At 43.3% G+C, this 142,183-nt stretch overlaps 6 protein-coding genes across 9 annotated transcripts in view; 1 reads left to right on the forward strand and 5 right to left on the reverse strand.

The window, feature by feature from the left end:
• Positions 1 to 365: 365 nt before the first annotated feature.
• LOC309363319 (E3 ubiquitin-protein ligase RNF213-like) lies at positions 366 to 75,619 on the reverse strand. The gene is made up of 61 exons (XM_081899463.1): positions 75,525 to 75,619; positions 72,666 to 72,862; positions 71,492 to 71,763; positions 69,786 to 70,057; positions 68,901 to 69,110; positions 68,048 to 68,243; positions 64,761 to 64,816; positions 64,072 to 64,225; positions 63,768 to 63,923; positions 60,008 to 60,106; positions 58,583 to 58,705; positions 57,300 to 57,477; positions 55,769 to 55,942; positions 54,365 to 54,523; positions 50,415 to 51,004; positions 48,510 to 48,675; positions 48,147 to 48,364; positions 46,731 to 46,871; positions 45,291 to 45,452; positions 43,852 to 44,986; positions 42,495 to 42,688; positions 41,952 to 42,104; positions 36,934 to 40,530; positions 35,989 to 36,125; positions 35,267 to 35,362; positions 34,346 to 34,464; positions 33,728 to 33,844; positions 33,144 to 33,299; positions 32,270 to 32,405; positions 31,283 to 31,474; positions 30,716 to 30,855; positions 29,985 to 30,130; positions 28,806 to 29,024; positions 27,899 to 28,080; positions 25,426 to 25,540; positions 25,000 to 25,100; positions 23,606 to 23,788; positions 22,958 to 23,115; positions 22,762 to 22,870; positions 22,365 to 22,479; positions 20,337 to 20,557; positions 19,680 to 19,866; positions 18,669 to 18,791; positions 17,851 to 17,961; positions 17,402 to 17,644; positions 17,096 to 17,177; positions 13,969 to 14,003; positions 13,571 to 13,665; positions 12,535 to 12,694; positions 11,331 to 11,511; positions 9,015 to 9,103; positions 5,784 to 6,035; positions 5,135 to 5,267; positions 4,631 to 4,711; positions 3,933 to 4,113; positions 3,602 to 3,803; positions 3,396 to 3,473; positions 2,938 to 3,135; positions 2,121 to 2,210; positions 1,827 to 2,005; positions 366 to 1,682 (listed from the first exon to the last, which is right to left on the reverse strand). The coding sequence occupies exons 2-61, from the start codon at positions 72,802 to 72,804 to the stop codon at positions 1,529 to 1,531; spliced, it is 14,040 nt and encodes a 4,679-aa protein (XP_081755589.1). The 5' UTR covers positions 72,805 to 72,862; positions 75,525 to 75,619; the 3' UTR covers positions 366 to 1,528.
• Positions 75,620 to 77,374: 1,755 nt separating this feature from the next.
• Positions 77,375 to 87,279, reverse strand: LOC309362725 (uncharacterized protein). Its single transcript, XM_081898447.1, has 5 exons — positions 87,028 to 87,279; positions 84,054 to 84,142; positions 82,811 to 82,995; positions 78,508 to 78,657; positions 77,375 to 77,524 (listed from the first exon to the last, which is right to left on the reverse strand). Exons 3-5 carry the CDS (start codon positions 82,958 to 82,960, stop codon positions 77,489 to 77,491), a joined length of 336 nt encoding a protein of 111 aa, XP_081754573.1. The 5' UTR covers positions 82,961 to 82,995; positions 84,054 to 84,142; positions 87,028 to 87,279; the 3' UTR covers positions 77,375 to 77,488.
• Positions 87,280 to 91,637: 4,358 nt separating this feature from the next.
• Positions 91,638 to 107,493, reverse strand: SLC26A11 (solute carrier family 26 member 11). The gene is made up of 16 exons (XM_081899718.1): positions 107,141 to 107,493; positions 106,461 to 106,653; positions 105,334 to 105,419; positions 103,599 to 103,678; positions 102,615 to 102,757; positions 101,379 to 101,554; positions 100,165 to 100,237; positions 98,938 to 98,988; positions 98,645 to 98,705; positions 97,352 to 97,407; positions 97,072 to 97,212; positions 94,792 to 94,919; positions 94,253 to 94,358; positions 93,345 to 93,478; positions 92,679 to 92,751; positions 91,638 to 92,182 (listed from the first exon to the last, which is right to left on the reverse strand). Exons 1-16 carry the CDS (start codon positions 107,330 to 107,332, stop codon positions 92,091 to 92,093), a joined length of 1,785 nt encoding a protein of 594 aa, XP_081755844.1. The 5' UTR covers positions 107,333 to 107,493; the 3' UTR covers positions 91,638 to 92,090.
• A 1,473-nt stretch (positions 107,494 to 108,966) lies between these two features.
• Positions 108,967 to 116,647, forward strand: SGSH (N-sulfoglucosamine sulfohydrolase). Its single transcript, XM_081899751.1, has 8 exons — positions 108,967 to 109,103; positions 110,704 to 110,864; positions 110,981 to 111,086; positions 112,380 to 112,533; positions 112,922 to 113,078; positions 113,542 to 113,623; positions 114,437 to 114,640; positions 115,463 to 116,647. The coding sequence occupies exons 1-8, from the start codon at positions 108,992 to 108,994 to the stop codon at positions 116,020 to 116,022; spliced, it is 1,536 nt and encodes a 511-aa protein (XP_081755877.1). The 5' UTR covers positions 108,967 to 108,991; the 3' UTR covers positions 116,023 to 116,647.
• Positions 116,648 to 116,814: 167 nt separating this feature from the next.
• Positions 116,815 to 136,267, reverse strand: CARD14 (caspase recruitment domain family member 14). Of its 4 annotated transcripts, none has more exons than XM_081899592.1 (21): positions 136,123 to 136,267; positions 131,995 to 132,229; positions 131,052 to 131,189; positions 130,167 to 130,492; positions 128,603 to 128,773; positions 128,019 to 128,138; positions 127,253 to 127,378; positions 126,092 to 126,235; positions 125,410 to 125,538; positions 125,059 to 125,186; positions 124,254 to 124,348; positions 123,564 to 123,609; positions 123,043 to 123,232; positions 121,706 to 121,832; positions 120,997 to 121,234; positions 120,786 to 120,849; positions 120,257 to 120,368; positions 119,876 to 120,049; positions 119,130 to 119,233; positions 118,862 to 118,977; positions 116,815 to 117,916 (listed from the first exon to the last, which is right to left on the reverse strand). In XM_081899592.1, the coding sequence occupies exons 1-21, from the start codon at positions 136,162 to 136,164 to the stop codon at positions 117,709 to 117,711; spliced, it is 3,033 nt and encodes a 1,010-aa protein (XP_081755718.1). In that variant the 5' UTR covers positions 136,165 to 136,267; the 3' UTR covers positions 116,815 to 117,708. The 4 variants fall into 4 exon arrangements, with proteins under 4 accessions (XP_081755718.1, XP_081755719.1, XP_081755721.1 ...); XM_081899593.1 differs by having other exon boundaries at positions 124,254 to 124,345; positions 125,410 to 125,541; XM_081899595.1 differs by having other exon boundaries at positions 125,410 to 125,541; positions 136,123 to 136,266.
• Positions 136,268 to 139,419: 3,152 nt separating this feature from the next.
• Positions 139,420 to 142,183, reverse strand: part of GAA (alpha glucosidase) — a 21,433-nt gene continuing 18,669 nt past the window's right edge. Inside the window, exons 18-20 of the mRNA XM_081899610.1 lie at positions 141,980 to 142,144; positions 141,707 to 141,859; positions 139,420 to 140,482 (exon numbers count right to left, since the gene is read on the reverse strand). Of these exons, the coding sequence (XP_081755736.1) occupies positions 140,423 to 140,482; positions 141,707 to 141,859; positions 141,980 to 142,144 (378 nt within the window). The 3' untranslated portion in view covers positions 139,420 to 140,422. The remainder of the gene's footprint in view (positions 140,483 to 141,706; positions 141,860 to 141,979; positions 142,145 to 142,183) is intronic.

Raw genomic sequence — 142,183 nt, forward strand, 5'->3', positions numbered from 1 at the left:
AGAATGTCTCCTTTTATTTAAAATGCATCTCTGGGTTATTTGTGGGGCATAGGAATTCGTTCATTTTTCTTTCTTTCAAAATATAGTCGGCTCTGCACAAGGTCTAAGGGACAGTGGACCGCCCCCCTGCTGAAAAAGTTTGCTGACCCCTGGTGTACATACTTCTGTATCAAGAAACAATTTCCTGCAGGATTGGGTAAGGGTGCCTGCACCTATTGAATTGAGCTCATTTATGGTTGAAACAATTCAACCCCCATCCCCAAATAGTTTGGTTTAAAGATTATTTTATCAACCAGAATTTAAATAATCCAGCATTTCCCTAGTATAGCACATAAATACAAGTCATTGTTAATGCAATGGACGTCTTTTTGTAGCAAACATTTGGTTTATTAAATGGAGTGAGCAGCAAAAGAGCTCTTAGACATTGGTGAAAACTGACCATGGGCTCATCCATAGTAGGATTCCAAGTCTACTGCTCTGTTAGCACAATGAATTGGAACACCACTGCTAATGACATCACTTTAGCCAATGCATTGTGTAAGCACAACTCTGAAGCAGACCATGAGTATTGCTTACTCATTAACAATGTGTAGAAGAAGTGTGAGGTTTGTTGTCTTCACATCAGATTCACAGCTCAATCACTCAGTTCAAATGTCATATTAAACACAATCATAATTTAGTGCAATGAAAATCAGGTACACATTTTTTTTGCATGCATGTTCAAAAATACCAATTAATATCTATGTTTTTATCCAACAGAAGTAAAAGTTCTTTCATAAGGGCAAAAGAGGGGGGATAGGCTAAAGGCAACTTAGGTCACACCTAAGTGTGTGCTTTTTAACTGAATTGCTTTTAAGGCAGCTACCTGAAACTATTTCCTTCACTAAGCACTGACATAACTTAGGGCCATGTTCACACTCATTTAACTGTGTACTTATAGTTTCCAGTGCTGGGTTTCTAATGTGTTCACATGTTACCCAAAATATGTATCCTGTACTTCTTTATAAAATGCTTATAAAAAACTACTGTTTGATGCACCGTCTCTGAAATCAGCTTCACACCCATCAGTGTACTTCAGCTGTTGCTAATTCATTTCTTGCCAAAGTGTGAACATCACTGCACAGAGTAAAATACCTGAGAGGAGGAGGATTAGTTCATTGCCTCTGATCCAGCGGCCTGTGACACTACACATCTAGTTCTGGCTATTGAATCCAATTGCTTTTTCTACCCCTTTCTTTGAATGCAATTGAATCACTAACTTGCATTTTATATGGGGAAAATGTATAGTTAGTTGTAGGGAGGGTGGGTGTTTCCTTCAGCTTCTGAAGCAGTAATTATTCCTAATATTATGCAATTACACTTTCAGTTATGATCTCCTTTAGGGTTTTTTTGTGTTTGTTTTTTTTTTGCTCAGTGCAAGGAAAGCAAGACCTAAAAATCCAGTACTTTGTTCTTCAGTAATTTTTTAAAAAAAAAAAATGGTTTGGCAAGAAGATAGGATGCACTGTCTGTCGTTGATGCTGCTGCATTAACCAAGTCTTCGTTCTCGTTTCAGAGCGGCAGCCACTTTCCAGGCAGCGATACACTGGGAGAGCGGGATCTCTTCTGGGAATGTAGCCTGTAGTTCTTCTAATATGTTGCTCCCTTTCGTTTCAAGGTATGAAGTAAGTGTTTCCTTAAGGCTGGGAAATAGAGAGTGAAAAAGAGGGAGTGAGCACAAGTATAATCAGCTATTCTGCAGTACATCGCACTGTTCAAGAGCACAAAAAGAGCTACATTCAGGTAATGAAGAAAATATGCAAAGATTGGACTTGACAGGCTCTTACCTCCACTTGGGATCGAACACCTCCTGAGCTTTGGGATGTTTGAGCTTCAGGATGATCATTTCGTGCAACTCTTGGAGGAAGGACCCGAGCCCAGCCTGCATAAGGAAGGCATTGAAGAGTTCTGTGTTCTCTGCAGTAAGCTCATCTTTATAGGCTGCACCAACCTCTGCGAAGGGATCCTGAAAGGTAGATGGTAAGGAAGAGAGACACAACAGCACTGTTAGGAGCAGAGGGGGAAACAGAGAAATGAATCATCAAGTTATCACACACTTTACCCCACTTTGTCCTTCCTACCCTTTTCAGATGCAGCAGCCGTTCGGATTTATAGCACGAAAGGAGCTGCCACAGTGCAATGGTGTGCTCGAGGTGACACTGGCTCATTGCCTGAAAAAAACACACAAACATCTATTTTTTGAAAGAGAGTTACAAGTCAGAACTAGTTTTATAAAAGCTATGAAAGACAAATTTAGAACTGGGATGGGGAAGCTTAAAAGAACCCATATATAAGAACTTGAGCAAAAACAAGTTTTGTGGCACCTGATTTACAAATTCAGTACATTAGGCTGTCATAGGGCACTTGATTTTATGCATTTTTCCACTGTAGCAGGCTAACACAACTAACCCGCCGTAACTATAAGCAGGGAGACTGGCAAGAACCAGGTAACTGAAGCAATCTTGATGAGGAAAAAAAATCAACTAAATAACAAGAACAATTCAATAAAATAAGACCCATCACTTGCAGTGCACTCTCTTGCATCACTGAAAGTTAACCATTGCTCATCACCATCCCCACCACACATCCTTCTAAGAATGGCAAAAAGGGCTGGGCATATTCCCAACTCTTGCCATACTGTAAGCCTCTTTTAATTAAATGTGTCTCAACACCGGCTGCATTAAGCTGTTCTAGGGGACTGCAAAGGGCTACCTAAGAACATGTGCCTGCAGTCACGCCTACCTGAGGAGCAAAGATAAATTATGAAGAATATGGGGCAGGGAGAAAGGTAGCTGCCTTTCTTGAACTGGGGGCAAGTGATATATTTATTATTTTAGTCTAGCCTGGTTTACCCTCACCCCATAGAGACAAGTTAAGGCCCTGATCCCCTGTGCTCACCTTCAGCACGTGGTCATTTGTCTGACTGCTCATTTGCAGGATATCTTCAACATATTCAGTCAAAGTCATCTTTGAGTCTCCTCCAGCCTTAGCCAGGAATCCTAAGGTTATTTCGGTGACAGACAGCGCTTCACAGATGTCACTGTAGGATAGCAACTTTCCACTGATCATGCCAATTGTGGAATTTGGAAGAGAAATCTGTAATTCAAGGGAACAAAAATCCACCATAATACATTCATCACTGCTTCCTTTTGCTCTAAAGAAAAGATGAGCAGGCAATCCTACAGGATATGAAACAATTATAAAACATAGCCAAATGCAGCATAGGCTGTCATAACTTCATGTTCAGTCTCCAGAGAGCAAATATAGTATAGTGTTGGACTAGGATCAGGAAGACTCAGGTTCAAATCCAGCATCTCCCTTATCTCTTTACCATGAAGCTCTTCTCAGAAGCTTACCTGGCTCAGCTTACTGTTGATATCATTGAAGAGATGCTCATAATTTTGCTCATGTCTGTACACCAGGGTTGGTATGCCCTGTTAGGGAAGAAAGCAGAAAATATGCCAGTGAGCAGAGCTTTGCAATAACGTTCTCTGGGATGAGAGATGGATCTTACAGGCACCAAGAAAGCTAAGTGGCAGCATCACGATCCTTTTATACATACTTTCAATGTGATTAAGGGCTTCCCCTGTAGGAATCTACTAGCAAGTTGCTGCTCAATTTTTTCCAGATCAAATTCCTGGAGGGCCTCCCCTCCTTTCTTCATGCTATATTGGCAGTTGGACAGGATCAATGGGATCAAGTCCCTCTCCACATTGTAAGTGATCACATGTAGATCTGTCACTTCAGCAGGGCTGACAGAGTATCTGTTTAGAAGGGGAGGGAGAGCACAAGAATGAGAAATCTTGCTCTGCTGCTGATTTAGCAACAGATAAGGCTATCTGTCACATTGCAAGAAGAAGTGTGGATTCTAACAGATGCATACACAGGCATACCTTATGGCATCTGTTGTATCTCCTTCTACGGCATAGACAAAGTCATTGTGTAGGCCAATGAGATAACGAGCCAAGGCAGTGGAACAAAGGCCTAGGCCACGTCGGCGAGGCAAAAGAATCTCAAACTCACTCTCCAGGGTTAAGTCAGTATCACAATAACCTTTGGGAAGTTTAATTTCACCTGCAATGGAGGAAGGAAACATCAGTGAGCAACAAGCTCAGACCACTGGTGGGTGCTCCCCTTTTCTTTTTGATCATTTCTGGCTTTTTAAAAAATCATCATCATTTGTTGACTCCAATACTTTCTGAAAGCCAGAAGCAAGTCTTGGGCATTCTGGATGAACAAATGGATCATGTTACATCCTACCAATTAATCTCTCTATGTTAAAGGGAAACGAGTATTGCAAAGGGAGAGAATACTAGAAGGAATAGTTTATTTAGACCTCAACAGATAAGGCTAGAGAGTTTCTTTCAAAGTTAAAAAATAAAAGGGAAAGTTTGGCCTGCCATGAATAAATAAGACCAGATCTTCATTTGGGTGATAGGGGTCGATGAAAGTTCAGTGTGCCCTGTTTCTATTTACATTTTTGAATTTGTATAAGCAAAAGTCTGCATAAAAATTATTTTCCTAAGATATTTCCCAGTCTAACAGAATGCATTTAGTGCATTAAATTTAACAATGTAAACTGGCAATTTACCGTGGGTTTCCAAGGATAATCTCAGCTTGTTCCATACATCCAGAAATGTATTCACTCTGTTTTTCATAAGATTCTTGAATTCTGCAGAATGCATAAGGAAACAAACTGCAAGTCAAGACTGTGAAGTTCTGTAGCTCTTTCTAAGAGTGCCTCAAGTGCAGTTAGATGTGTTACAAAGAATTAGAATCTACAAGCAGCCCTGCTGGAGGGGGTCATCTAGTTCAGCATCCTTAATTGTACTTCTATTGTGTCCTTTATGCCTATATCATGTACTTTGAGTGTACACAATATGTCCAAAATCAGAAAAGTGATGGTTTCCCCCAGGAATCCATCTGACTTTCTCCTTTAGGCATGCAATGGGTATAGAGTGATAGATATACTCTACACAAGTTAACATACTCTCCTGTCATTGGGGCTGTTTTGTAAGTTTAAAACTTGGTGTGAATCACTTGCCTTAATGCTATTTATGCTTTGTTAACTTGATCTATGGCATGGCAGTCTCACCTGGTGAAGTCTTGTTTAGGAAATCTTTAATTGTTTGGTATTCCAGCTCAGAAATGTTCTGGAACCTCTTCACCAAGTCTTTCTGCAGGGCCAGAATTTCTGGCAAAAACTTCACCAGCTTCAATTCAGCTTCCTAGAAATGAAGCAAAGTAAGGCAAGTCAGACAGAAAAGGTTGAAGATACCTGAATTAAACCTCCTCTGCACTTATTGAATTACTTTTTCTACTTTCTGCTAGTTTTTAAATAGGATTACATTTCCACTTGATAAGTATGAAGTTTGCTGAATTTGAAAAGGCATTTCCAAGATATGTTATGCAACAGGCCATACATTTTCTTGATGTAATAAGTATTGAAGAACATATATAGAACATTTTACACAAACTTTAGTTAGTAGTAGTATTAAGTGAAATAGAAGCTTTTATACTGAGCAAAAAGAATGCTCAAGGGTTGTCAAATTAATCAATTTCCCCATTGTGATTTATATTTTAATGGTGAAATCGGGATTGATCAAAATCACATTAATTTTTGAAAGGAGTCATTTTTATCTGAGGGCTGTGTATTAAAATTTGACAACCTTTCTGCCTGCACTATGGTTTCTGATTCATATATCCCATGCCAGGGCCACTGATAAAGAACTGGACATGCTCACCTTTTGCAAAAACTTCCACAAGATGGGCACCGTTTCCTTGCCATCTTTCTGCTGGACAACATGCTCCAGGTGCTCAACTGAAATCCGCTTCCTGCAGCTCCACATCCTGGAACAGTGTACAGTGCTGTTGCTGGGTAGTTCAGACAGGAAGGTTGCAGGGTCACCATATATAATTTTTGCTATTGAGTTGGAAGCCATTGTCTTATCTTCACTGATCTGTTGATTCACATCCAGAAGTGTTTTATCCAGAAACTACATGGGTGTAAAAGAAAGCGTGTCAATATAAGAAGTGGCCTCTTTCTTAAAAAGAAGACAAAAGCCTCCCACCATGTCAGGCATTCTGATAAATAGGGCATTGTGTTTTACAAATATTCTTAAGTAAAAAAAAAAATGGTCGTTCACTGATTTTTTTGTTCAATAAGCAAGTAGTAAAATGAAACATTGTTAATGTGCCCCCTGCCAGGGATACCAGGAAAAAGAACAGAATAGGAGGCCACTAGGGGGCGCATCGGAAGATGGCCGACAATAACATCTCTCCGACCCACACGAGGTAATTTGGAGGTTATGATGGGAGTAATTAGCCTCCCTATCCCCCCCCCCAGGATGGTGGGGGGGGGACTGCCCTTGCCTGCTGTGCCCGATACCACCCCCGAATTTTGAGGGGATGGGGGCACTAGGCACAAAGCCCTCCTGTGGGATCTCGGCGCTCCTGGATGCTGTCTCTGATCCGTGCCACTAGGTGCAAGAACTTCAAAAGAAACAATTTGGATGTGAAGGAATGCACATACTTCAAGAAAAGAGGGGGAGTAAAAGACTGCAACAGAAGAGGTCTCTGGAAAAACAAGACAAGATTTAATTATGAGAAGATACGTCAAGATACGGTATGGCAAATGACTGATGGGGGAGGGGGGGAAACGTCCCATTTTTCTCCTTATGTGATTAAATTTAAGAATCCCCCTCCCTTCACGAGTCACGAGTCAGAAATATGACTTTAAGGACTTAAGCTGTGGATTTAAGGCCGTGTGGAGATAAACTTTCGAACCAAAGCATGTTTTTAGAAGACTGTGGAATGTATAAGAGCTTTGCTATGACGCAGTTAAAAATGCCGTCGCCATTTTGGAATGTTCTGTCGGAGGACTGAGTCCGGGAGGAGAAATAGGGAAAGAGAGTTGTTTTTATATTGTGGGAGAAACTCCTCAAAGAGGACTTAAGAGCGACAGATCTATAATTAACGATGGAAAGAGCGACCTTATCTATGAAGGTGATGATATTTGGGAACCATCTCGAATCGAGGATTGGAACGACGGGAAAATCCACACAGGAGTATTACTGGTGTTTATCGGCTTAAGGAGACTATCAGAAGAGATCACAAAGGGTAAAGAGAAAATATATGAATAAGATGTGATGTGGAAACAGCAAGATAAGATTGGATAGAACTATGAACATGTGTTTGGACTGTTGAACATCTGTTTGGACTTATTTGGACTGATTTGGACATTAATGCAGCAGTAAGGAAAAGATCAGAATCCCCCCTCGGATCTTGAAGTATGGGACCCCCCAACAAAATTTAAAAATTCAGCTCTGTAATTTGGAATTTATGTGATGTGGTTTGATTCGATGTGATTGGCCGGTTAATAAAAAATTATTTTTTTAAAAAAGGAAAAAGAACAGAATAGCACAAGTAAAATTTGGTGTTACAATAATAATAGTCTTCTTTATGTGATAGTGGAATTTCTGAAGGACAAAGAGCTTCCAGCTTACGGGTGTCCACTTGGAAGAACATTAACTATGAATATATTCCAAAATCAACAGTTAAGCAATACGTTTCTTGGGACCCATCAAAATGTCACAGTTTTCCAGAACTCTTTATCATTTTTGTGAAGAACACAAAAGCGTGCCACACTTTTGTGACATTTTGGTTGGTTCCAACAAAGGTATCGCTCAATTGTTAAAAATGCCTGATTTCTCCAAGGAGATAACACTGGAGATTTTGTGTTTCACTTTATTTAGAAATATACAAGCAGAACCTAATTGAACCAATCGGGCAGGTGCCTTCCTAAGATGAAGTGGTATCACCTCTGATTCTACTGGAGCAATGAAAAGTTCTGACCTTCTTTTCCTTATTTTTGGAAGGATTTGAGAAACCCTTTCCATGTCAGTCTCCAACAATACTCTCCAACTCTCTAAATACTCTCCAACTCTCTAAAAGTCACCAAAAATATGTTTGCCGGTAAACAGAATACTGGCTAGGTTGGAGCAGATTTAGCATCAATGCCTCAGTTCCATAACCTGCAATTATGTTTGGCAACTTTGTTAGCATTCACTAATCTAGCTTCCATTTGAAAGGCATTTAAGAAGGCAAGGAAGAATGCAGAGAGATTTTATTGGAAGTGTAACTGAAGTCCTTATCCATGTTCTCATGTTAAAGTAATTTATTGCACTAAGTGAAGAGAGCTCCAGTGATGGTAGAGCCAATGGATGAGTGCCATGAAAGAGGTATCAAAATCACCTTGAAAGTAGATTATGTTCTCCGACACATAGCTTGGTCTCCGAGGGCAGAAGAGCCCTGAAAATCAAAACCACAACTGGGGCTTCTATCTTGGGAGATGTATATATGACAATATTTGGAGAAATATTTCTCCCTAAAAGTACACATATGTGGAACAGATTTTAAAAGGGGGAGAAAATTATTGTTAGTGGCTGCTCATTATTAGATCTTTTTTTTGGGGGGGGGGGTCTTTACAGCTCCTTGATCCCTGTTTTGAAATTTAAGGGGAACATGGCAGGAGAGGTTTTACATGCCAAGGACAATATTGCCATGGATTTTTACATGTGCAACTAATAGTAGGGGCATACTGTTTCACTTACATTTGTCCTGCCTATTTTCATTAAATCTGATTTTTTAAAAATGAGGTTCTCATGTTGCTAACATGCATGGTAATCTCTTCTGAAAGATTATGCCTATTTGCACTTCATTGGCTGAATGTTATTGTCTCCCTTGAGATGTAGGTCCAAATCATATCACACTCAGCACTCACAATATTTCTTGTCTACATATTCAGATATGCTTCTGCATAAACAGGTAAAATACATGTTCAGTGTTTCACTGTAGTCATAGGCATACATCATTGTACTGTATACCTGTTACATGGCTTAGCAATAGAATACATATGATCCATTGATCAATAATTAAATCAGTGTACTGTTAGTGATGCACTTAATTTTATTTACCTTTAGTTCTGGAAGAACAACATTTTGAGCAACAACTACTTCCCAATCATTTCTGTACTGCTTTGTAGAGAGTAGACTGTCAGATCTCCCTGCAAAAGAACGTTTATTGTGTGTCATTCCCCTCTCTCTCCTAGCATGAAGTTACAGTACAATCATAAAGGTAAAGGGACTCCTGACCATTAGAACCAGTCGTGCCCGACTCTGGGGTTGCGCCGCTCATCTCGCTTTATTGGCCGAGGGAGCCGGCGTACAGCTTCCGGGTCATGTGGCCAGCATGACTAAGCCGCTTCTGGCGAAACCAGAGCAGCACACGGAAACACCGTTTACCTTCCCGCCAGAGAAGGTATCTATCTACTTGCACTTGAAGTGCTTTTGAACTGCTAGGTTGGCAGGAGCAGGGACCAAGCAACGGAAGCTCACCCCGTTGCGGGGATTTGAACCGCCAACCTTCTGATCGGCAAGCCCTAGGCTCTGTGGTTTAACCCACAGTGCCACCCGCGTCCCTTACAGTACAATCGTACCTTCATGCAAAACTTGTGTGATTTCAACCTTGTGCAGCTGAAAGCCAGCCAGCTGAATTTGTGCAAATTAAGTGCACACAAGGCGGAGAACCTAAAAGCTCCTTTTGCACTTGGTTTTCCTGGACCTGAAAGAGCCTTTAAGCTCTCTGCCTTGCTGACCAGGCTCTGGGATGCTCTTGTGCAAGCTTTTAAGATGCTCTCATGAGATCTGACAGGAAGTTGGATGGCCTCTGAGATCTCATGAGGGGAGGGAAGTAGAGCCTTCAATGTGGGGTTCCTCAGGGTTCAATTTTGTCCTTTTTGGTGTTTAACATCTACATGAAACCACTGAGTGGGGTTATTCAGAGGTTTGGGCTATATTGTCAGCAAGATGCTGATGCCACACAGCTCTACTCCTTTACATGTGCAAGTGTGGCAGTGGATGAGCTGAACCATTGAGATGCCTTGGTAACAGACTGAATGAGAGCCAACAAACTGAAGCTCAATCCAGATTAAGACTGAGGAACTGTTAGTGGGCTGTTCCCTAGACCAGATGGATGGGAAGTTCCCTGCTCTTGTTGGGGTTACACTCCCTCTGAAGGTGTGGGTATGTAGCTTGGGGGTACTTCTGGATCCTTTGCTGTTGCTTGAGGCTCAGGTGGCCTCAGTGGTATGGAGTGCCTCCCTTCAAATTTGGCTGGTGGCCCAGCTGTGCCCCTATCTGGACAGGGACATCTTAACTTCTGTACTCTGTGCTCTGGCAACCTCAAGGTTGATTACTGCAACATATTATACATAGGGCTGCCTCTGAAGATGGTTTGGAAACTTCAGCTGCTGCAGAATTCGGCAGCCAGGTTGCTCACCAGGGCAAGACAGTTTGAGCATATTACACTGATCCTGGTCCAACTGCACTGGCTGTCAGTTAGTTTCCGGGTTCAATTCAAAGTGCTGGTTTTGACCTATAAAGCCTTAAAGGACTGCAATACCTCAGTGACTGCCTCTCGCGATACAAACTGAGCTGTACCCTGCTATCATTATCTGAGGCCCTTCTTCATGTGCCTCCACAAGAGGTCTGGATGGCAGCAACATAATGATGATGATGATGATGATGATCCCAGAGCCCAGAGAGCAAGACGGAGAGCTTAAAAGGGGTAAGGCCCATTCAGCATGCTTTCTCCAGAAGGTAAGGATGGTCGCATGGGGGTGGTTCAAGTACACACTTTTTGCATATACACACCATCCCCAGAACGTAACCCCTGCACAAGATGTGGTCATACTGAATTAGGATGGGGCAACTATGTAAAGTGGGCAGTCATTTAAGATTATTTGCAGCACTTCCTACAATATAGTCTTAAAAACAAGGTGCTTTTAAAAGCAATGTATCTATATGACCATTCATTACTACTACATCCTATAATTATTTGCTTTATCATAATCAATATTGCAGTTCAACCCTACATAGCTCTGAAAGGGACTTTTGCAGCAAAATACAGAACAATAAATAACACAAACTGGGCCATTTTAGAAAGCTGTGTGCTGTTGCCACTACCACCTTTGAAATACAATGCCGATGTCTATGCTGCGGAATAAATAACGCAAACTGGGCCATTTTAGAAAGCTGTGTGCTGTTGCCACTACCACCTTTGAAATACAATGCCAATGTCTATGCTGCGGAATAAATAACGCAAACTGGGCCATTTTAGAAAGCTGTGTGCTGTTGCCACTACCACCTTTGAAATACAATGCCAATGTCTATGCTGCGGGTTTTATCACTGATTTATGTAAGCAGCCCGATGATGCAAGCTGCTCTCCTTACATTGGCCTGTTGGTTGGTGAGGCTCCTTGAGAAGGCTACAAAGAATGAGATGGACAACGTTGGTGGTTTCATCAGCACTCTTCCCAAGAGTCTTCTTCAGTTGCTCCAAGTCCTTAAGAATATGCTGCATGAGAAAGTTCACCGGATCTTCAACTGGTGGTTTTATGATCTGTAGCAGGGACTTCAACAACAGAATGCAATATTCAGAGCAATCAATGTGCAGTGCTATTGCAAGGCATGCAGAGTAACAGTCATTTATTTATTTCATAAAAATTATATGCTGCTTGACTAGTGAAAAATCTCAAAGTGCTTACAAAAAGAATAAAACAGAAAGATTATTAGTAAAAACAATCAAAACATTTCTAAAAATTAAAAACCAGCAATACGTTTCGGGGGTTTTTAAACTCATCATTCTAAATACCTGAGAAGGCTTGTCTAAACAAAAATGTTTTTAGGAGGTGCCGGAAACAGTATAGTGAAGGCGTCTGTGTGATGTCAATGCCACCTGATGCCAAATTGTTGGACAACTGTGATAAATGATTTCATCCCTGAGGAAGCCAGAGGTCTATTGTAATGAACTGTCTACCAAAAGTGTCCACTATAGTATGAGAAACCGAGTACAGTGGTACCTCAGTTTAAGAACAGCCCTGTTTATGAACTATTTGATTTACGAACTCCGCAAAACCGGAAGTAGTGTCCTGGTTTGCAAACTTTACCTCGGTCTAAGAACGGAAGCCGAACGGTGGAAAGGTACCGGCGGCAGGAGGCCTTATTAGGGAAAGTGTGCCTCGGTTTAAGAACGGTTTCAGTTTAAGAATGGACTTCTGGAATGGATTAAGTTTGTACACCGATGTACTACTGTACCTTTTCAGCTTCTAGGAAGCATTTATCCATATATGAAGCTTGTTAACAGTCTTACTTTCCCTCCATGTATTACTGAAATGTAACAAATGCATTTCTGCATGAATCATTAACAACCACATTTAAAAAAAAATACTTTAAAAAAAACCCAGTGAGGCACTTTGCCTCAAGTGGAAAAACATCCCAGGCCAGTCCTGCTGGCATCCGATCATCTCCTTCACATGATACTGAGAGTAAACCTTTTTAAAAAATTGAGCTCCATTTCAGATATGCTTTCTTTAGTTTCCACGCAGCAATGCTTTTCAGACAGAATTGTGTGGTTCCTACTTTTATTTGAAAATACCTGGTGATCTTTTGTGGCTCCCAAAAGCAGCGACAAATGAGTGAGCAAGCGAATCAGAATCAGGACAGCTGGAGACATCTCCCTCTCAGATGCAACCTCAGCCTCTCTTTTTCCAGGTGGTCCAAGCACATGGCCCTTTTGCGACCTGTCTTGAATATTCCTGTACAGAATAATATATACAGTGTGTGAACACTTGCTACAAAACAGAACTTTCCGCGCTTAAAAATTCTATGATTCCCAGACAACCAGACAATAATTATCATCACACTAAAACAATAGATACAAACATATTACATACGTAGTATATAAAATATTAAAATACCATTATTTGCTGTTATATATGTTTCCACTTAAAATACCCCCTTGACTTGTATACACTGCTTTAATTATTTGTTTTTAATGCCATTGTTGTATTTTTAGTGAACTGTTTATCCAGAAAATTGCCTTGACATGCCTTATATAAAGAGATGTAGAAATACTTCTAATAAATAAATAAATAAAAACGAGGGGTGGTGGCTCAAAGCTAAGAAATTAGGAAAGCCATAGTACGATCCTGGCTTCTTTCTTGTTTGTTAATGCCTGCTCTATACATGCCTACTCAGAAGTAAGTCCAACTGAGAATTACTCTCAGATAATTGTGAGCAGCGGAAGCCAAAGTTCTCCACTTTGGACATAAAATAGGGAGTGCTAGCTCAATACAAGCCCGGGTCTTTGGGTCAAAAGTGGAACATGATAGGAAGAGGGGAAAGGATAGGCGAGGGGACAGCCACAACTTCCTAAATAGAAGGTTTTGAAGCCTTGGTTGTTCTTCTGAACATGGCCATTGAAATAGATGAACTGGAAATCACTGCAGTATTCTAGGAAGGTAAATTAGTTCTTTCTACCTCTAAAGTTGTTATACCTTGATGGGGCAGAGACCTGTTCTAGAATAGATTCACCCTAAATAGCTGCAAATATCCCACCTCCCAATCTTTAGGGAACACTCTAAAAAAGTATATGCCATTCCACATTCCAAAAAGCTAACATAAAAACATACCGTGCTTCTACAAATTTGTTCGCCGGTATGTGGTTCAAACCTCCTATTACAGCACCACACTCATTACAGACACCAAGCTGCATGGGACGGCCACACTGAAAGGAGACAGGGAGGGAATATTAGAAGCAGAAAACTGAAGTAATTCTGCTTGGTAAAGCTTAGGCTAAGGTTCAACTATTTTCCAAAACGTTAAGCAATTGCAAAACTAAACTAAACTAAACTAAACAAACAAGCAAAAGCCACACACACAGCAAAGTTCTGATTTAGTTTGCTTTACAAAGCAGCCCTTGAAAACATGACAGAATGTTGAAGGAGAATGAAGTGCTACACAAACTGTAGCACAGACTGCTTTTAAAGAGATAAACCAGAATACACACACAATCTGTGAAAGCTCTTACCTCTCCAACAGCGCAGGGATGGCCATTTGGACATACTGATTTGGAAAAAAAAGAAAGGATTTATTTACTTATTCATTCATTTGTCCTTTACCTGCAGGTCACAGGGAAGTTCACAATATAAACTCTCAATATAAAATCACAAAATACATATCAAAATAAAAACAAAAACAACCCAATAACCCCCCCCCCATTTTTAAAGGGCATCGGATGTCAACCAACCAAAGGCCTGTTTAAATTGGAAAGTTTTTGGCAGGTGCCTAAAGGTGTATAATGATGGTGCCAGGCAAACCTCCCTGGGGAGAGAATTCTACAATCGGGGAGCCACGGCAAAAAAGGCCCATGCTTGTGTTGCCACCCTCTGGACCTCTTATGGAGGCGGCACATGAAGCAGGGCCTCAGTACAATGGTACTATCAATGGAACACAGGAAATTCTAACCTATCGAGAACTCATCCCCTGCCCTATACCTGATGGAGTTAAATATAAAATAACCAAACATATAGAACAGGGATGTCCAACAGGTCGACAGCGATCGATAGGTTGACCCTTGGTTGTTAGAAGTTGATCGCGGGTTCATTTTCATCCGTGGGTGAAAAGGATCATTCAATCATTCGGCCCCACCCCCTCCCTCTTTCCTCTATTTGCAAATGATTTTAAGAGCAGAAGACGGGAGTTTCCGCTGGCGGGATGACTTATCGCTTATCTATTTATGTCACCGCCCTCCTTAAAAAAAAGCTCAACAACTTTGAAATCACTGCCAGTTTTAGATCACAGTTTCTTAGGAGTTGGATGTCCCTGATATAGAAGAACAAGCCAGCATGGAATCAAGAGTCAGCATGGCTTCTGCAAGAGCAAGTCCTATGTCACAAACCTATTAATGCTATTTGAGAGTGTGAACAGGCATATAGAGATTATATGGTTGACACGGGGGACCTGGACTTTCAAAAAGCTTTTGACAAGGTACCTCACAAAAGACTCCTGAGTAAGCTTAGCACTCAAGGAATTAGAGGAAAGCTCCTCTTGTGGATCAGGAATTGGCTACTGTTACGGAAAAATCTGGGTGTGAGGCTGCTCTGCCACCCAGCTCGTCGGACTAAGTCCGCGGGTCCCTGCGGAAGAAATAAGCTCAGCCGGAGACAGGAGCAAACTGCGAAGATCCCAGTTTATTGCGCAACAGGTTCAAGGCGAGATTGAACCCCGAGGAAAGGGTGACATGAGTTTTTGAAACTTCCCTCCGTGTCCCAGAATACAGTGCAAAATACATCATCATTGCATCATGAATATATTAAAGAGGAGTTGAGTTACACAGAAACACGTCATGAATACATTAAAAGGGGGTCGGGTTGGACAGGATTAACATACGGAGGAGGGAGGGGGAGATATGCAGAGCCAGAGATATGCAAAGATAAGCACTTCCTGAGCACCGGTGTCGGAGAACAATGGTCCACATATGCATGGTCTGCCACCTGGCATTGCCCGGAGGAAAGGCTTGGCAGAACGATTTGAGGGGATTAGGGTCTTCCTGAGTACGTGACTCCTCGCTTGGGGGATCATGGAGTCCCGTGAGGTGTAATGGAGCCACTGGAAAACTGAGTCAATCGGCGCAGAGTGAAGAAATCGGAGCAGTGGATGATTTTATATGATTTTTCAAAGGTTTTCAGTCATTTGGCCCATTGTACGTATAGGGTAATTGATAGCGGAAAGGAATAGACACATTCGGAAACAAAATAGATACATTGTAATAAGAATAGACAGTTTTACGAGGTCGCAGGTTTCGATTCCATTGTTCTCCCAGCGGGGAGCCGTCAGCAGCTTGTCAGGAGGTTAAATGAGACGTGCAAGAGCTCGCTGAGCTAGCTCTGCAGAATAAATGCATGGTTCTGATTGGACAGAACGCGGCCATTGAAAAGAGCGGGGAATACAAATCCGTATGGTCTACTCAGGATACAGATAGAGAAGGGAAAAGCATAGACATTGGGCTTATTTCGCCCTAAGGAAAAGGGGAAAGGCACTTTATTATTGGGGTTTGGGGTATTGTATGGTGCTTCTGGAACAGTGGGGGGGGGCGAGGTGGTCGGACTGGGGAAGGGTCCCTCGAGGTCATCGCCTCGGATCGTGGAAAAGGGTCCCCCCCCTTCCGTATCAATACGTAGCCGGAAGTAGAGTAGGAATAAATGGACAGTTCTCTGAATGAAGAGAAGTAGGAGAGTCCTTCAAATATTGGTACTGGAACCTGTGCTTGTTCGTAAGTTAACTAGTTACGGCTGAGCAGTGAGGTTGCTACTTTTGCTACTAAATTGTTCAGGGTTGTTAAAAAGAGATTGCAGAGAGTTCCAAAAGAAAGAAGTGTGCATGCACATGAAAGCTCATACCAATAACAAACTTAGTAGGTCTCTAAGGTGCTACTGGAAGGATTTTTTTATTCTCTTCAAGCTAAGTTACTGGGCAGTAAAATGGCAAATGCAATAAAATGTAAACTAGTGCAAAGTGATACACGACGGGGCAAATATGAACAAATTTCTGCTAATTCTGACAACAGAATCTGATCTCAAAAGACCTCTGGATGCTTTCGGAAACAAATAGGATATTTCTATCTATCTGCTACTTGTTTCCATGGTACACATCAAAATATCTTGGAATGTTTCAGGTCTGCTTATTTCACTTGCACAAAGTACATTTAAAGGTTTTTTTTTTTATTACTACTTCACATTTATGAGAAGTTAACACTACTATCAAGATTCTTTTTAAAAAGTCCATACTGGGTGGTATTCAACAAGCTCATTCTGTCAGCACAATGACTGTGGGCTGTTCTGGGATTCCCTCAGCCTCCTGAAGCTGTTCTGAAGAGGTCACGGGGTGCATGGGGAGGAAAGATGGGGAAAAAATCTGCTGCAGAAGTGGAAATCCTTGCACTAAAAGAATGAGTGAATTGGGTACCACCCACTGACACTTAACCATATGTCTTTGTGCCTAAATGGATAGATACGACACAGTAATTTGACAGGAGAGTGATATATGGAAGCAATCCCCATCATTCCCTGGATTATTTCCACTGTTTTGGGGGGACAAGACACCACTGAGAAAAAATAGCTCTCTAGACTGCTCCCAAACTTGAGCATGGTACTTACGATAAAATTTAAGTCCTGCTGCTCCTTCCCAACTCACAGCCTGAGCCAGTAAGTCTTCTGGCATTGTTGGCAGAAAAGCACCCTGGAAGGGGAGAAGGAGAATATCAAAGTGGAACTAGAATAATATGCAGTGTCCTCCTACTCATGCATTAAGATCTTCAATTGAAATCTTTTGCCAAGTGCTAAAGTGTGTTATGCTTGCATGCAGGAGAGGGCTGTTTCTGTGTGATGGCAGACAAGTAAAACAGTAATGAGTACAGGAACTGATGGGAATTGCAGAGGAAAACGGAAGATTCACTACTTTACCTGCATGGTACGAGGTGAGAATGCCAGATTCCTTAGAGGTTCAAGGATTCGATTCTGGCCAGACAGCAAGACAGCAGCAGTGTGAATTGCCGTTTCAATCACTACCCTCTTGTGGCTGGAATCTTGGGGGCTCAGTGCCAGTGAGGGGAGATGGTTATCCATCAGAGATTCTGCAAATCTCTCCAGCTCTGGAGAAGGAAGAACGTTGGAGCTCTGGATGAACTCCTTGATAACATCACGTTGCTGAAATAAGAAGGAAATTATTTTACAAAAAGTAAGGTGAGATTTGTCAACTAGACTCACTTCAATGGATTTTCAAATGAAAGTTGGGGAAAACGACAGCCTTTGCTCAGTTCTATAATTGATATCCTAAATCTTCCTCTCTCCTAAGGAAGCAGCACATGTGCACAAGGCAATATGCAAACTGGCACCAAGGCAAAGACATTTACCTTCTGCTTTGGATGAAGACTTGGCTCCTTGCATCCATACAGAGATGTGAACTCTCTGAAGACAGCCAAGAGAAAATGAACAGCCTGGGAAGACTTGGAGCCATTACTTTCCTGAAATCAGAATGTGGAGAGGAGAAGAGGGCAAGAAAGAGAGATTACCAAGAGTAAAACTTACATCTTTAGCTAGCAGCAGTCATGGATATTACTGCTGAGCATTGCAGAAAACAAAAAAGTACCAGATCACAAATATTTTTAAAAGTGCATTGGTCCAAATATATCTATAGAATATATATGTGTGGCCAAAAAGGAAACAAAAGGCACACCTTTTGTAAAAGGTTTCCTGAAACTTCCAATTTGGTAGTCAATAAGGTCCTATCAGCTATAACAAACATATTTCAGTTTGCCAAATTTCTCCCTATAGGTAGCCCCACTCCAATATGGAACACAATATATAAAAGCACACTATGAAATGGCACTGTGAAGAAAATCAGCCACTAATAATGATTTTATAGTAGAGTCAATGTTTCTAATATGACATGCAGTACACTGAAGCTCAGATCCTATTTGCTAGCCTTAACATTCCAGTCAATGCAATAAAGGTTTGCAATCTGATAAGCCCTGGGAGAGAGTATCAGAATACAGCTTGGGACAATTTAAAGATAAGTATGATAACCACTTTAATACAGCCCAGATCTAGAAGGAAGGAAGGAATGGAAAATCACCAGAAGCACATGAAATCCTAAATGCTACAAAATCAGAGACAGTCCTCGTTAGGTCAATATGGAAGAGCTGTTTTGGCCAGAATTAAATAGCTGTACCTTCAAGGCTGCTGCAATGCCATCTGCCTGGCATTTTATCACTGCTTTTCCCAAAGCATCACGCACCACTTTATAGTTCTTGCCATGTACCAGGAACTGATCAATCTGACTGGAGTGAGATTTCTGAGGCACAGAGCACAAAAAAGTCAGTTGTTTAAAGCCTAAACACTGTATAGCATGTGATACAACTGAATATCAGACATGAAAACACTGTTGCTTAAAAAAAATAAAAGAGGGCATGAGGTTGGGGGGGTGGAAGAAAGCTGAGAGGAGGGAAAGGGACTCTGCTGTTCTATTATAGCAATGTGGTGGCGCTGTGGGTAAAAGCCTCAGCGCCTAGGGCTTGCCGATTGAAAGGTCGGCAGTTCGAATCCCTGCGGCGGGGTGCGCTCCCGTTGCTCGGTCCCAGCGCCTGCCAACCTAGCAGTTCGAAAGCACCCCCGGGTGCAAGTAGATAAATAGGGACCGCTTTCTAGCGGGAAGGTAAACGGCGTTTCCGTGTGCGGCTCTGGCTCGCCAGAGCAGCGATGTCAGGCTGGCCACGTGACCCGGAAGTGTCTCCGGACAGCGCTGGCCCCCGGCCTATAGAGTGAGATGGGCGCACCAACCCCAGAGTCTGTCAAGACTGGCCCGTACGGGCAGGGGTACCTTTATCTTTACCTTAAAAACCCTAACAAACCATAGATAAGAAATACGCAAACATCAAAGCAAATTGTATGAATATCATATCACTATGATAGGATCCATGGGTCATTCAGTATGAACTCTTTGGTACAAAGCAGGATTTACTATACTTAAAAGCATCTCCGAAAGATGCCCTTGTCATACCTTGATTCCATTTAATCACTACCCTCTCTGGGCAAGTCATCACATTCTCAGCCTAAGCAAAACACAATCGTTTTAAAAAATAAATCCCCCTTAACATACACACCATTTGACCATTTCTACTTCATCCAAACTACTGCCTAAGAATTAATAAGATGGTGAGTGCTCAAGATAGAGCTGTACTACCTGCTGAATTATTTCTGCTGGAAATATCCAGTTAAACTCGGATTCATTAGAAAGTCTCTGTGTGAACTCCATCCCATGTTGTTTAGTAAGTGTGCGGATAAGGTAAACTCGGTACCAGTCATTTTGAATCTGACTGCAGAACTGCTTCACTTTTTGCAGGTAGTGTTGCTTCTCTGTTTCTTGACTACTAGCTGGAGAGAGAAAGGAAAAAGGAAAATGCTTCCAAATTATGTTTCTGTGCGCTTTGGCTTCCATCACGGTGCTCCGTTGCACCAGAAGCGGTTTAGTCATGCTGGCTACATGACCCGGAAAGCTGTCTGCAGCCAAACGGTGGCTCCCTTGGCCTGAAAGCAGAGAATGCCGCACCCCATAGTCGTCTTTAACTGGACTCAACCGTCCAGGGGTCCTTTACCTTGACCCAACAATTTCAGAAGCACTGAGAATAACAAATATCATAGAAAGCTTTGCATTCAAAAGAGAGCACAAATCTACTGGTAGGAAAAAGACAACTACAGAAGCACAGAACCAGTATCCCCCCCCCCCCGGTTAAATATGGACACAAAGGATAAACCCATCCTGTAATTCATCTAGCGGCAGGAACTCTTTCATACACCAGTTATTTGGTACATATTTTATTCCGGTTTAACAGAATCCCACTTGCCTGAAGTTCCATAAAGTTCAAAGAGCAGCTGTGCAGCCCTATCCATACACAGACGGGTGTGGGCCACTCCCTGCAAGTACTCAATGGTGACTTTTTGAGAGGTTTCATGGCTGCTCCTGCTTTGCTTTATGTAGTTTGTTAGGAAGTGTCCATCTTCTCTCAGGCAGTTTGCCTTGCTTTTCTCTGAGGAGGCTCCCAATTTCTCATACATAGAATCCTGAAAAATGAAACATAATGTTTTCCAGTTATTGCTCACCATTGCTCACCATACCAATCTTTGTTAAATCTATTGAACGAAGCATTTCTTATTACTGTGTGCATTGACACTGCTAGAAAATAAAGTGCTCAGGGCTTTTCCACATTTCCCCTTGTCCCATGCCTAGAAAGTACAGGTCCAAACAGTTTTCTGTTTGTCCCATGCTTTGTAGGCACAAATCCAAGAGGTTCTGCCTTTGCCTTGCCATGGAAAACCAGCTCTTTAGCGCTAAATCTGAACAAACAGCAATCTGCAGAAAACTCAGTTGCTGTTGGTTCTGATTCAACGCTAAACTGTGGGTTTTCCCAGGGGAAAGTGACAAATGGAGGTGTGGATAAGCCCTTAGTATTGTAGGGAGAATCTTAAGAGACCCTAGTCATCCACTTCAGAAGGCAGAATTTGCAGAGGCATTTGAAACCTTGGCTGGGTGGACATAATTGTGATTCGAGGACCCGATCCCCGCTTGGGGAATAAAGACACGTGGACACAGAATGTAAGGTTAATGGGTAAGGTAAAGGCCACAACTTTATTGATTACAGCATGTGAGAAGGTATTGGCTTAGGCATTGGACCACGGAACATTAGACTCCACCCACTCGTAGAGGGGTGAGCCTGAGGAGGGGTTAACCACCAGTAGGGGAATCCTGTTGATGCTAATCCAACTATAGGCTCTCTTCCTGATGTCACCGAGGGTCGTGCCATGGTCCCCCGCCACACGGGCATCGGACAGGATCCATGACCGCCGGATCCCTTTAGCGGAATACCCAAAATTGTCGGGGAAGGCGATAGCCACACCTTGCCCCCCGAAACACCAACAACACATTCCAGTGCCTAACCGCCAAATACCATGAAAGTTGTGACGGTTGCTATGAGGTAGGCGAAAAAAACCAAGAGGCTGGGCCAATTTAGCCAATTGGAAAAAACTCCTACCAGGCCCCCTGGTTAAACAGGGCGACCAACCAGAGGTCCATAGCAAAGTCTCAGGAACAGCTAATCTAAAGGGAGTGGAGGGTGGGTGACTCAAAGAAAATGTGTGTGCAATGGTGGGGATGGCTGGCGCGGCTGCGTTTGAGCATCAAGCCACGCCCCCGCCGAGCTTCCCTATTGGGTGCCCAACCGGGGAGGGGCGTGGAACGCCAGCCCTGGAGTTTAAGCAGGGGGCGGAGCGCCCCCTGCATGACGCAGGAATCGTCTCCCAATCACAGCCCCTTCCCTTCCTGGGAGGAGGAAAGGCTTTATTTGACTTTGTCATGCCTATATTGAAGGCTCTAAGGAATGGCTTCACTTTCAGAGGCTTTGCATTTACCCTTCTTTAACCAGTTTGGTTAATTAGGAAGGGAAGGTTTTCCTCATTGTTCTTTATTCAAGTTTCACTTAAGTGGGGGAAAGGGCCACATGAGCCTTAAGTACTAAGAAGCATGCCGCATTTTTCCAAATACTCCTCAAGCAGAGCTCACTTAGTCACAATGAGGCACAGCAGCCTGTTCATTCATTTTTTTTCCTGTAGCTGCTTCTCATTTTTCCACAGAAGACAATGGACCACTGCAGTTTATTAGACCAGATAGCCAAAAAAATCTAGTCTAATCAGTTGCTCTCCTGTACATGTATACAGGCAGAGCTGGCCTTACATCTCTGTTTCTGAAAAGCCACACAACCTGAGACTTTGGCAAAGCAAAAAGAAACTGAAAGTATACAGGGAGCACAGCACAGGTCTGGAAGTTCAAAACATCTGGAGGTACCTTGAAAAGTTATGGGGCAAATATACTTACCTCAAGGCAGCTGGCAAACAGCATGTACAGTACTGTCTTGTCTTCTTTGTCTTGGTTGCATATTGATTCTGCTTCTGATAAATATTTTTGAACATGGACTTTCACATCATTGAAACTATAGAAAAAGAGAAACCTCCCCTTATTAATGAACACGGCACATGCTTCTCTATTCTAAAAATGAAAGGAGACCTCCACTGTCAGAAGTATGCATTCAGATGATGTTGTACAACAGGGCTAAGGGAGAGAGCCTTCAGAGTTTCAGAAAAGCAATAGCTGAACTCATATGAAGACCACTAAGACATCAAGGAAATCAGAGCAGGTATCAGTGGGGTGAACACTGAAGGAGAAGCAGGGTATATTGCCCCCAAATTGCATGTCCCAGATAAAAGTTCCTTACCTGTATTTTAGAAGCAACTTTAGCACCACAGAACGGATTACAGGAGTTTTATCCACCACATCGTTAAAGGGGGATAGAGTTTTTGTGTACACACTGTCATTATTTGAATCTAAAGAAATAATGAAATATGGTACAGAGACATGAAGAAGTCAGTACGTTCAGGGAAGGGCAAATTGCTGGGAGCGCATGAACATACCTTTCAAAAGCGGCTTGTGAACAAAGAGGAGGTTCAGCAGCTCTTGGATCACAGCTTCTTCTGGGGGCTCATTGTCTTTGAAGCACATAGTAGAAACCAGCTCTATGAAAAAACGATTGCAACACTTGCGGAACCGGGTCATTTTTTCAATGGCAACACTGTGGTGGTGGAAGAGAATTGGGGAGAATTACTTATCTAATTGACTGCAGAACTTGCATCACATAGTTTGTGAGCAATGCTAAAAAATGCATGGCCAACAGAGTGTTATAAGCTGGACCTACAAATAAGGTCCAATTTAGGGGTCAATCCAACTAGCCATGCCTTCTTGCAGGATACACCATTTCATTACACATTGCTATGTTTTGAAGGGTTGCTCCTTAAGGCATTTTTCTAAAGGTTTTATGTACTTTTGCAAAACTTGGGGTACCCCTGAACCTGTAAATTTCACTTTGTTGTGTGTGAATTATGCCATTTTAGCTTCCCAAAGATCGTCCCCTCTCCAACAAACATTGATAATAGAGGGAATGATTAAATCCTCAGAAATTAAGGGCCAGAAGCTGAAATTATCACCAGAACTACCAACTGCTGTGGGATATAAATGCAATCAATCCAATCAATCAATCAATCAATCAATCAATAAGGCATTACCGGATCTCCTCAGATACTTTGGGAGAAAAGTCATCTGGTAGTTCAACATTGCAAAATGGACAGCGCATCTCTCCTGGTACCAGCCGTTGTTTTATGCAATGATGACAATACACATGATCACAAGGAAGGTGGACTGGCTCCCTAGGATCTTCCAAACAAATTGGACATGACCTCAAACCATAACTGTGAATATAACACAAACATGTATGTGGGTTTAATGTATATTTAATTATAGCTCACTGCCCAGGTCAGCAACAAGGAAACAGGCTTAGGAGCTACATGAAATTCTTTGAGTGTTCCATTGCTGTTCTTGAGTCATCATAAGTGCCTATATATTCTGCAGTTACTGGCGTCCTACCCAAGATGCCTGCACACCAAGTGCTCCTTTGACTATGAGTTGGCAGGTCTCAAGGCACACAAGAGGGATGGGTGCTGCTGCTGACATGTCTGAGGCAGTTACAGCAGGGTGGGAAGGAAGGAAGTGAGGAATGGGAGGTCTGCAGGAATGCTACTAGGCAGATGTTAGTAGCCAAGGGGAAGAAAGAGCCAAAAGGGTGGGTTGGTCCATGCAGTCTATACAGCATGTTCCAAAACATACAAACAATCATGTATGGTGTTCCATCTGTCTAAAGCTCCTCCCAGCAGCAGAGCTTCAAGCTCTGGCAGGGGGTGGGGTGGAGAGAAGGCGGGGGCATGGCTGGCATGCGTCCCAGGGGGGTGGCGTGTGTCCCGGGGGCGTGATGCACCACCTGTGGGGGAGTGGCGCCCAGTGCAGGGGGGAGGAGCAGCCGCGATGGCACACCACCGGGATCGTGCCGCTGGGGGCAGTGCGCTCCCCCCGCACCCCTGTTCCTCCGCCAGTGGCTCCTCCTGCAGTCCCTGCCCTTTTGGCATCCATGCGTGGGCACTGAAGCTGGGGGTGGGAGCAAAAGGCAAATGCCTCACAACATACCCAACACCTGTCTGTTGCTGTGGCTGAGCGATTAAGAAACTACTCCTGCTCTTTTACCTCTGTCATGACTGGTTTTTTTGCTAAGCATGCAAAAGGTGCGTGGGGCCATATTACCCCTTCTCCCATGTACTCTGCCCTGTTTGGTGAGCCACTCCCTCACAGCAGGTCTGTAAGCCCTGCACAGGGAGCTATGTGAGTACTGTGTTAAGAGGACTCTCATTTCTTCCCTTTGTGCACTATGTTCCAAGAATGACGTGAGCATGAAGGGACTTGAACCACTGCTTGCAGGGATGCCTGAGAATTTGCACTAGTGAGGTCATTTGGGCTTGGTAGTGGCATTTCTCTCCCCTTCCTAATCATAATGAGTGCAGGATTACATAGCTGCCACCAATTCCAGGATCCAAGGGGAACCAAAAAGGCACTCTCATCCCAAAGGCATTACCTGCAAAACACTGAACTGGCATCCTCCTTGCACAGACATAGGATATTCATTACTTTACAGAATGTGTTATGGGTTTTAATGTCTGAATCCCCTTGAAAACACTAAAAAGAACAAAAGCAATAGTATCACATTCCAAAAGTGAAGTTTAAAAGTATAGGAACATACAGATAAAACTATCCTGTTCCACTTGGTTCTAAACACTTATCACCACAGTAACTACAATAACACTGCTCTGGTATGGTCTTTGTGATGAATGCTTTTAATACTGGTTTCGATACAACAATTCTCATGTTTTATGTTATTTGCCTTCTTGAATTTTCGATGATGTTGATGCTCTGTGTTAAAAAAATAAAATAAAAAGGATGTTGCTTACTTCCTTAGTACAATAAATAGATGCTTTGCACCAAGTGAGAATAGAATTCTTACTTCTCCAAGGCGTGAGGCGAACTTTTTTACCAGGTTCTTCACTTCTGGAATTTCTACTCCAAGGAGCACATGTTCCACAAAGAGGGACAGTGAGAAAATCCTGTTCCATTGGTTCCTGTGTTGAGGAGGAAATCCAGAATTAGACAACCTGCCCAGCTCTTCAAAAGAATGTTTGCGCAAAAACAGCAACTTGAGAAAACGTGTGACCATTTTTGAGGAAGATGGAGCCTGGATAGAAATTGCAGGTGGATGAGGGGGAATTACAGTTCACCTACAATTCAACAGCAAATAAATTCTGCTACTGAAACAGGTGGAATCTACAGATTGTAAGTGAGATTTATTGAGTAGAGAGGCAGGCCAATGTAATAATCATTTAGTGTATCAGGATAGGCTTTCTAGCAAAGGAGGCATAAAAACCAAATGAGGCACAGGAAATCAAAACATAAACTTGAATATTAATCAAGGTTACTGGCAATCTCACATAGTTCTACCCATTAGAACTCCTTAAATAAGATCTTGTATCAAGAGTTTATAAGGAAAGAAAGCAAAAGGCTTTGGCCAGTAATCTCCCAAATTGTTGGTTTAATACTGGGAATTAATGGTCTATACAGTGGTACCTTGGTTTTCGAACAGCTTAGTTCTTGAACTACTTGGAACCTGAATACTTCAAACCCAGAAATGAATTTTCCAGTTTTCAAACTTTTTTTTGAAGCCAAACATGATCCGTTCTGAGTATAACTTCCATTTTGAGTGCCACACTCAAGTGGCACTGCAAGTGAGTAGGCAGCTGCCACCACAACAACCACCCACTCCTCCAGCAGTCCCGGCGCTGAGTGAGGGAAGGCTGGGCCGGGTGGCAAGTGAGCAGGTAAGGGATGTCGCCGCCGCCGCCACCATCCAGCCTGCTCTTGCTTGCAGCAAGTAGGAGCAGGAGCAGGGCTGCTCTGATAGGCAGTGGGAAGCCTCTCTTCCCAGCTGAGAGATCCCATCCCGCTCTTGCTTGCACACAAGAGTGGGATCGGGCAGCTCAGCTGGGGAGCGCCTGGCTGCCTTCAGGTGGTGCAGGGGCTCTCAGATGCAGCTTCCAGGCTGCCTCCACTTTCTCTGACCCCAGCAACTATTCAGCCCCGCTGCCTTCAGGTGGTGCAGGGGCTCTGATACTGAGGTGGGGGCTCCTTTAAACTTCTCCCTTGAGGGGAATAAAGCCATGAACCCCTCAATGGAAAGTGTGATGGAGCCTGCACCTCCCCAGCTGAGCAGCCCCGATCCAGCTCCTGCTCTTGCGCAAGCAGCAACAGGTTGGGGGGCCCTGCACCACTTGAAGGCAGCCAGGCTGAATAGTTGCTGGGGTTGGGGAAGGTGGAGGCAGCACGGAAGCTGCATCTGAGAGCCCCTGCACCAGCTGAAGGCAGCCAGGCGCTCCCCAGCAAACCAACCAGAAATGAATCAAAATCATAAGAAAACATAAAAAAACTGACCCTGACCCTAATTCTAATCCTTACCCTAACCCTAACCCAGAAATGGTCTTGTTAGATAGTAAAATTCACGTTAAATTGCTGTTTTAGGGGTTGTTTTTAAAAGTCTGGAACGGATTAATCCATTTTGCATTACTTTCCATGGGAAAGTGTGCCTTGGTTTTGGAACGATTTGGTTTTGGAACAGACTTCCGGAACAGATTAAGTTTGAGAACCAAGGTACCACTGTACTTGGCTTAAGAGAAAACAAAGATCTCTTTCCAGTCGCCTGTAACATATCTAGCATCTCATATTTAGCTAAGAAAACCAGAGTAGAAAGATGACACAGAATGTTGAATAAAATATTTCTCTGCATGTCCTGTCCTCTAACATTCCCAAACATCTTCCTGGCTCAGAAATCCATGTTGACTTAATTTAAGGTCCTCTAGTAAAATCCAAATAAACTCCTTGTTTTGCGGGGAGTTTATTTATTATTATTTATTTATTAACTTTTTATGCCGCCCTTCATCTGAAGATCTCAGGGTGGTTCACAGCATAAAAATACAGGATAAAAACATGAAATACATAGTAAAAACAAGAACATTCACATGTTGCTCATTCCAAGCAAGAAGATTGTGTTTGCAAGTACAGTCATACCTCGGGTTAAATATGCTTCAGGTTGAACGCTTTCGGGTTGCACTCTGTGGCGACCCAGAAGTAACAGAATGCGTTACTTCCAGGTTTCGCCGCTTGTGTATGCACAGACGGTCAAAATGACATCACGTGCATGTGCCAAATTGCAACCCGCGCAGGTGCGGGTTACGTTCACTTCAGGATGCAAACGGGGATCCAGAATGGATCCCATTCGTATCCAGAGGTACCACTGTATACACAACTACAGGGGATGGGATGGCTGAGTCTGTTTGCCTCAACACAGATGGCAGCCTGTCTTTGGTGATGGCACCTGAGTCCAACTCTCTAGTGCTTCCTCTACCTCCAGTTTGGTCCATGTGACCTACCTGAGTTCCTGGAGCAGCTGGTCACATCGGCTCCCATTGCTTTGAATGTAGTTTGCTGTACACACAAGTTCAATTGGCATTTGAAGCTTCTTCACCTGATGCAGCCATGTTTGAGGTCTGCAGTTCAACAGTTTTTCTTCCAACATCTCAGTGCAAGCAATTGCAGCAAGCACATCCAGAACCTAAGCAATCAGGCATGAACAGGGCTTTAATACAGACATGGACAATAAATAATAGTAACATTTATTTCATTTTTTTAAAATGGGTGTGAGAAATCAAGTTATGACTCTTCTCCTTTCATTAAGCAGAATAAATAATTCAACTGCCAATCTGGAAAATGTGAGAACCTGCTCTCAAGCCGAACTATGACTATCCACATTCCTAACTCAATAATCAGATCATGACTCTTCTGTATTAGCCACAATGTTCATAGTTGACTTCCCTTCTGATTATATCAATAGAAAAGGTGAAAAACATTTCCACTTTGTTTTCTGTTATGGGGTGTGTGTTTTTTGTTTTTTGGCAAAACGGAACAGACACATTCCTTTAGTCTTTCTTTTTAAGATGTGCATTTTATTCCTCACTTGCTAAATTTACATAAAAATTTTTACACCTTGTTTAGTAAGGAATTTTCATTGGAATCCTACTTCATTTGTAAGCTTTCCTTATCATAGATCAATCTAATTCCTGCACTTGTAAGGAGACTGTGGTTTGTGCTGATTGTATATATTTACACAAGAGACTAATTATCAGAGCATCAAAGAACAAATAAGACACATAAATGTTAAAGCCTTGTGTGACTTTTAGCAATCGCCTTTAAAAGATATTATCCTTTTCCCTAACATTTTAAAAACACACTTTTTCTAGTAGGACTAAAATATTACCACCCACCCAATATGATTCCTACCATTTGGCGATGTAAGAAGCTGTCTCCTTTCTCAACATGTTCAGTGAGAGCATTGGACACATCAGGGTACACAGTGAGAATCCTGGAAAGGTTTTGCAGACGACTCGAAAAATGACGGTAACAAAGATGGATAAAGGGGAGGGGCAGAACCCTCTCTTCTGCATTGGAAGAAGCCACCTTCATTTCCTCCATACATGATAAGAGAGCTGTCTGCAGCAACTAGAAATTGAAAAACAATGTCACTGGAAGCAAATCTTGTGCGGTAATATCTACAGATTCTTATGTGGGTGAGACTTTTATCTTTAAAATTATAACACATTTAGGAAAACTGTTCCAATCACAAATGCTGTATTACTGGGGTAAAATGTATCTCACTCCACAGGTACCTGCAGGACTTTTTCTCACTTTTGTTTACAGCAGTTGGGCGTGTACACTTTGGAGCTAGTTTACCTGAAAACACATTTCAAAGTTTAATTTTTGGTGAACTCATCTGAACACAGAAGACAGACATTAAACCTGTTTAGATGCAAATGCCTTGCTTAGGCTGCTGTCATTCCAAGAACCACCTGACTGGGGAAACAACTTGTCAGAAACTTCTACCGTAGGGAATTTTCCAGTAGATTGAAGGTAGAGTCAAAATAAAGTAGGAGGGGATATTTTGTGCATTGATCTACTTGCCATGCTACTGTAAAATGAAAGTGAAGGGGAAGAAACCCCTCTAGTGTAGTAATGATTTCAACCCAAAGAAACACCCCCAAGGGTTGGAAGTCGAAATCACGTTTTTAAGTCATCCTAAGGGATAAATCCAGGACAGGAGGTTATATGTGCAGGCGTATTTAAGTAGCTACACCTCAAGATCCCCGAGCTAATGCAGTGAGAGAATACTGAACATGAAACAGCTAGGACAGGGAAGTGGGATCAAAATCCTACTTGTTGAGATCTAATAACATGAGCTTTCAAGCAGTCTGGAATTTTCTTCATTCAGATAAAACGATGTGTGCAATCACCATCACATTCCATATCTGTGTGATATTCATCTACTTTCGTGATAATCAAATGCCAGCCATATGCTGCTGAAGTATGTGTTTCAGTCAAACACTACAGCACACAACTCCTGGGCATTACAACTGACACACACACTGTTCTAAGCATCTTGATGTCTCGTGTTGCGGGACTTACCTTTAGCTCCTTATGAGAAGAAACGCCCATTGTCAGTAGTATGAAGTCTCTGACGTAACAGTGAAAAAGGTGCTCCCTCTCTTCCTCAGGGAGATCAGCAATATATTGCCCCAGTGATTTCTTCTGAAAGACGCTTACAAATCTGTCTGTAGGACAACAGTAGAATGGGAATATTTAAGTTATATGAGAATTTTAATTACTATAGCATCTCACCAGTGCTACTTTATTAAAGCATGTTGCTGTATAATTTTCTTTATCCCATAATACTGGAGACTGCTTTGTTGTTTACAGTGGCTGGTCAAGATTCCCTGCTAAATCTCCTAGAATTTTTAAACAATCTATTTGCCAAGTTTGGACAAAGATTTGAGCAGGAGGCAGAACTGTGTCTCATTTTAGCAATGTTTTTAGTAGTCATCAGTAACCCAAATTATTTTTAGCAAGACCCCTCAAGCCATAACAAGCTGCTTCTGGCTATTTCCATATGGGAGGGGACAAATAACCCCTCAAGGAATGAAAGTGTTGAGGGGGTCCACAGAGCTGTAGAGGCTAGCCTCACATACTGCCATTCTCTCACACCATCCCCATACTCCCCTCACAAATGTTTGTCAGAGAGAGTTTTCCCAGGTTATAGATGGATGTGTAGAAAGCTCATCTACACATGAGGAGAGACACAAGCCAATCCAGGATCCCTCCTACTGGTAATTCTCTGTGTGTTCCCTCTGGATTCTCACCTTCATTACCAGGGATGTATTGAGCTTGAACCCAAAGATCTTCCAAATAATCTTTTATCTTCCAGCTGAAGGGCATTTCATTGCCAGCCCCTGTTGATTTCTTAAAGAAGCTCTGCACCAGAATAGACTCAGTTTGGGAACTGGGCAAGACACAGGTAAATTAAGTTAGCAAGCTAGAGATATCCCATTACTAAGCAGGAAGCTCAATGTTTTGTTTCAGCACTTAGAAAGAAGCAGGGAAAGAGTTATGTTTGCCAATCCTTGAGTTTTGAGCTCTCAGAAAAGCATTTGATAACCACAATATTATTCCTTTAAGGAGAGGAAAACAGCAGCTAGATCTGGCTTGTAAGTCATGCCCACTGAGAAATGTGCTGCCAAAACATCATGGCATACAACTGACACGTGGGTTTTTTTTTTGTTTGTTTGTTTGTTTGGTTTTTTTGGCTAACTGAATAAACAGCTTTCAAGATAAGTCCCTCACATGGAATCAAAATCACATTCACCATTCACATTTTTGCAAGCCATCAATTCACTGGCAACCATTCATGCCTTCTTTATGCCACTTACTTGTTCTGGCCCATAATGTAAGGGATGTCCAGCAGCTTGAGATCATTGAAGATGAATAGCCACAGAGCTTTCACACACTTTTCTGTTGTTGGTCTAATCAATAGGTCCAGGTTGCAGTCACTGTCTAATACAGACACAATATAGGCCATAAATGGAGTCACCACAGTCTGGACCCGCTTCCACAGGGTGTCTCTGCAAGCGTCAAGAGAGGTAAAGGAAACAAAAAGGCAATATACCCAATATTAAGAAAGGCATACACTCCTTCAGGAACATTCTGATTGAACATCTCAAGGGAGAATGTTATGGAGAAAAGTGCTTGTGGAATGCTCTCCTTAGGGACATTCATCTGGCATTTTCATTATATGTTTTCAGGCACCTAGCAAAAATGTTTCTCTTCAATCAGGCCTTTGGCTGATTAACATTCTACAGCCTTTCAAATGTGTTTGGTTGGGGGGAGGTATTTTTGTTGTTGTTTATGTTTATTTGTGCATTTATCTTGTATTTTTATCTTGTGAACTGCCTTGAGATCTGTTGATGAAGGGCAGCATATAAAATAAATTATATATATAATTCTGCATTTCAACTATTCCTAGAACCTGCCAAATTGTGTCTTTGAAGCAAAGTAAATACATATTTTACTTCCAGGATTAATGGTACCAGCAAAAATGGAATCAAATCCTTTGAAAGACAGCCAATATTAACATAATTTCCAGTGAACGCTTTTGATTTCAGTATTGTACCCCGTTACACTCACTGCAATGTACTGAACAGCTGAGATCTAAAGAAGAACACAGCTTTTTAGGCTCCTGCAAACACACTCAGAGATCAGGGGACCCCTCTGAAGCAGCACTTGCAAGTAAGTAAAATCAGCACCCCCTCCATGTACACTTAAAATATCCTAAACATGTATGTACAAAGAGCTTCCTCGATAATGACTTATCTTTTTTAGAGCTGTAAAAAGTGTAGTGATTTAACTTCTGTGTATACCTGAAAGTTCCTGCTTCTTGGAGGGCATTGAGGTTTGATGCCTCTCGGCGTACCCACTCTTTCATGGTGTAAACGTTTTCTTCTTGCTTCCCCAAAAGGCTCAACAGGCGAGTCTTTGTTATCTTCAGAAAGGAGGCTGAGGGGAAAGACAGCATAAAATTTGCCTACTGGCACTACTTATGGTTAAATTTCAAGTTTAACCATAAGTTAAACAGCAACAGCTCTGCACAGTGCAAATTAATTTTAGCTTCCCCCTTCTTCTGTTATAAATGTTCCCTATGAAATTATAATTTATAGAGCTGCAGGAACGGCTGTATAGTTAAGCAGTTACATTTATCAATATTCTATTATAAAATATGAAAAATCTATTTAGGACATAAATATATTTATTTATTGCATTTATATCCCATCATTCTGTAACTGAAATCACATATATTGGGAACACCCTGGAGAGTAGGCCTGGGCGATATATTGATATATCTCCAGCCAGAGATTATTATACAGCTGAAAATTATTATACTCACAGAAGCCAAAGGTGGGGAAGGAGACTTCTTTAAACTACTCCGCAATGAGGGTCAGGTGGTTGCATGAAGCCCACCCCCCACCTTGCGTGAACCTGAGAGGCACCAGAGCTTACTCAGTTGGGGGGCAGGAGGCTTCCCTCTCCCCCCCCCCCAGCTGAGTGGTTCAACGAAGCCCTACTGGAGAGTCCTCCTGGCTCACAAGGAGACCCTCCCCTGAGCCCGAAGAAGATATCCTCTTTGGGCTCTGGTGTCTGGCCCAAATTTGGGCCCAACCCAAATCGGATTGAGGAGGGGGCCTGCACATTCCTACAAAATACCTTCCACTTCCAAGTGGTTCTAGTCCTTCATACCTTTTACATCATCTTCCTGAGACAGAAGGCTAAGGAGGATTTCAATTCTCTTAGTACTGCGACTGCCATCCTCGTTTTGATCCCTTAGCATGCCCACAGCTCTTTGCACACAGCTCCGTAGAAGAATGGTGGTGTCCAAGACTTGGGTCACCCCATCTAACCCCAAAGAAACAAGGGATAGAATTAAACACATTGGATCTAAACTTACGGTCAGTTTTTGGGTTTCAGATGTTGCTGACCTCTCCACCCCCACCTCATCTTCCTTTTCTTCCATTCCCTCCATTATCACAGCTGCAACAACAAAGAAGGTGTCATACAGGGATGAAAGTTGCCTGCTGATAAACTTAGGGCAAGAATAGTCAATATAACACTGTCCAGTTATTGCTGGACTACAACTCCACCATCCCTGATCATTGGTAGGGTTGGTGGGGGCTGGTGTGGTCCTTCGTTCAACAGTGAAAGCTCAAATTATTCTGTCAAGATTTGATGCTGCATACATATATAAAACACAAGACATACAGACATGCCTAGATGTTTTCTCACTTGTGTACTGTCTCTCAACATGCATTTATTTACATTCTTACTTTCAGGAGGCTCTGCAGAAAAGAGCTGGCTGATGGTGACATTTCTCAGGGCAGTTACATCAGAGATAATATCCTTGGATTTCCTCAGGTCATCAATATGCACAGACTGCCACAACCCTAGCAACAGAAAACAAGAGCATTTCTTGGTTGTCGGACCTCTTTACATTGTCAAGCTGCAGTAACTGAAACTGATCCCACAAATCTCAATCTGATGTTTCTCTGTGCACCTCTACAGGACCTGTCCTATCTGTGGTACCTTTTATTCACAACGTGCTTTGTAAATCCATTACAACACTCCTAAGAGTGGTTAGCTGTTCATCATCTGCTGGGTGGTTTAACAAGGCAATAGTGGCAAAGAAGTAAGGTTTGTTTGCAGTTGCCACCGCCACATGGCAAGTGTGATTATGCACTCTCAGCAGAGCTCAGTCGCTTTTGGACTGAGACTTACACCACCTGACTAGCAGTCATCCAGCCTGTTCCAAAGCCCTGAGCTCCTTGGGAAATTAAGGCTAGATGTCCATCATAACTTAGCACAAGTCCACTGTTAGCATATTATATGATGGCGATTAATAATAAAAAATGTAATTATTCTAAATCTCTGAACACAGATAGTTCTACCTCCTTGAAATCCTACATAGGAACTTCCTTCTTCACCTCGTGACAGTTTAGTGATGAAGAACACAAACACAGAGGTTTCACCCTGATCTGTTTTGTTGATTTCGTTAACAACTGAGTATCTGCAAGGGGAAGGAAATAGCTTCCATCAGTTTCACGCAGCAGGGTTAAATACCCATCATAAAGCACCCACCAATCAATCAATCAATCAATCAATCGACATCTCCCATCATGATTTCAGTATTCATAAAGCTTACATTTCCACTCCATCCAACATAAAGTATTAGGATGCCTACTAAGTATACACCATAAGAACACAAGAAGAGCCTACTGGATCAGGACAATGGCCCATCTAGTACAACATCCTTTTCTTGCTGTGGCCCAGCAAATGCCTATAGGTAACATGCCTCGGAATGGCTTCCAAGGAGTGTTTCTCATTTCCCCCCCCAATTAGATTTGCCAGCTGCCCTTTGATCCTCAGTTTTCGAAAGTTTCGGAAGTAAAACAGACTTCCGGAACAGATTACGTGAAAAAAACGAGGTTCCACTGTATTGCTTTTGGATCAACAGGGCCAGAACTGTGCACAGTATTCCAAATATAGTTGCACCTTAGATTTGTATAATGACATTATAATATTGGCAGTTTTACTTTCAGTTCCTTTCCTAATGATCCCTAGCATGGAATTGGCCTTTTTCACAGCTGCCACACATTGGGTTGACATCTTCATATGGCCCATGGTTAGTCACGTCTGCCCAATCTTCACTCCCCTATATTTCTTAGAGCTTATGATAGACCTTGGGGGGGGGGGAACCCAACCCTTTATTTACACTATATGTTATCTATGACTATTAGCCCTGTGCTCAATATTGCTCTAATTAAAACACTGAAAAATGCATCATGCATGCCACTTAACATGCAACATACCTGGCTGAAGCAACGAGCTGGGCACTGAGAGATCCATTTTCAAAGTGTGTCTGAATAATCAGGATTTTACTTCCAGATGTAGCATCTAGAAAATTGCTGGAAGAAAAACCCAAAGATTGCACAAAACTGGTTGGATGTATGTGTTGTTTAAAAGCTTTTTATTTATCAAGAAAACAGAAAAAAAAAATTGAAGCAAAATCCAGTGCCATTAAATACACATAAAAGAAGTCATCTTGTAATCATAGTCCAATGTAATGAAGACAGGTTAACAATAAAACTGAATAAACATCTGCGTGACAAAATCATTCATATTGTTTGTTCCTAATTGACTGGGCATACTTGCCTCAATTGCTAGTGTTTATGGAAGAGAATATTCTTAGTGTGGCCCTTTGTGTAAGCCAATGGAAAGGCTACTGGCTGCAGATGTCCCCCGGCACTGCAGGCAATTTAAGGTTGTAGCCTACCAAGTTCTACTCTGAAGTTAATGAAACCACTGAAGTTAATGAATATAAATTAGTCATGTCTATAAACTTGAATGTGTCTATTTTGAGTAGGATTAGGATTGGATGCAACTCATCATGTAGAATTCAACTAAGTTTTTCTCAGGGTATACCAACTGAAATTAATAAACAGGACTAAGTTAAGTCCATTAGATTCAGGTATACTCTGAATAAAAGTCAGCTGAACACCATGCTATGTCTATAAGGGCATTGGACACTCACCGAATCTCTTTCAAAAATGAGTATTCTGTGTCAAACTGTTGCAAGAACAGAACTTTGAGAGTGCCCAACTCGCCTTGTATTTCTGCCTTCAAAGTCTCTGTATCTGCTGCTGTCAGGAGCCTGGAGAAAGTAGAAATCTAACAGGAAAGAAGAAATTGAGTTTCAGGGGTTGGGGAAGAATATGGTTCAGAACACATTTAAAGGTGGACTTACATGATTTGCAATTTCCAAGACAGTATGTGAACTGAAACACTTGTGTGAAAGTCACATTTGTCTGAATTTTGCAATGCAGTTCTCAAGCAAAGAAATGTGTACACAAATGCATATTTCAGGGTTAAGAGTGCATTTAAGTACATATATTAGTGAAAATAATACACAAAAATCCATTATATTATGGAAAATACTTGCAAAACTGTGTATATATTTGTCAAAACTCCATGCAAAAATGTCTTCATTAGGAGAAATTACATTAAAATGCTGATGAATTTTCATAAATTCATTCAAGAATGGAAAAATGAGCAACTAAGTAACTAAAGAGGACGGAATGTGGTTTGCTGTGCAAATATTTAGTTCCTGATCTAGGTACTTTATTTATTTATTTATTTATTTATTAATAATAATAATAATAATATAGCACTGTGTGTACTTTGGAAAGTACAAAAAGGTAAGTGCCTGTCATGAGAGCCATGGAATTAATGAAAGGAAATAAAAAGGATAGATGGGGAAAACGTGTTCCATTCAAACACACACATTTAGACTTAGCAGGTTCTGCATTTAGTATAAAGGAAAACATGGCATTGATGAAGAGATTTGATGTGGGAAATATTTCCATATGCCAAAATTCTCATGCATTTCTCAAAATGCATCCTCATGGCATCCTCAAGGAGTACAGATTCTTAATGTACTTTAAAAAAAAATACAAAGAAATATTATCGAACAACTCACCTCAGTAAAGGTTGTGTGACCCCTAGATTTTGTCCCAAGGCAAGCACGAAGGAACTCTGCAAGCGAAGTGTGATGTTGCTGCTGAAAGTATACCCTGGCCAAGTCATCTGCCAGAAAGGAACCCAGCCGCGAATCACCAAGGCGGACTACAGAATCAGGCGTTGCACAGTTTAACAGGACCAACTTGGCTTCTTCTTGTACTTTTTGCATCAGTTCCTGAGGGGAAGCATCCATTTTCAGCTTCTCCGTCACCTGCAAGACAACTGAGGCACAGGTGTCAGGATGGTAGCCAACAAAGACATCAGAAGGGGTATATTTCTGCTGGCCCAAAAAGTATTTTTCTGTTTCAACTGTTGTGAAGCTGTCCACCCATTTCTTCAATTCTTCCACAGTGTCTCTTTGCCTCTTGCCCAACACAGTATTGATGTCTAGGTAGTGCTTTTCAAGCCTGTTGATCAACGGGATGGGGAAATGTTTGTAGACCACCTCTTTCTCCTCAATGACAATCAAACGGAACTTAGGGTGCACTCTGCATTTCACTCGATGGGTCCCCAAGCCCAAGTCAACATACTTTTGACCAGCAAGTTGAACATAATACTGGTTGAGGGCATCGTAGAGGCTTTCATACAGATTCTGCAGGTTGAGAAGAATGACCATCTGCCCTGTCTCCATACAGATCTTCACTCGGTTGATGTTTCTGCAGATCTGGGTGTATTCCTGGTCTTTGGGGAAACTGGAACCAAAAATAATTTCTGGCTGCTGTGTACCTTTGAAAAAAGCCTGCTGCAGGATCTGGAGGGCTGCATAATTTTCCGTCAACACCAGCAAGTAACGGCATTCACCATCCTCATAGTCACTGTAAATGTTCTGCTGAACTAGATCAATTGTACCAATGTCCTCACGGATGGCATCTCCTTTATCCGAGAACCTAGACATAAAAATGTTCAAGGCCTCAATACCTTCTTTACCACTGAAATTACGGAGAACTATCTCTGCTAGTTCATGGGGAGCTGGCTCTCTTTTCAGTTTTTTGGTTAAAGCAAACACCATTTTTATGAGACTGTAATAATCACGCAACCCAAAGAACTCCTTGCCTTGGGTCTTGCAAATTTCCTCATAAGCACTTGCAAAGATGGGAAAGAAACAGTCAACTTTGTGCAGGACGGCACGTTCTGAAGAGCAGATACCCTTTGCGCTTTCTATGAGTTCCTTCTTGTTTGGTTGTCCACGGGATACAAAGATGCCTCGATTCATCTTAGCTGGATCCAGCGCCCAGTTAGAGATCCCAATGAAGCCAACTTTTTTATGAGGGAGTGGATCATCATCAACACAGCCATCTTCCAAGAGCGGGTGAAGGGTCTTCAGAGGCATTTTGGGGGAGTCTTCAGCCAAGCCAATTTCATCTAACACCACCACAGAGACATACCCCTTTAGGTTCTTTCCTTCTTGGAAGCGAGCACAATGCTTGAAAGTGTTGATGATTCCCTCAGGGGTAGAGTGTGGGCTGCACTGAAAGGACACCAAATGGATTTGCTTCAGTTCTTTATAAAGCTCAGTATATGCAGCTTGGCCTTGCATGGCATCAGCCACAATCGTTTTGGCAAGAGATTTGGAACTGCCAGGCTTGCCGATGAGAAACAAGGGGATTTTAAGTTCAATGCAGATAACCATCATAAAAACATTTTCCTTCAGTGCTAAGTTCTTGGCAATCGTTTCCCTCAGAGGTAGGTCACTCAAGAAGAGATCCTGAACTAAGCCAATTTCTTCAAGGATTCCCTTTTCATCATCATATGGCTTTGGAAGGATGGTGCTGATGACTCTGCGGTACTCCCTTTTCCTTTCCAGGGAAGCATGGTAGCAAACACCCACTGAAAGAACCAAGGACCAAATGACTGGGTCTCGCTGGACAAAACCTTTAGCTGCCTTCCTCTCTGCAACATGCTTCTCCAGATGTTTCATTAGTAGTTCACTGTGGCTGTGGAACCACTTGAAGACTTCCACACAGCGTTCCACATCCCTGAGGCTGATAAAGCTGCATTCATCATTCCTTTGCCTCATATACGTCTGAGACGCAAAAAGCACATCTGTTATTAACTGGAGCTCAACGTCAGACATTGGTATTGACCTAGTAAGTCTTTGCACAATCTGCTGCATATAGAGTTTTTCAGTAATGTTGTTCAACTGTCCAAAATCCCACACTAGAGGGATCATGCTAGGAGGGAGCGCATGGACACGGTATACCAGCTGCCTAAGAGGAATGGAGCCAAGCTTTTCCTTGGTCTCCTCTGCTTTGACACGGTAGCCTAAGCCAGCCGATTCCAAGCGCTGAATCATTTCCCCTGTATGCTTGCGATAAGGATTGCATGCAGCTATGATTTGCAAACCTGAGTTGTGGACCAAAGGCTGTCCTTCAACTGTGTGATCACACAAGACTTCCTTGATGCTGCTGACAGCTTCAGTGGTGTTGGCTTCATCAAAAAACAGGATAGTGTCAAACTGGTATTGTTGTTTATTGTTAATAGCAATGTTTTCTGCTTCCCTGACTTTGGCATAGATCACATCTGCTGTGGTGCCTCCATGGACTTTGACAAGTTTCATGTTATCGGCATTGGCACCGCTCCTACGTAGTTCACACAGGAATTTTATTAGCCTGGTTTTTCCACAGCCAGTTTCTCCCATGAGGACAACAGGTATACCACACCTGAATCGCATTTCAATGGCAAGGATCTTTAGCATATTGTCTGTTGTGAGCTCATACGTATCATCAGGATCAATTGGCCACTGTATTCCTAAAACCATGCAAAGTTTCTCAATTTTGTCATGTCTGGGCAGTGCATCAAAATTAATGTTGAATGGAACTTTCTGAAGGCACAATCCCTGGTATAGCTGAGCTGTCATTACATTTCTCTTGATGACACTCCCATTCAAAGGATTGATGGCATCAATACCACCATTAGCACTGGGTTTGAGATGAAAGCCAATGAATGTCATAGATACAGAATCCGCATTGAAAAATATATATGGGTGGGGTTCTGACTCCCACTTCTTCCGAATATGAAATGGAGCAAGATCTTCTTCTGTGACTCCTTCCATGTCAAAAGACTGATTCCCAGGGCTTTCATCAGAAATGTTTAGAGATGGTGTAGCAAAATCCTTTGCCATTAAAATCATAAATGTGACCACAAAATTTTTGAAGCCGTGTAAAGCGTCGTCGACAAAAGCAGCATTACAGAACACTGATGTTTCACAATTTCTCAGTTGAAGGTTCAAAAACCAAGCAAAGTTTCTCAGTTCTGACCAGGAAGGATCTATCACTCCACAGTGGATCAGGAGCATCTGCAGGCACTCTACTGGTGTCCCTTCAACAGAGCCTTTTTCATACTGGAATGTGTCAAGGCAATCTCCTCTGCTAGATCTTCTCAAGTACTGGTAGGGTCTCTGAAAGGCTTCGCTACGGAACACTTCCTGATCTATACCTGGGTCTGAGCAATCATAGGACAGATTCCTCTGCATGTCCATTTCTAGGACTTCCTTGGGAGATCTGCAGGTTACTTTGGGGAACACATCCATGAAGTTGTACTTCAATCCTGGAAAAGTCTAAAAGAAGAGGGAAAAGCAGTGAATAGGAAGGTATCATAAAATGAAAGACTCTTGAATGTTATGACTGGACATTTATTTCTCCCTTATAAACTATGTTACTCCTCACAATATTTCTATCCTCAAAACTCTTTACTTCCTGCTAGCTATCTGTTCTAACATTTGCATGGGAAGGACTAATTAAAATTGCATGTATATTGGCTAAATCGGCCCCACAAGTCTGACAGGTAGAAATGGAGATCAAGTTCCAGCCCTTCACCCAATTCTGGAGCTCTCTGCAAAAAGGAGAAGCTGGTTTAAAGCTGTGAAGGTGAACAAACCAACATAATTAAATTCAATTTCATTTCAATTTTAAGTTATATTTAGTTAAATGGTTCAGGATCATGGTTGATAATGGAGTATGACAGGGTGGGTTCTTAAATCCCAATGTATAACAAGTTTTAGGACTAAATGTAGAGTGAGCTGTGCATTTGTCCCCAGAGCCTACGATAAAGCATAGTGTTGGGAGAAGATTGAGCATGCTGGAACCTTAGGCTGAACATTGCTCTCAACTTGTATATATAGATTTTTAACTTTTCCAGAGGTGAATTCTCATATAATAACCAACTAATATAATCTAAATGAAATAGATAAATGAACCAATTCATGCCTAAATTGTTTAACCACAGCTAGCTGCCTTATATGAAGTAAGACAGCTAATTCATCTTGCACAGTACTGTCAACACTGGCTGGCAGTGGTTCTCCAGAATTTCAGGTAGAAGTCTTACCAGCCTACCTGGAGATGCTAGGGACTGAAGCTGGGACTTTTTGCATGCACAGAATTAGAGAGCCAGAGAGCACATATTAATTGGTTGGGTTGAGAGTTAAGGGTTCATCTGTTATTTTTTAAAAGCTATTTAAGTCCTCCTATGCTAATAATGCAGAATGAAAAATACAATATTAATTAAAGATTACTTTTCCTGCTAACAATGAGTGGTAGGTTTTGCTTATTAAATTGTAAATTAGACTTCTTTCAATATTTCCAAAGAGCCTCTATATTGAAAATTTGGGAACAAATAGTTTTATTTAAATATAATTGCTGATCAATATACAAATACTAATAATCCACTGTCTAGAAATAATGTCAAATGCGAGCAATATACTAGTAAAAAGCTGCTAAGACCATTATTTCTAGGCATCTGACAACCTCCTTTTTGATCACAGAAAACTACAAAGAAAAATTAAACTTCAGAATTTCCCTAAGTAATAAACACTACAATAATCTTGACATGCTGCACAATTGTGATGTATATGAAACAGTACAGTGGTTGTAATGTATTATCTATCTTGAAAAATACTATCTCAAAACACAATTCAATGTAACTATATGATTACAGGTGGGTAAATATTTATATAGTCGTTACATATCTACATGTACTTACTGATCTCGTGTTTTTCTTTAATTGTGGTGATGGTTCAAGAATTTCTACAACATACAAATGACACTGTTTCCGCAGCCAGAGTTTCCCATCTATATTTATCAGGTGCTGTAAAACTAACAGCTTGAACAGAAATTCTGGAATTCCAGTCTGGACCTAGGAGAATACAGAAACTCAAGTAGACAAATTAGCGAGTAGAGATCATTTAATCAATATTTATTTATCCTGATTAGCCTACTGATATGATCCCAATTGCATTAAGAGATGTCTTCCTTTCCACTCCCAGATCCTGCACAAGCTTCCCTTTCTTAGCCTATGGTCCTACAGATGATGCTGAACTTCAGTTCCCATCAGCTTCAAGCAACATGGCCAATATTCAAGGATGATGAAAGCTGTAGTCACTCCTGTTCAAAATCCTGCATGGCCTCCCTTTCTCTTATCTCTCCACTTAATATGCTCCTTCCTGAGACCTTTTTTAAAAAGCTAGTTATAAAAATGTTCCACAACTTTTGATAACAACTTCTGCCAAAATAGCAATATACTCACTGAAGAGGTGATATCAAAATGAAATATCATGGGCTGTTTCTGGTACTGATTTTCTAGGAATGGGAGGAGAGTTCTCAGCACTTTGCCTTCATTCACATCTGGATCGATCAGCCTAATTGTTTTTAAGATTACTCCATGGCCTTGCAACTTTGCTTCCATTTTCTCTTGCAGCCTCTTTATATACAGAGATTTTCCTGTTATTAGTAACAACAACACATTTTATCAGTTCTTTTAACAGAGAGATAAGAACCCAGTGAACTGACTGGAAACTGAGGACATCCAGTGTTTGGACTTTTCCATCCACAACAAGCAAAAAGAAATCTAATTTAGATAAAAACATAAGAAAAGCACCGTTGAGTCAAATCAAGGGTGTACCTAGTCCAAAGTGGCAGTCAAGATACTTACAGAAAAACCACAATAAGGCCTGAAGACAGCAACCCTAACCCAGTGTCTGCCCTGATAATTCAACAACTGGTATTCAGAAACAGCAAACCTCATGTGAAAAGCACATCCTTTTTCTTGTCTTGAATCCACTGCTAACCAATTTCATTGCATACCCCAAACTCTAGTGTGAAAGAGGCAGAAAAATATATCTAACATCAATCCACTTTCTCTGTACCATGCATGGTTTTCCAAACCTCTATCCGGTCCCCCCCACCCTTAGTTATTGATTCTCCCAAAGAATGGAGAAACAAATGCTTTGTGTTGTCTGTTGAACCTCAGCTATGGGAACATCTGATAATGACCTATACAGATATCATTACAAATCAGTTTGAAACCAGGGGAAAGTAGATCTGGGAGTCTAGATGTACTTAAAGGAATAATGCATACATATTGTGCATGTATACAACACATACTGTTAATCCCTTTCTTAATCTCCTTTTTAAAAAAAACTGCTGCTGCATAGTGAATTGACATTTTTATTCAGAAATCTAAGTAAGACCCCAAGATGTCTTTATTTTCTGGGTATCCACCACCCATTCAAACTACATTAGAATGCACTGTGGCAGTAGACTTTTTGCCCCAGTGGAAATTACTCATTTGCTATTTTGTTGTCCATTAATTCAATTTAGTGGTGGCGGTGGGGACTCTTCAAAGCCATCATTAATAGTTTGGTGTCACCCACAAACTAGACCCTCTCATTGTTTTTTACTCCGGAGTATATATACTCTATGGAATGAAATGAAAGCTTTTGAAATGAAAGACCAACATGTTATATCAGAGTGGGTATCATCTAACAGGCTAGAAATTAGATCTACAGATCACAGACACAATGTTTTTATACTCTCAACCCTCAAGTTTTAGTCTACGCATTTTGAAACGTAGATAGAAAAGTATATGTACTTAGTTCACTCACCTACTCCAGCTCTTTCAGAAGCTACAATCCCAACACACATCTGGTCCTTGAAGACAGAAGCTGATGAACTTTGTGTTGCTTTGTAATGATTCCCAAGGTAGCCCTGAATGTCCTTCAGGGGCTGCTGAGGGATCATGTGAACTTTGAACTGGCTGAAGACAGAAGGGACATAGCAGTGCTCTCTCTCACAGTTGCAGAGAATCACTAGCCTATAATCATCATGGTGATTAAAGTGAAGACTCTGGAAAAGTTTCTCAGACCTGTAGCCAACATCATAGCTCAACTCATCTGCAAACAGCAAGGTGTAAATCTTTTCCCCCTTATAGCCTGAAGTGAGGCACCGCCTCAAAAACAGCGCCACTTGTTCATAGCTGGTTTGTGGTGTGCAGAGCAGGACTTCATCGTAAGAGGGTAGCATCTCCCCTGGACTGTTCATGTAGATGGCCAGTGCCGAAGCCAACACCTCAGAGCGAGGACAGAGAATGAGGTTAGGCCTGCCAGCATGAAGACCCTGTGGCAATTTTCGCATAACACTCCTCTTCTCCAGATCTGCCAGGGTGGCCAAGTAAATGCCAAGGGTTTCAATGTCCAGGCAGCCTGGAAGGAATGAGCCCATACTTCTCATGTAGGACTCCCACATATATTCCAGTTGTACAGCCAACTCTCTCCCTCTTGCCACCGGCCCAAGCAGATCAGCAAAAATTCTCTTTGGCTTTTTAGATACTACTTGGTCGGAGACCTCCTGGACATCTTGCTTGCTGCAGTTGCGCTTTATAAATGACAGCATCGTTAAGGCAGCCTCACTGGGGCACTTTGAGCCAAGCTCCTTGCACAAGTATACAAACTGTTCTGCCATATAGTAATTCAAATAATAGTACTGGGATCGCTTCTCCGACATAAACTGGTTCCACTTTTCCAGGAAACTCTCCATCTTTTGGCAAACAGTTGGCAGAACTTCTGTGAGATCTCCATTTCCAATAAGGGCACCACCAGAATTTAAATTGAAGTCCATGCTAAGGCAGAATTCATGGTTGGGTGAGCAATATACACGAGCGACCCAAGAGCGGAAAAGCATGTTTCCAGCAGAATAAAGGTCGATGAAAGACAGTGCAAGCCTCTGGACACTAGAAAATACCTGGGTGCAGATTAAGCAAACACAATGGGGAATATGATGCAAGTGTTTTGAGTAAGAAGATGCTACCAAGATTGTCAGTGAAAAGGATATCATGATAATAAAATTATACCACTATCAATCAGAAAACAAAGCACTACGATAGCTTCAAATTACATTTTGGGAACTCTTGAGCACATTATTTCCTATTAATTTCTCAATATGGAGTCTAGAAATGTGGTGTGGCTAGAAGCAAAATACTATCATTCTGTCCTTCCCACCACACCCCTATCAAGATACACATAGGAAATTGTCTTGGAAAACTGACCTCAGAAAACTTATCCACTTCTGTACTTTGTTCTATCTTTCCTGACATCAGCATCAGCTTATTCATCAGTTCTTGGAGCTCTTCCAGGGAGTATTGCCGTATCTCTTCTTGGCCACCGTGGGTTTCTGAGATGGTCAGGCACAGGACGGTGTCCAGAGAAACCTTCCAACACATGATAATGACTCCAAATAAATTTGATGTTTGATTTACTTCCTTATACTGTACAAGGAAAGCCCCTCTGGCTATACCTAACTAGGGCAACTGAATGGTATCAGTAAACAGAAGCATCAGCTACACCCAGAAACTATTATAGTGGGAAGCTCCAAGTTCGTTGGAAACAATGATAAAGCAACTGGCAGCATTAGAAAGCAGTCATTATTTGCTGTTACATGTAAATACTGGAAGGAGGCTGCAGTGGTTAGCTGATTACTGGCATCCCCCTAATTACATGGCAGATCCGTTCTTGGCTACTGTGCACATAAGTGAAATCACATAAAGTAGGGAGCACCCTCTAAACACCCTTCAAATGCCCTCTCTGTCAGTCTCTCTTCAACCCACACCAAAATTACTCTATCCAAAAATATCCACAACTAGAATTGAAAATCTGGGGCGGGCAGGAGTTTAAACACCCCATGGTCCCCCAATTGGCTAGAGCGGATGAAATAACTCCCAGAACAGCATGCTGGAAGAAGGGGGGAGGAGAGAGGGGAGGATGTTTCATCTGGCAAGCTGAATTGCTTGAGCTGACAGAATGGTTCTCATTGCACTATACTGAACACCCAACAGATATCAAAGAGTTAAACAGCTACAGTGGGACCTCGGGTTAAGAATTTAATTCATTCTGGAGGTCTGTTCTTAACCTGAAACTGTTCTTAAACTGAGGTACTACTTTAGCTAATGGGGCCGCGTGATTTCTGTTCTCACCCTGAAGCAAAGTTCTTAACCCAAGGTACTATTTCTGCATTAGTGGAATCTGTAACCTGAAGCGTCTGTAACCTGAAGCATCTGTAACCCAAGGTACCACTGTATATAATTTTTTGTAGAATCTGAGGGCAGTCCTGTTTCAAGAAGCTTTTAATGTTTGGTGTCCTCCCACCTTTATTTGTATTTTTGTTGGAAGCCACCCAAGGTGGCAGGGGCAACCCAGTCAGGTGGGTTGGGAAAAATAAATAAATAAAGTTATTGAATGTACATAAAACCAGCACTGCTACTTGAGAAGTCCTGTTCCCCCTTCCCTCTCAAACAGAAAGGAACGTGTCAGTATTAATATTGTTTGGAACACTGGCACTCACTTTTTTATATGAATACTATCCTTTGCTAGCTCTTTCAATTTACAGCTGGTTGTTTGTTTGATATTAAGGAGATAGCTAGAAAAATATGAGCACAAGGGCTACAAAAACTGAAACAGCATGCAACGTACCCTTTCAAGCAATGTCTCACCTTCTGGCCTTCCTCTGGTGCCCTAATTTGGTATATTCCATTGCTATTGATTGTTGTAGCCAGTGATAAAGATGACTGCTCCACAGAGCCATGAGTCTCTTTTATGTCTTTCAACCACTTCAGGTATCTTGCAGAATCACACTGTGTATGTAAGGAGAATAAATTCACTACATTTGTCTCACTACCCCCACACTGTTATTCCAGTTCAACACACAGAGTGAAACTAGGCAATATGACAAAACTGGAGAAAAATATTTATTATTAATTATATTTCTAGTTGCTTTTTTCCCATAGAAATGGCTCAGTGCTACTTACAAAACGTATAATGCATTGCAGTAATCTAAGTGAATGTTAGCATAAAATAAATATCAGAAGACAGGCTAACCCTGTCTGAATGGGGCATTGTTGGGCCCCCATCCAAAGCTGGTGGGAGGTACATTGCACCACCAAGGGCACTTCAGCCTCATGGTAATAAGGGATCCAGAAGTACTGTAAAGTTACACACCTGTTCCTTCAAAGGGAGTGTAACCTCATATAGAGGCGGACAAACCCCATACTTCCATTCTAGGCAGTCACTAACTAACAGCACCTTATCAGGATTAATTGCCAGTTTATTGGCTCTCATCCAGTCCATTACCAAGGCAAGACTTCAGTCTAGCACATCTGCTGCTACTCTTGCAAAGGTAAATGAGATAACAGAGCTGCATATCATCAGCATATTGCTGGCAACACACTTCAAAACTCTAGGTGAACCCTCTCAGCAGTTTCATGTAAAGTTAAACAGCACAGAGATAAAATCAAATACTGCACACTGAAGGCTTTATGGGGATGGAGCCACCACAAAGCAGTGCAGCTAACCCCCAACTCAAGACAGCTGCTCCAGAAGACCATGGTTGATGGTACTGAAATAGGAAGTCCTATTCTCTGAGTAAAATACAGCTTGCCTTATACAAAATATTTCATTAAATCAGGCAAGTCTTGGGGGCCTAATCCGGCCTGCCAGTCAGTTTAATCTGGCCCCTGTGGCAGTTTATTTCTTGGGGTAAAATCCTAAAAAAACCTCAACAACTTCAATCCTTAAAAAAGGTCAACAACTTTGGTTGGCCCTTCACTTCATCAAATCTGGCCCTCTTTGAAAAAAGTTTGGACACCACTGCATTAAATACATGTAACATGCTGTTGCTTCTATAAATTGTGTATGAGTTACACTGGGTAGCCTTTAAACATAAGTAGTTAAAAGGCAGATATGCCCAGTAGCTGCAACTTTAATCTCTCTTCACTTGAGCCAATAATTTTATGCAGCATAGTAGTACATCAGCAGAGAATCACATCAGGCATGAAGCAAAGTTAACCTCTCTATCAGATATACAGCTACCTAAGAGCAGGTACAAGCTAAGGTAGTGCTAAAGAAATTACCAGTTTTTCAGGGAGTTTAGGATCACTTTCCAGGGCTTTCCACAGTTTTTCCAAACACACCAGAAATTCCTCAAACCCTGACTCCTGTTTCAATTCAAACAGCAGAGAAGAATAGCCAAGCACAGCATCATGGAAACAGGCCACACGATCCACATCCATGTCATTTTCTCCCGCAGAGATTGAGGCCAGGTCCACAAATACCTTTAGCTCATTTATATCTAGGGGAAACAAACAACACACTTTCAGGGCTGAACTAGATGCACAGTTAAAAGAGATAGATGATAGATAGATATTACTCCCAGGTTTTTTTTAGGACCTTCAGCAAAAAAAAGAAAAAAAAGAACAGATATGTATCTATTTTACCTTTCAGAACCTTTTTGACCCAGCTGACAAACTCCCTCCTCCATGCAAGCTCTTCAAGGCACCTACGACGTGGTTCAGTGATGTCTTGCAGCACTTTTATAGCATGTATCAATGAAGCGCTTATGGAGGACAGCTTTTTTCTCTTGAAGGACTGGAGTTCATCTTCCTGAAAAGCAAATTATATGAATGAACAATGACATAATTACACATATGTCATTCTGCAATTTTTTATGCCATGTAGCCACCATGTCCACAATCTGTGGCAGATAACTGACAGGATGTGTGTGCATCTGTGCATGCAACAGAGTTCCTAACCTTTTCCTACTGTGCCATTTTTCTGTGGAAAATAGCCCTCCCGACTGTTTTCACCCCAAAGGAAAAATATATCGGTACTTTTTAGTGGGGAAAATGGCATGTGGGGAAAGGATTATGTGCTTCTTTACACATCAAACTGCAGTCTCAGCAGCTGCATTGCTAAACAAACAAACCTGAACTACCCATAAGTAAGTCCTGCTCCCAATAAAAATTGTATGCTAACATTTATTGATATTCCTTTCACACAGTCTTCTACTGTGTTGTGAAAACTGGATACTTACCCCCCCCACACACACACACTCTCACTCTCTCTCTGTCTGTATGCTTTAAATGTGCTGTGAATTTGCTTTAAATGTATGGTGTGAACCCGCCCTGAGTGTAGGATAGTTTGTTTCACTAACCATATGAATTTACAAATGGCCATAATAAACAAACATTTGGACATTTGCATTTGTCCACTTATGTCTTGCTTTCACAGCCTATAACATCTGTCATGCCTCTGACACATTAGCATACATCTGACACACAGATCTGAGGGAATAGGAGGTTTGCATTATGATCCCTGCCTAATCCATCAGGCATTCTCCTATGTTTACATGTTCACACAGATTGGCTAGTGAATTATGGGCATATTTACTTTCATGCAATTGAGAACTGTTGGTGAATCACACAGAGCTATATGCTTGGAAAACAATTTCAAGAGTCTAGGTCTATTGTACAGCTGACAGCTTCTATGATGAATAATAAATTCCAAAATAATTACATCTGTATTATATTCAGATTTGCATGGTAACAACCATATCTAGTCCAAAGAAGGCCAGATCAAAGAACTCAAAACCTCTGAAGTGCTCAACAAACCTATACCTTACCATACAAACTGAGCCTGTGATAATAATGCCTATCCATCACAAAACAGCAGTGCCCCTACCTCTGACAAAACACAGGAAAACACACTATGAACTTCATACCCATTCCACCTTCTTCAATAGTACATTCAGTTTACCCACTCAACCCATTGGATGGGAAAGACCATTGAAGGTTTGGCCCAGCTCTACTAAGAAGTGCACCACTGCAATTTTAGAAGCCCTTTAGAGACACAGGTGAATTCTGAATGCACTGTAGAATAGCCAGATGTAAGAGAGAACTGATTTTCTTGAAATAAGGGTGGCTCTGCCTCAAAGACATGTTCCTGGCTGTCTCATGCCAGTGGTTTGCAAGGCCACCAAAGGAATAAAATGGGTAGAACAAAGGATGGGGTTGTTGTTTTTTCCCCTATTGTAGGTTTAAACACACACAAACCTCCCTCCAGACAAGTGAGACATAATCACAGTTCAAGACACATTCCAGCCAAAGCACCTGCGAAGGATGCAGAGTAGGGTCTGGGAAAGAGGTTGGCCATGTCTTGAGGCTCCCTGCTCCATTTTTCAGAGTTGTGTAAAAGAAGGAATTTCAAAAGGGATAGCTTTTCATGCTGAAATTCCCTTTTCTGCACAACAATTTAAGGTGCAGAAGCCATATTCTTTTTTGCACCTGAACACCCAGGCTTCGTGGCAGCCTTTTGGGTGGTGGGGTTTAAAGAGATATACTTACAAATTTCAGTAATAGTTGCAGGTCGTTGAAGTCACCAGAGATGTTTAAACCTTCCCTGACCTTGTCAATAACTTTAACACAGCCCAAAGCCAAATGTAATTTATGATACTGCTGGATCTGCTCAACTCGTTGCTCTACCCATTTCCCATTGTCTTGAGGCTGAAGATGGCATATAATCAGAAATTCCTTTTTCAGTCCATCATAATGGTTCGTAAAATTCTTAAAGAGAAGGTCCACTTCAGCAAATGTGAGCTCTTCAGATTTCAGGCATTCGTAGAGTCTGGAGAATTCATTGTAACAAGATTCAAATAAAGATTCAGGATTCAAAATGGCAATGCTCTCCTCTTTGCTCAAATCTTCAGTACTGCTTGCCAGCTTTTTGGCTGCCCACTCCCAGCAGTACTGGAAGATGTTGCTTTCTTTAAAGTTATTCATAGTTTCAGTCATCTTCTTTTGGGCTGGACTCAGATGATAATGTGTCTCTATTTTATCATCACTCTGTGAAACTGAATGCCTCACATTCACAACATCATGCAATGCTTTTGAGGCCAGGTTTTCACTGTGCTTCTGTTCCATTTCAGCAATATCCACTGAAAAGTAAAGAGAAACTCTGAAGAAACACTCCAAGTTTAACATCTTTCCTTTGCTGGGCAAAGAACTATATTAGCATCAAACACATTTATTGGTAGTTTGCTAAAAGACAAGTAAACATTTCCCACTGCCTTTCCATCTAGTTTACTTTGAAACCTGAGAATGCTCCCTAGCAGGTAACAAATTAAATAGCAAATGAGGCATTAGCACAGTAGAAACTATTTTGAATCCATTTGCCCTATATTTAGTTTCACTAGCCAACTATTAATTTAAACTGGAGGAATGCTTCACTAGAGGAACTCAAAGTTTATTTCCTTTTCCTTTCCTTAATTAAAGCCACGAATATTACTCAAGCAAGTTTCACATTTTCTGTGATGTTACTAGGGTGTCCAGGTGTAAAAGAGGACAAGGCTTCTGCATCTTTAATACTTGCACAGAAGTCAAATCCTCATTCAGTTGCAAAAATCCATAATTGACCTTGGGCCGGCTACTAACTTCTCAGCCTTACTTACTTTTCAGTGTTTGGTGGCTGTAAGGATAAAATGAAGGGTAAAGTGGATATGAGAAGGAGAGCCTTTTATGTTGATCTGAACTGCTTGAGGGAAGTGTGGGATGACAACACAAAAAAATAAATATAAATAAAAAGAAGCCACTGAAGGAGATTTGGAGAGGGTGTTTGGACAGGAAATTACAAATTAAAAAACCCTCTAGCTTTTCTGCAGATGCTGAGTATATACTTCCACCTATAATCAGATAAATGAACCAGGGACTGAGCTAAGGAAGGAGCTGTGTTGTATCCATGAGGAAATTCGGTGCAGGGGGTAATAACCAACACACTTGCCTATCAGGCAATTGAAGAAAAAGATGGGGGAAGTAAAACTAATCTTATATATACTTAAGCATTATATATATCTAGGCATCATTGGCCTAGAAACTCCACTCAGTGATTATATCCTAGACAAAATACAGCCATTGGGTCCAGCTTTTATGTTAACAGTGTAGACTTGCAACAAAAGGCAACACTTTCTCATGTGAGTTTCACTGCAACTACCTGTTACACAGTTCAATTTGGGAGCAAATCTGTGTGCATGGTGAAAGTTATCACCTTAGAAACTGTAGAATGGAATGGAAGCAAACTTAAGTCAAGAAAACTCTGGCTCACGGCTAAACAGACCTGTATGCCTACTTTATTTATTTTTTTATTTTTGAAGATTTTTATTGATTTGTACAGTTTAATACAATCATCATATACATAAAATAAAATAGAAAAATCTCAATCTCCCCCTACCCCTTGACTTCCCTCAACTTCCCCTTCTGATTCTTTAAATATTTGTTACTTCTGCTTAATTTGGTTTTCCTTATTTTGTAGTCTTTTAGATAAATGCTCTTATGTTCTTAACATATCTATACCATCTGAAGAAGTGTGCATGCACACGAAAGCTCATACCAAGAACTAACTTAGTTGGTCTTTAAGGTGCTACTGGAAGGAATTTTTTTTGTTTTGACTATGGCAGACCAACACGGCAACCTATCTGTAACTATATCTATACCATGTTATCTTTCATGTCTTACACTTAATTAATTTCTATATTGTTATTTCTTAATTTGTACTCTTGTTTTCTTAATTGTAAGTGTTTACTCAAACCCTGCTAGTGAGTCCATTTCTTGACAATATTTTTGTAAGTACAACATAAACGTTTATGCCGTATGTCTACTTTAAAGACAGAGAAGTGCTTGGCAAAGCTTAAGTTGAATTAAGATAATGTTGAAGAAGATACATGACTCGTTGCTCTGAGGAACTTTTCATGAGACAAGAATACAGTATGTCACTCCCCAGAAACAATTAATTTAAAATAAAACACCTGTTGTCCTGTCACAATACAGAACCGAATTTTAATAATAAAGGGTGGGGCAAGATAAAAGAGTGAATCAGATGACAGGAAATTTGGAGGTATACAAGGATCAGAAAGAGATTGCACTCAAATGCTATAGTTCAATCAGTGACTAGAATTCACTTCTTTTTAATTTAATTTATTTTTGCTTAGCTCCCAAATTTTTCTAATAAAGCTTTATTTGTTCTGGGGCTTTTGGAGTCCAATTTGACTTTTTGTCTTATCTTTGAGTGAAGATAGGATTTCTTACTTTCAGCATGTTCCATGTATTGAAGTTGCTATTTGCTCTGACTCAGGCTTTTGTGATCTGGATATTAAAAGCCCGTGAACAGTTTTGAACAAATTTACAGGTTTTCCTTTTCCCTGAAATGATTTTTATTTTTGTTTATCTTCTTTATTCCCTTGTGAAGCTCGCACTTCATGATACCATTTTCCCAATATTTATTCCCTAAACATTTTCCCTGTATTTTTTACCTGAACTTCTCATTTGGACCATTCTGGATACTATACATGGTTCTTGGATTAATCTTTCTCAGCTTTCACCCTGAGTCTACAGAAGCCAGATTCTTGGATACTTACTTGATTCAAAGCTATAGCATACTCTTTTTACGCCAGTAAACTTTTAATTAGTTTGAAGGTTGAAGTTTCAGAAGGATGTAATTCAGAACTTAGTAACAGAAATGCTTTATGGATAGCTGTTTGATTAACTACCTTTATTTTAGAATTTACTATGGTTTTCCATTTATAAATTGCTCTCTTGTATTTCGTTCATACATTATTTTTATTCTTATATTTCAGATATTCCTGGATTTGTCATTTCTATGCTTTGATTTAAATATATATTTCCAATTTATTTTATTTTTGGTCTGGCTCTGATCTCTTTCTGATTACTACCACTAGCTCCCTGAAACATGCTCAACTGAGTGTAATTTAAAAATCTGTTTTCACTACCCTATACCTTTTCAGGCAACATAATTAGCTAGGGAAATGACTGTACTCTTCAACCCTCTCCTCCTCCCTGGAGAAATTTGAAAGTGATACAGTAAAGCAATAGATAACACAAAACCTCTGGTTATTCCATTATCTGCTCACACAAAATTATTTAATTGCATTTTATGCTTTTTTTTTTTTCATTATTTGGTGGGAGTAGAGTCCCAAAACCCATAATGGAGGATTGGAGAAGCCTTCCCTGGTTGCGTGTATTATGTCCTTTATATATGTTTGAGATGTTATCTTATATATGTGTATATTTGTGGCACACACACTTTCAAAGTATTTCAAGATTTTAAGATGTACTGGCTAAGTATGTAAAAGAAATGAATGGCCTCGGCATTTGATGTAACAATTTTGCTCACTTATTGGAAACTTCTGCTGCCTTTTTATTCCTTAGTCTTACCTTACTTTCATTCCCAACATTAGGAGCAAATATGAGCAAAAGAAAATCACGCTTATCTTAGAAACCATTACCTTTTACAATGTCTTCCACCTTCCGAAACATGCTCAAAAAGAATCCCAACTGTTTTTGCTCCTCTTTGACAGATGTTAGTTCTTGCAGCCTCAACTGAAGTACTACTTCTAGTTTCGGTATTTGCTTTGGTTTCTCTATGGATGAGAAAGATTTATTCACTGAAATCAGAATTATTATTTACAATAAGCACTGCAAAATCCTGCCCTCCTAATGGTGCAGAAGCAAATCCCTGCTTGACCCAAAAAAGGAATTCCCACCCCTCGCCTTGAGCACTGAAACTTCTCATGATAGGATGTCCAGTGGAGAGTCTGAAGGCATCTGATGCTGTTTATAATGACTAGCTTCCTGGTAGGGCAGCATAAGCCAGAACAATGGGTGTGGTGCCTGAGGATGAACAGAACATTCCATCTCTCCTCAATCAGGGCACTCCATTTCTGTGCTGGTTGTGCTGGAGGGAAGCACAACAACAACAACTGTATAGTGAGCATAGAAACACTGGATGTTGGCAGAAGATGGGAGCATGTCAGCACAACCCATCACGAGGCTAGATACCAAGGAAGAGGGTATTTCTGCTCTATGACATACATAATGGGTAATACTAGTTGAGGAAAGATGAAGTGATCTGCCTCTCCTTGTCAAGCACATCCCACACCCAAAGCTTCTGTGTAAAACTTCTGTGGTTGGGGCAGGAAGGCTAAAAAGGTTTGGCTGTTTGGAAGGTGCCAGTGTGCCTGGTTGACAACAGGTCAGATCAGTGCCTTAGAAGGCTTCCCTTCTCTTGGTTAGCATAAAGTGGAGAATGCTTCTCCTCTACGCCAAACAACAGAAGAAAAGCTACACTACTAAGCAAGGGATGCTAGCAATAATAACTGTGGGGTGTTTTCATTGTTACTATGTTATGTATTGTAAACTGCCCTGTGACCCTCAGGCGAAGGGCAGTATGAAAATTTAATAACTTATTTATTGAATAATAATAATAAAATAATAGTAGGGGCAGCATGACTGCTCTTCTCTTTTTCTGCTCTTCAGAATAGAAAAGAGGCACTTTCATGCTCAACAGCAGGAGTAAACCCTTCCAGTGTGCAGGTCCAGCTAGCTGTAAGCCAGGTGGATCTGAACTTCCTGCCTCGGAAGAGAGAGGTGAAAGTAAATGTGAGTCCAATTGAAGCTAAGGGGTGTTCTGCCTACCTTAATTAGCTAACACTTTTAACTAATTGAGCACCCCTGGCTAAATGCTCATGACATCCTTTCTCATTTTCTGCCTTTGTCTCTCACTTGGATTCACTATTTCTGATACTCTGCTGTGAGCCATTAAGACAGCATAAAAAAACATATGTGATATATTTAAAAAGCCTATTGATTTATTTATATTTTACACATGAAGGGAGAAAAAACTCACTTACTTAATTCCCAAATGGATACAAAGTGTTCCTTGCACTTTATAATTAATTCCAAATGTCTAATTAAGATCTGGCCAGTCATGAGATTGTCATAAATTTCTTTATGTACGGACTCAGTGATCTTCATTAATGCCTTGGCATCAGAAGTAAGTTGGCTCAGGAAGTCCCCACTTTCTCCTGTGAGATTGGTCAGATATTAAAAACAAGCAAATAAACAATTTTCATTCTTGTGCTATAAACCAGTACATACGGTACTAAGTAACTACATTGAAGGTCCCTTTTAAGTTTTGAAACATTTTACTTAAATATAATGGTGATACCTAGTTTTTTTTTAAAAAAACACACACACACAAAAGAATTGTAACAATCTGGAAGAAATCAATACCTTCCTCTACTTACAAAAACTGTCAGTGAAAACAAACCAAATCATAAAAAACCACACAAACCCCTCCACAAGTGGCCTGGAGGCTGGCAACATGAGAACAGACCTTTTCTATGGTGGCTCCCCATTTTTCAAATGCTCTCCTCAGGGAGGCTCACCTGGCACCTTCGTTACATATCTTTAGGTGCTGGGCAGATGCTTTCCTCTATAACCAGGCCCTTGGCCTTTAACTATCTGTGGCCTTTTCAATGTGGGCGGGATATTTTAATGTATTTCTCTTTCTTCTTGGTTTTAATGTATCTATGTGGGGTTTACTGTCTATTTGTTTGGTTGTTAAGTCACTTTGGATTGTGTTGGGGAAGATAAAGAGAGTAACAAATATAATAAATAAAATAAAACATATAACCTATACAGAGCAATAAACCAATTTTTTAAAGTGATACTCCTTTTCCACAATGTCAAGTTCAATTCCATTTTATTCACAGGAGTTTTTAATCTCACTTGCCATGGTATCCCTGGGGACTGCTTAGCCATTCCTCAGTGAGCCTGAGGATTTCCTCTCAAACATGGTCCATATATATATATATATATATATATATATATATATATATATACACACACACACACACCATGTTTGAGTAATATATAAAATACTCTGTTTGCCAGGTGAAACAGAGCCAAACAAAACCTACCTCCCCACCCCTGCTTTAGCTCCAAGCTGAAGAGGGACAGTGGAGACACAGGCTGGTGGGCGAAGACATAAGCAGACACACTTCTGCCTCCCCTCACGGGTTCTCCCCATGTCCAGAATGCAGGAGGGAGGCAGGTGCGTGTGTGCAGCTCAGAATGCCACAGAGGCAGAGCAAGCAGACATGGCTCTGGCTCCTGTCACCAGCTCTAAGCTGGAAATGGGAAGTGGAGGCACATTGGCTTTCCTCTGCTCCCAAAAGTGACCAGATTGCCTGATTTGCCTGTCTTTGGCTCTAAGCTAGAAGAAGGAAAAGGTACAGGGCAACTGTAAGGTTATTTGACTCTGTTTTGATAATGTACTTTTGATAATGTTTGTTTTGATAATGTCCATTGGGTACTACTAAAATATTTTTCCTGCTGTCCATAAAACATCCTTCCCAATTAAGTGCTACATGTGAATACCTCTGAAGGTGAAAAGATGCTTGGTGTCCGGCCAAACAAGGAGATGATGCAAAACACCTTCCAGGTCACTCAGAGGTTTTCCTTCTTTATCAGTTGGCCATGATTTTGTGATGACAGCAGATGCAAGCCTGCCCAGCTTGCTCAAGTTGTAAGAGGCCATCAGGTCAAGGAGATCACTCTTTTAAGACATAAAAATATGTAAAGAATTGAATGGCAATGAGTTCATCATAATGCAAGCTCTCAAATTTGCCACATCATCTAAGCTAATAGAGGGTAAGTGTTAATTTCATTATGCAGCTCCATTCTGTCCAACCTCACTGATTTCAGTGAAACTAATGCCCAAATATGTCACGTTAAATCAATAGTTTCATGAGGCATGCTTAAAAAACAAGATAGCAACCTGAGCGTTTAGGTTCACAGCCATAGCAATGGAATGAATTTTTAATCCCTCTTTTGCTGCAGGTCTGACAAAAGTTGCCCCCACCAAAAACCTGTTATTATTAGTTGTTTAGCAATGAAAACTCGCCAATGGTTTCTTTGACAAATGCAAATGAAACTTTTGGAAAAGTGATTTTAATCTCACCCCACATTGCTTCCCTGTCACAATCCACAGGTTGGTGGGTGGCTGTATCCAGCAGGGAGCCTACCCCATATGTATAGTTGTCCCCTTGCAATTATTTCCCAGAGTTCTGCATTGTGTGGGAAGACTACGCAAATAGAAACAACTCCCTGCTCCTACTGGACACCCTCCAACTCGTGGGGAACAGGGGCTTTTCAAAGCTAGCGTGCTCATTCCCATTTCCCTCTCATGAGCTGATTGAGCACAGCAGACAAATGCTTGAGCAGGGCTACTGTTTGTCAGGAGAGCTTTGTTCTGTAACCTCTATTTCAAGTGGCTGCTGCACCATAGAAATGAGAGTACGGGTAGATCTAAGCCACGGTTGGCCTTAAAGGTAAAGGTAAATGGACCCCTGACTGTTAGGTCCAGTTGCAGTTGACTCTGGGGTTGTGGCACTCATCTCACTTTACTGGCCAAGGGGGCCGGCGTTTGTCCACAGACACATGCTGTGGCCAGCATGACTAAGCCGCTTCTGGCGAACCAGAGCAGCGCACGGAAACACCGTTTACCTTCCCGCCAGAGTGGTACCTATTTATCTACTTGCACTTTGACATGCTTTCGAACTGCTAGGTTGGCCTTAGGGAGAAATATATATATCATGGTTTGTATTTTAGACTGTGAAAGTACTAATCATGGTTTGGTGCAGTGACCAAACTGAACCTACCTTGTATTCTAAGTTAACAGCTTCTATGGCACAACTTTCAAAAGATTTGCCAATCAGAGGCTCATATTTTTCAAAATCTGAAAGGAAGCAGCAGTAGGCTTTAATCTGCTGCAGTGGCGGTACCTGTCAGGGAAGAATATAAAAAATAGTATCACTGATTCCAGATATTTGCATTGATCAGAAAGAGAAAAAAAATGAATGGGAAGAAAGGCACTGCAATAAAAGAAAATCCATGTTATTCTTCTAGCATTTAAAATTATTTCTATGTACAAATACAAGCATACTTCTGCCCCTTTATGTTACAAACCATGTATGGAATATATTGGATTCTATCCAACACTGCATAAAATTCAAGCAAGAGGGCTTCCTCTTCCTCTCTTCTCCCAATGCACCTCCCAAAATCTGCTCCAGAGAGTCTCCCACCCTTCTGGAGTAGATTTTGAGAATTCATGGGGGACTGCAGGAGAGTTCCATCGTGCAAGCAGACGTCTGCTCCAATAAAAGAACAGCAGTTTTGGATACAGTCCATTGTCTCTTGTGTTTAAAGACAAACTAGGGAGTAAATCTGAGAGACATGTATACCCTAACTTATCTATGCAGGTTTTGGTGTCCTCGGGTGTCTTCCCGTGTAAAAGTTGGGGTGTCTAGGCGACGTTTCGACGAGGTCTCACTCGTCATCTTCAGGCTGGTGCTTTCGGCTTCTTGTTACTGGAACTATCCATTCATTAACTAAATATCTATCCATTCATTAACTAAATTTCTTACCTGTGTTTTTTCATATGGCCCCAAGACAAGTTACCATAATACAATATACAGCAATGAATTCAGTGTAGTGCTACGGCAATTGTTTTTCTACTTGCCAGATGGAACAATTCCCTTTCCCCTCCCCCTGAGCACTGTTCTGGGGGAGATAGTTTCAGGTGGGGCAGGAAGAAAAGAGAGAAATCCCATTGTGCTAGTGGAAGCCCTTGTCCTGGCTTCTGCTAACAGGATTTGTTAGTTGAATCCCACCCACAGTTATAAAAGCAGATGAAACAATTAACTATCATAAAGAGGAGTAAAACTATACTAATCAGAACTTCAGACACGAATATAAGAGAGTGGCATACCTGCTCTGTCTAAAAGGAAAGACAAATATTCATTTTCTGTCTTAAAATGTATGCATATGACCTGCAGAGAGCTTTGAAGCTCTGACATGAATAAGCAATAAGCAATGAAAATTAGACCAAGTATTACTTTGATATAGTGGTGGCAAAATGGAAAAGGAAAAGTGTCACAAAAATGCTATATAAGAGAGTTTCCAAATATGATAATGGAAGGTAACAGGGGCAGCATAACAAATACATTAAAATTAAATGTTCAATTATAGTCAATAGTCTCACATGAAAAGCTGAGCCTAAATACTATCTCTGTGTATCTTGGTACCTGCTTGATTCTGCTTTGCATGTCTTTAATTAAAGTTCCCTTCCAGTCCTCTGTGAGGTTTGCATCACGAAAATTAATTTTCAAAAATCGATTCCATGCCTAAAAAAGAAAATGCAATTTAATATAAAAGCAAATCACTAAGGATACAAGAGGATTTGGAAAGTTTATTCAACTTATATGCCAAAAGTTTCCCGCCTTCAGCATCACAATCTACTAAGAGACAGGATATAGTCTAAAGCATAGGTGGCAAAACCTTTTTGACCCAAGGGCCACATTGCCTTGAGATAAACTACAGTGGTCCCTCTGGTTACGTACTTAATTCATTCCGGAGGTCCATTCTTAACCTGAAACTGTTCTTAACCTGAAGCACCACTTTAGCTAATGGGGCCCCTGCTGCCGTTGCGCCGCCGTCGTGTGATTTCTGTTCTCATCCTGAAGCAGAGTTCTTAACCGAAGGTACTATTTCTGGGTTAGCGGAGTCTGTAACCTGAAGCGTATGTAACCCGAGGTACCACCGTATAGGCTCTGTACAAAATGTAGATGGGACCAATAGCAAATACCGTAATGGGGGCAGCCATTCTCTCTCATACATACATACATACAACACACACACATATATAGACAGGCACACATTGTTCCCCACTCTTCAGTGAACACATACAGCCCAGAAAAGGAGAAGGGTGGTGGCAGGATTTTCCTTTCCATCAGTGCTGGGAGAGGCAGAGAAGTTTAAATCTTTTTTAACAGAGGCCTAGTGCAGCTCCACAGGGCACAAAAGCAGTAACGGGACTAGAAGGAATAGGTTTTTTTCCTCTTCCTCCTGCCTAGAATTCTCCAGAAGTGCATGAGCAGGTTTTGGTCACTGTTGAAGATCCCAGAACAGCTTCATTATAGCTGTGCAAAGTGAAGACTGGAATTAACAGGAGCACTCCAGAAACCCAAGCAATACTGGAATGCTCTAGGGACAGTGGGCTTTGATGGTTGAGTTTCTTTTGTTTGGTTCTGCTGATATCACCATCATGGAACAGGAGATGTGGCTGTCAGTCCACTTTAAAAAGCTTTAGGGACCAGTTCCAGCCAATGGGGCAGAGTTTATCCTTTTCTCCCCTAAACATGCAGGTAACAGAGAAGCACAAGTTTCCAATTCTAGCCTTATGCAGGCTTATTCCCATTGCCTTCAACATCTGCAGGGCATATGGAGGTCAACTTGTGAAGGGAAGAGCCTTTTGCACCCATGGAAATTCTCCATAAGTTGGGGTAGGCAAAATCATGTGGTATCCCCTTGGTATGGTCTACCACTGTAGCTTTCCCTCCCAAGGTCCCCTTATGATCATGTGGACATGAAAAGAATAAATCCCCTGTCTTTCCCCAGCCTCTACAAATCTTTGACTGCAACATGTGATGGGTAATCTTCAACCCAAAAGGAATACATGCAAGCCATGAATATCGTGCCATTTCATCTCCCCCAGCCAACTGGTAATGATGTTGAGTATCAGTACTCCAAAGACTAAAAATTCAAAACTGGACATTCCAAATATGAAGTTCTCTTTGTGACATAAAAGCCAGCTAGAGGAAAGGAAACATTTGTTGTATTGCATTATATTTTTTATATTCATTTTTTAAAGAACAGCTTTGGTGTATTATAAATAAAGAAGAACAAAGAGAATAGTAATGACAATAGTATGTAAAAACGTAATGTCACTTTAGCAACTCCAAAGGAGGGAGGGATTTCCAAAAAGAAAGAAAGAAAGACAACGTGCATCAAAGGAGAGGCAAGTAAGCCCTTACATCTTGGCTGAGGCATTTGTCACCAAAAGGTTAGTCAATAGGAGAGGAAGAAGAACTACATGCTCCAAGCTCTCTAAGTTTCCATGGGCTGAATTGCAAATACATAGATTCTCCTATGCAAGACTTCAGAGCCACCAAGGAGATGGAAGAGACTCAGAGAGAAACACTCCCTCAAGAGTAACACCCTGGAAAACAAACTGCTTTGCAGCACTGGCCTATTTCTTGCTATGTGCAGGTAAAGCACAGCAGGCACCACCAGGACAGACAATAATATTTGGGCAACCATGACTCTACAGCAGAACAGGCTTATAGCCTCCCCTCCAACAGCCTTCGTGTATCATTTACACTTGAAATCAGCCTTGTAGTCACACCAATTGATGGCTACAGTCAAGCCTGATTGCAGTGCAGCCATTTTTTATGAAGGGGTGAAATACAGCTAGGGATGGAAGGCAAAAACCTGCCAAGACACACACACCAAATATGCCTCCCATGCTGGACTTATGCTTGAAAATGGGACCTTTTTGAAGTCATGCATATCCTTGTTGACAACCCTCTGAGGCCAATGTGTCAGTGATGGGCTGAGCCAAGGTTGGCATGGGTAGGGTCTCTCTCTCTCTCTCTCTCTCTCTCTCTCTCTCTCTCTCTCTCTCACACACACACACACACACACGCAAACAGGCACCACACACATTCAGATTCTCTCCCCGCCTCCCCTGTGATTAGGCTTGAAAAGGTCTTTTAACTCCAGCTCCCCAGCTACAGTGTCCACAAAGATTGACCATCCCACACACAGCAATTATGCTGGAAAACAGCCTTCTAGCAACATGAATAGAAGGCTACCGTATTTTTCGCACTATAGGACGCACTTTTTCCCCTCCAAAAATGAAGGGGAAATGCGTGTGCGTCCTATGGTGCGAATGCAGGCTTTCGCTGAAGCCTGGAGAGCGAGAGGGGTCGGTGCGCACTGACCCCTCTCGCTCTCCAGGCTTCAGGAGAGCCCCACCACCAGCCCCACAAGCTCGGGGGACAGCGGGGAGGTGGAACGCCGCCATCCCGCTGTCCCCCGACTTGGTTAGAAGGCTGGCGGGGGGAGAAGCCTGCTCCTCCCCGTCGCCAGCCCCGCAAACTTGGGGGACAGCGGGAGAGGCGCAGCGCGCCCTTCCCGCTGTCCCCCGACTTGGCTAGAAGGCTGGCGGGGGGGAGAAGCCTGCTCCTCCCCGTCGCCAGCCCCGCAAACTCGGGAGACAGCGGGAGAGGCGCAGCGCGCCATCCCGCTGTCCCCCGACTTGGCTAGAAGGCTGGCGGGGGGGAGAAGCCTGCTCCTCCCCGTCGCCAGCCCCGCAAACTCGGGAGACAGTGGGAGAGGCACAGCGCGCCCTTCCCGCTGTCCCCCGACTTGGCTAGAAGGCTGGCGGGGGGGAGAAGCCTGCTCCTCCCCGTCGCCAGCCCCGCAAATTCAGGAGACAGCGGAAGAGGTGCAGCACGCCCTTCCCGCTGTCCCCTGACTTGGCTAGAAGGCTGGCGGGGGAGAGAAGCCTGTTTGGAGGCTGGCGGAGGGCTTCCTCCTCCCCCAGCCCCGCAAGCTCCCAGAGCGATGCCAAAGCTGCGCGCAGCTTCGGCATGGCTCTGGGTCCCGTTCTGGGGGAGGGGGAAGCTCGAGCTTCCCCCGCCCCAGCCCCGTGCCTGGGGGGGGGATAATTTTTCCCCCCTTTATTCCCCCCCCCCCCAAATCTAGGTGCGTCCTGTAGTGCGAAAAATACGGTATTTCTGCTCTAGAGTGATAAGCTCTGGAGAGATTAGCCTTGCATCTTCTGCAAAGCTACCCCAAAATAAATCACAATCTTAATCCAAACAATATTCTCTGTGAGGTTGGCTAACACATCCGAAGCAGCAACTGGTATCTCTCCACAAAGGCCAAAAAGGGGGAGGGGAACATCTACAAGAAAATAGTGTGGAGTTCCAGATTACAAACCTCAAGCTCCACTGAAAAAGTAAGCTCTACAATTAAATGTGAACCAGGTTTCAGCATATGTGCTGGTAGAACAACACGAAACCACTCCCTGGTAGTATTACGAAGTCCTTGGTATACTGTCTTTGGAGTATTCTGCATAGCCTTGTTTCTTGAAGCCTATTGTGAAGAAAATAAAGAATTACAAACTGTTGAACCAAAGAACAACTTTCTGCTAAGCTAGCCACATGAAGAGAGGCAATACCCAACCCATTGGGTTCAGCTGCAACCACCTCAAATAACAAACAGCATACAGAGAGATGCTCACCTCCGAAGGTGCAAATTCAAAAATCCTTGAAAAAATGCAGACAGAAATAGCTGGTATCTTGTAATATTGTAGCTGCAGGAATTTTCTGCACATTTTCTCATGAAGTCTTTGGCAGACAGTCACATATGAGTTCCAAGTGTCCTGCTGTAACATTCTAAATTGTGGGAAAGGCTTGTTATTTTTGCTAGATGGATTGGATTATGTCTAAAAATATGAGCACAACAAACAAAACCTGACAATCACTGTAGTGTGTCTAATACAGCTTTCATTTGTGCAATCCTAGAGAGTGCAAGGCTTTCCTTTGCACCCTATTCAGCTCACTTTTGGTGAGAGATAGCCTCAGAATGCAGCCAATGGGCGTTCAGATCTTTTTCACCCCACTTTGGAATCTGTGCTGTGTCACTTTCTTATGGTTTTAGAAGGAAGCAAAATATCACTGGGTGTGTGCATACAATTTTGCTAAATATCTGCGTGTATGTCTGTGTGACAGAGAGATCTTGCAAAATAGCTTCCTGTGTATGAGAAAAAAAGATCTTGCACACATGAGCAGATATTTTGCAATATCCCTCTCCCACACATACATGGCAGATGTTTTTCAAAACAATCTGTTGTAAACAGAATAATGCATTTCAGTAGTGTTTCCTCTAGTTGAACACTATAATGAAGGTATACACGTATCTTTTACTTACTCATTTTGTTTGTTATTGAGGGCATTCAACACCTTCATCAGGAGTTTTTCTACCTCCTAAGAAATAGTGGCAAAAATTAATGTCGGAGAACTAGAACACTGCATTATCATCTAGTCTAAAGGCCAAACTATACATTACATTACATCAGGGATCACCAACCTGTGTGTGTGTGTGAGAGAGAGGGGGGGGATTATATGGGGGCTGGAAATACTGAGCTTTTCTGAATGTGTGCGGGGGGTGTGCTCTAGTATGTTCTGTGTGTGATTAAGAGCAATGCACTTGGGCAGAGAGAGAGATGCATGTGTGGCAGTGTGTATGTGAAGTGTGTGGACTGAAATGCATGTGTGTGCATGTGCTGTGCATCTTGTACGTAGCAGGAGGAAATTCCAAAGATTAGGTGCTTCCATGCTAAAGGTCTGATTCTTACATTCTACAGAATGGAGCTCATAATGAGATGGTATCGGACGTCCGGAGGCGGCGCCTCCGACAATGGCGGACTCCCTCTGATCCATAGGGTGACAGCCCCACAGAAATCGGGTCTTACCGCTGCAGCGAAGCGGGGACCCTTTCAAAAACCGCAGGCGGAAGAAGCCGGCGGCCGTGGGACTCGGCGAGCACCGTTTGCGCCCCCCCCCCCGTTTAGCAAAGGGACTCTATTAAGGGCTCCGGAGCGAGACGGGGGTTGACGTGGTGCTGAGAGTCAATCGCTACTTCTGTGGAGCGAAGCTGCATAGCCGATGTCGGAGAGCGCTGTCCTTTTTTCTGTGACAATTCGGACTTTAAACAACAACCCGTGAGTAGGATAATTGAAACTTCGGGACTTAAAAAATATATTTGAATTTGAACCGAGACGGGAAAGCGTAAACAGGAAGTCCGCTTCCCGTTCCTTGTATAAAGTATAAAGCAAAGATCCTACAAGCTAAAAGCCGGGTAAATTGACAGCTGGGAATTTCCTTCATTTTTACTCATCAACCCCCCCCCCCAGCCAGCAGGAGGAAAGGGGGGGGAATTTTGACTTTTAAATTCTGCTGAGAGTGTGTTAAGAAAGTAAGCTTCCATTGTCCCTAATCTGGGGACGGAGTGACAGGAAAGAAATTGTCGGTGATGCCTGTAACCGAACTATAGAAAAATTGACAGATAGAATTGGAGAAAGGGAAAAAAACAACTCTAATGCTCCACTCTGCCTGTGTGTCTTACGTTGAAAGGAAACAAAATATCGGAGAATTAAAAGTAATCTTTTCCTTGCGGGTTACAATTTAAAAATGGATGCTAAAAAGTAACTACACCCCCTAGAGGTAGCCTGCCAGTGTGTTTGCTACAAGCTACAAAGAGAACATTGTAACTGGGAGACCGTGGGACTAGATCCCTGACCTTGACAAAATGACAAAGGGAGTTTTATCTACCCTGGACAAAATATATGATGTGCTGCTTCAGCTGGATGAGAAAGTTTCCCTGATGAATCAACAGACGGCCTATATAACAGCTGCAGTCAGCAAGGAGGTGCCAACGGGAAATGTAGTTACAGAAACTTCACATCAATCTACCCAGGAAGCTGGCCTAACAGAGCAAGTGCGAGGGCAGAAAAAGATGGAAGAGGTTGTGAATGCACCTCAAAAGATAAAGAGACGTCAAGTCCTACATGACCAAAAGTAGAAACATTGGGAAATGGAACTTGGAGGACACTGGCCAAATCTTGGATTTAAGAAAAGTTTTATCTTTGGTGGAACTGTGAAACAAGTGGAAGATTATTTCTGGAACAACTGTTTTTTGGATTACAAGTTAAATGATGGGGTGTGCATCACCGGGGAATGGGACAATTGGATGAAAGGAAATCAAGAATCTTACTATACGGAACTCCCCGGAGATTGGCTCCCTAAAGAGAAAGAGAAGAAAATGCGAAAGAACCCAATGGGGAACAAGGATGTATGCAACCACAAACAGAAACAAGAAAACTCGCAGAGGGGGCTCAGAAGTGACCTGAGGGCCTCAGATATTAGAACACTGGACTGAGAATATATAATGATATAAGGACTGACACTATCCGGAGCCAGAAAAAGGGACGTTGGATAAACTTAGAACGAGAAATGCTTTTTGTAAAAAACGTATATTTATGGAATTAGTGTAATACTAATGAAATAATAAGAGATGACGGAAAGGAATAATTGGCCTTAGCAAAAAGTCAAACATGGTGTAAATTCAATAATTTTTAGGACTAAGAGGATAAGAAAAAATCAATGAGCTTAATATAAAAAAAATTAAGTGGTTTGAACAATAAGGGTGAATATTTGGCATAATTTTGCTGAACAATTTTTTAAAATGGAATACAAAGAGGGAGGTGGGAGGAAGTCAGGAAAATAAGTGAAAGAACGTCGGGAATTTGAAAGGAGGGATTTTATTTTTCTTTTTATTCTTTTATTTTTTATTTTTTATTTTGCATAGTCTTGCATAATTTTTTCTTTTTGTGTTTAATTTTTGTTGTTGTCTTTGTAATCTTTTTTTTTCTGTGTGAAAATCTAATAAAATATCATTTAAAAAACACACATAATGAGACGGTATCTGCAGGAGGTCCTTTCCTGCAGAGAGTAATGATCAGATGGGCAAGACAATTGTTTAGGTTTCCTGGTTCCTACACAGGGCTTTGTTCACCACTATCAGCAGCTTGAACTTAGCCTGGTGGCTATTTGGAAGCCCGTGCAATTCTTTCAGCAGTGGCTATATTCTGCACTAGCTATAGCTTCCAGGCTAATTACAGAGGCAACACAGAACGCAAAATGGTAGTTCCCTCTGGAAGTTACCAGTACAAGAGCAACAGCAGTCAGGCTACTACATTTCAGAAATGGCAATAGCTGTATTATCAGCCAATGCTGAGGTCACCTGGGTTTTTAATGACAGTGATTAGTCTTGGAGCACCACCACACTATGACCCTGTCTAATACCAGAGAGAGCAGGGAGGGCTTTTTCAGGAGTCATATCACCACCTCTTTTTTTAAGATGTAATAATTGTATGACTTCAATAAGGACTACCAGGATTCTGTTGGGTAGAACTTTTTTATTTTAAATTGTCTCATTTACTGACTTAACAGGCATATCATAAGCTGTGTTACATTTTAGGTCAGGGATGGGGGACCTGTGGCTCTCCAGATGTTGCTAAACTATAGCTCCCATCATCCCTGTTCATGCTGGTAGGGGCTGATGGGAGTTGGAGTCCAACAGCATCTAGAGGTCCACAGACTTCCCACCCATTTTAGATGGATATTACTTTCTTTTTTTAAAAAATCAAAGCATACCTCATAGGTATGATGAGTGGCTTGCAAATTCTCCAGTCTATGAAAAATTCCTAGAAGATAGTCCAATGGTTCAGCAGGAAAGTCAGAGATAAATTCAGCCAAGTCTCTTTGAGGAAGCAAGGAAAACCATGATCTGAACAGTGCTCTGTTTTCTTTCACTAAATATTTATTTTCTTTCATTTGTGGTAGTAAGAATCTGCAAAACCAAATAATAATAACTTAAATATACACAATGTCTTCATATAATATACAAAAAAGAATGCCATGTTCTCAGGAAACTGAACATTGTCAGGAACAGTGGAATAATATTTGTAAATGGAAAATTCAATCCTAAGTAGGGTTCAGGATGAGCAGATCAGCAAATCTACCACAACATCCCAAGCTTTGCTGGTTTGTACGGGCTAAGATGGAAAGGAGAAATGCAATGTGTTTCTAACTTCTGCATTATGCCTGTGTCATGTTGGTTCAGCTGAGTAGTTCAAGGATTGGGGCCTTCAGGTCATCTGTGGTGTTTTGAATCCAGTGAATTCAAAGTTACTGTTGCCCCTACCACATCTTCAGGGCTTTCTGCCAGCACAACTTTCCAGCAGAGAGCTAACAGTGCACCATCTTAACCTCCTCCAGCAATAAACCTCAGGACTGCATTCAAAGGCTACAATCCTAATCAAGCTTTTCTACACAGTGGGATTGATTTATGAGTTAACAAGCATAGTAATGCACTGTCAAATCTCTTCTAGTGTAGCATATTGATAATGTATGTATCTATTTATCAAACAGGAACTCTAGACAGCTTAATCCACAGATCATAATATTTTTAAGAGAAAGGCAATACGACTAACATATTCCAACTTACTTCTCAGAACCCTTTTTTTCTTCATCAATCCTATATTTAACAAAGGGAAGACCTTTCAACCTTGCCCATGCGTCTTCAGATTCAAGTTGAGCATTCTCTTGGACGTATTCAAAATCAGTAAAGAGATGAAGAACTGGGATTGTCCACAGCCACTGATGAACTTGCTGTACAATACAAGAATTGCAGAACGATATCAAATACAACCCCAACCTGAAAGAGAAAAAGAAAACCCAATCAGATGGTTGAAGAGGAACATTGGGACCTTTCTCTGACAAAGTCTCACATGCAGAAATTCAGGAGGTGTACCTCTTATTAGGGAATTCAAGAGATGTAAATCTTATTGATGGGGCAGCTGTGGCCTTCCAGATGTTGGTGGACTGCCAGATCCCATCAGCCATGGCCAGCATGGCCATTGATTAGGCACTATGGGAGGTGAAGTCCAGCAACATCTGGAAGGCCACAGGTTCCCAATCCCTGCGTTACGTGTCCAACATACAGTTGCTAAAGTCACACCTCTGTTTGGACAAAGGTAGCAACGCAATCATAATGCAATACTTTTTATTCAATACCAATCCCTCTACTTTTGAGCCCCAAATTATTATTTTATTTACAAAATTATTCATATTCCAGGGCAATTCACAGTATCATAAAAACAATCTAAAAATAAGCAAAACAGCTGACAAAGGTAGTAACAGTTATTGAAAAGGTCAATTACAACTGGTTAATAACTGATAATAGATATTTAATATGAAAACTAACAAAACTATATTCTGTAAGATGGCTCTCAAGCAAAAAAACAAAAAAGCAAACATGTAAAAAAAGATTGTTCAAAATAGGTGGATTTAAATTTTGTTTAAAAATGTAGAGTGTGGAAGTCATGCACACCTTTCATGGGATGGTCTCTGAAAGCCTGGGGGACACCACAAAATCTTTGAAAACACTTCTTTGACTTTATTCATTGCCTTTGCTGGTGATTGCTCCTTCAGGCAAAGAAGGCTGCAAAATCTGACACACTCTTGTTTTGACTTTGGAATAACACAGAAATCTCCAGATAATAGAAAGACGGTCAATGTCAGGACTAGTTTATTATATTCTGATGTATTCCAAGCTGAACTCTTTCGGTAATTTTCCAAGTAATCTTCAATCACCTTTTGAAGCTAAATAAAAGAAAATAATAAATTCAGCTCCAAAAATAACCTATTTTTCTCTAGAAGCCATTGTGTTTTGTGTCACATTTGGAACCAGTGATAATGGCTGAGTCTCTCCACCTTCTCCCTTCCTAGAGCAAGTCAGGAGGGGGAAAATACCTTGGCCAGCACTGCCAGTGCTAAAGCAACCAAAAATGAAAAATGTAAGCAGTGTGTTTTGTTTCGTTTTAATCATTTTTATTAGGGTTTTTTTTAAAAAAAACCAAACACCAATCATTACATTACATTCACATTTCAATTTCCCCTTTCCCTGCTGACTTTCCTCAACTTCCATCCCTGGTTTATTACATCTCATATTACATTCTGCTGTTTATATAGACTTCTATATTGTCATACTATTAGGTTTCCTATTTTTTATAAATAAAATTGCAAATGTTTACTTAAATCCTGCCAATGACTCTATTTTTTGTTGTTGCTTCTGCAAATATAATGTAATGCAGTGTGTTTATATAAAGAGCGTGAATAGAGTGTGTACAGAGTGTAGCTGCTGCCACTGTAGTAGCAGCAAAAACCTGAACAATAACAAGAAGTAATGGGGGTGGGGAGGTATTGCCATCATCACCATGTAGAGGAGGAGAGGAACTTAAAGTGCATTACAGTTTTTTGGCAAGTGTGGCTCACTGATTGGTGCTGATAGCAAGCCCCTTTGGTGTTGATTGTTCGTAGGCAAAAATACATTTTTCCTCTGCGGACTGATTTTGCAGATCACTTTGCTGGTCCAGAGAGAAAGAAAATCTGTTTGCAAGTCAAGTGTGAATCCAGCCTGTGCCTGCAAACAGAAAAGGCAGGTCTCACTGTCAATGCCAGTCAGCTGTCAGCTGAAGATGTGATTGACAAATCTATCTGTCAAAAAAACCCATGAGGAATGGGGGAGGTCAGGATCCAACCCATCAGCCAGTTAGTTAAGAGATGGAGCTTTTTCAGGAGCAGCACCCACCAGATTATGGGATGCCTTGCTTCATGAGGTTTGCTTGGCCCACTTGCTTGTTGCGTTTTGCTAGCAGGTGAAATAGTTTTAATAATTCAATGAGCATTTGCTTTGTTGAGTAGAAGTTTTTATGTTGCTATTATGTTTGGTTTTGTATTGTTGCTTTTATTATGGATTATTTGTAGTGACTGTAAGCCAATCGAGTAATGCAAAAGCATGAGAATATGCATTTACACAGCCCCAGAATATCTATTTTATCCCATGTCAGTTGGTAGGAAAAGCAGTTATAGCTGAAAATCTCAATCAATCACAACTGACCTAGTTTAGACCTTTTCATTCAATAAAATTAGCAAGCAACTTAACACGTCACAGAGGACATCAAAAGATGGTGGTGATATAGTAATATGAACACTGACTCCTCAAGACAAGTTCCTGATAACTTGCTTTTACAATACCTGCTTTTCATCAAACTGTAAATCTGTCCATTCCTTTGGCTCTCCCTCATGTACCATTAGCTTCTTATTCACCAAGTAAAACTGATGAAATTGCTGGAAGAAGTTCTCGATACTGCAAAAAGTCAAGGTATTCAATATAGAGAACAGACTATCCAGCATTATTTGTAAAGCCTTTTTCTTCCTTTCCACAATATTGGCATTTTTATTGCTTAAAATATTCCAGATGCTTGAAGAGGATTCTTTACATATTATATCATCAAACTGATGCCAATCTGTTAATAAAACAAAAACAAAAAAGTTTCTCCCCATTTTTTGAACAACAACAAGGAATTTTCATGATACAAGATAATTCTGCCATCCTCCTATCTATATGGGTAATATACCAGTAATTTCATTATTCAATATTCTACAAGCCATTATCCCCACCCCTCAAAAAAAGATATTGATTTCCATCATGGCAGCAAGCCCATATACACAGAAACATGAAGCAGGGATCAGGTACGCTGCTAAATCAGAATGCTAGTCAGTGCTATGGTGGGAGTCAATGTGGCATAGTGATTAGAGGTGCTAAGGAAATGCCTAGTTCTTTAAATGAATTCAAATCTCAAGGGTCTGATGCACCTAGCATTGCTTTCCTTTTGGGTGAAGACAGAAGCAAAGCAGGGGGCAGACACCATGTGCTCGCCCATTTCTGAACAAAGATGATTAAGGGCCTGGAAACCAAATCTTATTATGAACAGTTGAGCAAGCTTGTTTTCTCCTGCTCTGGAGAGTAGGACTCAAACCAACGGCTTCAAGTTACAAGAACGGAGGTTCCGACTAAACATCAGGAAGAATTCTCTGACAGCAGGAGCTGTTTGACAGTGGAACAGACTCCCACAGGAGGTGATGGACTCTCCTTCATTGCAAGATTTAAAGGAGAGGTTGGATGGCCATCTGTCATGGATGTTTTAGTTGAGATTACTCCATGAAGTTTGGACCAGTCACCTTGGGCCTGTCACAGCCTCTTGCCCTAACCTTCTTCACAGGGTTGTTGTGAAGATAAAATATAGAAGGGAGAACCATCTCTGCCACCTTGAGCTCCTTGAAGGAAATATGGGTTATAAACCTAGTAAATGCATACATACATGCATGCACGCATGCACACACCCACACCCTGGAAACAGTTCCTTACCTGTACCACTTAAATACTTTAACTGTATAAACAAACAGCGATTCACACAGAATCCCTCTGGAGACTCTTTGGGAATAACTTCATACTCTCCTTCCTCACCACATACCACATAATATTTATAGGGAATTTGTTTATCCATGTTGTCCTTTGAAATGGTGACACAACCTTTGAATAGGTGTCCATGTTTATCAATATCCCTGTTTTTAAAACAATCCATGTTGGTGATTATATTAAAAGCAAAGTATATCCATGGTTGAGCAATAAAACTTAAGCTAAAAAAAAAGCTATCTCAACAAAAACAAACAGAAAAGTAATGGTCTAAATGTAAAGTATCAGTTGCTGCATCGAAGCATAATCTTCTGGAGTAAATAGTGCTTCCAGATCACATGTTTACCACCTTTAGGAATTGAAAGGAAAACACACACAATTCATTGGTTTGTCATAGTTTTAACACTAGGTGGGTAGAGGGAGGACAGAAAGAAGGTAGGGTCTATTCTTGGGATCTGTGAAAAATGGAATGCATCCTAGGTATAAAGGAAGTATATTAGGGCCCCCCAGAAGGCACAAAATTCTGACACATGCCTAGCTAAACCATTGGCTACTACTAGAGACACCACTTTCTGAAAGAGTAGTCTAAGAGAGATGGATCTCATGGTTGAGCTGACAGCAGCCATAAGCCCTTGAGTAATGTGTGGAACATCTATGTATATTGTCAAATAGCTCATGGGAAATGCTTGTATCGGGAACCTTTTTATCATCCAGAATAATTTCCATGTTTTGCCTCTTCCTCATTCACTCCTCTCTTCTGTTCATTTATGAACAAGTTAGAAGTAAAATACAGCTACTTAAGGGACCCCCTTATCATTGTGAGAGCTGTCCATTTAGTCCTACTTTCTCCTCCTCTTCTTTTACCAGTTACCATTCCATAAGAGGACCTTTCCACTTATTCCATGACCGCTAAGTTTGTTTGGAAACTTTTGGTGAGGAACTTGGTAATTTGATATGTAATAATGTTTGCCACCATTTTACCCAGAACAGAAGTTAAACTAACTGGCATATAATTTCCTGGATCCATTTTTTAAAATTGCTGTTACCTTGGCTATCCTTAGCTATGGATGTCAATCTTAGGGCCAAGTAATAAATTTTTGCTAGAAAGTCAGTTATTAATGTTTGAATTCTTTAAGAACTGTCAAGTAAATATAATCCAGACCTGATGAACTGTTAATTTTTGATCAGCACTCTCATTTATTCAAACTCCCTTGCTAAAAAAGTAAATTCAGCCGTAGATTTCTGCCCGCCCTACATCTTAGGCAGTGAAGACAAGACAGCTGATTGCTAAAATAACGTGCATCTATATGTCAGTTACATAAAAGAAATTATTCAAAACATTCACTCTAAGACAGGGGTCAGCAACCTTTTTCAGCTGTGAGCCGGTCCACCATCCCCCAGACCATGTCGTGGGCTGGACTATATTTTGGAGGGAAAAAATGAACGAATTCCTATGCCCCACAAATAACCCAGAGATGCATTTTAAATAAAAGGACACATTTTGCTCATGTAAAGACACACTGGTTCCTGGACCGTCCACAAGCTGGATTGAGAAGGTGATTGGGCTGCATCTGGCCCACGAGCCTTAGGTTGCCTACCCCTGCTCTAAGATTACACCCAACTGTTCTACTGTTAAACAATATTTTCCCAATCTTCAGACCCAAATATTTGAAATTCATTCATTTTCCTTTTCAAATTTCCATTTTCAAAATTCCAAAAGGGGTTCTTGAATTATTGTTATTAATAAATGTCAGCAATGGTTTCTCTCAAATCAAACATATCAACTTGTCTCCAATATCTTCAACAACCATTTCTCCATATTAAACCAGAATAAATCTTTCTGTCTTTGTCCATGTAAGAGTCTCTCCTGTGACACGGGTAGCGCTATCGTCTAAACCACTGAGCCTCTTGGGCTTGCCGTTGGCAGTTCAAATCCGCGCAAGAGGGTGAGTTCCCACTGCTCTGTCCTAGCTTCTGCCAACCTAGCAGTTTGAAAGCCTACCAGTGTAAGTAGATAAATAGGTACCACTGCAGCAGGAAGGTAAACTGTGTTTCCGTGTGCTCTGGCTTCCATTGCACCAGAAGCGATCTAGTCATGCTGGCCACATGATTCGGAAAGCTGTCTGTGGATAAATGCCAGCTTCCTCGGCCTGAAAAGCGAGATGAGCATCGCACCACATAGTCACCTTTGACTGGACTTAACCGTCTGGGAGTCCTTTGCATTTTACCCTTTTTACCTCCTCTGTGATCATATACAGTCATACCTCGGGTTGATGTAGCTTCGGGATAAGTATTTTTGGGTTCTGCGCTACGGAACTCTAAGTAAGAAGCAGGGATGGGAATACTTCTCAGGGTGAAAGATTGGGAGAAGAAAGAAAAGCTCCCATGTGAGAGCTGGGAGAGTGCTCCACTTTCTGGATGAGACAAGTTACCTTTGAGAGAGAACTCTGTCTTTTCTATTCTCTTTCTTTTGCTGTTTTTGATTTTATTTAGATTAGTTTCTTTTATCTTATCACATTATGAAAAAAGCTTTAATACAAACTTATTTTTTAAGGAAATAAATATACCTCACCTTCCCAAAAATTATAAAAAGCAAGTATTAATACATAATAAATATTATATGTATCTGCATGCGCTCTTAGTAACCTTAATTTTGAGAATGTAGACAGGAAGTTAAAATGCTAGTCTACAGAGGCACAGAATAAAAATATTGAGAGTTTCACTAGAAACAAACAAACAAAAAAATCCCCAATTTTTAAAAACATGGTATGTGGATGCTGTCTTTTCTGGCCACTACAGAACTGTACTTACTTTGTGCAAGCCAGCTCACAGATACTGTCTTCCCAATCATTATATCCAGAAATGCCTTCTGCCCTAATGAAGACTCTAGGCTCCTCGGACTCTCCTTTGAAGTCCTTGGACAGTATGGCATGGAAAAATACTGTAACACCATCTTCATAACTGACTTGGCTGCAACAGTAAGAAAAAGGTCAGAATAGCTTGTTTTGACAGATGCAAATACATTCTGATACTTAGGGATAGAATTCAGGCTGTTGCCCCATAGCATAAACATTTCTGCTTGCCTAATGAAATTATTTCCCCTCTTCTCCCCCATGCTCTTTTCTAGATTTTCAGGGCGTGTGAGGGGGCGCATGGAAAGAAGCTCTGTTGCACTAGCGGGATTTGTTGCACTGGCTTCTGCTAGGGAAACTGGATAGTTGAATCCAGTCCTTAAACTGTAATCCTATGTTCACTCACTTAAAAGCAAACCTCACTGAACTCAGAAGGACTAAGTTCTGAACCGGACATGTACAGGATTGCACTGCTAACCACTGCAAAATTTGGAAGGAAATGTTAGGGTTTGTGGGTTTTTTTATATATTGGTGGCATTTGAATGCTTTAAGAACACCACAAAATCACACATTTTACATGACCATTCTCGATAGTTTTACATTTGGTCAAATGTGGATTCCCTTCCCTTTCAGACCAGAATGAAAATGAAATCACTACGCAGCAGTTCTTATTACACTTAATACCACTTCAATATATTTACATGAGTAATACCTTTGCTTAACATCCCAGTTTCTCTGTTTCTTTGTTTGCTTATGCTTTCTTTTTTCCACATTCTGATTTGCAGGCAGCTTTCCCTTCTCAGGTCCTTCTAAATGAGTTTCTGTTTTTTCTTCCTTTTTAAAGATTTGGGCCACTTTTGCTTTCTGTAACACAGCAATGCATCCTCCTATGAACCAATGTTTAAGAAGTTTCCCTGCCCAGCTGATGTGAGGAAATTCTTGCTTGCTACAGGAAAAGCCTGGAATAAGATACCACATGATCCCAGAACACCCTGCTTTCATACAAATAAATTTCCTCTTCTACTATATCATGCACAGTACACTGTACATAAAAGTAAATTATTAATTTAGGCACCCTTGTAGTTTGTCACTTGTCTGTGTAGAGACTGATTGCAGTCAAGACGTTGTTGTCCTTTGTGGAATCCTACCTTACACTGCTTCCCCTGATCTCTGCTGTCACCTCTCCTTATGTATTTCTCAGCAGTTATCTGGTCTATGGCACACTTTTCCTGCATTTGAGTAATGTGTGTGTGTGTGTTTCAACATTGTTCTGTTAATATGTTCTTCCAAGACCACCTCTGTGCACCTTTTCCCTAACGGAAGTAGTCTGTAGTGCCTTCCTTCCACTGGAATGCCTTTCCTGTGTGCATTTTTTCTTATTTGTATATTATTTGCCTTTCTTTGGTCTCATCATGTAATAGACTGGGGTTGAGGAGGACTAAGCCACTTCTACTTCCTGCAACTTTGTGTGTATTCCCTGCCTTCAGACAACAGGTAGTGCCATAAACCATGTGATGGACCTTCATCCCAGATATATGACCTTCAGCTAAGGATGTTTCTATCCCATTGGGTGATGGAATGAAACTGGAAATTATTTACAGAAATAATATGCCTTTAAACTTTACTAAGGTGGAATCTACACACCTTAACCACTGTGAAAATGCTTTTTTTTTTAAAGAAGTTTTGAAAAATATATATTGAATTTGCCATAGCTCACCATCTCCACCTAGTGTCACATTTGTATCTTGCACTTTACAACACAGTTAAAACATTTTATTTTTATTTATACACAAAAGTGTGATTGCTGCAGGCTCATCCCTTTGTTTCTTACTCTTCAGATATAAACCTTTTCCAGAAATCTTGTTCAGCATTAATCATCACATGTGATAAGAATTCATACTTTTAGGTAGTGTGTCCCACAGATCAACAGCCTATATCAGTCTTTCCCTTCAGGCTTGCCTGTAATTAGTAACAACTTGTTTATAACAAACAAACAAACATTCACCATTAAATATTGTAAAACAGCATAGCACTGTACAACAGCAAATAATAAAACTGCAGCAAGTAAGGGGGGGAGATGAAGAATTATAGAACAAAAGAAAAAGAAATCAGGTACTGGTTTATACTGTACAGCTTGGATCTAGATGTCCAGTCAGTGGAAGTAATTAATTGGATGCTCCTACTGAAGGAAGTGATGGAGGTGTTGTTTTTGTCGTGATGGAGGTGTTGTTTTTGCCCCTGCAAGCCCCTGTGTCACTTGCACCAGGAGAGCCTCTGGAAGAACATGGGATGTGCCATGCGATGTGCAAGGGGAAAGGAAGAAGTGGCAAAGGTCACCACCCCCACTTCTTCCAGCAAGAACCTCTCATAGATTGCAGACCATTTCACAAACAGGAAAAGTCCTTCTGTTCACAGAAGGGCAACTCCAAATTCAATCTACGGTAATCACTCCTGTGGTCCACTGAAAACAGGTTTTGCAACAGAGGCCTCAGTGTGCCTCATACTGGGAACAGCTGCACTGCTGACCTGTTCTGAAAAAGCAGATGACTCCAATCTGATCATATAATCAAGCCAAGTTACAAATGGCAGAGGAGGCCAACAGGAAAAAGGAAAAGTGGTTTGTAAAACTCATTCACTGGATAACCCATTCTATATTTTATCAAATCCTAATTTGTCTATACTGAGAATTCAACCCACCCATATTTTCAAAACTGGTAAAATATGCTCCCTCCACAGCAACTTGTCAGAGAAGAAAAACCAGTATATCCCATCACTCAGAAGCAGATTCCACAGAAAGGGTTCCATAGCACTATCACATTTAGTTCAATGGGGCCTACTCCCAAGTAAGTGTACAAAGGACTGAAACAATAGTCATGTTAATATACAATATTCTGGAAGGAAAAACTTAGGATAAGAAGGCACACAGAGGACCTAATACTCACCACTTTGTCAGTCAAACTTTGATCCTTTCCTGGGCTCTTCGTTGGCACATTTCTTTCAGCTGCAGAATCAAAGGCAGCAGGGTTTCCTTCTGAGCTTTCTCCAGCATTACTACCCTCTTCATAGTTTATTCCAGAGGTAGCACTTTGGTCCTAGAAATTAAATACAAGATTTTTACACAAATATTTGTATTTTGGCAATTTGTTTCATCATGCATTGAGGGGAGAAATTCAAATTTATCATGACAAAAAACAGGGAACTGGGTAACTATGGTTTGAAAGCAATCCCTTTAAACCAAGATTGCAAACCACAGATTGATCCTGCTTGACAATTGCATCTAGGATGGATTGCTTGAACCAGTATGCTGGTTCTGATCATTATCATTTACAGTGTTTGTACCCAGCTCTTTAAAAAGGATCCCAGAGTGGCTTACGTAAAATCAAAACAAGCCACTTCCTACCCACAGGCTTACATTCTAATAAACAAACAAAAATACAACACACAAGGAGGAAAGGAAAATAAAACTGAAAAACTCAGCCCCTAATGTCTAGACAGCTGTTCCTATCTCTCCCACTGAGGCAGACTGAGGAAATGGCTGCCCCCAGATGACAGTTGAGAGAGAGGAGCCCTGATGGAGCTAGCCTGTCATTGCAGAGCCAATGAAACCACTAAGGAAGACAGGCAGTGATTTAAACACGCACATACCAGAATATTTATTACTACCAACCTTTTTCAAAAATCAGATGTATTATTGATCACAACAGAACACTGACCTAAGCTGCAATCCTATAGCCACTCACCTAGGAGCAAGCAAGCCTCACTGAACTCAGTTGGACTTGTTTCTGAATACAGTAGACCTGCATAGGATTGCACTGTTACTGTAGGAATTGGAAGGCGATGTCAGAGTTTACACGGTTTATATTTCAGTGACACCTGAAAGCCTTCCAAACCCCACACAGCCAGTCAAATTAATATGACTTTTCTAGACAGTATTACATTCAGTCGAATTTGGCTTCCCTTCCGCTTCAGAACTGCCTCACACCCTAAGACATGGATTGGGGGTTTAATTAATTAATTAATGGGACTTCTGTGACGGCACTTTTCCCCCTGGCGCTGTTGGGCCTGCCCTCACTTAAATGTAATGCACCCACCTCACAGAACACCACTTCCTCGAAATCCCACAAACTACCTCAGATTATCTTGTGGGGGGCATGTGTGAGGGAAAACTTAATAATTTGGAGTCTCAGGCAGGATTAGATTAAACAAACAATAAAGATTTTATTTAATAAAGGAAGTTTATGACACGAGGATACTTCAGATTATAATGTTATTTCACTTCACTGCTTTCTCAGATGTTGCACAGCTGTTGCCGCTTAATACTTTGATTCTTAAACAAGGTGGTACTTCCTGTCAGTTACACACCCCTTAGATAGCCCTACTCCTGAGGTACTCCAAGTAACAGACCCAAGGGATCACTGGGTTGGGAGTCTTCTCTTTCTAGAAGAATCTCTCTCCTCCTGACTGGAATGAGACCTAAGTAGACGGTTTCTCTACAACTTCTACTTCTCCTGGCTCAGCCTCAGCCTCCCAGTTATTTCCTGGCCTAATTACTCTTACGGGACACCACACATTGCCCTTCACACTAAGCTCAGAGACTCCTTTCTCTAGCTTGTGATATATTCCTCAGAGTGGATGTTTCTACCCAGAACCAACTCTCTCTCCTCTCTCTCCCAACCACAATCCTAACCTACTCAAACTGTGTCTCCAAATCCTCTCCTTTTCAACTCCCCCTCCTGGAACCCCAGCCAATCATAGGCTGCCGTTTGTTAACCATTTGCTGGCAGGGAAAAAGAAAAAGAAAACTCTTGGTGAACCAACCTGCCCAGCAAAAACAAACTTTTCTGTCACAACTCCCAGCACCCCAAAATCCAACAACATTTGGAGGACCACAGGTTCTCCACTTCTGATTACTTTGGATTAATTTGGTTCACTAAGACAATAGCCAAAGGAAGGTTAGAAGGCAAAATAATGAATATAGTCATACCTCATGTTACGTTTGCTTCAGGTTGTGCGTTTTCAGGTTGCGTCCCGCGGCGACCCGGAAGTAATTGAACAGGTTACTTCCGGGTTTTGCCGCTTGCACATGCACAGATGCGCAAAATGATGTCATGCGCATGTGCAGAAGAAGCAAATCACGACCCACACACGTACGGACGCGGGTTGCATTCTTTTCAGTTGTGAACGGGCCTCCGGAACGGATCCCATTCACAACCAGAGGTACCACTGTATAATCAAACATGGGCTACAGTCCATTTTAGGACCAACTCTGTAGCAGTGATGCCACTATTGCATCTCTTCAGTGCTGTCTAGAGGAGTTTGTTTTGAGTGGTGAAGGTCTGTCCTATGACTTTGGGTGGGTTATATATGGATGCGAGGATGTGATTGCACTAATTTACCTGAAGCTCTCCCACCGTGTGTTCAAAAACAGTTAACAGGGTATCAGTTGGAACTGCTTTGCAGGGGTAAAGCAAGTGGGCATAAGGTTTATATGGACCTAGTTGTTCCTCAAAAGCAGGGCACAAAAAGTGATGTTCAAAGACTCTTGTTGCACCCCATAGTCACGAGCCTATGACAGTAGTTTTCAACCAGTGTGCTGCGACACCCTGGGGTGCCTTGAATGATAGTTGGGATGCCACGGGAAACACTAGTCTCTGTTCATCTTTCCTTTCTTCCCTCCCTCCTCTGACGCCCTCGTGTCTCTGCTTCCTAAAGGCTTGCACAGCTGCTTGTTGCAGCAGCCCTGGCTACAAGCTTCCCAGACAAATTGTGCCTCTGGAGCTGGCCAGGGGGTGCTGGTTGCCAGGAACTCAGAGACCAGGGGTGGCTGCGGCGGCTGCCTGGAGGACTCCCAAGGGGAAGGGAGAGGAGAGGCGGCTTAGGGAACACTCCACAAAGGTGTTTGAAAAAGGACAAGAGGCTGCCAGCCTGGCAGGCAAGGGGTGACATAACTGGGCTCCTGAGCCCTACAGGGGTGCCGCAGAAAGAATGTAGTTGATCAAGGGAGCAATGGACTCAAAAAGGTTGAAAACCTCTGGCCTATGAGGTGCCATTTTGTCCCTCATGATTTTTAACTTCTACATGAAACTACAGCATAAGATTATCCAGAGTTTCAGCTGAAATATCAGCACAATGCTCATATGCTAATTTTCATCAGATTGTAAGGAGGAAGTGAAAACCCTCAATCGAGGTCTGGGGGGGATGAGAAAACAAGGAAAATAATCAAGCAGAATCAGCATCACTGAATTCAATGGAGCTTACTCACAGGTAAACTATGCATGATGTTATGTAGTGAGTTGAATAGGATCCAAACTACAGCAGTCTGATTGGTCCTAGAACAATGCAGCAGTATGATTGGTTGGCAGGAGCCACCCAATCCAGCTCCAGATAGAAGTGAATCCACAACCTGATTGGCCTAGAGGGGAATTCCGGAATTAGCCAATCATGTGCAGCCCATTATGTAAATAATGTATATAAAGCAGATACTTTGAGAGGACATTCATTCATTCCTCCTCACCACTATGAGCTGAATAAAGAGCATGAAATCCACTCTTGACTCTGAGTATATTTCACTGGCGACGAAGGTGGGATCCCGCTGAGCGGACTGCCACACACAGCACCGCAGCACCGCCACCTGCCGCACCGCTGCCTCGCCCTGTGTATCCAGGCTTCAGCTCCGGGACCCAAGGAACTCAGAATGGCAACCGACAGCAGCTTCTTGCCGTTCAACCCAGAGATTGCTGTTATGCCACTTAATTGATCAGGGATATGAACCCAGGCCTCCCTGGTCAAATTCTAACAGTGTTACAACCCAGCAAAATATGTTTAACAGCCCCAAGATATCAGTCATCAGTAAGAGGCGTGTCTATCATTGTCGATTTTTAGAGCTAGAAGCAGTGCTTTTTTCTTTTAAAAATGTTTAGGGGTACTCTCAAGAAAATCACCATTTCATAGTTCAAATTGGGAAAAGTAAATACAGTATATGGATGAAAGTACAAAGATTTACAAAATGTTTAGGGGTATGCATACCCCTGCTTCCCCCCAAGAAAAAAACACTGGATAGAAGGGACCTTAGAAGTCATTCAGTCCAACCACTTGTTCAGTACAGGACTCTCAACTACAGCATCTCTGGCAATACAACCTCTGTTTACATTCCTTCAGCAAAATGGAGCAATTCCCTTGCATCAGGGAATAAGAAACATTGCAAAAAAAACACACGATATACAATCTGTATTGAAATATACTCACTTCCTTCTTGAGGTGTAGGGCCTCAGTCTTAAGGTGCTTTACCAGAGCGCCTTCTGGCTTCCCCTGTTCTTCCTCAGTGGGTTGCTGCTCATCAACAGAGAATTCCACGGGAGTGGGGCTTTCTGCCCTTTGTTCAACCCCAAGGTCCATCTCCAGCACGAAAGTCAATTTTGCATCTCAATTTTCTGCAAATAAAACAAGCATTCCCTGTAATATTATCTAATGGAAATCCATAGTTTATTAAAGCTCCCAGTTAATGGAGGAATCCTTTGGAGGTCAATCAGCCAAAGGCCAGTTGAAGAAGAACGTTTTCACCTGGCGCCTAAATGTGTATAATGAAGGCATTAGTTCAACCTCCCTGGAAAGAGAGTTCCACAAACAAAGAGCCACTGAAGAAAAGGCCCGTTCGCGTGTTGCCACCCTCTGCACCTCACCTCTGTGGAGAAGGCACACAAATAAGGACCTCAGATGATAATCACAGGGTCCAGGTAGGTTCATAAGGAGAGGGGCGGTCCTTGAGGTATTGCAGTCCTGAGCTGTTTAAGGCTTTATAGGTCAAACCCAGCACTTTGGGGGTTTTTAAAAAATAATTTTTATTGAATGATTTTATGTTACAAAAAACAATAGAGCCATACTACCACTAAATATAATTACATACATCAATATTTAGTTTGTTATTTGTTATTTACCGTCTTATTTCCTCCCAAACACTCCATACAAAAACACACATATGTGCAGACAGATAAAAGGGGGGGAATATTTACTTTCATTATTATCATTTTGTGTGCGGGTGAGGGTGTGTGGGTGTCAAACCCAAAACTTTGAATTGGACCTGAAAACTAATTGGCAGCCAGTGCAGTCAGGCCAGGATTGGAGTAATATGCTCAAAACGTTGTGCCCCAATGGTTGCCAAATTCCGCACTAGCTTAAGTTTCCAAACCATCTTCAGAGGCAGCCCTACATATAACATGTTGCAGTAATCTAACCTAAATGTTACCAGAGCATAAACAGTAGTTAGGCTAGCCCTGTCCGGATAGAGTGCAGCTGAGCCACCAGCCAAAGCTGATAGGAGGCACTCAGTGCCACTGAGGTGACAGCAATGGATCAAGTGACAGCAATGGATCCAGAAGTATATTCAAGATGCATACCTGCTCCTTCAGAGGGCATGTAACCCCATCAAGAGCAGGCAACCGCCCATCCAAACAGTATAGGGAACCACCCACTAACAGTGCCTCTGTCTTACCTGGGTTGAACTTCAGTTTCTGGGCTCTCATTCAGACAATTACCAAGGCAAGTCAATGGTCCAGCACATCCATTGCCTCTCCACCTCACCTGCAGATGTAAAGGGGAAGCAGAGCTGTGTCATCAGCATATTGCTGACAATGTACTCCAAAACTCTGGATATCCCACTCATTTTAAACAGGATGGGGGATAAAATCAAGCCCTGAGGAACCCACATTGAAGGAACCTCCATGGGGCTGAAGAATACTCCCTAAGCAAAACCCTCTGGAAACATCCATCCAAGTAGGACAAGAACCACTGCAATGTGGTACCATCCACCCCCAACTGAGATGACTGTTCTAGAAGGATATCATGATCGATGGTATCAAAAGCCACTGAGAGGTCAAGGAGACACATTCCCCCTGCCTCTCTCTCCACACAGGCCATTGTACGGGGCAATGAATGCAGTTTCTGTGCAAAAAACCCAGCCTAATCCACAATTGAAATGGATCTAGAAAATCAGTTTCCTCCAAAAGTACCTGGATCTGGTCCACAATTTATCTTCCCACTCCCCTATACCGTACTTTTCCGTCTATAAGACGCCCCTATGTATAAGAGCCCCCCTATTTTGAGGGACTCAGTTTTAAGAAAATGAGGGGAGATGGCCCAAGGCTGTTGGGCTTCTCCCCCCACGCAGCTGTGGGCAGGAAACCCTCCCTAGATCATTTCCCACTCGCTGCAGCATCGGGGGAAGTTGCGTTCCCGCCAACCGGCTGGCTGGCGGGCGCACCGCTTCTCCCCCCCCTCCCAATGCCACTACCCATGCATTGGACAACCCCAGTTTTTGGACACAATTTTTAGTCAAAAAACCTTGTCTAATACCCGGAAAAATACGGTACTTTTTGGGCGTCTAACACAGTTTTTTTAAGCACTACCTATGTCTGCCCTAAAAGGGGAATAAAAATGCAAGGGAAGATGCAAGCATGCAGTGAGAGAGATGGAACTTGGAATATACAGTGGTACCTTGGGTTAAGAACTTAATTTGTTCCGGAGGTCCCTTCTTAACCTGAAACTGTTCTTAACCTGAAGCACCACTTTAGCTAATGGGGCCTCCCGCTGCCGCCGCACCGCTGCTGCGTGATTTCTGTTCTCATCCTGAAGCAAAATTCTTAACGCGAGGTACTATTTCTGGGTTAGCAGAGTCTGTAACCTGAAGAGTCTGTAACCTGAAGCATATGTAACCCGAGGTACCACTGTATGCATGTGAGGTGGACAAAGCCAGAAATAAATTATTATCTTAACCTCCTTCACACAGTACAACCATGAGTACCTCCTTTCCCTCCCCCAAAGTACCATTTTGTTAAAAGGTGTTTAGGCTGGAAGAATATATGCATTACCTAGAAATAAGCCCTACCAATTCACTTCTGAGTAAACATGCCTAGGATTGCACCAGAAGTCTCTTTTAGTTCTTTTCCTTTAGGCTCCTTTGCATGCAAATAGTCCCCCTGGTTGATTAAAAATGAAAGGAAAATGTCATAATACAGGTAAGATCCTGTGGTTCAGATTTGAACAGCAACAGTGCAGAGTCAGAAGTACTGTACTGTATTCACAAATAAACCAAAGACTGGAAATGAGGGTAGTCGTCTGGGAGGAGGGAAAATGGGGGGGGGGGGAATTAAGGATGACATGTTTTTGGATAATACGTTTTGTTTAAATCTTTAATAAAAAATTATAAAAAAGAAGTACTGTAGTGTAGTAAATAAAGCTTTCTGGATGACCAAAAAGAAAAAGAAAGGAAAGGAAAATGTGCCTCCTTGTGGCTAGGCAAGAATATTGTATTTGACCATCTGCTGCTCCCTTGGGCTTGCTTGACCACAAGATGGTGCGCAAGAGCCTGGATCAGTGAGGCACACTAAAAGACTTCTGGGCTCAAGTGACTGGAACAGATCCTATAGTCAGGATAGCACAGGATTCATTTGATTATTGAATGTAGCCTGTAAGACTGCAAAGGCCATAGTTTAAACTATCACCTGAGTTGCACAGATCAAGAATGGTGACTGCCCAAAAAAACTCAGAGACACCTTAGTCCATGCTTAAAAATCCTATGAGACAAGTCTAGTGCTGGGGTTTGATCCAGGTGTTCCCCCCAACAGGACTATGACAGAGGAGCATTTTCTATCTGATCCCTAATTACAGCAGTTAGTGCAGGCACTTTGTAAACACAATTAAGAAAAGAAGAGCAAAGGTTAAGAAATAACAATATGGAAATTAATTAAATGTAAGATGTAATTGAAAGAAAACTTGGTATAAATACGGTAAGAATATAAGAGCACTTAGACAAAAGATGGAAGGTAAGACATAATTTGTGCAGAAGTAGCAAACAGTTAAAGAACCAGAAGGGGAATTTGAGGGAAGTCAGGGGGGAGGTCTGTTTTACTGTATTTTATTTTCATTTACATGTTAAATGTGTTGAATATCAAACTGTAAAATTCAATAAAATTTATTACAAAAAAGAGAACTATTTCAACCCCTAGACCCAAGACCTACATACTGTACTTACTCACTGAGCTCATCCATGAAGTACTGTATCTTTCCCGTTTAAGGCGGAAAGTAGCCTAGCTAAACTCATCGTCCACAGTACTGTAACATACAAAGGAGCTATTTGAATTCTGGAGACTCAGGAAAACTAAAGCCACCACTACCCAAGCCCAACTACCTGTCCCGTAAGTAAGCGGCATTGCAAAGCCCGCCATCTCCCCTCTGCTTGGAGGAGCCTTTGCTGGTGTTGTCCTCCCCGTCTCCACAAAAAGGGCCCCAAAACAAAGCCAAGCTCCATAGCAAGAGCCCGCAAAAAGTTTGGCGCGATGAAGAACAAGAGCCACCCTCGACCCCACCCAAAAGACCACCGTCGTAACCGAGGAGTAGCAATCGTCGTTAGACGCTGAGAAACGAATTTCCTCCAGCGACAAATCTCCCGCCCTTGGTACGCTACCCACCTCTGGAAAAAGTGGGTGCCCTTCACAGCTCGGCAGGACGACCGCTTCCCCCAAGCCTGCTCTGCTTTGACTGAAACGCCTCAGGCAGAAGCAGAATATAAGGCGTGCCATGCTCGTATCCAGGACTTGGTTTCGCTTTTGTTGCCTCAAGGCACCTGCTCTTTCCTGTCAGGCCATCAAGACATAGCCTGTGGGAAGAAACTCAAATTTCCCTGTCCTTCGACGAACTTTCTCTTTCCATCGCTTCCTTTGCAAAGCGTTTGCGAAAGACCATTTAAAACTAAAGGTCATGGGGAACAGCTGCTCACTCAGTGGTCTTTACAGGAACCAAATGACCAAACGTAAATAAATGCTTAGCTTTCATATGGCGGCCTTCCTAAGGTGTTCACATTTCTGTGGCATTTGTGACCTTGCATGGTAGGCCATTTCTGTTTCCCCAGTGGAGGAAGGCAGGCCTGTGTGAGAGAGACATAGGGTGAGAAACCCCTGCAGTCAAACTCCACTGTGTCCTCACAGTTTCCAGCTGCTCCACTACAGTACCTGGATAGAGAATGTGTTTGTTTAAATTATCTTGGGAACTGCCAATGCTGAAATAAATGCAGAAATTTTTGAACTCAGAAGAAACATCAGTAGCTGACAAGAGCGTGCAGGAGAAATTCTAAACTAGGGGATGAAACCTCAGAATGAAAAGGTGTGCAAGGACACAAAGTTTATGTAAAGGCTTAATCCTGTTAATCTGTATAGGGAAGACTTGAGAAGAATGCCTCATGTATCAAAATAGGCACAGGTGGCAATTCTGACAACTATCACAGGCAGGTTAATAGATAAAAAATTATTAAGAAGGCAACCAAGTACAGGCTGTAGCCAAACAGAAGTGTATTATTACAGGCCACCCCAATCCCTGCTGAGCTGTGCACAGGATTCCAGAGGTCATGGCCCTCAACCAGGATCTGTGCTCCTTTGGAGAATTGAAGATGTGGTGGAGACTGTCGTGCCTTTAGAAATATGGTTTCATTACACGTATTTATACTGTTAGTCTACATAGAGCAGGCATGGCCAAACTTGGCCCTCCAACTGTTTTTTGGGACTACAATTCCCATGATCCCTGACCACTGGTCCTGTTAGCTAGGGATGATGGGAGTTGTAGTCCCAAAACATCTGGAGGACCGAGGTTGGGGGTGCCTGAATTAGGGTAATTTCTAACAAACCTACTTAAGTTTAGAGTGAAACTAGGCTTTATTTCACCTGGTCAAAAACCCAGTTTGGCACACACACCAACATGCACATTTGTGTACACACACAGAGAGGCTGGCAACCTCAATGGTGCCCCTCTGGAGGCTTCACGCAGGGCAAAAAACCCAGCTAGCTCCTCTTGTCTCTCTCTCTCTCCCCCCCCCCCCCGTCCCCTGTAGCTACAGCACTGCCTATGCACAGCTCTTGAGAACATGAGAATACCTATCTTAATCAGGGACAGACCAATTCAATCATACTAAATAAAGATCTCTTTTTAAAGCCTGATCTCATGCGCAAAGTCCTCACAATTCTGCCATGAGTAGAGAGGCAGCCACTCCACCCAGCAAGGCAGCATGTCAGCAGATGCCACATTCCCAGCACAATGTCAGGTAATGCTTCACCTGATGAATTTGAGCTGCGAAACCAATTCCCTCCAGCGACGAATCTCCCGTCCTTGGCACGCTACCCACTTCAGGAAAAAGTGGGTGCCCTTCACAGCTCGGCGGGACGACCGCTTCCCCCAAGCCCGCTCTGCTTTGACTGAAACGCATCAGGCAGAAGCAGAAAATAAGGCGTGCCATGCTCGTGTCCAGGACTTGGTTTCGCTTTTGTTGCCTCAAGGCACCTGCTCTTTCCTGTCAGGCCATCAAGATATAGCCTGCGGGAAGAGACTCGAATTTCCCTGTCCTTTGACGAACTTTCTCTTTCCATCGCTTCCTTTGCAAAGCGTTTGCGAAAGACCATTTAAAACTAAAGGTCATGGGGAACAGCTGCTCATTCAGTGGTCTTTACAGGAACCAAATGACCAAATGTAAATAAATGCTTAGCTTTCATATGGCGGTCTTCCTAAGGTGTTCACATTTCTGTGGCATTTGTGACCTTGCATGGTAGGCCATTTCTGTTTCCCCAGTGGAGGAAGGCAGGCCTGTGTGAGAGAGAGATAGAGTGAGAAACCCCTGCAGTGAAACTCCACTGTGTCCTCACCACTCTCATGTTTCCAGCTGCTCCACTACAGTACCTGGATAGAGAATGTGTTTGTTTTAATTATCTTCAGCTAATGCTGAAAAAAACAGAAATTTTTGAACACAGAAGAAATATCAGTAGCTGACAGGAGCGTGCAGCAGAAATTCTAAATTAGGGGATGAAGCCTCAGATCACCTCAGAATGAAAAGGTGTGCAAGGACACTAAGTTTTTGTAAAGGCTTAATCCTATTAGTTTGTATAGGGAAGACTTGAGAAGAATGCCTCATGTGCCAAAACAGGCACAGGTGGTAATTCTGACTACAGTATCTAACTATCACAGGCAGGTTAATAGAGAAAATATATTAAGACAGCAACCAAATACAGGCTGTAGCCAAACAATAGTGTATTGTTACAGGCTGTGCTGTTTTGGGACTCCAATTCCCATCATCCCTAACCACTGGTCCTTTTAGCTAGGGATAATGGGAGTTGTTGCACGCGGGTGGCGCTGTGGGTAAAACCACAGTGCCTAGGACTTGCCGATCGTATGGTCGGCGGTTCGAATCCCCGCGGCAGGGTGAGCTCCCGTCTTTCGGTCCCAGCTCCTGCCCACCTAGCAGTTTGAAAGCACCCTTAAAAGTGCAAGTAGATAAATGGGTACCGCTTTATAGCGGGAAGGTAAATGGCGTTCCCTATGCTGCACTGGTGCAGGCTCGCCAGAGCAGCGATGTCACACTGGCCACGTGACCCGGAAGTGTCTGCGGACGGCCCCGGCTCCCAGCCTCTAGAGAGAGATGAGCGCACAACCCTAGAGTCTGACAAGACTGGCCCATACGGGCAGGGGTACCTTTGCCTTTTTAATGGGAGTTGTAGTCTCAAAACAGCTGGAGGGCCAAGTTTGGCCATGCCTGACATAGAGGGTGTACAGATCTTATAGCATGGTCATCTCAAGAGGGGTTTGTTCTCCATAGCAGTGGAGTCAAAGGAATCTCTCGCCACCTGCCTTCAGCCAGCCAGCCAAGATCACTCCCCCTTTTTCAGCTATCTGAAATCTTGTGCCAAAGACCCCCAAAACGTCTTGCAACATCACACTGTTACCTTGGCAGCCTTCCAAATCCTGTCTCTGTTCATACCTCAGGGCAGAGAGGAGGAGTTTTCTTGCATTGCCAGTGGCCCTGTATTGTTTCTTAGCTTGGCCAGGTCATGCTGCATAGGCTAGCCCAGGAATTCCCCTGTAGCTTGTATTCTCCCTTTGTATCCCAAATAATCAAAATCCTACCATTTGTTAATTTCCAGGGGGAGGGGTTGGCGGGGGTCCTGCACCAGCCTATAGCACCATGCACATTAAGGTACATTAAGATCCTCTTCCGACTGCTCTTGGGAAGGGTTTAATTAGAATGTTTTTTTCCAAGGACTCCTAGCCACTGTTCTTTGCATTGCTCCTGTCACCAGAAAAAGCCAAAATGAAGACCACAGAACACTGAGCTAGCCCAAGTGAAATCTGTGTGTCCCTCTTATGTTGCAGTTCTCAGCCCATAAAGATCAGAGTGATGCTCAGACCAACATTACCACCAAGAAGACCAGTTCACATGGGTGCAATCCACAACAATACTGAGCAGTGGAGATGCTGAAGGCAAGCTGTGTACTCAATTAAGTTGTAGCTATTTTTGCCAATAGAATTCTGGTTAGGACCAACTGGTCAGATTTCAAGCTCTGACCCAAGAGATCAAATTTCTGAAAACCAATGAGCTAAACTGCCTTCTCTCAGCTTGGAGTCTCTCCTGCAACACATTGGTGAGCTTCAGTGGACCATTCGGAAACCAGAGTGGTGGGAAGAAGCAATCACTCTTAAAACTTGTACTATTCTTTCCCCAGTAAGATTAGAGCATGGGTAGGCAAACTAAGGCCCGGGGGGCGGATCAGGCCCAATCGCCTTCTCAATCCAGCCAGCGGACAGTCCAGGAATCAGTGTGTTTTTACATGAGTAGAATGTGTGCTTTTATTTAAAATGCATCTCTGGGTTACTTGTGGGGCCTGCCTGGTGTTTTTACATGAGTAGAATGTGTGCTTTTATTTAAAATGCATCTCTGTGGGGCATATTCATCCATTTTTTTCTTCTTCAAAATATAGTCTGGCCCCCCACAAGATCTGAGGGACAGTGGACCAGCCCCCTGCTGGAAAAGTTGCTGAACCCTAGATTAGAGCTATGCTCTCTGGTTCATCATTCCACTTGCAATGCTACCAATGGAAGTACCAATCATAGTGTGTTATGTCAGCTTAGTGGCCAATAAAACCCATGGGGGTGTTATAGCTATGTGGGAGGGGATAATCCTTGAATCTTTATGGATTACACACAGCTGAAATATTCCTAGTTCACGATGTACACCACACAGACGGGTCTCATTCATCCTGGCATATTTCCATTTTTTAAAAAGTGCTTTATTTTCTTAATTCCCTTTCCTTATTAGTGTTCCCTTAAGTATGCCCCTCAAATCCAATGTACATTAGAAATTATCAAAGGTAACCACCCTTCAATCTAGAAGCCCCAAAATCCCACGGTTATTTCAATTCTGCTGCCCCAGAGTTCTGAAACAATGGATGACCTTGTGCTTCTTTTTTTCTTTTTTCAGATTCAGGGTTTTATACACCTGAAGGAGGTAAAGAGGTTACTATTCTTCACACTGAACAGTCCCGGAGTGTGAGCAACTTCTGAATTCAAGTTGTGTGATGTCTGAAAATGCATGAATAAGGGTACAGAACATCTGCCCCCCTAATGTTCGCGCTCCAAAATGTTCATGGCCCGAAAGCTTCACTGTCAAGTCTGGGTCACTTCTATTGTTTGGTCACAGGCATCTATTACTTCTGTATCCTCACTGGATGATCCCAGATGTTGGCAGTATGCTGTCACTGCCATCCAAAAAGGCTTCACCGGCATGGCTCAGTTCCTCTTCAAGGTTCTTCTCTGCAGAAGAGACAAAAGCAGGAAAAGATGCATTTTGTTAAGACCGTGATTCATTTTATGTTTTCACAAGTCAAATCCCACCTGTGATTTTAAAAAAGAGAAATGGGAGATGAGGTTCCATGAAGACCAACAAGACATTCCTTCAAAAGGCTTAATGCTTGAGGGAAAATGCAGAAGCAAGGGAATGATGTTGGCCAGAGGTTACAGCCTTCCCTCATGGGATGAAAGCCATGATAAAGGAAAAGTGAGACTAACCATATTCATCAGAGATTAAAGAGATGCAGGGATCCCCATTCCACCTCCCACCAGAAGGAACTCTGCCCCAAATGCCCATTGTCTTGGTGCTGCAGAAGGAAGCAAGTGGTCATTCTGACCCTTGCCACTACAGGACTAAGAGGCACCAGGTAGTTCCAGGACACCAACCACCATTACAAGGACACTGGCACAAGATGGCCGCCATCGCACCAGCTGGGTAGAAATGCCTGACACTGCTCACCTGCATCCTTCAGGTTGGGGAAATGATGGAATCCTTCCAGACCAGCAGCCAGGAAGACTTGGAGAACCTGTGTCTGTGGAAAGGAATGATAAGGAAGAATTGGTCAGTCATATTCCAACTTGTCCCAAAGCATTCAGGGAAGCCCCTGAAGATCTCAAAGATCAGAAGAACCCTGGATGGATGGAGATGGTCCACTGCTCAAAGGTAGAGTTACATCCAAGCTTTTATATGTCCTGATCCTTGCATCTCTGGTTAAAAGGATCCTCTGGCTGATATTTATGGAACACATTGATCCAGGCAGAATAGACAGTACTGGGTGGGCTGTACTTAGAGGAAGATGTTGGGCGTTTCATGTTTTTAGAAACTTATTGTAGAATCAGATAAGTGGTTAATCTAACCTAGTGTTGTCTACTCTGAATGGCAGCAACTCTCCAAGGTCTCAAGCTATGCAGCTCCCAATATCCTTTAAAGAGACATACAGAGAGAGAGAGATATGCCAGGGATTGAACCTGGTACTTGCTACATGCAATGCAACAAACTCTACCGCTAAATAGTGCCCATCCCCTAAATGATGAGTACTGGGTCTTAAGCCTGCTCAGCTTGTTTCACAAAATCCAGCCACAGTGTGTGATTGCTCCTCTGAGGTTGCAGTTCTCCCCCACCTACCTGCAAGCCAATAAACACCAGAGAGAGTCTCCTATGCTGCAATTCCTGGAGTAGCTCAGACAGGCCCAGAACTGCTGTGTAATCAATGCTGCTGACGTGGGTGCAGTCCAGAATGATGTTGCACCGTCGAGACTCTGAAGGTAAACGAGAAACAGCATGCTCAAGAAAGGGCAAACAGAGACAGGGCAGCTACTCATACCAAGAGAGTTCTGGCCGATGGTCAGTTTCAAGCCATGACCCCACTAACTACAAGCTTCTTTGACCCTTGGGCTGCACTAGTCCTCCCCACAGCTGGTGTGTTAGGAGAAAACAGGATATCCTGAGACTTGGACTATTCCTCTTTATCTGGCAGCAGGTGGGAACTAAGACATGGCCAGGAATATAGTACCATTAACAACTTCCCGCTTCCACCTTCACTACTGTCAAAATGCAGCATGGCAGGTTAGTGGCCCCATGAACTCCCAGAACAGCTCGAATCCTAAAGTGCTGGTAGCCCCGTGTTGCCTGCTTTATCAGTTTGGGTCAAAGAGATGCAAGTCAGAATTCTCCCACATTTGGAACATGCTGCACCTCCCTATGCACTATGAACCTTTAATCCAATGCCGAATTATGAGAGGGTGGCATTTGTTTCCTTATTGGAATTCATGGGTGGGGTGAGGGGCTCAAGCATAGACCTCACTTCTTTTCCCCCCAGAGGCACCTGTAGGGCCAGGAATATTAGTTCCTCTTGAACAGATCATCATCTCCTCAGAACAACACTTGTGTCCCTAAGGCGCAATTCTATGCAAATATTATTGCCCCAAGCGGTTTGGTCCTTTTGTTCAGATGGCAAGAGGCCTTCACTTCTGGAGCCAGTTCAATTCCTCACAGCCAGCACCACACCAGGAGCTTTCCATTCTTCATTTTACCTGACTGAGTCCATTTGCGCACTGTATCCCTCAGGAACTCAATGGCTGGGAAATACAGGCCACCGGCAGGCTGTATAAACAGTGTCTCCTGCTCATGCTCCAGGACCTGCCAGAAAGTGCCGTGAGGAAAACAGGATGAGGCTTTGTTACTCTTCAGCAATTTCCCCCCTTCCTTTCTTGAAAGCCAAAGGAAACATGCCCCAGAGGCTCTCATAGAGAAGGGACGTGCAACACCTATTGCCTATATTAGATATTTCAGCCATATGGGGGGAAATGATTGGGAGATGAGGAGTGGGATATAAATGTATTATTAAAAAATGCTGCCTTCTTCACTGTGCATTGCACAAGGCAACCACTCTCCAGTTTCAAACTCCAAGAGGGTCACGAGCAAGTTGTAGCAATTGGATACAGAAAATGATTTATTTATTTTCTATTACAATATCACAAATATTAGAGCTGTACTGCAGTAAACCTGTTCTGTGTTTTATGGGTTTCCCTCCTAAGCTCTTGCATTTTTACTCAGTGGGATCATAACAAACCTTTATCCGTGGCCTGGCAATGGGGTATAGCAGGAGAATACCTGAGACCAGCACGCCTGCTATGATTCCATACTGCACCTCCCAGAAGCAGAAGAAGAACGTTACACACAGCGGCACCAGGTCCAGCCCTGAGGGAGAAGGGGGAGGGGAATGACTGTGTAGGACTCAGACTTTTCCAGTCCTGCAGCAAGATGGCTGCCACAGAGCACAGTGAAGGAGAGAAACAAATAGCAAAATAAAATTAATAATAATATGAATAATAATATTAATAATAATAATAATTTATTTATACCCTGCCCATCCAGCTGGGTTTCCCCAGCCTCTCTGTGCAGCTCCCAACAGAATATTAAAAACTCCCCTAAACAGGGCTGCCTTCAGGTGTCTTCTAAAAGTCAGATAGTTGTTTATTTCCTTGACATCTGATGAGAGGGCGTTCCACAGGGCAGGTGCCACTACCGAGAAGGCCCTCTGCCTGGTTCCCTGTAATCTCACTTTTTGCAGTGAGGGAACTGCCAGAAGACCCTTGGAGCTAGACCTCAGTGTCCAGGCTGAACACTGGGGGTGGAGATGCTCCTTCAGGTATACTGGGCCAAGGCCATTAAATAGTTGCTTCTTACCAACGAAGATGTCACCAAGAGATTTTACCTCATTCGGGATGGGACTGAGGCAACTAGGAGGTCCTATAATGCAATGTTCTATTTAGACTTGTACCCTCTTCACCCCGCAATATCTCTAGACTCAGAGATATACCATTAACCAAATCAGAGCCCATGCTGTAGCATAAACCAATAAGCTCAGGGTGAGCTGGGTGTGTTTGTAAGGGAGACCTTTCCCCTGTCACATTATTGCTGTATATAATTAACTAAACCAGAACCCATCCCATATCATAAAAATGGGCTAGACAGCTTTCTTTCCTACCGGGAACCACATTCCCCTCAGGGGTAGTCTGTGAAGGGCTGCATGCTGGCAGCGGGTGGAGACAGAGCCAGTGACTGGCAGAGCCAGGGGTAAATAGTCTTCTGGGTGAACTAATTCAAAACAAAGAACACCCTGCTTCCATTTTCACTATGGTATACCTCAGACTGCAAGGGTTTGTTGGGGTTAGTTTCAGTATAGTATATAGAGAATTTCATTTTATTTTTTAACCTGTGCTTCTTCAAATAAGTGGTCTCTTTAAATTCTTTTTGTCACGTTTCTGGACAAAGAGAAAAACATTTGTGCTGATGAAAAGCTGGACATTGGTTCTGAAAGGAAAGTATAGCTATTTATTTCTGCTTTTGGAAACACACTAAACTTTGGTAGATACTCCATTTGTCCAGCAGATGCCAGCATCCTTTAAGTTGGTAACTTTCCATAACCAAGATTATATTCTTTTTTAAAATATGAAAGGGACATCACAGAGAGATTTTTCAAATTCAGGGGGTGCTACTATGGGAGATCATGGAGTGAGGAATACAGTGGTGCCTCGCAAGAAGAAAAGAATCCGTTCCGTGAATCTCTCCATCTAGCGGTTTTTTCGTCTTGCGAAGCAAGCCCATTGACAGCTTAGCGGATTAGCGCTATTAGCGGTCTAGCGGCTTTTAGCGATCAGCTGTTAAGCGGCTTAGTGGCTTAGGAAAAGGGGGGGGAGCGAAAAAAAGCGAAAAAACACCGCAGGAACTCACAAGATTTTTTCGTCTTGCGAAGCAACCCCATAGGGAAATTCGTTTTGCGAAGCACCTCCAAAACGGAAAACCCTTTCGTCTAGTGGGTTTTCCGTCTTGCAAGGTGTTCGTCTTGCGGGGCACCACTGTATATGACTTCCCAGAAGTATCTATGAAACAGGATTCTCAGTTCCTGTTCACAGAGCCAGAAAAGTTACAAGAATGAGGAAAACATTCTCTGTTTTATATATTTACAACAACCTACGTTGCTCTGCTTCAGCGTTACTACTTTAAAGCAGCCTATCCAAGAACTCTGAACACCACATCCAAAATGCTCTAAGCATTTGAAAAGTAATGAATATCAACTCAAAACTCCTTAGATTTGCAGAACTCTAAATCTGCTGCTAATCTTGAAAAATGGGGGGAGAGAGAAAAATAAGGTGTGGCTATTAGTGCAAATTATTTAAAAAATTAGAAAGTCAGAAAATTAAATTTATTAATGATACTTTTGTTAAAGTCATACGAATTGCACGACACATTTTAAAGAATTCTAACTGGGTCCATTATTGTTAGGGAAACATTACAGGATCCCCGACTTTTCAGCTCTGGAAAGAAGAGGACACATTCATGCTCATACTTTTAACCTGCCATAACGTGTAGAAGATCCTGGCATCAAACATAGGAGCCACAGCACAGATGATGACAGCTGCCAGTGCAGCCTTGGGAATGTAGAAGAAGACAGAGGTAAGGAAGGCAAGAGACAGTAGCACCAGGACCCCTGCGGAGGAAACAAGGAAAATTGAGAAAAAAAGGGTGGCATTAAAATAGCACAGTGAGCCCCTCAGAGTTCTGTATCCCCACTCAGATATGAGTCCTTAATAACTCAGCAGGCACAAAGACACCCTTCTAGCTCCTACCTGTGATTAGACCTCCGGCAGGAGTACAAACACCTGTCTGTGCATTCACTGCTGTCCTGAAACATAAAAAAGCTTTGTGGTTACGAGAACAGAAAACAGCCCCCTCACCTTCCTAGACCCATTTAAGGGACTGTAGTCAGTCTAGAGACAACAAGAGCTAATGATTACTGTATTGGCCTGAATATAAGCCACACTTCCCCACCCCCCCAAAAAAAATTCTGACCGTGGTAAGTTAAAGTGCGGCTTAAATTTGCGACCTTACAAAAATTGCTGTGGTCAAACCACAGCAGCCCATGAGGTAGAGGGTGGTGGGGAAGAATCTAAGAAGTGGGGCCACAAGTGAGCGGAGCAAGTCGGGCTTTGTACATGAGGGGAAAGAAATAAACTTCCTCTCACGAGAGGCCCAAGTTTGCTCTCCCCCTCCCTCTGTCTTTCTCTCCAGTGGTGCCTGGATGCCTTGAGCGTGTGAGAAAGTGCCTCAGACAGACACACACGCTTATATTCGGGTATTGTCTTTTTTTCTCTTTTTCCCTTGAACTTTAAATGTGTGGCTTATTTGCTGGTACGGCTTATATTCGGGACAATACAGTGCTTCACACACTGCACCACAAAAGCAAATACTTATTTATCAGTATGGATTATCAGCCCAGCTCTTTTGCAACAAGGGCATCTTTCTAGAGACCACCGAGAGGGATGAACGGCTAGGAAACCTCGGATTCGGTCTCAAGCATTACCTGCAGCCTGCACTTTTCATTATTTATGTGAAGATGTTGTATACTGTATTTTTCGCTCTATAAGACGCACCAGACCATAAGACGCACCTAGTTTTTGGAGGAGGAAAACAAGAAAAAAATATTGTGAATCTCAGAAGCCAGAACAACAAGAGGGATCAATGTGCAGCGAAAGCAGCGATTCCTCTTGCTGTTCTGGCTTCTGGGATAGCTGCGCAGCCTGCATTCGCTCCATAAGACGCACACACATTTCCCCTTACTTTTTAGGAGGGAAAAAGTGAGTCTTATAGAGCAAAAAATACGGTACTCCACTTAAACTAACCCTAGTGGTCTCTTGAAATGGACTGCAATATATGTCAATAAAAAAACAAAATAAAACCCATACAGTAAAGACATAAAGGGAGCCCAAATTGCATATCCGTTATGCAAATAGGAAAAATGAGTCCATAGCAAATGATTTTGCACATGCCCTTGCACTACTATTTCTGCGCATGCAACCTGCACTACTATTTAAACTGAGCCACTGGGCAGCTAAGTATCATCCACAATAGGAGCCACTCACCGGCCAAAGCTGCCTGTGACAGGAAAGGATGAAATGAAGGATCCTAGGAAGTTGGTGAAACCTGGAGGCCACAGAGGAAGAGAGGTTAAGGAACATAGGCAGAAAAGATGTGGAGTCCTGCTTCTTTGGCTTAGGGAAGAACCAGGAATGCTTCAAACAATATATGGAAATAAAGCCATTTTCCTGTATGGGAATTTCGGTTCATCCTTCCCAGGCTCATCCCCAACTCCAAAGTGGAAGGGCTCAATCCCACCCAGCCAACAGCATCCAATCCGTTCGTGCAAAAATCTTACCCATGGCCAATAGCTCCTGGTTGGGGTCAATTTGGTAGTTATTTTGAGAGGCTAGAATGAAAAGGGAAATCGAGAACACACGTTAACACCGAGAAACCTAGAAATTCTGGTGTTCTTAATGGGTAAAAGCTCCACAAGTCACTGCAAATGTGTAACAAGAAATACAGGGCTGGAAAGGGGCCTGGATCCACCTAGCAGAACCCAAATCGTGGTTTTCTGCTCCCTGCAGTCTCTTTTCTACTGAGAGTTCTACTACCTGAACAAAGTTATTCTTTTTGCCTTTCTAGGTAAAGGAATCTTACTCGGGGAATACTTTTAGGTTAAGGAATTTCCCTAATTTTAATCCATGGATAGGAAACCTGTGGTCGTCCAAACACTGTTGGATTTGAACTCCCGTAAACTCTGGGCAGCATGTCCAATGGTCAGGGATAATGGGATTTGTAGTGCAGTAACACCAAGACAGTCACAGGGTCTCCATCCCTGCTTTAATCCATGGTTCGGAAAGAGACAGAGAGAGTGAAGAATACCTAGGTAGGGATGGAATGCCATCTCACAGTGCCCACTAGATGGGACCCATGCAATCAGTTCTACTGGGGCAGTCAACCACAGCACTCCTCTCTGTGGGATTACTGCATATACTCAAGTATAAGCCGACCCAAATATAAGCCGAGGCACCTAATTTTACCACAAAAAACTGGGGAAACTTATTGACTCGAGTATAAGCCGGTTCACCACACCACAAACCTCCTTGTGGGCCAGAGTACATGTGCGTACATGCGGCAGAGGGGGCTTCTCTCTCCTCCCAGCCCCTCCCGACCCCCTGCCTACTTAGGGTGCTGCCAAGAGGCAGAGGCTGGTGGCGGCAGTGGCGGAGGAAAGCAAAGGCAGGGGAGGAGGAAGGAGAAGCCCGAAAGAACAATCACTCAAGTATAAGCCGAGGGGGGCTTTTTCAGCATAAAAAATGTGCTGAAAAAGTCAGCATATACTCGAGTATATACGGTATGTCAAATGGAAACAGGTAATTTCCACATTGCTGGGTGTCAAGGGGGCTTTATTGGCTAGGTAACAAGTAGGATATAAAATATGCCTGAAAGATAAATGTTGCAGCTAAATTTATCATCACTCCCTCCTCCCTACAAGCACACTGTCCTTAGAAGGCAAATCCCATTAGCTGTTATGTGAATTTCCCCCTTGACTAGAGAAGCTGAAAGATTTGAGGCCCCATACCAAAAGCTTTGGCAATAGCAACCGTCTCCAGAAGTCCCATCAGAGGCACCACAGCAAGACCAGCTCCCATTTTCTGTAACGGGGGAGAAAAGAGAGAGGATGGCTTAATTCTACTACAAAGGTCACTTGTACCCAACAAACGAAGCTTGCAGCAAACATAGGATGGCATCTCAGTATTCTTACCATGGCATCTGATCAACAAACACAGGACAACACAGGAGTCTACCCGTAGTTCAGGCTATTCACTCAAAAAGTACCAGTTTTAAACAGCTGTGTGCTTACCGTCAACTATGGTTTCCAAGGAAGGAACTGCCTCAGCACAAGAGAATGGGAAATAGTTTAATTCTCATAAACTTTACCTAATAATTTTCTATTATTGTATATGACATTTATAGGACACCTTTAAAACTCCTTCAACATTGCCTCAACAACTCTGCGAGGCAGCTTATGCAAAGCAACACAATAATCTTGTGGTTTATAGAGCTATTTATATAACACCATGTCATAAAAATATATCAAAGTGTTATACAACAATAACAACACCATACAACAAAAGCATGACAATTTAAAAACAAAGATTAGCAGATTCAGTCTGGATCATGTATGGTAGGTCCAGGAAAGCATAAATTACTTGCTTCCTTTCCACCATTTCCAGCAACCAGAATTAGAAGATCGAGCACCTTCAAAGATCGCAAGAACTGAGCAGAGGAGTACAGTGCCAGCTTCCACCAGCACAGAGATGCACAAATGCAAAGGACTGCAGGCTTCATGTGCTGCTCAATTTAGTACAGGGACAGAAAGGATTACTTTCTCTGTGCACATGAAAATACCCAAAGAAAGAAAAGAAGAGCTGTAGAGCAATTCTATGTAGATTCCAAGCAACAACTCAAAAGGATTTGTTCTGGGTTTATAGAAAAGAGAGGATAGATTTGAATTTGCAGTAGATATTCAGATTAAATTCTTATATTTTGTTGTTGCTAGGAAGGGTTTTAAAAACCAATATTTATCTAAATACCTCTTCTTACCACATTCAGAGGATTGTGTTAAAATGTTGCTGTCAATTATTTCTTTTTAGCTGTATTCATAACTAAATTGGCTGTAGTTTTAATTGTAATTATTGTTGTGAACTGCCTTGGGTTTTTTGGGGGGGTGTTAACTACAAAACAGGGTGTTATATCAGCATATAAACCTATGGCAACAACTGAAATACCCACCTGCACCATCCCTCCAAAGGAGACGGTTCCATTGGGCGTGACCTCGGAGAACGGTGGCAGCTGGAAGGATGGGAGTCCCTGGGGCGTAACCCCTGTGAGGGTGAAGGGCTGGGAGCCTGTTACCTGGAAGGAGTAGGCCACGAGACCAGCAAACAGGACCACAAGAGCATTACGGACTGCAAGGAAGAGAGTGAGACTCTTATAGCAAAGCTACCATCCACTACCATTAGCAACAAGGGTAAATCTCTTATTAGGCCATGAATACACTCCTGCCTAACCATTTGGTGTAGAGACACAATACACGGAGAGTGGGGGTTCCCCATGCTTAGATTACCACCAAGTTTTAATATCTGCGAGGTGGAGAGAGACCCCAAAGCGTATAGGCAGCTTCTGGTGACAGCTCCCATGTTTTTAAAAACTATGGAGAGAATTTGCAATATAAATTCAAAGGTAAATAAATTTTGTTTCCACAGTCTGAAAATGCAATTAGGAAAAACTTCAACTTTCTCATGAGGTTTAGAAGACCTTCTTGTATCCTCTATCTATCTTCTTCCCACCAATTCTCCAAACATTCTTTCTTAGTAATGCTCTTTCTCTCTGCATTGCCTACCTTTCCTGCAGCCTACCTTTCCTGCATCCTGGGCTTTCACTCACTTTATCCCCAGGACCACTTCTCAGCAGGGGCAGAGGAAGGGGGATGCGGTGGGTGCAGGCCACCCCGGGTGTTACCACTGAGAGGGGTGACAAAATGCTGGGCGGCACTCACCGCGGGGCCTGCAGCACGCCTGAGCCACATGTCTCTCCTGGGAGGCTTGGGCGCATGCAGGCTCCACACTGCCCAAACGGTCCGTCCGCTGCCTCCCCACCCCAACTGTAGGGTGGCTAAGCGGGAGGAGGAAGGCAGACTTCAGAGGCCCCGCGGTGTGCAGCTCGTGCCACCCCAGGTGCCTGAATAGTGTCCTCCACCACTGCTTCTCAGTATTCAGCCATCCTTCATGTGAGATTTTTAATCCAGCCAAACTGACAATACTCCTTTCCCTCACAGGACTGCAACCTATTTTTCATTTCCTAAGCAACTAAACCACTCTTAGACATCGCACCACTTTATACCATTGGGTAAAGTCAATACACTTTACCAATGAAAAAATAAGAGATAATTAAACATACGTTACAGCACACCAAGCTGTAAAAGCAGAGTGCTAAAGAAACCTAGTTAATAGGGCGGGATAGACAAACCTGTAGCTGTTGTCCAGACAACAAGCTGGCTGATCCTGACAGACAACGGTTCCATCCGGTTGGCCTTAGGGATGCTCTCTTTCATTTGTTGTAGCCCCGTAAGTGCTGTCAAGCAGAACAGCCCAAGAACAGCATCCGCAACCCTGCATATAAGTTATAACAATCTTAGCTGAATTGAAAGAGGCCGCACTAAAACAAGGGGAGAAACCAAAAAAGTGGCCTCCATCACATCTGCTTCCTGAAAATGGTCCTTTCCTACTGAGCCACTGGATCTGCGCATGAGAGATATAACAGCCAGCTTAGCACCCAACACATAAATGTATGAGCCTCTCCTTAGCCCAAATTAAAACTTCCCTGACAGTCAGCTAGATTCTTGATTGGCTGTGGGAAAGATGCAAGATTTGAGGACCTGAAAAGTTACATCCAGCTCCACTTTCATTCATTCCTCCAAGAGGTACATCCACATTTAGCATCGTTGCTCATAGACTACAGGCATAATATGGCAGACTCAGCTTTGTGCAAGAACTGCAAGCCTAACTCTGTGCACCTTAGAGACATTCAATGCAGAACATGCAACAAGTGCGCCCAATTAAAACATACAGCACAGGAAGGCAATATGCCAGGGATCCTCTCAGTTGCTATAATTTTAGGACTACTCACCTCAGCCTTCATTACAAAAAATAAAGCCTTTAGCTCTCAGGGATGAGGCAAAAGACTTTGCTCACCCTTGCCCCCCTCAGCTCTCTAGTAAGAGCACCAAACTTTTCAGCTACATCACAGAATCCCATACCACACACCACCCCAATGATGTGAAGTTGCATGACTACAAATCTCATGGAAATTCAAGAAAATAAACTGCTTGTGCAGTCCAAGGGTATCTATTATTCCCAGAGGTATCCTACGTACCGATTTTCTATTTGTCATTCTTGCTACTTTTGCAGACTAAAGATCTTGTAGAGAGAAATAAACAAGGGACAGACTTACCTTGTCTCTCCAATTCTGCAGAAGGTGTAGTACACCTGAAGGATAAACTGGCGTGGAATGTTCTGCAGGCCCAGGAGTGTCTATGTAAACACATTTTAAAGCCACTAGTCAGGATGATGAAAAAAAATAGTGTGTCTGCGTGCGCTCTCTCTCTCTCTCTCTCTCTCTCTCTCTCTCACACACACACACACACACACACACACACTACAATGTAGCTGCAGAAAATGCATACTTGTGTCTCTGTAAGTGTTGTTGTTGTTGTTATTTCTATACTGCCCTTCATTCGAGGATGACAGGGTGGCTCACAATATAAAAACACAAAAATACATACCACAGTAACAAACAATAACCCCACCACATTCTATTTGGACCCATTGGCCTATTGTGTTTCCTTTTAGGAAAGACATTAAATGGCTCACAATAATTTCTGAGGTGCTCCATGTTACCTGCAACAAAGGGACTTAGCTGTCCTGGAAACTTTATCCTAAAAATAAAGAACTCTGTTCTTTTCTGCCAACACTGAATAAAGTGTGATGGTATCTCTGTGGGTAAGCGTGTAAGACAAGGTATGTGAACGATAAAATCATATTTCTGTGCTCAGATGTTTTACACAAACTTCCAAGTTAAGTCTCTGCCATCCACAAAATAAAAATCAAGAGATGTCCAGACAACCTCTGCTAAATGATTTGCCCATACTACAACAAAAGACGGTCTTTCACCTGAGGAGGCTTGCTAGCTCTTGCCTACCATAACTGCTTTAAAAGCCTTCTGTGGAACAAGGAGCAGAGGCTTCTCTTTCAAAGGTACTTCTTGAAACGGGCTGTTGTTGCAAACACAAGGAGTTCAGCCAGTGATTGCTATCTGCTGCTGCTGCTTCCTGCCCCTCACCCCTGTGAATAGCTGACTGTGGCCAACCACAAAGGAAGCATTGATGCCACATCAGACTGAACAGCGTTTTAAAGGTACTAGCTGGAACATGGTAGGCGGTTCAAGCATTCACACATCCAAAAAAAAGCCCCAAATCTATGGCAGCAGAAGGTGGGGTTAATCTGTCCAGATAACTGTCCGTTTCAGTACTCTGGGCAGTCCATGGCCCCTTTGCTTCTTAAATCAACACCATGATTAGCTGAGATCATAAAAAAACTGGTTAGGCCCTAGTTACTTGTCTCTGTTTCAGGTATTTCTTGCCTGGCAGTGGCATGAATCTCTTATCACTTGCTGCAGGGCTGTGAAGGCAAATCAGTGGGGTTGTCAGTGGCCAAAACAGGGGATCCCAGCTAGCTAAACAGATCTGCCAGCTGCCATTTAGTGTTTACAGAATCCTTAGGTTCCATAAATTTAAAACAGAAGGTGGGAAAGAGGAAACCCTGTAACCCAGAGGAGGTAGAAAGGGACTTAATCCCATGGATTGTTGCATAAAAGGTAGGAAAAGAGAAGGCAGAGTGTATAGCATGTGAAATATTTACAATTCCAGGTTCTCACAATTGCCAGAGTTTTATCAACAATTCCTAAGTTTAATCAACAACATAAGCATTTTTGAACCAGCCTGCTTCACCCTTGATTAGCCCTACAGACCTCTCCTTAAGCCCTTTAGCAGAGATCTAATTACTTGAACAGGCAGCCTGGCCTCCATCCTATTCTTACAGAATGGGCAGGTGAGTTTTAGAAGCAAGAAATGTCACTGCTGAACCTGGATTGCTGGATAAAGGCCAAGTAAGGGAAGGAAACTCCTTACCTTGACTTGATTGAAGCCAATGGTGACTGCAGCAGCTGAAGTAAACCCTTTAATGACAGGATAGGAGATAAAGTCCAGGAGGAAACCTGCCAGGAATGAAGAATCCCTATTAAGCCTTACAAAGACCGGGCGCAACGGACTCACTTCACTGCACATTATACTCCATACAGTCCATTCAGAACTACCAAGCTCCTCAGTCAAAAGCTATCCATTCATCAAGGATGCCAACACACACATAACGAGACGGAGGCAGTTGCAGTATCCCACTCCCCAGTATCCTTCATTTGGCTTTGGTTTGGCCAACAAGGGTCTATGGTCTATGCTCTTTGAGCCACCTAATGCTCCACACCAGAATTGAGCCTACTGGATCCCTTTCTCCATTGCTCTGACAGTCACTGGAAACTTTTGTCTGTCATTTGGTTGTCTCTTGCCTTCCTAGAGCCACAGGTCCTTCATTTCCTGCCGATCCCAAGCACTAATAGCAGGGGCAGCTGGACAAAGCTGGGAAGAGGCAGGCTGTTCTCATCTAGTGCTGCCTCAATGCACAAGGCAGAAACCCAAGTTTAACTAGTGCCCTTGCAGCTACAGAACTAAGCAAGGAAAAGAGAGATGAGCTGAATGTACGATACTTTTTAATTTTCTATGTATTTTCTTCTGCAGCGTTTTATTTTAAGTACTGCTAGTCCCCAAGTTTGAAAAAAATGAAGGTTAAAAACAAAACTGTACAAAATGGCACATTACTCTCTTGCAATAAACACATACATGTGCACACACTGAAAAACAAAAACCTTGGATAGTAACAGATCTATAGGAAACAAGGTGGGATTACAAATCACTATAATTCAATGAGCTGTGAGACTTGAGACTGCAATCATATACCCTCTTATTTGGGAGTAAAGCCACACCAAACTCAATGGGACTTACTTTTGAGTAGATATCTAAAGTCATAGTATTGTAATTAACAGAGGGCTGCGGTCACAGCATTATGTTCAGCTCCAACTATCAGAATCTTGTGGTACACAACCAGTGATAATCTCCAGTTCTGCCCCCCTGCTTGGCTATTATTGGCCGTAAACAGGCTTGAGGGACTACTGATTTGACCAAATATAGCACCAGCCATGTCTTACCAAGATGTAGCAGCCCCATAGCTAACTGGATGCAGCCCGAGAGGAAGGTGAGCAGGATGGCATAGGAAGGGTCATGGAATGCGTAGGACGAAACCAGTAACGACATGATAGCTGTCGGGCCCAGTGTCACATCTTTCGATGTCCCCAGGAGGCAGTAGACAAAGCAGCCCATGAAGGAGGAATAGAGGCCATACTATAAGAGAGGAAGGCAGGCAATTAGAGACTGATCACAGTGATGTAGGAAGAAGAGCAGAACCAGGGAGAAAAAGGCTGTGAATGGCTAAGAAAAGTGTAATCCTTGTCATACATAAAGGTCTTACATATGTGCTGTGTACATTTTAACTTGTAGTGTGTGTCAACACTTGTATCAAATGAAAAAATTAGAGAAAGAAACAAAAAGGTGTCTGTTTGATAACTCGGCAAAACACTTTTAAAGGAGGATGTCTGAGAATTTATTAACTTGGAACAACAGGAAGTATTTCAGAGAACTGGTAATTCCCGCTCATTGACCTTTGATTTACTCCAGGCAACCACAGTCTGCTAGAGACTCTTGGAGCTCATTAACTCTAAAGCTGCTCTCCTCTGGAATTGGATCTATATTTTTCAATCAAAAACGGAAAATGAAATATTCAATAGATGCTACACTAAGGCAACAAAAGCTTCTGGGTCAATGGCCTCACCTGCACTGGGAGGCCAGCCAACGCAGCGTAGGCAAGAGCTTGTGGCACAACAGTCAATCCCACCGTCAGTCCAGCAACGAGATCAAGCTGCAGCCATTGCAGAGAATATTTGGGAAGCCACTTTAGCACTGGCAGCCTCTTCTGGATTATTCCGTAGCATCGTTCCCGACACTCATGGCTTCTCTCTGCCATGGCTGGAATCACAGTAGTTCAGGCCAGTTCACTTGGGGTCCATCACACCAGTCATGATCAAAACCTCTTGCAGGCATATCAAAGTCAAGACAGCAGACCAAGGAGAAGGTCACTGCTGAGGCACATCAGAAAGACTCCCAAACAGGCAATAGGAGGCTTATAATAATACCTGGGGGAGACAGGGAGAAAAAGGACACCCACCGTTCTAGTCATTCAATCAGTTCTTCATTTCAAATATTAATGGGGCATTGAAACCTAAAGACAAGTATTGCTATGGAATCTTCTCATTCATGCTTGTGAAAACAAACCCAAGAAATGATGGGCGTGTTTTAAGATGAAAACTACAAACAAGAATACAAAACGAAACCAATTAACATACCCTAAGATAACTGAAGTGCCAAATATTAGTACAATACAGGAAAATATGATAATGAGAAAGCAAAGAATGACCACTGGGCTTGACAAACATTGGGCAGCCTTCCTTGGGAAGCAGGTAAATCTTTTCTTCTGGAGAACAGACTACTCTCCCCTCCATTCTTAAGGAAATCTCCATTTTGCCTCAAGAAGCGAAGAAGGCAAAGCCAGCTCTAAACAGCTTACTGACCCAAGCAACTGAACACTAAGGGTGCACACCATAATATCTTGGAAGCTGAGTGCACAGCTCTCAGACTGCATGCTTCAGTTTGTGTGGTCTGCCATGACCTAGCAAAAGAGGAGGGACTGTGTGGTTGTTACTTCATGTAAACAGTGTCATCAGGGGACAGCTGGGTTCTAGTCAACGGGTTTATTTGAGGGGAACTTTTTAGTATGTCTGCTCAAGCTGTTTTTATGACTTGGGAGGTGATCCTAGGCGCGCTGGCTTGCAAGTAAACCCTTTTGAATGCAGAGGGGCTTATTTCTGAGTGAACGCACACACACTAGGGCTGTAGATGTTGCATGCCGCTTTAAGTATTATTTCAAAAGGAAACTCATCCAGGAGTAAATGCCCTTTCCTCCTGGATTAAAGCAGCTGCTCTAACACACATATATAGTTGATAACATTAAATAAAAGCATACTGTATAGTTCAAGCGCAGCCTCGCAAGCCCCGCCTTTCTGACGAAGAAGCCTCATTTCCCTAACCACAGGTTAGCCTGTGGCTATTCAGCGACAAGGAAAACACACTCTGTGCATACCCAGAGTTTACACTCTCACGTTCTAGAGCCAGCACCGAAAACGGGGCCTGGGGCTAAGCTACTCCTCAGCTTAAGCCACAGCAATGCTCCAAAGCAGTTAGTAGGTACGAGACCAGAAATTACTTAGGACTCTTCAGGGCGGAGGGGGCACCAGAGGGAGGGCTTGTCTGGTTTTTAAAACGAAAGCAGGAGGGGAAAGGAGAGGAGTCTATTTGCTCCTGCTGCGTAAACAAAGGAGCTCCAGGGTCACAGCTTCCTCCTGGTAGTCGAAGGGCCCCTCTGCTTTTCCCCCCAAACTCCCAGGCTGGACTCACCCAAAGCAGCGCCGGCAGAAGGCACCGAGGAGCACGGAAAACCCAGATCCGGTCAGAGGCGTCTCATGTGATCCGGAGGTGGAGCCAGGCGGCGGCTGGCCCTTTTCCCAGCGGCGTTTAGTCTGGGAAGGGGAGAGGCGCGCGAGGAAGGGGCCTGGGCGGGTGTCTCGCTATGCCGCTGCCTGCGCGGGGATGGGGGGCGCCGCCGCTGCTGTTTCTGCTTCTGGGTCTCTGCTGCGCTCGGAGGGATCCGGGCAGACCTCGCAACGTGCTGCTGATCGTCGGTGAGCGAGCAGATTCGGGGGCCCAGCCGGGGTGCTGCTCTCTGGAGATGAAACCCACGCCTCCCCCTGTTCCCCACTCAGTTCGCCCTCGCGGGAAATAGCCCCGAAAGCTCTGAGGAAGGAAGTGGGAAACTTCGGGGAGGGGCCGGACTTGCGCCCCCCCCCCCGCAAACCCAGTATGGACTACTAGGCGCTAAGATATGTCCCACAACCACCATTCCCTTCTCATGCCCCTCTTGGTTGGGGCACTTGGTGCACCAGTCAGACCATGTTGCCAACTTCTTTCCAGCTAGGGCTACTGTGCTGTTAACAGAATTCAACAGGCACAGCTGTTCCCAGACTGGAGATGATAGGCCTGTGTTCTGCTGGGGGGCCGGGGAGTCCTTGTGGTGGACACTGAAGACCTAGACGGGTATTAAGAGATATTGGGGTTTAGCCCATAGCTGTCATCTTTCAGATTTGAAAATAAGGGATCAGCAGCCTCACCTGTCCTGGGGACAGTCTAGGGGATATCTAACAATCCGGGATAGCAGCGGGAAACGGCGCTGGAATAAGGGAATTTCCCGCAAAAAAAGGGAAGGTTGACAGCTATGGTTTAGCCATAGGTAGCATAAGTGAGTCAGTATGTGATGATGATAATAATAATAATAATAATAATAATAATTAATAATAATAATAATTTATTTATACCCCGCTCATCTGTCTGGGTTTCCCCAGCCACTCTGGGCGGCTTCCAACAGAATAGTAAAATACAATAATCTATTAAACATTAAAAGCTTCCGTATAGAGGCTTGGACCTATGCCTGCCTGCTCTAAAGCATACCCTCTCACATTTCTCCAAGAAAATAGGGACGTCCTAAGAAAAAGTGGGACATTCCAGGATCAACTTCTTTAAATCCTGGACGTTCCCTGGAAAATAGGGACAATTTGAGGGTATGTCTACAGGATTTGGTAATACAGGCCCAGCATTAACCAGGATTGTGTGAGATTTGTGGTATTCGTTTCCCCTTTTTCTCCTGCTGCAGTTCCTCCTCTGTTCCACAAACTGATTCATATGGACCTGTTGGGTGGCTCAGATTCCAGGGTTGACGTTTCCACTGTGACTGCATGACTCATTTGCTCGAGCATCTGGGGGTAATGTTGCTTACGGGTACTTCCACACAACAATTTATTCAGGACTCAATTTTTTGGTTTTTGCAGAGGCCACACGACATCACCCTCATCAAAATGCTGTTCTGTAATATCTTCTCATTTAATCTGGATTTACCATTTTAGCAAAAAAATTAAAAATCCATTAAGTAAAGAAAAAAAGAAACAGTAAATCCAGATTAAGGGCAGGGATGGGATTTTGATGAGTATAGTGTCATGTTATTGCATTCATCCACAATAAAGGGTGCTGTGTGGAAGCACACTGTAAATTGCTTGAGTTTGGGGTGCAGCACAAATTCAGTTTTGTTAGGAAGTTGGGCACTGCTTGAGCTGCAGAACTTGGCCCCAAACCCCCAGCTACCTGGTTCATAGCTACCGTTGTTCATAGGCAACAGTGGTGTTGCAATGGGACACTGATCTCACAGCTTGACCTCTGACCCTTCCATGGCAGCTGACGACGGTGGCTTTGAGAGCGGCGTGTACAACAACACAGCCATCAACACCCCAAACCTGGATGCCTTGGCCCAGCGCAGCTTGATCTTCCGGAATGCCTTCACCTCCGTCAGCAGCTGCTCCCCAAGCCGGGCCAGTATCCTCACAGGCCTGCCTCAGGTAAGACTTGCCGGATGGCAATAAGGGAACTGCTTGCTCAGTCCTTTTCTATCACCTTGGAACTCCCTTTCCTGCCTGCCCTGCTCATATTGTGAATGGTTCTCTCTTATCTACAGCACCAGAATGGGATGTATGGGCTACACCAGGATGTGCATCACTTCAACTCCTTTGATAGTGTTCGGAGCCTCCCCTTGCTGCTTAGGCAGGCAGGGATTCGGACAGGTAAGCTGGTGGGAGCAGGAGAATTCCTCCCTGCAAATTCACCTGCAGCTCAAGATACCACTCATCTTCTTCTATAGGGAATCTGGGAAGGGAGCCTCCATACCACACAAATAATTTTAGTTCTTTTTGCTTTGCAATCAGCTAAGAAAATGAAACTTACAAAAAGCAATAAAAGCATTTTTTTTAAATGCAGGCAGTGCTTCTCCGATCCCTAGTTTATAATGTGCATTGATGAGTTTTAGCCCCAGTTCTGTGGTTGTACATAGATGGAGAAAGGATTCTATTTATTTTATCTTTTAAAAAAGTTTTTCTTGTTTTGCAAAACTACATGCCTTGTCTCTTTTCAGGTTGTACATTCTTTCTTACACGTCAGTTACATTTGTTGTGAAACATTAGTGTGGAGTACAGTATAAGGTTGGGGAAGGAGAGAAGGGGAGGCTTGTATTCTTTTGTATAGTGTGCGTGGGGGGTTTTGCGTCAGCATCAACTGGGTAGGTCCTCTTTCTGTTTGTATTTTGCATTTCCTTGGTAGTGAGAGGTATTGTGGGGCAAGGTGTTCTTGGTTGTCTGTGGCCGGCTGCAGTGGGGTTTATTTTATTTACCACGAAGCTTTCACCAATATTTTTCTACCAAGGACTGCCCTCCCATCATGGGAAGGGGAGGAGCTTCCATCATCCGTGTTTTGGAGCATGCTCAGTCCACAACAGAAAAGCAGGTTGAGTATACGTGCATACATGTCTTCCCTGAATACCCCTTCACTGAGAATCTTGTTTTCCATACCAGAGGCTAAGCCCTGGCACATGGGAATGCATTCTATACATGCTTAGTCTCCCACCACCCAGTAACCACATTCAGGCTGTACACATGCATTCCTCTCCCGTTGAAAGGAGGCCTACATTTATGCAACCGTGTTTGTTTGCATCTCTCCATTTGGGATTGAGATAGCCTGTGCCTTGGCAGGAAGTTCTGTTTTAGGAAACCACAGTTCTTGGGACGCAGCCAGTAGCTCTTAGACAGCAGAGACCTTGTGTTGGATTCATCTAGGGCAGGCTTCCTCAACCTCAGCCCTCCAGATGTTTTGAGACTACAATTCCCATCATCCCTGACGACTGGTCCTGCCAACTAGGGATCGTGGGAGTTGTAGGCCAAAAACATCTGGAGGGCTGTGGTTGAGGAAGCCTGATCCAGGGTAATCACTAGCTTCCAAGTGCATCAGAGCGCTGGCGGATTTTTATGTGATCTATTAGCTTTTCCTTGCTCTTGCATCTGACTGCTGGCATTTGTCTGCTTCAGGGATCATTGGGAAGAAACATGTTGGGCCAGAGGCTGTGTATCCCTTTGACTTTGCCTACACTGAGGAGAACGGCTCTGTCCTGCAGGTGGGGCGGAACATCACCCGAATCAAGCTGCTGGTTCGGAAATTCCTCCGCAGCCAGGAGGAGGAAAGGTAAGAACTCATCATATGGTGCTTGTATTGCATTGCAGGCTCACTACCTGTGTAGACCAGGGCACTCTGGCGCACACAAATGGAATTTAAGGATGCACAGCCATCAGTTACAGTCTACATGTTTGTTGCAGGGAAATTTACGTAAACCTGAGAGGCAACAAAGAGAGCTTGGGGGAAAATGGTGGTGTTTATTTCATGGAGAATAAAAAATCAGCACAGAGGTTCAGCAGAAAAACTGAAGGGAGCAGAAGCTGAGGGCTGCAGTTAGCAGAAAGAGGAACTTCAGCAAAGCTGGAGGACACCCAGTGTACTTTTGCTAAAAGTGGTGGAGGTGATGCTGTCTCAAGCGTTTGAGTGCATTCACACCACCTGCTTTTTCAACCGGCAGGCCTTTTTTCTTGTATGTTGCTTTCCACGATCCACACCGCTGCGGCCACTCCCAGCCCCAGTACGGAGCCTTCTGCGAGAAATTTGGCAATGGAGAGCCTGGAATGGGCTGGATCCCAGACTGGAAACCCCAGCACTACAGCCCAGATCAAGTGCAGGTGAGACATGGAATGGGAGATACAAGAGGAAGGGCGGGATATAGATTTAATAGGTCATTAACTAAAAACACGTGGGCCGGATTCAGCTACCCCATTCCACTAGCAGAAGCCTTCATGTGGGCTCCTCTCTCTATGTGCACCTCCCCATAACAGCACGGAGGGGAGGGAGATTGTTCAGCCTGGCAAGCAGAAATATGTGTGCTGATGGATCAATCCCCATAGGAACTGCATTGAATTCCGCCCTTTTCCTCTCTGCCATGGAACCCAGGGGGCATGTGCAGCATCCCCTAGCCTTTCCCATTGCTGGACAAGGAGTTGTGCAGCAGATCATTTGCGCCCAATGGAGGGAGGTTAGCCATGGCCATTGCAATTTCTAGGTAGCTTTGTGGGCTTTTATTCCCTTGGTTTCCCTTCCTGATGTAGCTTCTGGTAACAGTTGCTCCCCTCCCCTTTCTGCCCTCAGGTCCCATATTTTGTACAGGACACACCAGCTGCTCGTGCGGATCTGGCAGCTCAATACACAACCACCGGGCGCATGGATCAAGGTAGGGTGGTTATTGAATCAGAGCAATCCTGCCTGCAGGAGTGGAGGGCAAGGCTGGAGATGCAGCGCTCTTGAAGCAAGAGTGAGAGCTTAGGTGTGTTTCAGGGAGAGTCTGGTGCATTTTTGCACCTTTGATATACCGTGTGGCATCTCTTGTGCTTAAGGACCTAAGGGAGTCCTTCTGGAGGAAGGGGTGGCAATCAAGTTCTCTTCAGCACAGGGATGCATGTGGCCTCCAGGTACACACGTGTGCTCAAGTTGCCCTTTAAAATCCTGGAAATCCCAGTGAGGTGTGGAAAGAAAGCACCAAGCGACTCCAGACATTATATCTATGAATTTCATTATCTTCAGCATTTGTGGTTAGCAATATCCAGACTTGGCTGCCCCAACTGAGTGAAAATATTTCATGCTGAGCAGCTAGATGAGCTGCTTTTGGCTGCTGGAAAGCCTGGGGAAGCAAGTCCCATTCCAGTACAGTGGTACCTCGGGTTACAGACGCTTCAGGTTACGTACTCCGCTAACCCAGAAATAGGACCTCGGGTTAAGAGCTTTGCTTCAGGATGAGAACAGAAAGCTTGCGGCGGCTGCGGGAGGCCCCACTAGCTAAAGTGGTACCTCAGGTTAAGAAAAGTTTCAGGTTAAGAATGGACCTCCAGAACGAATTAAGTTCTTAACCCAAGGTACCACTGTAATTAGATGGTGGCGATGAAGCTCCCATCTGATCAGAGTGGTTGATGGTGCAGACAGGAGTTGTTGGTGAAGGCTACAGGCCTTTGGTGCAGCACCCTCAGGTCTCTTTCTGTGGCACATGTAGGCATTGGTCTTGTCCTAGAGGAGCTGAACAACGCCGGCTTCCGCAACACTACCCTTGTGATCTACACTTCCGACAACGGTATCCCCTTCCCAAGCGGCAGAACTAACCTGTACTGGTCGGGTACGGCTGAACCCCTCCTTGTCTCCTCGCCTGAGCATCCCTCGCGCTGGGGACAGGTCAGCAGTGCCTATGCCAGCTTGCTAGGTGAGAGCCACTGAGTTATCGACTTCTGTATTGACATCGGGGAAGTGTGAGGCAGGGGAGGGTTTTGAATGTGGGGGAGAGACTTTGGGGGTGACTTTGGCTTCCATTTGCACTCATCTGTTCTGTGTGTTTATTTTTAATTTTCATTTATTTTTTATGCTTATCCAAAGCTATACAAAAGTTCATACCCAATACAAAGTATATTTTTATAATACACCATGACAAAAGAAACACTTTAAAAATCTAATCTAAAAAGGAACAAAAACAAAAAAGAAGAAAGAAAATGAAAATAAGATTTTAAAAGACTTCCAGTTCTATGTCCTTCAGTTACATATAGTATTCACCTATTAAACTCCCAACTATTCTATTTTCTGTAAGCCAATATTTTTTTCCAATCTTCATTTTTTTAAATATAATTTTTATTTCATTTTTCCATTTTTAACATCTAAATATTCCAATATTTTTTCCCCAATCTTCAAATCCAGATATTACAAGTTCATTATCTTTCAAGCAAGAAGTCCATAAAAAGTTTCCAGTCTAAATGTGTTTTATTTACAATGCATACTGCTGGATTGCAAATAAAATCTCTAAAGTAGTTTAACAATAACAAAAAGCTGTTTACACCGGGTTGAATTGTGCGTTTTAAATTGTTGATTTTTATTGTGCTGTTTATAGTCATTTTAGATTGTACACCCTTTGGGGAGGAATTTCTTCTTTCAATTGTGGGATTGAGCCACCTACGTTGGCAGTGCCATTTAAATAAATGTTGCTATTATTATTATTTATTAATGGATGCTTGATGTTTCCCCTTCCCCTCTGTAGACATGACCCCCACCATTCTGGACTGGTTCTCTGTGCCGTACCCCAGTTACAGCCTCTTTGGGAAGCGGATGGTGCAACTGACTGGGAAGTCCCTGCTGCCAGCCCTGTCTCTGGAGCCGGCGTGGGCCACAGTGTTTGCAAGCCAGAGCCTCCACGAAGTGACCATGCACTATCCCATGCGGGCCGTGCAGCGGGGGCCCCTGCGCTTCATCCACAACCTGCAGAACCGCACGCCTTTCCCCATCGACCAGGACTTCTACGTGTCGCCCACATTCCAGGACCTGCTGAACAGGACCCAGGCAGGGCAGCCCACGCACTGGAACAAGACGCTGCATGGCTACTACTACCGGGAACGCTGGGAGCTGTACGACCACAACCTCGACCCCACGGAGAGCCGCAACTTGGCTTCTGACCCCCGCTATGCCCAGGTCCTGGAGGAGCTCAGGGGGCTGTTGGTGAAATGGCAGTGGGAAACGGACGACCCCTGGGTGTGCGTGCCCGACGGCGTCCTGGAGGATAAGCCCAGCCCCCAGTGCCGACCGCTGCATAACGAACTGTGATTTCCCCCCTCTTCCCTTTTGTGGTGGCTGCTAGTTCCTCATTCATATGAGCAGCGCTAAGGAAAGCTCTGACTTGCAAAGGCTTGCAGTTTGCAGAGCTAAGCACTGTTGCGTTTGCAGCTGTGGGAAGAGCTGGAGTCAACAAGACGAGGGTGGTTTCTTATGTGCCTGCCTTCTTAATTGCTGCAGACATATCAACCGTCTTAGCCAGCCCCCCCCCCCATTGCTGCCAAAGGGAATGATGTCGCAAGTGCCTAATGGAACAGCCAGCAAATGCTGCTCTACAGAATTGGGCTGGTCCCATCCAGGTTGTGATTTGCACATTCAGAAACAGTGCCTTTTGCAGGAACGTGTACAGGAATGCGTTAGGCCTAGATCCGGTTGAAAAATTTAGGAGAGTACACCGTACAGTCTTCTCAAGAGGATTGCAAATGGTGGAGTCACTTAAAAGCACCCAACTCCAAAATCTGCCAGTAGGTGGAAAGCTAACATGCGGTTCCTCTCCATGAATTTCAGACTGCTACAGGCCTATGAGACAATTCTAAGCAGTAAGTTTGAAAGAGCTTTTTATGTGGCTCCTACTGAATATTCAACCAACAAATAAAGCAGTAGATTCCTTCATTGAGCTGATATCCCTTCCCTTGTTACTACAGTAATGACAACCACTAGAATGTCTTCTAGTTTCTCCCACACTTGCTGTTTGTCTCTTCAAGTTGAGAATCTGGAAAACCCCGCAGAGATTTGGGTTGGGGTCACCATAGCAGTGGTAGGCAGTAAACATATATATGAGTGTTCAACAAGGATTTTAGTTTAATGCAAGCAGCAGAGCTACCTAGCACTATGCTGTTTTACAAAATGAAATAAAATCAGGAGATATATATTTGCTTTACCTGCTGCAGTAATTGAAAACAGAAAGTGGAAGGTAAACCAGGTAAGAGACAGCTTGAATGAGTATGCAATTGTTTCTACAGATACAGTATTGTATCTACAGTCTCCGGATTAAACACCTGCAGTGTATTAATGTTGCAAGATGCTTAAGAAGCAGGTGCTGACAGAAGGCCAGAGAGATCTGGGATACCCAGTACATTAAAAGAGAGGCCACAAGGGTCCTGTATATTCTGGGGGAGGGAAATGTAGGGCATGAGCATAGCAAGTCATAAAACATCCCACTGTTCTTCATTTGTACATGTGCTAACAGTGTATAGTGAGTGCATATTTATTGAGCTGTGAAGGGTCGAATCCTTTGCCTACTTGCCCCATTGAAATCAAGGGGTCTCTCTCGCTTTCAAATTGGCCCCAAAGCACCTTCTTTTCAACATTTTAAGCAAAATGTAGAGAATAATGGGAACAAGCCCATTGGGGACAAGCCACAGAATGAAACATGTCTGAATTTTTTTTTAACTCAGCTGAACAATGTCTTGATTTTCAAGAAGAAAGCGTTGTCTTTCCTAGTCAACATAAGACTTAGCGGGGTGTGCGGTCAGGGTTGGGAGGCAAAAGGTCAATTAAGCTTGGAAGTGTGTGTGTTTTGTGTGTGTGTGTGCGTATAGAAGAGTGTTCAGAAAGTTTGAACAAATGTGCCCCGAGTCCCACTTGAGCTTAGTTCAGAATATATTGCACCACTGTCAAGTCCTTCCAAGGCCCTGAGACAAAGGACCGCCACACGCTTGTCCATTTCCAAAAGGTTCAGTGAGGCATTTGTTCCACCCAGACCACTTTCTTCTGCTCCTCAGCAATAGCCATGCGGACACAGCTGACAAGAGTGTCGTGGTCACTCCAGGCATCAGGGGCGATGGTGCCATAGAGGCAGGGCACCGTCTCCAGCTGGGCCTCCTCTTTCCGGGCAGTCTCCAAAAGTTGCTCCTCGGTTGCTCCAAGGCGCTGGAGGGCTTTCCTGAAACGCAGATCGTTTGTTGGGCTGGAGGTCAGCAACCTAAGACCTGGGGGCCTTACTCTCATGGGATGTTAGCCTCCAAACCATGTCTGCTCAGAAGTAATCCCCGCTAGCTTCAAGAGGGCTTGCTCTCAGGTAAGTGGGGTGAGGCTTGCAGTCTCGGTCCCATTTTGTGTAATATAGACTAGGAAAGGAGGCTGCAAGGGGCACTGGAGGAGAAGGAGCACATTTTCCCCAGGCTAAGTGCAAAAGGGATGAAGAATGGTGGCAACAGTAGGAAGGATGGCAAAGACGGAAGCCCATGACAAGTGAGAGGCATGAGTAAATGGCAGAAGAAATTATCTCCCCTGCCTGTTTCAGTGATTGGCATAGTTGTCATCCAGTACTTTTGCAGGGGGTGCAATTATGTAATTATTGTTTACTTAAATTATTTCTAGGCTGTCCTATAGCACAACATCCCCTCTGGGCAGCTTGCTTCTTTTTAAAAACTCAATTCAAAAGCACCACTTTTCACAGACAAGCCACAACGTGTGACTTCCTGGCGCACCCATAAATGCCGCTCCAAATGCATTATAGTCATACCTCATGTTGCGTCCGCTTCGGGTTGTGTGTTTTCGTCTTGCGTCCCGTGGCAACCCAGAAATACCGGAATGGGTTACTTCCGGGTTTCACCACTCAGGCATGAGCAGAAGCACCAAATCGCGCCTGCACAGATATAGCGCTTCAAGTTTTGGGTGTTTCGTGTTACGGACGGGCCTCCAGAATGGATCCCATCCGTAACACGAGGTACCACTGTAAAGGCTGCATCATTAACTTTATGCAATTCAAATCCAGGCTTGAAAGGAAGAAGGTTGTTGTGGCTTTAGGATTACGCTAAGGAAGCCTTGGCCCTTCGGGTTTTGCAAAGCAGACAATGGCCTTTCAGTGCAGAGCAGCGGCTCTTACCTGAATTTCTTTCCATTCTTTTCACTGATGGTGACCAAGATGATGATGGGGTAGATTTCCATAGCCAGGAGTTCCTGCACACTTTCCAGGCCCAGGTCCAGCCAGCCATGCACATTCTAGAGGGGATCAGGTTCAGGGTACAATTAAGTTCCAAGTCTGTGCATACGTGTTTCTTAAGAGCTGGGGGGTGGAGGTTGACAAATCCTAGTCTCTCCTAAGAGATACTTTCATCTGTACCCCTGGGCCACATTCCCTGCACCCATGTTACCTTTTGCATCAGCCACTCCAGAGCCTGATGGGGAACACAACAGTTGCTACTCATTTCACTTTTGTCAGGGAGCGCATCTCTACTCTGTGTTTCGCCTTGGGGCTCTGCAGAGGGGAGAAACAGGTCAAGAAGACAACACGGCTTGGTGTCATTCTGAAGAAGGTTCCAAACTGGACCTTGCCTCTCAGGAATTATTGGTGACACTGCTGAGTGCAGGAGGTGGGGCAGAGTAGAAAATGAGCAAATGTACCACAAGGCACATTTGCCAAGATGTCAAGGTGTGTGTCTTGGGGTGAGGCAGTAGACAACCTCTACTACCCTCAATTCCATTGCTTCAATGGAAGACACCTGTGGTGTAGTGGTTAAAAGCCCTGGACCCGTGATCTGGTGAACCAGGTTCGCTTCCCTGCTCCTCCACATGCAGCTGCTGGGTGACCTTGGGCTAGTCACACTTTTCTTTGAAGTCTCTCAGCCTCACTCACCTCACAGAGTGTTTGTTGTGGGGGAGAAAGGGAAAGGAGAATGTTTGCCGCTTTGAGACTCCTTAGGGTAGTGATAAAGCGGGATATCAAATCCAAACTCTTCTTCATTTACTTGCCCCCTCTGTTGAGTGAAGCCAAGCAAAAGTCCCTCGGGTCTCTGCTCCCTTGGCCCATGGCGTATCCAACCATTCCCCTGCACAGTTCCAGCAAAGGGAGCCAGCTAGTTTATGTAATGATGGAGTCGGCCCCATCCCAAGGACGTACCTGCTGGACATTTCTCAAAGGCCTTGGACAGGCACAACTTGTCAGCCAGGATCCTTCCCAACAGCGTTGGCACCAGGAGGACTGGGCGTGGGCAGCCAGGCCTGCAGGGCCTGACCAAAGTGTACGGCATCAAGCTGACACAGCTCCTGGTGTGGAGGCTGACTCGGCGGCTCACTAGAGGAAGAGGAAGAAGAGCCAAGGCTGGAGGAGGCCACTCATTCAAGGCCACATCCAGAGATCCCCATTGAAGAGAAATGAGCCATTGATGCTGTTCTGCAGAAGACCAACCTCAAGACAATTGTCTTCTGGAATGACACATTGCTAAAGGACAAAGGGTAATTATCTTTTTTTTTTTAGAAACAGAAACTAGCCGGAACTCACTATGTGGCTTGCTGGAGTCCGACAGGCTGCAGTCCATCGATGACCAGAGCGGATTGATCTTCTTGTTGTCTGTGCTCACGATGCGCACCAGTTTGGGCTGCAACCCAGAATTCTGCAAGGCAGGAAGGAATGTCAAGCCTTCATTCCAAATGACTGTCACCCAGTATGTCTTCCACATATCCGTGCTGTTAGGGTTATATGCTTCCTTCTCTCTGCCAACTTTCCCAGCTTACAAGGGAAATGGCACTGGCCCACGCTCATTGGTGGAGCTTCATGTTTCGTCACCGGTGACTGCCGTTTACAATCTGAACAAATGCTTGCAGATTTAACTTCAGTGACGTCATCACTCCAAAGCAAGGGATGGAGGAAGAGGACACCGAGGTTTACAGAGATGCACCAGTAAGAATGGCTGCACGGAATTGTCCACAATCTACTGCATAAGACAATTTCAGTGAGCTGTGCCTGCAACCATATGGAAAATATATTAAGATTCTTTCCTCAAATTATTTCATAGGCTGCTCCCAATTACCTTGTGAGTGACGGTGCTCTTCTGGGCCATTTCCTGGATCAGGGTGATGAGTTGCTGCTGTGCCCTAGGGTGGAAAGAAGGGGACAGAGGAATTCATTAGGTAGAAAAGAGTAGATGTGTTCCCCTCTCCTTGGCCATCATGCCATGTGGAGAGGACTATCTCAGATGCGCTAAGGAGGCCTTTCAGGCCTTCTCAAATGATGAATCTCACCGGCAGTAGTTGGGGATAGTGCCAGCATCCATGTCTTTCATGGTGTAGGGGTTCACCTGGCAGGCACTCCACTGTGTTTGGCCCTGGCACACTGTGTCAGTGATGTGCAGGATGTCATGGCACCCTACTAGAAGTTCCCCAGGTGCCTGCCTCTCAAGGCAGAGGTTGGACCGAACGTAGAAGGAGTCCCCAGATGTCACCAGCTTGGAGTTCAGGTCACTCAGCAGCTTCTTGTAGCCTAATGGGTTAGAGAGTATTGGAAATGCTGTGCAGGAATAGCAGGAGTGCAGGATAAGAGTTGAGAAGCCCAAGGGGCATGGGGACAATGATGATGGCTTCCTGACTCTGCCCATGGCTAGGGAGATGCCCAGGGTTGTCCCAAAACATTTTGATGCCCAAGGTGGAAAATCTAAAAGAGCAGCTCCTCATTCACACTATTTAACATGGGGTGCAATCCACCAGAAAGTTGTCTATCTAACACATTCCTCCTTGAAATGCTCTTGCACAGCTTACAATCGTTTCAACTGGGTTTGTGCAGGAGAACTTCCCAATGGATTCTACCCATGAAGCAGGTCTGCCTATCTCCTAGTATGCCACCCTTAGTGGTATCCACTATTCACCTTACTTGACCTTGAGGTGTGACCTCAAGCAATATCCATATCACTGATTGCTCATAGCGACTTCCCCTTTCCCATCAGGCAACCCTTACCCTCCATGTTGAGCCGCACGGACAGGCAGCAGAAGCCATTGACCCTTTCCAGGACCCAAAGAGCCTCCTCAAGTGTTGCATCCTCCAGGACAGCCTTGAAACCTGGTTCCATGACTCCATAATCCACCTACAAATTTGAAGAAGAATAGCTCAAAAATAAAATCAAGGGGAATGCTTTGAAGGAGGGTTTCAAGAGACAGACAAACATATGATGGCAATCAGTTGCAGCCCGGTGAAGCCACAACACAGGAGAATCCTTCGCCATGCTCATGTTACAATGACACCTTTGGTAAAAAGTGCCTAAGTAGTCTGGCAAGGGAAAATGAGTGCTGAATCTCCAGTGAAGGCAGAAGAAGCTGAGCAATATGACTTGCATTAGAGTGGTTCACTGTTCTGGAGCAATTTCCTGCCAAATTTTAAGCTTGTTATTACTCTTAGCTTGAAGCAGTGTGTTCCCAAGTATTTGAGGGAGTTGAAGCCCTCTGAAAGTAGCCCAGCAGGAGACACCTGCATATGTCCTACTCTGAGCAGTTTTGCCATCTCTGCACCCAATGACTGTCTCCTTCAGGTGCTTAGGCTTAGATGCTGAGCCTTCCAGAAGCCATGCCTCTTGCTCAACCATCTCATGATTTCTTCATCATGATTCAGATATAGAGTATCCCACCCAGCAAGCACTTTTGCTACAAGGCAATACCAGCTTCCCGGCACTCGCACTGTTCAACATGAATTGCTGGGGAATAAAGATTCTATTGTTTAATTTCATTTCTATACCGCTTTCTGTTTTTAACAACAACAAACACATCAGAACAGTTTGCAACCTACGTTAAAACATCAAATAGAACATTCCAAAATAAAACATTACGGAAGAAGAGCAAATACAAAACATACATCCAAAGAAACATAATTAACAAGAAGCTAAAATACCTTAAAAGATTTCAAAATAAGACATTACAAAGGAAGGTCATATATAGAAACACATTTAAAACAGCATAATTAGGAAGAGAATAAAATATTGTGTTTTAGAACATTTTCTATTCTATCCACAGCAGTTACAACTATCTGCACATTAATGTTGTGAGCGCAGTGGTCATTACTGTAGTATGGAAAGAGCACTTGGAGTAGCTTTGGTGTTTTCCATTTTGCTTCCTTCCTCCAGCACCAAATGATTGTCAGGTGGCAATTCCCTGGGCTCTACATGGGGACAGGGATGCATCTAGGAGGAGGAGTAAAGCGTCCAAAGGAAACAGATTACGGTATCTCCATGGGAAAGAGAAAGATAGGCTCCTTAGGCATAACCAACGGAGTCTTAGAGGAGTGAGGAGATGTGCACGTCTTACCAGCACAATCTGATGGCCCGGCGACAAAGACATCTCATCAGCAGCAGAGCCAGGTGTGACTTGGTGAATGAAGATGCCCGTTTGGTTCCCCCCAATGATGCTGATCTGTTCCATCAAAGTGTTGGCTTGGAAGGCAATGGTTGTGATGCGGCTTGGGAAACGCTGTGCAAGCCGCCGGCGCATAGGCACACTGGGGAAGAGGAGAATGGAGCCGTGAGGACAGAGTGGGCATGGGGGCTTCTGTCTCCTCCGGGGTGTGCATATCTCCCCTTTCCTTCCCCTTGGCTCATCCCATCACAGGTTCAACTAAGCTTCATAGCATTGCATGCAAAATGGGCCACTGTCAGAAATATCAGGTCTTGAGTAACAAACTCTTCTTTTCCTTGATGTCAGCACAGCCCTTTTGTCTTTTGCCCAGGACATGGGTGCCTCAATTGTTGAGAAAATCCTCATTGACTTAGGCCTTGAGTCTGTGGATGCTTACTACCCAAACTTTCTGCGGTTGGGAACTTGACATTTACCTCTCTGAGATGCAAGGGTCCAGGTGAAGCCACAAAGAGTTGCCATCTGGAATGAAAAAGAAATGTTTGAATAGGTGAGAGCTAAGTGACCACTAACCAGGCACCCATGTTAAGTTAGCAAAGCTGCACACCAACCAATCAGAATGGGGCAGTAAGTTCTGCAACAAGAGGCAGGATCTATTATTGCTGCACAAAATGCTTGGTTGGTAACCTTCAGAGTTTACTCATTGTGTCTCCTTTGCTTTGCTGGATATGGGGTGCCTGCTAGATGAGGGGTGTGGCCTGGGAAAGTCTCATGGGCTCAATAAGAGATCCCTAAAGGGCCACATTTGGCCCTGTAGGTCTGAAGTTCTCCATCCCAAAAAACAGGTAATCAGAATTCACCAAGGAAGCAAATTCTGGAATTGTATGTCCCTGCTTTTTCTCTTTAGTACAGATCTGACTTTGGAGTCCCAGTATTGTACTTAAAATTAACACTTTGATAACAAGTCTCCTACTATTATTGATATGATTGGTTTGCCCTGTCCCAACTGAAGGGCCCACTTAGATTGTGGACCCTTTGGAGAAAGGTAGTGAAGCTGCTACAATATGCCCAGAGTTAATGAGGTAATTATAAATACAACAACTCAATCAGAAGGGTCATCTCCTCCCCTTAGCCAGGGACACACCAACCTAGGTTTGATCCCTTACCCTCTTTTTCCACCATCTCATACTCAAAAGGGGGGTCTTCTACTTTCTCTTCAGAGGCTGAAGGGAAATCGTCCTCCAGAAACTCCAGGGAACTGCTGCAAGAGGAGACATAAATAAGATGAAAATAACAGAGTGTGAACTGGAAAGTTAGATCAATCCAGGGGGTCATGGCGGTTGCGAGGTTATATTCAGGATGGTGGGTGTGGGTGTATGATAAACAGGATGAACAATCTTAAAATATTCCTTCCTTAAATATTGTTTAGTTGAGCCTAGAACAGATTCACACATGTCCAGTGGAGCCTGTTAGCACATCATTTTAACTTGTTCCCCCTCCCCCCGCCCAACACTACATAATAAAATTGTCCTGCTGCAGTTTGCACGGCTGTCAAGAAGTGGCCGTGGTAACTGCTGCACAGAATCTGGTGGTATATGAAAACTTAAGGGTGCAAGTTTCTACCCTTCATGGCTGTGAAGAAAACATATGGAAAGTATAAGATCAAGGCTTATAAACACTTCCAGTGGTGGTGGGAGATAATCGTCACATCTCCATATCCTACCTAATTGCTCTTAACCCCCTTTCAAAATTCTGCTAAAATCTGGATGACTGGAAAAAAAGCATCTGCGATAAATTAGAAAACCAAAATATATCTGTAAATTGGTATTTATTTGTCCGCTTTGCAAAATGCACCTGTCTATCAAAATCGTGATTCATTCTCTCTCTCTCTCTCTCTTTTAATAAGCACACATGCCCACATAGGCCTAGCTGGGAACCAGCAGTATACAGCAGAGCATGGTCTGTACTCACCTTCTAGAAAAAGAACTTTCTTGCATGGCTCTCCTCTGTAGGGAATGCTTACATGGTGGGATTGGGCAGCATGAGCGGATGCTCCCAAGCAGCTCTTGATTTGACCTGTTGCTTAAATCTGACCAAGACTGCGAAATAAAAGAAGTAGGTCAGGCCACTCAGACACAAGGGAACTCCAATTTCCCCCTTCAGGTCTTTCCCCCAGGTGTTCTGTGCCCTAAAGAGTGGGGGCCTGCAAGACAAGTGAGACCCCACACGCTGACGATAGTATCCTGTGGCGCCTCCCCCTAACCCCCCCCACCTTGCAGTTGGAAAAAGTATGGTGGGTTTGGGGAGGGGTGAGCTGTACACCTCAGACATGCTCAAGAAGCTGTCCTGGCTGTCACCCCGGGGGCAGACGGCGTTCATGCGCACAAGACGCTGCTTCCTCTTTGGACAAGGTTCCTTGGTCAGAGAGCTGGCAGGCCCATCCCACTGCACCTGCTTAGAGGAAACAGAGAGAGAGAAATGTCTCACAAAACACGCAGCAAAGAACTGCCTGCAGGGCAGAAAATACTGGCAGGAACAACGCCATATAGATGATAAGGAGCTGCCATTTTTCTCCTACCTGTCATTTCCATGCTGTGTGCTGGGGAATATGAGTATGTCGCCTGCTAACCAGTAATTTTAACGTGTCTTCCCCCCATATAATAAAATTGTCGGTCTGTTGTCATGCTGCAGTTTGCATGGCTGTCAGTAGGTGGCTACGGTAACTCCAGTGTGACAGTAGGCAAGCAAGCAGTGGAGGTGGCAAGTGGCCCTAGTGAGCTATTTAAAAGCAGGATGGGAGGCGCTCCAGAGAGCAGCTTGGTAAGCCACTTTCTGAAATGCCTCCCACCCTCCTTTCAAAGGGGTTGGAGGTGATGGTGAGCTGGGAGGGGTGAGGGAGTGGGTGCTGGGAGGGGAGGTTTGGACGAGCTGGGAGGCGATAGGCGAGGAAGTGGGAGAGGTGTAATGGGAGGGGGCCCTCGGTTACCCTCATCCCAAAACTCACCGCGAGCACTGAGCCACTTAGGCCTGTCTGCTTCCTGAGTTCACAGATCTCATCCGTGAGCTCAAAGACTTTGCGGCGGAGCGAATCTTTCTCCAGGAGGCTCTGAGAAATTTCCACCTGAGCAGCATCCCTTGCACTGTAGGCCTGGGGAGGGGGACAGAAACACGTCATTGGCAGGGGCTTTAGGAGACAGACGGAAATAAGCTATCGGCAGCAACAGTTATAGGGACATGTGCAGGAGATCAAAACTATTCTCACAATAGCTTAAAAGGTTCCAGTGAACCATTTGCTCTGGGGCCTTGAGAATCAATCCTAAATAGGGAAGCACAAGGAGTACTCTGCAGTACCAACAAAAAAACCAAGGTGCTGCCTGAGTTGTCTTGGGACTGCAAAATATAAAAGTAAGGCTGGACCTACCAATTTGGGAGGTTTCTGCTAATGCAGGGTGCATTGCATACAGGATCTCTGCCTTAAGGTCCTGCATGCAATGTGGGGAAGTCCGGGGGAAGAGATTCCGCAAACAGAATTAGTAATGCAGCCAGTTCTCTGCTTAGACAACAAGCCTTGTTACAATTGCTGCTATCTTTTTAACTACTGGGCTGGATTCTAGGTAAAGGTAAAGGGACCCCTGACCATTAGGTCCAGTCGTGGCCAACTCTGGGGTTGCGGTGCTCATCTCGCTTTATTGGCCGAGGGAGCCGGCGTACAGCTTCCGGGTCATGTGGCCAGCATGACTAAGCCGCTTCTGGCGAACCAGAGCAGTGCACGGAAACACCATTTACCTTCCCGCTGGAGCGGTACCTATTTATCTACTTGCACTTTGATGTGTTTTCAAACTGCTAGGTTGGCAGGAGCAGGGAGCGAGCAACGGGAGCTCACCCTGTGGCAGGGATTCGAACTGCCAACCTTCTGATCGGCAAGTCCTAGGCTCTGTGGTTTAACCCACAACGCCACCTTCCCATTAAAACCTTGCAGCTAGTAACAGGTAATGTCCATTATATGGCTTGGAACATTTGATTGGACATTTCCTTAACTGTTGCAACATTCTAGAATGGTAAAGATCCCTTCTAATCGGACAAGCCACCACTTCCCTTACTTTGGTAACCTCCCTGCCGCCTGAAAACAACTCCTCTCTTTAATGCAGTCAGACCTCTAGGTTACCTGATCTCTCTCTCTCTGCAGATCAGCCACTTGTGCCTGGAGGGCACTGATTTTGTCCTTGTAGATCTCACAGTCCACCTTCATCCTCTGGCACTGGATCAGTGTGTGCTCCTTTTCTTCCCAGCACTGAATGGTGACAAAAAATGTTAGCAAGATATTAACACCCAGGAAATGCATGATACTCTCTGCCACCGCCTTAATGCACGGAACGGAATTGTAGAGTTGGAAAGGACCACAAGAGTCATTTAGTCCAAACCTCTGCAATGGCCAGAATCTTTGTGACCTGCGTAGGGCTCAAACCCACAACCCTGAAATTAAGAGTCTCATGCTGTACCAACTGAGCTATCCTAGGTCCTCTTGACACCTACATTATGCTGGTAACATAACCCAGCTTGACAGCGTTCAGGTGCAACATCGAAATATATTTGGAGCAGCTTTTCTTTTGAGACACTGTCCTAAAGGTATTGGCTCCCGCAGTTTTAATCAGATGCTGTTTGACATTTTAAACGTTCTATGGTTTATATATTTTTGGTATTGCTTTGTGTCCTTAGATGCCCTGAGCTCCCCTAGGGGAGGAAGCATGGGATACAAATGTAAACAAACAACGTGGGCTGGATTCTGTAACCTCATGCTACAGACTGAAGTACGGGCATGAAGAGAGCTATGCTAGTTGAATTGTCCTCCTGACATGAGTTGGAAAGAGACTTGATTCCTCTGCCTCCCACCTTGCCTAAAGGCAAGCATGGGTTGTGCGGCCCCCTCTCACCTGCTTCCGCTGATTCTCAGCAAGCGCCGCCTGCTCCCTCAGCGAGTGGATGCGATTCAGCAGCTCCTGCTTTCCGTCCAGAGCATCATCGAGGTTCTGCTCCAGGATATCCTTCTGCACCTGGGCAAATGAGAGAGGCTCATCAGAGGCGCATTTCCGCTCCCCTTACCCTTGCCCAGGTTGGGGAGGATGGGTGTGGAAACCCATATGTGGCGGTTGGATCTGTGACAGTCTGCCTCCTCAAAAGCTATGCCTCCTGCAGCCAGTAAAGGAACATTATGTTGTTGGAGGGGATTTGTGCAAGACAAACAATTTTGCTGAAATGTGAGGAAGCACCTGTGCAGTTGCCTATATAAGTTTGTAAGAAGCTTGTATTTAGGGCAAACGCATTAAGGACATTGCAAGCCTACATTGGTTCTTACACTAGATGACCAATATGCTGCTTAAGTGTCATAGAAATGGTTGTTTTGTGAAACTAAGAACTACAGTTCGCTGGATTCTCCGAGGGAAGGAAAAGGACTGTGAAAAGAATCCACAGCACAGGCAAAACCAGTATGAAAATATTCCTGGAAATAGTATTTTACCACACTGAAGGTCCCCAGCTCCACCATTGACTTGAGACGCTCGTTCTCCTCTCTCAGTGTCTGAAGTTCATCGGCCTGTGGCTGTGTGTCCCCAGCTGGCCTTGGGGACCTCTCCCATTCACAATAGGATGACACCCGGGCTCGCTGCAATTCCTGCTTCATCAGGTACAGCTACCATTGATGGGAACACAGAGAAGAAGAAGAAGCAGTAGTGAGCGAGCAAGACGAGTGGTGGCAGCATGAAACTCCTGGCAAGGTTTGGATGCTCACTCTGAAACACGGGACCTGAGGGTCTGGTTTTAAGCATGCAGCTAGACTGCCAGTCCTTCTAACAGTGGACTCAGCTGGGGAGGGACAACAGAACTGGAGCCAAAGCAGGCCAACTAAGAAACAAGATGATGGCACCAGCACATTCAAGGAGACTCCAAATTTAAAACAAAAACAAATAAAACTAATGGGACACACGTACCCATCCCCAACAGCCAATGAAAGACTGAGCATGCTTAGTGCCCACAGAATGTTGAGGAGCAGCTGGGAAAGAAAGATGGAAAACTGGGAGTGGGGAATGGCCTGCTTGAGCACTTTACACCTTATACAAGGTGTGGTGGGGGACCTTTGGCTCCCCAGATGCTGCTGATCTACAGCTCCCATCAGCTCAAGCAATCATGGTCAATGGCCAGGTGTTATAGAAATTGTAGTTCAGCAACATATGGAGGGCCAATGGTTCCTCACATCAGGCTTATAGTATTCTAGAAGAGAGCATGACTGACCGGCTGGTAGAAACTCCAAACAGGACCACTCCTACAAAGGGGTGGGGTTACACTATCACTGCCACAGAACCCTCAGTAAGCACTTACTGAGGGGTGTCTTCTACACTCCAAACCTATGCACGTTCTGCAAGAAGCCATGCTAAATACATACTTAGGTTAATCATAGCACAGGAGGAAAGAGAAAAATCTGGACAACTACAAAGAAATTGGTGATAGGCTCTCCTAGCACACAATCCAATCTACAATACCACACTTTTCAGCTGATAGGTCCAATAAACCAGGCATTTCAGGAGTCATCTTGTAAGAAACCCTACTCTCTTCTGAGAAGCAGATGCCAAACAATCTTGGTCTGGAATCAGATTGCATCATTTCCATGGAATTTTATGTTATGTCACTTCCAGTCAATCAAAATGGGTCATCATCTACTGGTAATTGTATTGGAGGAGGTGTTCATTGGAGGAAGAGCTGTGCCTTTCCTCTGAAGCTGCAGCATAAATCGTTTACTCCAGTGGAGGCAAGGTGCCAAGCTAGGCATTCCTCCAGGCAAGCTAACAATTCCTGCATTCCGAAACACCTAGCAGTAAAAGTGGGCATGTACAAAAATAGCTACAGATTACTGACAGGGAGCACTCTGGAGCTGTGGCAAAACATTCATTGAAACTTCATTTAGAGGACTAGCGAAAGACTCTGGAAATTTCTTCGAAACTCATAATGTGCATCCATTATTCCTGATAGCAGCCTTTCACTCCTAAAATGATGTCACAACATCAGCTGAGCACAACACCCTACCACACCTCTTCCTGCAGGCTCTGACAGCGGGTGATGGCCAGGTCCTTCTCCTGCAGGGCACTGCTATAACGTAAAGACAGGCCATAAAGTTCATCTTTAAGCTTGAGGGCTTCATGGAAGTGGGCGCTGAGCTCCCTCTTCATGCGGTTACATTCAGCCTCAATGCCGCTCAAGCTTTCAGCTTGTGCTTCCAGTCGGGCGGTCTTCTCCTTCAGCTTGCGGCAGTGATGGAGCAAAGACACCTTCTGCCGCTTCTCCTGGCTCAGTTCTTCCTGCAGGCTGCTCACTGCCTTGGCCAAGCATTCTGTCAGTTGGGAACTCTCAATCAAGTCTAGGGCAAGGGAAATAACAGTTAGGCCTTTGACTGGTCCAGGCCTACCATGAGGCAGACAGAGCAAGGCATCCACCTCAGGCAGACAGATTCTGGCAGCAGTCTGGTGTTTATTGTATTTCTGCTACCTGGTGTTTGTGTGAGGAAGTTGGCAAGGGGAAAAGGTGTGTGTGTGTGTGTGTGTGTGTGTGTGTGTGTAAAAGAGACACCATTTTGATTATCTGCCTTAGGTGCCAAAATATCTTGGGTCAGCCTCACTTCAGGGGCTGAAGATTTTTTTAACACAACTGTCTCCTCCCAAGAAACAGATAGGTAGCCGTGTTGGTCTGCCATAGTCAAAACAATTTTTTTCCCCCAGTAGCACCTTAAAGGCCAACTAAGTCAGTTCTTGGTATGAGCTTTCATGTGTATCTGAAGAAGTGTGCATGCACACGAAAGCTCATACCAAGAACTAACTTAGTTGGTCTTTAAGGTGCTACTGGAAAAAAAAAATTTTTTTTTGTTCCTCCCAAGAAAGTGAGCCATGAATAGGTGGGGTACAGGGTTTGAGAAAACTCACCACTGAAATGATTGTGGTCTATGGAAGGTTCCAAGCCAGTGATGAGCACATAAATATCTGGGTTGTGGAGTTTCAGGCTTTCCAGAAAGGCAAGGGCTCCATTTTTCCCACGGAATTTCAAGAGATCCAGCATGTGACCTGCAAGGGAATAAGAAAGAGCAACAGAATAAAGCGATTGAGTTCCTCTCCCATGGGGCTCCCTAAGACCCACCCTGCCTGCTGGGTCAGAGGAACATGGCAGGTGATGTGATGTGCCGTATCTCTGCAAGTAATTGGCCTTCTATAGCACTTGCAGTACAGAGAAGCCAACAGAGCAGTCTTTAAGGACATACGTCTTGCAATATAGGCTGCGATTAGTTGTCTTGAAGGGCCCAGCTTTGGCTTCCTTCCTTCAGCCTTGGTCTGTGCGGGAATGATTTTACCCTGCCTATGGTCTTTGTAGGACAATTTGCCTATCTGTCTTTGGCAGACTTCTCCAGTCTGGTGCCCTTCTGCTGACTGGGGTTGATAAGCATTGTTGTCCAAAACATATTGAGGGCACCAGGTTGCCCCTTTGTGAAACACCCATCCTCCTTTGACTGACACAGAGGAACTCCTTCCCATTTAGTATCGCATTTATTCACCCAGCCACAAATGATGTCCTAGTAGTCCAAATATTTGCATCAACAGCTAGCCTTCCCTCCAGTGGTAACACTACCATGTTGAGATTCTTTGGACACAGGCTATGTCTGCTCCTAAAGTTGGTAGCCTTCCTCTTCTGCTTATGGTGAGGGTGATTGATGATAAACTTGGTGGTGTAGACAAAGTTCAACAGGGCTGTCCCACCTCCCCTTCTGCATTTCTTCTAGAGGAAGAGGAGCAAAAAAGAAACATCCCCTTTCCCCGTTATAGGTAGATGTGCCTTATGGTGTCCCATCAACATTGCCACACTAAGGCTGCTCACCCACTCTCATGGCGCTGTTTGTGAACTGAGGGCTGTGCAGCACCTCTTCCTCATCAAGTTGACCGAGCACCTTGGCCTGGCGCAGGTAGGGTGTAAGCCGGCTCGGGGTGACACCACGAACAATCCTGTAGCGATGACCCTCTACCATCTCCCACAAAAGGTCCTCGTCCATGTCACGGAGCTGTTGATCAACCAGGATGGGGTCATCTGCTCCTGCCTCCGCCATAATAGGAACCTGGAAGGACGAGAGGGGCTAGTAGTTTTTCGAAGGACACAAATCAAAAACTTGTTTTTCGAAGCTCTAAATACACAGTAGGTAAGCGCTCCATAAGGTACACAACTCTTGTTCCAAATTGGGTGTGTGGCACAGCAGAGGCCGAATCCCAGCCTAGAAAACTGCATTGCACAATAAAAGGATTCTTGGAGATCGAGTCCATAATCCTCTCTGCTTTTATCCAAACTAACACTACATGCATTATACACCTGTCTTCATTATACACCTTTAGGCACCAGGCAAAAATGTTCCTTTTTAACCAGGCCTTTGGTTGATTTGATTGACATCCTATGGCCTTTTAAAATGTGCGGTGTGTTTTTTTGGAGGGGGGTGTTATTGGGTTGCTGTTTTTATTTTGATTATATATTTTGTGGTTTTATATTCTGATTTTGTTCTATGAACCACCCTGAGACCTCTGGCTATAGGGCTGTATATAAATTCAAGACATACATACATACATACTACAGATGCTACAGATTACAGCAAATTATCCATACTCTTGCCTGAAATGTGTCTATTATACTCTCTTACCTAAATGTAGCAACAATTTAGTCCTGGGTGCATAATTTCACCCTCCCCATGCCTTCTCTTTCTCCCTTTTTCTTAAAATGCTTCTAGACCTTATGGAAGCAAAAAAAAACCCAGAGGCTTGAAATAGTGTGAGCAATGCCTACTGACATCTCAAGTGCCGGAAGAGCAGCTGGATTAAAATACAGTGGTACCTCGGGTTAAGATCTTAATTCGTTCTGGAGGTCTGTTCTTAACCTGAAACTGTTCTTAACCTGAAGCACCACTTTAGCTAATGGGGCCTCCTGCTGCTGCTGCGCCGCCGGAGCGCAATTTCTGTTCTCATCCTGAAGCAAAGTTCTTAACCCGAGGTACTATTTCTGGGTTAGTGGAGTCTGTAACCTGAAGCATATGTAACCTGTAACCTGAAGCGTATGTAATCTGAGGTACCACTGTATGCAATGGTAAAGGAGGGGAAAGTTCTTCAGTGTCACGTACTGGCTTGCTCCTTCCCATGGCAAACACAATGTACTTTATAAACGCTATATGTGCATTATTGTTGTTGTTGTTGTTGATGATGATGTTGTATTTTGCATCATTTACACAGGGCACAAAACTTGAGCTCTTTTGTGTGTGCAGCACAGAGAGTCCTGATTACAGTGTGTCACAAGCAAAGCATGAACCTGCACGCCAAAGATGCATATGAGGTTCAAATACAGTGGTACCTCAGGTTACAGATGCTTCAGGTTACAGACTCCGCTAACCCAGAAATAGTGCTTCAGGTTAAGAACTTTGCTTCAGGATGAGAACAGAAATCGTGCTCCGGCGGCACGGCAGCAGTGGGAGGCCCCATTAGCTAAAGTGGTGCTTCAGGTTAAGAACAGTTTCAGGTTAAGTACGGACCTCGGGAACGAATTAAGTACTTAACCTGAGGTACCACTGTAATAGTTTATTAAAATCAGCCACATTGGTTCATTGAGTCCAGAAGGAAAATCTATTTATGGTGTAAAACCTGCTGCCAGACTTTTTTCTTCTTCCCAGCCTGCTCACAAAGGATTGCTGGTTAATAATTCAGAATAGAAGGTTCCTATTTCATGAAAAGGAACTAATGGTTAGGAGATCTTTTCCTAGTAGGCTAGGAATCTCTGCATGTGTTTGAATGAGACACCACCTTGAGTCTGGAAAAGGTGACACTCCTCCATCTGATGGCCAGAAGGCAGAAAAACAACAGTTGACATTTTCTCAAAGCATGTGTGTGCTCTGGTTGGAGTGAACTGAAACTGCAGGATTGCCCAAGCTGCTACCCATATATAGGGGGATTTCCTGTCTTGTTTGAAATGCATGCTTTGCCTCCACTTACACTCTGCTTGCACATTTGTCAACAAACATTATAAATGCATCCCAAATATCCTGAGCTGCCTTATCCAAAGGAAACTAAACCCGGAAGTATTGCCATTGGAACTTTTCCACACTTGAAGAAGTGGGTGAATGAACACACACACACACACACACACACACACACACACAGGCACCTTAATAAATTGTTATCTAACCTACACATTTATTTAACATTTACAGTATGGATGTCTGCTGAATTCTGGAGTAAAGCCTGATGGCTGATAATCTGCTCCTTGTCAATTTATATCTAGAGCTGGAATTATTCCCACATGCACCTCCCCTGTCCATTCTGTGTCCTTCCAAGTTTCTAGCACATATCTAGTGCTAACTGAATAACCACAACAATGATACAGTCCTCTTATGGGCCACAATGGACTGTTAGCACCACCAAACCATTTACCTAGAGGCAGCAGTGATTAAACACGGCAATAAAATTCCAATAAGGTAGGCAGGGATGAGAACATTATCCTAACCATCAAAACTAGAAGCTTCTCCTCCTCCTCACTGCAACCAATTAGATTTGGCTTCCTATCTGAAAGTAAGTAGCACAGGGCCATATTCCAGCTAGAGCAGTTCAAGACGGGCTGCTCAAACAAGGAAAGTACAATTAGATGAACAATCATGTCAATAGCCATTTCCCTTTTAGGCACAGAGTTCTTTAGGTGATTGGGGAGAAACCATAAAACTGGGCAAAAAAGGTTTTGGATAATTTGAAGTGCCTGACAGGGGGCAAAACCTTTCCAGATCGGGGTAGAAATTTTATTTTTGCCTTCCTTTCCTAAATCAAATAATAAAGCAAGCTGCCATTGCCACCACCAAGCAACAAACCCGATCGCTTGGGCTTGGCCCTACCATTTGGCAGGGAACAGCAGAGTGAAGCAGGGAACAGCAGTAAGGTGCTGGAGGATAGAGATCTCTGTGTTTCTGTGTTCTCCTCTCCCCTCTCAGGTGTTTTGGAGGATGCTGTCCCATCACTGTCTGTTGATATAACATTCAGTTACCAGTCCAATTGGCTTCCGTACGGGGAATGGGGAGCACCAGCAACTTTTGCCACAGGGAGATCTTTGGCTGGCTCTGCCAACACAACTCTCCAGGACCCTAGGTCTCCTGCTACATTAATTTATTTTGAGATTTCTGCATAATCCTTTACCTAACAGTCCTGGGCAGATTAAAAACATCAGAAATACATAATATGCATCATTATTAATTCACTCATGTATGCAACGTTGCTGATTATTGCCTGACATCTTTAAAAAGCCAGAAGTGTACCCAGCCACTTAAACGCAGAGAGAACTCGAAACCCAACGTACTATTGCAGAGAAAGAATGAGGCAATGAAAATAACAATCTGGAATTCCAAACTCTTCAGTGGTTGGAAGCAGGAAATTTAGGAGCAGAAATTGTGCACACTGTCTAAGTTTCTTTGGAGGGAGGATAAAATGCAATGAACAAACAAACGAACTTCTCCAGTAAGTAAACAAGGAGTGGGGACTCTGTGGGGTAAGAACAGCTAGGTCCTGTTCTCCACTGCTATTTTTCTAGAAAAAGTGCCAGAACTCGCCATGAACATCTCCCTCTTTCTCTTAGAATGGCAATGGCACCCACCTGAGAAGTTCTGGAACTTACCTGAGAGGTGCCAGAACTGAGTTCTGGCGAGTTCCCACTGAAGAAAATCCCTGCTGTTCTCAGGTGTTTAGTTTCTGGGTCTCCATATGACTCTCTGTATGAAGCAATTTATCAGTCTTGAAGGCCCTAAAGGCCTGCATTTACGGGTGTTGAGGAGGACACTCAAGTCCAATTTAAGGCCTTCAGCTCACTAAGCAACTTACTCCTATTCTCCTCAGCTCTTTTGCCCTGGATGTGATTGAGATAGCAGCCCTTCCTTTCCTTCAGGCCAAGCCATCCCGACAGAAACACTGAACACTAAAGCTGAGACCCTACTAGTCCTACCTGTTCCTGCTGATCCACAGAGGAGAGTGTTGACCTCGACATATTGGTGTTGCATGTCTTGGAGAAAGACTGTGATGTCTGGAGAACAGTGAACAGGTTTTTCAGGAGGACCAGCTCTGCTTGCCAGGGAGATTTAATGTATTCATCAGCAGTTCTTCCTCCTGGGCAGAGTGCCAGGCTAAGAAAGATCTATTATTCCACCAGAGGTGTATGGCTCTGTTGCATAGCAAGGCATCATTACCTCAGCAAGCTAATCAGACTTCCTTCCAGTTATAGGAGCTGAGAGTTCACAGAAGTAACAACATAGACTCAGGTTGTAAACACCAGGGTGCCAAAGTTGAAGTCCTCCCTCAAGTAGTTTCACCAGTGTGGGTTTTGGACAAGCACTGCCCTTTCTCACCTTGGTTTCTCACCCATGAACAAAACTGTAAGGCACATAAATATCTCCTACAATATTTTGAATATCATGTGAATATACACAATGACAAAATGCCAAAGCATATTGCTTCCTTGGAAATAACTTTGGTTGGCATCAAACCAAATACATTCACTCACATGTGTAACCAAGATGATCAAGGGTCTGGAAACCAAGCCTTATGATGAGGGGTTGAAGGAGCAGGGTAAGTGAGAAAGTGAGAGGAGATATGATAGCCATCTTCAAATATCTCTCAAGAGCTGTCACGTGGAACAAGCTGTTACATGGAACAAGAGGGAACAAGCTTGTTTTCTCCTGCTCTGGAGGGTAGGACCTATCATTATTTATTTTTATTGTTGGAAACAAAAAGTACATGGGCTGTTTTGGAGCATTTGCAGTTTGCATTTCAACTGGCTCTAAAGAGAGAGGAGGAAAAGGAGACTAGAAATGAAATTCATGCTTCAGGGAGAGCTTGATTCTCTGCTTATAGGAGGAGCCAGGCTCAACCTCCAGTTAAAAGATCTTGGATAGAAAGGTTGGGAAAATTTGGTTCTCTTCCTCCCCATTTAATCTTCACAACAACCCTGAGAGACTGACTGGCCCAAGAACACCCAGTGAGCTTTCATGGCTGAGCAGAGCTTTTGAACCTTGGTCTCCCAGCTCCTAGTCCAATACTCCAACCACAATAGTACAGTGGTTCTTTTTAAGATGCCACAAAATGCTGGTTTTGCTGGAAAAGGTTGAGACCTTGGAGACCTGCTTTGGGCTTAGTGGAACAAATAGCTTTTTGATTCAGTAAAAGGCAATTACATGAGCTCATGAGCCTTGGCTTTGAAGAGGTAAAACAAAAGAGGCAGAATACTCCCCCTGTGCTTTATTATAACCCTCTTGTGACAGGTACAGATCATGCATGGGGAAATTTTTATTTTGGTTGGTGGCAATTGTTCCAGACAACACGGAAGGGAAGAATCCCTGCCAACATACCTGCAAACCGAGTCAGTCAGAAGCTCCACCTAGCTTGGAGAGGAAGGGAGGGCCAAGCCATTGAAAAATCCACGATTGCAGAAGAAAGGAAAAGGAACGAGTGGGCGTCTCCAAAGCCAGCACTTAGCTAGAGAGACAGTGACAACCAGAAGAGCTACCTTTCCAATTCTCAAAAATCTGGACTTGAAGACAGTCCAGGGAAATTATAGACAATAGTTTGTTTTTAAAGAGGGATTGTATCTGGTACATTGGGGGTGTGGGCAACCTGCAGCTCTCTGCCTAATTTCATGGGAGTGGCAAGAACTAAAAAACACAGAGAGGAGAAAGAGTTAGCAGAAAGGGAACGTGGTGCTCACCCCCACCAACAAAAAGGTTACCCACACTCACAGGATTTCCATCCTGGAAATCTTAACTTCGATTCAAGATGTATAGTGATTACGGAGAGGAACCTCTGCCAGTGCTTCTCATATTCTGGGGTTGAATCCTGGTATTAAAAGCAGATTCAGCTTCATCAGGCAATGGTTAGAATATTCCACAGGGATCTGTGCTATAAACTCACAGTAAAAAGTTTACTTCAAATCATTTGAGGAAGGTTTTAGTAGATCATCTCTCCCTTTCCACACAACGGTCCTCAGGCAATTGTTGTCTGCAGCCTTGCCTTAAATATGGTCTTGGGTATCAGAGACCCACAGGTATTTAAAGTGCTCCAGGACAGTATTGCAGTAGTACAAAGCAGGGCCTGCGGTAAACTGTTGCAATGCATTCTCCCTCCAGTGCAGGATTCTAAACAGCGACTCCCTTCAAGCAGGTCAGTCCACTCCTTCCCTCTTTTCAGCTTTATATTTAGTGGCTCTTGAGCATGTTCAGCCTTAAAACTGGGCAGGTTTGGTGGATTTTGATGCTTTAGGCTGCCCCCCACCCACTTTTTTGTAGTTGGTTTTTTGTTTTTTGTTTTGTTTTTTTGCTAATATTTAACACAGTGGTATCTCCCCTTCTGTATCTCCGTAGACCCTTTGGGCTACATCTTTGATAACACTTGCCAGCTGTGTTTAACATTTAGAAGGAGCAATAGCAATGAACAGTCTTCTGTACTTACATATTTAGAATGCATAGATTTGTGGGGTTTGCAAGGAATGACCTGACTCTGTGGATCACATGCATTACCCTTCCTTAACAAACCTATTTATATATATTTTGAGGAAGATAGTTCTTCTGAATTTAATTATGCAGTATTTGTTTGGAGATACTCAGAAAATCTCTCAAACTTCTATGTGTGTGTACACACACGGAACAGGGTCTCAATGTACTTTTAACTAACTAACGTAGTTCTGTGTGCCTTAGTCCTTTTATTCAATCTTCAATCTTTTATTCTTTTAAAGAAATGAGTAATTGTTAGGGATTTATCTATAGGGCATGCATGGGGTACGGAGTGGCTGGAGCAACCCAGCAACATACTGTTGTTACAATTTTTATTCACCCTTTAATATAATCACTACATCTTGCATTACATGCAATGTTGTTTACTATTTGCTCTTGTGTCTGTGCCTTATGCTGGGCGACAGCAGCACCGTATCCTCAAACTGCAGCAGTTTTTGGCAACCACCACCATCACCACTAGGATATCATCATGATCATTAACCATTTGGATGCTGGTAAAGCAAACTTGATGGCAACAAGAGAACAATCTGAATGCACCTGATAAAGAGCCAGTTGGATGCCTGGCCTGTTCTGAGCTTTTGAGAGGAAAGGTAAACGAATAGGAAGGAGAGATGGGAAAGATCTATGAGTAGTAGGGAGTGTTGCTTTGTGATCACCCACCTTTTATCAAAGGCCAACCTTTTTAAAATTTTCTGCCACCAGTGAAATAGAGTCAACACAAATGAGGGTAAAGCACAAGATTTAAGAAAAATATTTATTGAGAAGACAGACTTCTAAGAGGCAGGAAAAAAAATTCATTTCAGGCTTCAAATGCAAACAGACTCTCTGTATTCCCTGAGTTCCTGTTGCAGCTGCCTTTCCCCCAAAAGGAGGGGTTTTTTTTGTTCATAAGAGCTGCTCTTTCAGCAAGCAAGCAGCTTTTACAGCTTTCCTGTGGATGCACTACTACAAAATAGAGCTGCATTTTAGTGCAATAAAATGAGGTCTTGTACATAGAGAAACCCTTGATCTGCCCAAAACAGGAGGGCAGGGGGACATGATTTGGAATGACTAACTCAATTGCCATGCTGTTTTCCCCTGAAAGATTCTGCTCCCCAGGCCAGGAAAGTTTCCCTTCCACTGCCCTTAGTCCTGGATTACTACAGCCAATGGGAAGCTACCAATTGATTCAAGGGGAGCTGAGCTTGGTAGCCAATGAAGTGGGTGTTTGCAATGGCTTCTGTCTGCTTCTGTACCTGCTTGAGCAAATTTGCTCCATCTGGTCGTACCATTAAGGTGAGCTTCATCACAACAAAGCAGCATCTGTCTTCCCATGAACATTCTTTTTTCTCCGGGGGTGGGGTGGGGGTGAGATAAGAAAATTGCAGCCATGTGTCTTGAACTTCATCAGCATCCAAAAAGCAAAACCAAAGCCATCAAATATCTGTCTAAAATTAAGATTACAGAAAGTCCCTGAAGACTCATGACTACTCCCCTTCCAACAGATACGGAGCAACCTGTGACCCTCTAGATCTCTTGGACTACAGCTTCCATCATCCTTGACACCAGAAGGGTCACAGGCTCCCCTTCCCTGCAGTGCCAGAGGAAAACAGGAAACCGTTCTTGCTGCTGAAAAGACACTTTCTGACAAATCACCAAAACATTCCAGTGTCGCGTACAGACAGAATAAGGTGCATTGTTATCGTTGGTTTTTCATTCTCCTGTCGTGGTGCAGAGAAACTGGCGAGAGCTTTTCTTCTTTGCTCAGGACCAGGTGATGAGAAATGGCTCTCCCATCAGCAGGTGGAGTGGGATGGTAAGGATCTGAGGAAGCGACAAGGTAAAGTTAGTGACTTCATCCTGGAATCACAAGGAAGGACAAAGCAGTCCAAGCTCAGGTGCTGGCTGATTCATGCTAATCTCCACTGAGACCTTGTGGGGCCATGGGCAATCTCACAAAGCAGATGGGAAGTTCTGCTGTCCCTTTGTGCTTGGGCTTCCGTGGTGCACATGGTTCAAATGTGGCTGCTGCCCCATGTGGACACACAAGTTCATTTGACAGGCACCTCTAGACTGACAGCCTGTTGGCAGCCCTACAGGCTCCTGCAGGCAAGTATCCTGGATGGAATTCAGTGCAGCAGTAAGTGGGGTATGCATGCATGGAATGAGGTCCACTTGCACAGCAATACTCTCCCCCTCCATGCCCACCTGTTCTGGAGGGTTGGGAGAAAACCAGAGCAGATTTAGGGAGGGTGGAGAATGGAGAGGAAGGAAATATCACTGCGTGAGTGGACCTCATCAGCTGAATCCCACCCAGAGAAGCTGCCATGCTTCTAAACCAAATCAACAATTGTCTTCTGAGTTAGAAAGTCATGTATGGTCTACACTGCAGCCATCCTAATTATTTCTGAGAATATTCTGTTTCCAAGGTGTAGCTGGATATATAAAGTAAAAACAAAACAAAAGCAAAAAAGCATTTACCCCCAAGTATATTGAGAATGATGTTGTGTTCCCTTGACTTGCATTTTAATAGCATTTACAATAGCATTCAATACAATAGCAAATACAATTGCATTTTAATAGCATTCAGAATGTTTGAGGAAGTTTCTAAATGGGTTTTGGGGAGCGGAAGAGAGGAACTGAAATACTGGGGCAAGTATTGGGAATCATGGGAGAAACACAGGGAACTCAGGGTAGCCATGTTGTCCAATGCCCAGTTTATACTGTTGTTGCTTTATGGTATTTGTTTTGATTTATACATTTTGTATTTTGCTTTGTACCGGCCCAGCAACTTCAGATTCAAGGGCAGAAACAGAAATCTAATAGGTAACTAATTCCCTGAACACTGCAAGCCCTGCTCAAATCAATTTGGCACTTTCAAATCTTTACTAACATACTTTGTAAAAGCGGACTACAGTATATTCCGTTGCTGAAATAGCTCATGCTGTCTCCCACAAAATGTCCTACACCTTGCGGCCGTGTATAACCTTTCTGCAATCAATGCAAGCAGAAAGAGGCATCAGCCTCCACTCACAGAGAAGTCCTTACCTTGGTGTCGGTGCGGTAGGAGAAGTCTGGGACTGGGACCCCATTTGCCAGGACACGCTGAGGAGGGCTGGTGACGCCGAGAACTGCCACCTCTTTCAACAGCAGCCCATCTATTTGGCTATTGAGCTGCACAATCTCATTGACCAGCATGCCCTGTAGCCGTGGGGGAGAGAGGGAGGAGAATGACATGATACCCCCCCAAAACAGGTGCAGCCAAATGAAATCCCAGGCATTAGGAACAAAAGGAGCAACCTGTTTCTCTCAGAAACTCACATTTCTTGCCAGAAAGACAATCTGTGTGTAATCGCCCTTCTCAAAGGTCTGCAGTCCATCGCCATCATCCCAGAATAGGTCACCTCTTGCTACCCCTTCCAGGGTCAAAGCCACCACTAGGGACATCCCCTTTTTGCGGGACTCTGTGGTGGTGAAGGCAGGTTCCTGGGGAGAGAGGCAGTGGAGGAAGGTGATAACCAGAAC

The sequence above is a fragment of the Podarcis melisellensis genome (assembly GCF_964234715.1).
Source record: "Podarcis melisellensis genome assembly, chromosome: 2".
Taxonomy (NCBI): domain Eukaryota; kingdom Metazoa; phylum Chordata; class Lepidosauria; order Squamata; family Lacertidae; genus Podarcis; species Podarcis melisellensis.

Excerpts from the sequence above, each read along its gene's own strand:
- LOC309362725 (XM_081898447.1), bottom strand. The coding sequence starts at position 82,960 with ATGGACCTTGGGGTTGAACAAAGGGCAGAAAGCCCCACTCCCGTGGAA. Across the intron at positions 78,658-82,810 it reads CCCTACACCTCAAGAAGGAA|GACCAAAGTGCTACCTCTGG; the intron begins GTGAGTATATTT and ends TTTAATTTCTAG. Across the intron at positions 77,525-78,507 it reads AAAGTTTGACTGACAAAGTG|GCAAGCCTGAAGGGAAAGAC; the intron begins GTGAGTATTAGG and ends TACTAATTACAG.
- CARD14 (XM_081899595.1), bottom strand. The coding sequence starts at position 136,164 with ATGTCGAGGTCAACACTCTCCTCTGTGGATCAGCAGGAACAG. Across the intron at positions 130,493-131,051 it reads AGACCACAATCATTTCAGTG|ACTTGATTGAGAGTTCCCAA; the intron begins GTGAGTTTTCTC and ends CCCTTGCCCTAG. Across the intron at positions 120,850-120,996 it reads ACTATCCCCAACTACTGCCG|GGCACAGCAGCAACTCATCA; the intron begins GTGAGATTCATC and ends TTTCCACCCTAG.
- LOC309363319 (XM_081899463.1), bottom strand. The coding sequence starts at position 72,804 with ATGGATAAACAAATTCCCTATAAATATTATGTGGTATGTGGTGAGGAA. Across the intron at positions 17,178-17,401 it reads TCTCACCTCGTACCATGCAG|GGTGCTTTTCTGCCAACAAT; the intron begins GTAAAGTAGTGA and ends CTCCCCTTCCAG. Across the intron at positions 3,474-3,601 it reads AGCCCTTAATCACATTGAAA|GGCATACCAACCCTGGTGTA; the intron begins GTATGTATAAAA and ends CTTCCCTAACAG.
- SLC26A11 (XM_081899718.1), bottom strand. The coding sequence starts at position 107,332 with ATGGCAGAGAGAAGCCATGAGTGTCGGGAACGATGCTACGGAATAATC. Across the intron at positions 97,213-97,351 it reads TGCCGGAGGTCTAATCACAG|GGGTCCTGGTGCTACTGTCT; the intron begins GTAGGAGCTAGA and ends TTTCCTCCGCAG. Across the intron at positions 94,359-94,791 it reads TTGCCAGGCCACGGATAAAG|GTCCTGGAGCATGAGCAGGA; the intron begins GTTTGTTATGAT and ends ACTTTCTGGCAG.
- SGSH (XM_081899751.1), top strand. The coding sequence starts at position 108,992 with ATGCCGCTGCCTGCGCGGGGATGGGGGGCGCCGCCGCTGCTGTTTCTG. Across the intron at positions 109,104-110,703 it reads CAACGTGCTGCTGATCGTCG|CTGACGACGGTGGCTTTGAG; the intron begins GTGAGCGAGCAG and ends CTTCCATGGCAG. Across the intron at positions 112,534-112,921 it reads CGCAGCCAGGAGGAGGAAAG|GCCTTTTTTCTTGTATGTTG; the intron begins GTAAGAACTCAT and ends TTCAACCGGCAG.